The sequence below is a fragment of the Chamaea fasciata genome, unplaced genomic scaffold (assembly GCF_029207755.1).
Source record: "Chamaea fasciata isolate MVZ Bird 193981 ecotype frontalis unplaced genomic scaffold, bChaFas1.0.hap1 SCAF_17, whole genome shotgun sequence".
NCBI classification, from domain to species: Eukaryota; Metazoa; Chordata; class Aves; order Passeriformes; family Sylviidae; genus Chamaea; species Chamaea fasciata.
Window position 1 is genome coordinate 832,888 of NW_027094102.1, and position 141,366 is coordinate 974,253.

Consider the following 141,366-nt stretch of genomic DNA (forward strand, 5'->3'; position numbering starts at 1 on the left):
GGAGCAGGGCTGGAGCGGTGCCCGCCGGCCCCGGGCCGGACGCGGTGACATCCCCTCCTTCCCGGTGACACATCCCGGCGGTGACAGCCACGAGTCACTTCCCTTTGCTCCCCCCTGCCCTCAGTGCAGCTCCTGAGCCGCCGTTTCCATCATCCCTGCGGGGCCGGGGCTGGCGAGCGGTGGGAATGATGGAGGGGATGAGATCTCCGTGTGACACCTCAGGGATGCTCTCTCCTCATTCCCAGGCTGTTTGTTTCAAACCGAATTTTGCACCATCCAAATGACCGTGTCCGTGTGGTATATTACATCCACAACGTATCTAGCACATCATTTAAAGGAAAAGGTGAAGCAGAAGTATCTAGCACAGTTCTCAGTATAAAAATCGAAGCAGAATTTACCAAAACAATCGTGTGGAAATGAAACTTTGGAGTTTAAAAAAAAAAAATCAGGCACGGAGGTCATCGTGCCAAAACCCCCGTTAGTGTGAGTCATTTGAACTCTCCCCCAGGAGAAAGCACCGAAATGCTCCTGTCCCGGAGAAGGGTTTCATTTCTGGCTGCCCTGGCAGGTGGGCCCCAGGAGTTCCCCCCAAAGCCCAGGTGATGCTCAGTTAGTGCCAGGGGAGAACAAACCCAGGTCAGAGCCACTTATCACCCCTGGCCCGTGATTGAATCAGCCGCAGGTTCTTCTGGCGTTTCCAAGTACTGAACTTCCCTCAGGGCGATTTACTCACAAAATCCATTCGTGTCATGGGTTTTAAGTGTGATTTTTCAGCAGATTGCAGTGAAGCAGGGGCTGCCAGTCCCTCGTGGTCCCCCCAGGTGGGTGTGTGCAGGGGCTGCCAGGGACCCCTGGCTGGTGCTGGGGCTGGCAGGAGGGATTTTTATCTCCCTGCTGTTATCACTCTTCTTTCTCCCGGGCAATCAGCCTGGAGGGAGCCCGTCCCTCTGCAAAGAGATTTAATAATCTCTGCAAGCCGCGGGGGCTGAGGCTGGAGGGCTGGTGGGTGCTCACAGCACACGTCCCCTGGGGCAGGTGAGCAGGGGCAGCCACGGGCCCCGGGATGAACCCGCTGGGGAGCTCCATCCCCTCCCCAGGCAGGGAAACTGAGGCACGCACGTCCCACCTGAGCCTGTGCCAGGGGCTGCTCTGGGCTCACACGGCTGCCCCCAGCCAGGCCTTCAGCTCCATCTTCCTGAGGGGAGAAAAGGACTCACCTGAGCCTCTTCGGCGCTCAGAATGTGTTTGCTTTGCCTCCAGGTTAATATATGTGGGTTTACTCATCGGAGAGAGAGATCAGTGGGCAGAGCTGGCCCTGGACAGAGACGTGATACATTTATTTTCTGCCTGTTTCCAAGCCTTGGTCCTGGCGGCAGCGCGAGGCTGCCCCTCGTTATCAGCAGCCAATTAAAGCATCTGAAATTCCGGCTGGACATTTTTGCACGTTTTTCCAGCGAGGTCCCTGCCTGCCCAGGGAGGAGGTGCTGGGGCTGGTCTTTCCCAGCACCCCAGCCCCAGCACAGGGGAGCGGGAGCAGCAGCTCCGTGGGCAGGCTGGAGAGGAGGGAAGGAGCTGCTGCCCCCCAGCCAGGTCAGGGCTGCACCTGCAGGGAAGGACAAACTGCCCGGGACATCCTGCCCAGCTGGGCTTGCCAGGGGCTGCGCCAAGTTCAAGCTCCCGGCTGTCCCCAGCACACTCTGCAGCCTGAGCAGCCCCTCCTGGCCCTGGCCCTGGCCCTGTCCCTGTCCCCATGGTCCTCCCCTGATAACGGGGAACAATAGGGGTGGCAGGGGGGTGGGCAGTAAACCGGGGAGGGACAAACAGCCCAAAGGGCTCCTCAGGGCCCAAGGCCAGGGCCCTGCCACGGATTAGGTCCCCTTGTGCTGGGGTGAAGCAAGTGTTTGCCAAGGCCCTCGCTATCAGTCCAGCAGCCCTGTGTGAGGAAGGAGCTGTGAGCACCCTGGTGTGCCACAGGGCTGGGCATGGCTGTCCCCACGCCAGCAGGACCTGCCCTTACTCCTGTGCCAGGACAGCTTCGCCTGCCCTGGTGGGAGCTGGGGGCGCCCAGGGTGGCTCCCCATGGAGGAGGACTCTCCTCCCCTCCTGCTGCTGGCCACGGCTGTGCTCAGCACCTTTCTGAGTGCCCATCCAGCCCCCGGCCCGCGGGCTGGGGGGTGAGGAGGGAGTGGGGGGCATCCGTCGCTCAACCCGGCAGCTCCAGCTCTTTCCGAGGGGCTGGGCAGTCCTTTCTTGCACAGCCACCACCTCCACCCACCCTCATCCCCACCGAGAGACGGGCAGCCTCTGCCTCTCCCCCTGCTCCCTCTTGGCAGATAGTTTGCTGACGTCTCGTAACCGCAAAGCAGGTTGATTTGAATTTTCCATGGCTGGCTCAGAGTCACGGATAATTCATTATTCACACCTCTCTAATTAAGCCGCTGCCCAGCAGGCGAGGCAGGGCTGAGAGCGGCCACATGTCCCCAGGCCAGGGCGGGTCGGCAAGGTCCAGCGTGGCTTGGATTTGGGCTGTGGTGTCACCCTTGGCTGCACGGGGGACACAGATCCCGGGGCTGGGAGGCCCGAGAGCAGCGCAGAGGGAAGGGCAGCAGCCTTTTGGGAGCGTTTCTCCAAACCTGGAGCCCGGCTCAGGGTCCTGCCAGAGCCTTTCTGCTCCCAGGGAAGGGCTGGACGTGGCAGCGGCCCTGCGGCAGGGATTTGCAGCCCTGCAGGCTCTCACTGCCCGCAGAAGGAGCTGGGGAAGCTCGAGGCTGCAATCACAGCCCCGGGGGTTACTGCACGCTGTCATCCCAGCCGGGCATGAGAGCAGGGCAGCAGTGCAGCCGTGAGCGCAGGGAGAGCTGCAGCAGGATGAGCTGGGAAAGGTGCAACAGGATGAGCTGCAGCTGTGAGTGTAGGGAGAGCTGCAGCAGGATTTGCAGGGAGAGCTGCAGCAGGATGAGCTGCAGCCGTGAGCGCAGGGAGAGTTGCAGCAGGATGCGCAGGGAAAGGTGCAGCAGGATGAGCTGCAGCCGTGAGCGCAGGGAGAGCTGCAGCAGGATGCGCACGGAAAGGTGCAGCAGGATGAGCTGCACTGGTGCATTCCCCGGAGCATCCCCTGGGCCGCGGGCGGGGCGCCGGGGGCCGGGCGTTGCAGCGCCGCTGATGAGAACTCCAAATGCGCTCGGTGGGCTGCTCCACAGGCAGCTCCGCGCCGCCGAGGCAGCCAGGGCCATTTTAATCATTTCCAGATTTGTGTGGGAGGTCAGGGCCCTGGGGTGCTGCTCCATGTCAGTTTTATAAACACGGCAGTTTTTCCAGATGGTCTCTGGCTCCAGCCTGGCTAGCAGGTTGATTGGGCCAGACCAAAATAACAACAGGTGGAGAACAGGCCATGACTGCCTGACGCTATCTCCTTTCTCCATCTATTCCCCAAATGATTTTTTTTTCTTTGCAGAAAACAATTAAGTTTTGCAGGGGCAGGGCCGGGAGCGGTGCCGGGCTGTGGGCTGAGGCCCCACACCTTCACTGCACGTGTGAGAGCAGCGTCTGTCCTGGCTGGTGACGCCGGGGCAGGGCCGGGACCGGATCCTGCCCCCGGCACAGACACCCCGGGCTCCCAGCAGTCCTGCACTGGAGGATTTTCCTCCATCCTCCGAGGGCTGCCTGAGCCAGCAGATCAGCTGCACACCGGCGGGCTCCTTCATGCCCCCCACTCCCCCTTTTCTATTCGGAGTTTTACAGCAAGATGCATTTTTAAAATCTTTTTTGTTAGCTCCCAAGGAAATTAAGTGTCAAACGGGCATTGTGGCATCCTGCTGCCTGCACCACTCACTTCCAGGGCCCAGAGGGAGTCCTGCAGCCCCAGGTGCTCCGTGGGTGCCCGGGGTCCATCTGAGCCTGCTGGACCTGGTGCTTTCCCAGCGCTGCCAATCCACCAGGACCGCTGAGCGCAGGCCCAGCTCCATTCCCCCCAGCCGAGGAACGTGGCAGAGTTTCTGAATGGATGCTCCGAGGCCCAGGGCTGAGAAGCCGAACGGATCCCAGCGCTGACTGTGCACAGGAGCACAGCCCCGGCTGCTGCAGTGCCCCATCCCTCCCTCACCATCACCCTGCAGCGGTGGCAGCAGCCGTGGCCCACCGGGCGCTCAGAGCAGAGCTGGTGGCACAGGGAGCCCAAAGGATGGAGCCCCCACGGCTGTGCACTGGCAGTGAGCACAGCTGCTCTCGCAGGCGGAGCTCTTTCACGTTTCCCTCTCACCCTGGCGCTAATGTCTCTCTGCGGGCCAACCCTTCCCGTCCCGGGGAAGAAGCTTTGGCCAGAGGTTGTAAACTGATGGTGGGTGTCAATAAAGGAGTCGCACGTGCAGCCCTGCAAGCCGAGCCCAGCACAGGACCCTCCCTGCATCTGCTCCTCGCCCCACACACACCCCACAGCCCTGCACGGGGCCGGGCTGAGCACACACAGCACCGGGGGGAGGAGGAGGAGGAGGAGGAGGGACATTTCCAAGGGCTCTGCTCGGAGGGAGGTTTCACACAGCCAAGAGGACACGGCCTGCCATCCCCTCTGTGCCTGTGCTGCAGCTCTGTCTCCACCCCCAGCATCCAAAACCCTCAGCAGCATCCCTTCCTCACCCCAGAGCACCAGTCTGGCACCAGGCCTCTTTATTTCCCAATCCCAGGCCAAGCCTTAACTGGCCCAGCCCTGTCACCGTGTGACAGCTGGCTCTGACACCTTCCTTCAGCCTGCCCTGATTCCTTCCGTAGGAAGGAATTTGCTCCTGCACACCAACTCCCAGGATTGCATGTCCCCCTCTGCTCACTGCACAGTCCCAAAGAAAATCTGTATCAAAGGCCTGCCGTGCCACAATTTAGCTTTAATTAATCCCGTGGCTATTAATGGAGAAGAGGCTCCATCCCATGACTAACACAAAGCACTGGCAGGGAAGGGCCCTGGCTGAAGTGCAGCTTGGGCACGTGCTGGGGGTTCGGTCAGCGTGGTTTTGGCTCCAGGGGAGGATCCTGAGCAGGATCAGCCCCGGGGTCGTTCCTGTGGCCCTGGGTGGGTGTCCAGGGGGACCAGGGCAGCCCTGCCCAGAGCAGGCAGCAGCCCGTTCCCACCTCCCGCTCTGGAAAGAAAGCAGGGGATTAGAAAGGCCTCACCCTGTTTCCACCAGCTCCTAAAATGGAAGTTTGGAGCTCTGGGCAGTGGGTCTGGACAGTTTTACTCCCGCAGGCAGGTAGGCAGCGAATCTGGAAACCCTCTGTGGTGGGAGCAGTGGCAGCAGAGCAGGGACTCACCTCCCCCAGCCCTTTGTTTAGGAATCCCGTTTCTGCCATGTCTAAATATGCCCTAATCCTACAAACAGCTCCCTGCAGGAGAAGGAACAGACCTTGGGCTGACTTTTCTCTGCAGCCGTTTGCGCACACCTGAAACCTTGGGGAGATGATGAATGAAATGGCTCCAGCACTGCACCTTTCCCCCTTGGATCTCACCTTCCTTTCCATGGCTGGAAGGTGTTGTCAGCCCTGTTTGCAGGTGGAAAACTGGGGCTGTGTTTCGGTCATGGAGGAAGCCTGGTGTGAGCACAATGCCACGGGCAGATCCAGTGCAGGGTGTTGGGCACGATCGTGTGCACTCACAATGTTTGGACAGGTTAATTTTGTCCAGATGTTTTTTTTGCCAGCGGACAGCTCATCCACTGGTGCCAGCCCAGCTCTTGCCTGGCCTCCACTGCCTGCAGATGTGGCAAAACCCCCCAAACCCCTCAGCCCAGAGCCCTGGAGTCCGGGGAAGTGTGGCTCAGCCCACCTCGGGCTGCAGCTCTGCAGGGCACAGCGTGTTTGCCCCAACAATTCCTTCTCCTGCTGCCACTGAAATCCTCCTGGATGCTGACACCTGGAAAGAGCTCCGGCAAATTCTGTGTTTTCAGGCACAAGGAAACTGTTTGCATAAAGTCATTTGGCTTCCTTGGGGGATTTAGAAGTTCTGTAACCAGATACGCTGCAGCCAGCACACCACAGGAGTTCCAGCTGGAAGGGACATGTGGTGGATCTTTCTCTAGGACAGTGTTGGGTGGAAATTGCATCACTTGGGTAAAAGAAATGATGGGGATTGGGAAGGAAAAAAAAAAAACCTGTATTGGCAATGGGGATATTGGATAGAAAAGGACCCCGAGGCCACACGAAGGCAGGAGCAGCTCAGGCATCTTCAGCAGTGCTGCTCCCACAGCCCGGCGTGGGGACAGGGACCCAGGGCCTGAGAGCACCACGGCGCTGCTGTGCCCAGAACTGCTCAGGTGAATATTCCTGCCTTCAGGAGCACTCCTGCCCGGGCCCTGTGCTCCCGGGGACATGGCACCCTCCAGAAGAGCAACGTCTTTAACCTGGCAGCTTCTGGACAGTCTCTCCCCCCGGCATCAGCATTTTATTATTGTCTATGCAGGCAGTTTGTTTCTAAAATTGGTGAACTAAAACTGCACACACGGGTACTGTGGAGCCCCACACACTCACACACTTACTCACACTCACACACACACTCACACACACTCACACTCACACACACACACACACACGTGTGAGCATCTCCTGCGCTGGTTGAGCTCGGAGGGAAGGAAACAAAGGCCGGGATCCCTGTGGATAAGCGGCGAGGCAGAGGAAGGGCAGGAGCAGCCCACACACCGAGCCACCCGTGGGCTGCCCCACCGCCCCGCGTTCCCAGGCTGCTTCCAGAGGCACGGCCAGGCGGCCCGCGCTGCCTGCACCTGGCTGCTATTAAGCATTCAATCAAAAAGGGATCACAAGCCAGATATAACTAATTCGGAGGAACTTTTTTGCACAACAAGCCCCTTTCAGTTTGCTTGTTTGGTTTTATATCTAAGGCTCACTCCGGCAGGTTTGAAAATGAGCAGAGCTCTTGGCTGCGGGGGACACGCCACGTTTCCAACAGACAGAGGTGGGAGTTCTCCTTTGGTGTTTTAAAAATAGCACTACAAAGAGAGGCGGGCTGGGATCCTGGCGGTGTGCAGAGGGGGTGACACCATGGGGCTGTGACACCACGGGGCTGTGACACCACGGGGCTGTGACACCACGGGGCTGTGACGCCACGGGGCTGTGACACCACGGGGCTGTGACACCACGGGGCTGTGTCCCAGGCCAGCCCTGGGGACAGGCCGCACAGAGCTGAGGGTGTCTGTCCCCCACAGCTGCTCCTCAGCTCCTCTGCACTTGTCTCCCACCGTGTGAGAGACTGGGGCTGCCCAGGGTGTGAAAGCAGAGACAGGCTGGTGCACGGGGCAGTGCCCTCAGCCAGGTTCCCTGTCACCTGCTCTTGGACCCTTCCCAAAATCTCACCCCTGTAGGGCAGACCCTGGGCTGGGTGTGAGCAGCGGGCACTCCACGGGGAGGCAGCTGGGATGCAGCCCTGGAGCACACGGCCGCCTCGAGCTGCACAGACACCACTGGAGCCTGCCAAACTTCCCCTGCTGAGCTGAGGGAAGCGGGAGAAATCCTGGAGGACACCTGGAGAAGAGGCCGTGACCCCCAGCAGCCCCGTGGCAGACCCAGTCCCCAGCAGACACTGGTCAGGCGGCAGAACTGGCCCCAAATATCTCCTACACAATGGCTTTGACCCTATTTCAACGAGGAGCTCGCAGTGCCATTAATCACCAGTGACACTTCCTTCTGCCACGGCAAAAGAGACCCGTCGTCTTATTTTTTTATCAACTCTGAAAAATCCACATTAAAAAGTTCCTTTTCTCCCACCTTCACAGAGCCCAGCAGCAAACACTGCCAGCTCCTGCACAGCCTCCTCTAGATCCCCATCCTGAGGGCAGCTCCTTCCCTGAAACACAAAAAATGAAGGTAATGACAATGATGATCACACGTCTGCCGTAGCTGTGTGCTGCGAAGCCTCTGGGGGTGCAGGAGGCTCAACCCTCGCACAGGGAGGGCACAGGCACCCGGGGAGAGCCCAGAGGGCCCCACAGAGGGTGGTCAGGCTGCTGTGGCAGCCGCAGAGCCGGTCCCTCAGCTCCCCTCCACCTCCAGCCTGTGGGTGTCCCGGGATTTACACTCACGGCGGGCAGAAGCCGAGGGCTCCCCGCAGTTTGGAGGCTGCCCGTGCTGCCGGCCCCAGGAATCGTGCCCAACCTGTGCTTAAAGGGACCATTCACCAGCATCCACCAGCATTCCTGCCCTGGCCACGCTCCCGGCGTGCCTGGGACACGCTGGCTTGTAGGCAAGGGCTCCAAGGAGGTTTTAATTTAATGCTGGCGCTTACCCTGGGAAGAATTTCCCAAGTAGGTGGAAATTCGTGATCTCCATCAGCCCGGGGAGAAAGGAGGAGCAGGGAAGGCACCATCCATCCCCGTGCACTGACATTCCTCCTTTCGGGGACGGTTCTGCGTGTCTATTCCCCAGACACTGGTATTGCTCTTTTCCCAGGAACGCTGGCTGCTTTAAAACTTTAGCCAGTTCTTCGCACGTTATTTACGGCAGCTTTTGGCTCCCCACCCGCCTGGCTCCCGGTGCTGAGGGGACCCGAAGGACCGCAGGGGCTTTTCAGGCTCGGGCTCGGGCTCGGCTCCGGCGGGAGGGAGGGAGAGAGGGAGGGAGGGAGGGAGCTGGCCGGCCAGATGGTTTGTTTTCTCTCAGGATCAAACTCGCTGCTTGTGTCGGTGGCACCCCACAGCTCATCCTCCCACGGCCGCCTCCGGGAGGGCACGGGCGGTGCCGGGCTGGGGGCGGCCCCGGGAGCCCCGGGGTGGCCGAGGGACCCCGGCCCCAGCGCAGCCCCGAGCCCCGCGGGGAGCGGCGCTTCCTCGGGAGGATGAGCAGGATCCCTCTCGCTGGCCCCAGCCCCTGATGGAGGGAATTAAGGAGCGGATTTGGCTGGGAACAGCCCCCAGGTTCTCTCACAGGGGAAGGGGGGAGGCAGATGTACGGCTTCGTCCCAGGAGGGACAATAAAGACCTTGCCTTGGAGAAGCACCGCCGTGTTGGGTTATGGCCAACGTGACTAAGCCTCCTCTTCCTCTCTGCTCACCCTCCTCTCTGCCGTGTCAGACTTTTTGAAAAGCACCTTTAGTTTTGCAATGCTCCCGCTCAGAGCCTCATTACTCAGGCTGAGCTGTGTTTCCTGGGGAGCGAGGCATCCCTGCCTGATAAGATAAGCTCCCCAAAGAAAGGTTTTGGGACCCTGACTCACTGGGGAAACTTTCTGCAGAGCATTCATACGGCCTCTAACACACTCAACTATTTGATGGGCTTATCGGTGAGATTCAGATGTTCATCTGTGGTCCTTGCAGGACAGCCCTGATCCAGGAGCAAGGTCATCCCAATCAGGTGTTAAGCCTGCAGAGTCGCCCTATCTGCACCTCCCTACATATTCACAGCCCCTTCTCTGTGCTCTCCCCAAAACCCTCCTGCCCTGGGCCCCCACAGGGGCCCTCTGGTGCTGGAGCTGTGTCCAGCTGGGGCTCTGGGCAGAGGGTGGCATCCGCGTGCTGCCAGGTCCCTCCTGGGCAGGGCTGGGGGGTCTGTGCTCCGTGCCCCCAGCCGGGGCAGCTCCAGGCCCTGGTTCCCCGTCACCAGCAGGATCTGGCTCCAGGTTATCGCTCCTGCTGCCTCTGGCAGCCCAGGCCTGGTTTTACAGAGGGGCAATAAATCCCCAAGGAGAAGCAGCCACAAGGTCTCCACCCATGCAGCCCCCAAGGGAAGGCAGGCCCCGACCCCAAATCCTTCTCCTGGCCAGCCCCACATGAAGACACCCCTGGTTTTCTGTTCTGGGTACAGTGAACTCTCAGGGCAAAGGAGGCCACTTCTGATTGCATCAGCAGGGCCGCAGATGCAGCTGGCACGGGGTGGGGGAGAAATCCTCTCGTGGGGTGATCAGCCCAGCGGGACTTTGGGAGCAGTTCCTTGGCTCTCAGCGAGTCCATGCCCTGCACACTGCTGATACAGGAGGGGCTCCGTGGGTGCTTTCCCCCAGCATACAAATCCAACCCCCTGGCTTTTCCCTGGGCTGGCTCCAAAGCACCCCACACCCCTGGGGTGGCCCCAAAGCATCCCATACCCATGGGGTGGCCCTAAACCACCCCATATCCCTGGGGTGGCCCCAAACCACCCCACACCCGTGAGGTGGCCCCAAACAAGTCCATACCCCTGGGGTGGCCCCAGAGCACCCCACACCCCTGGGTGGACTGCCTTGGCACCAGTCCCACTGTGGTGATGAGTGTGTCAGGGCTCTGCATGCCCAGCTGTGCCCAGCTGTGCCCGTGGCAGCAGGACCCAGCAGGTTATCGGGGCAGCTCTGGAAGCCCCCAACAACTGCAAATGATCAACCCCGGGAGAATTTCTTTTCCTCCCCTCAGCTCTGGAGTCAATTGTCAGCCCTGCTTTTAAAGACACCCTTGTCGGCAGCCCGGCTGTGCTTTTCTGCTCCGGAGGAATTCCTCTAAAACAATAATAGTGACATTGTTCCTCACTTTGCTGGCGGTTTTATAGGGCTCACGTTGGAGAAAGGTGACCATGGCTGCCTTTTGGCCACATGTGTTTACACAAGGAAATGCATGTGGGTTTTGGGGTGGCGCCTGGAGTCAGCAGCCGCTCTCTGTACTCCTGACCCTTACAGAGCTGCTTTCTTGCTTCTGGGTACGTTTACTGCACTCCAGATGTGAGCTGGCTCCAGCGAGGCTGCGGAGCGCCAGGGATCTGGCATCCCCAGACTCATCAGTCCGTGGGGTAGAATGCCATGGTGGTTGTTTTAAAAGCTGTAATGCGTCTTGGTAACACATCATGATTTATTCAGCCCTTGTTTGACAGGGAGCCTTTATCAAAAGCCGATGCGAAGCCCGGGCTCGGCGGCGCTGCCGAGGGTGGCGGGGAGCCCCCCCCTCCCCGGGGACGGGCTTGTGCTCGGGGTCCTGAGCAGCCGGGTCCCCAGCGTGCCCCCCACGCTGCGGGGCTGCCTTTGGGGACACCTGTGCTGCGGGGACACCTCGGGCCCGGGGCTGATGGAGCCATAGAGCAGAGGAGCCCCGAGGCGCTCTGCGCAGCGCAATGTCCCTTGCTGCCCGCGCAGGAGCCGCGGGGCCGCAGGGCCGGGGGTGGCCTGGGGGTGACAGGGCCACCGCCTCCCCCGGCACGGCCCCGCCTCACTCTGGCCTCACTCGCACGCAAAGCAGAGCTGCTGGAAGGAGAGAAAAGAAGTGAAGATGGAGCTTGGGGAGCAGCAGGGCAGAGCGTGGGCAGGCAGGGAGCCCCGGGAAGGCAGAGCAGCGGCGGGGCCGGGGAGTCCCTGCCCGCAGCTCCCACACCCCGGCAAGGGCAGCTCTGCCGAGCCCCGGCTCTGCTCCACTGGCCTGCCCTCTCCCCGATAAACCAGAGCACAGCCCCGGCACAAGGGGAGGCTGGCATGGGTCACAGCCCCAGAGGGGCTGGAGGCACAGGAGCCCGAGGAGAGCAAACCCTGCCCCGGGCTGGGGCTGGCAGGCGCTGGGCAAGCTTTGGGGGAGCAGCCCAGCCTGGGGGGGGGAGCCCCAGCCCCAAATCCCCGCTCCAGCCTCCTCACTTGTGCCATTCCCATGGGCACAGATGGATGCAGGACACTAGAGCCCTGGATTAGGAATGAGCCGCTGGTTTAGGGATATTTATTTGCTTTTTATCGTAATGGGAAAAAAAAATGCAACAGCAGATAGAAGAGGAAGGAAAAAAAGCCCAATCTGGGTCAGGATCTCACACTGGCTAGTTCACTTCACAGTTTAAGTAAATAGTTCTCATCCCAAAACCCTTCAGGGTCATATAAATGTGCCTCTTCACATGGAAGAGACTATTTTGATAGTAGCTGGGTGCCTGATGAATTTGCAACTTTCCCAAACTGTCGGTGTCTAGAATGTGACTCAGTTTTTCACAGTGAGATATAAAATCCTATCAATTAATCTAACTTTTATTGCACCTCTGGGGCATGAACGTGATGTTATTTGAACAAATGGTTCCCATTACCTTCAATTATTTTATAAATGTTTTTCAGTGATTTATAGGCTTCTATTAAATGGACAATATACTTCTGTGCTCCTCGAGGGGGGTAAACAGTAATCTGAGGGCTCGGGTTTGCTGATCCTTTTTTCTTTCTCTCCTTCCTTTCCCCCATGCATCACAGGCTGCTGTTTAATTACGGGGGAGGTGGGGAAGAGCCCGGCCAGACGCGCCTCTGACGGCTGCGCCCGCCCCGTTCCCGCACTCGCAGCCCCCCAGCCCCGCACCCCGGGGTGCTGCTCCCTCCCTGGGAGCCCCTCACCCTCCTGGGGCATCCCCTGCCCCCCGCCCCGAGACCCCCGGGCTGCCACTGATGGTTCTGCCGGTTCTCTCTGCAGGGTCCTTGCCCACCGGCTGCGCTCGGTGGGCTCCAGTGGCTGGGAAAGGGCTGGGAATGCTCCGAGAGCCTCGGGAAACGGATGGGAATGCTCCGAGAGCCCTGGGAAAGGGCTGGGAATGCTCCGAGAGCCTCGGGAAAGGGATGGGAATGCTCCGAGAGCCCCGGGAAAGGGATGGGAATGCTCCGAGAGCCCCGGGAAAGGGATGGGAATGCTCCGAGAGCCATGGGAAAGGGATGGGAATGCTCCGAGAGCCCCGGGAAAGGGATGGGAATGCTCTGAGAGCCCTGGGAAAGGACTGGGAATGCTCCGAGAGCCCCGGGAAAGGGATGGGAATGCTCCGAGCACACCGGGAAAGAGATGGGAATGCTCTGAGAGCACCGGGAAAGGGCTGGGAATGCTCCGAGCACACCGGGAAAGAGATGGGAATGCTCCGAGAGCCCCGGGAAAGGGCTGGGGCTGCTCTGGCTGGGCTGGGCTTTGCCCGGGCGGTCGCGGTTGTTCGGCGGGGCAGGGCAGGGCAGGGCAGGGCAGGGCAGGGCAGGGGGACACAGCGAGGCACGAGGGGCACAGCTCTGCGCTGCTGCTCACGAGGGGACAGGCCACGAGTACCTTGCTCCTCTCTGACTGAAGGAATTTCTCCTGCCTGGGATGGAGATACCCCTGCAGTGCCTGGTGCTCTGGGGACACAGACACTGCCACCAACATGACACTGCCACCGGCAGCCAGCCCTCCCCACCCGAGCAGAGCAGCAGCCCTGAGCCCCAAAAAGGCTGGCACGAGGCCCGCACAGCAGGTCCTTTTGGCCAAGGCAGGCCCTTGTCAGTGTTTTTGTTCCAGGCTGGCTTTGGGCAGGCCAGGGAAGGGTCAGAGCAGCGGGACGCGGCCCTGGGGACGGCGCAGGGCCCGTTTATCTGCGCGGGGTCACGCCGGGACGTGGTTCCTGGAGCAGTGACCCCGGCTGCCCCCCGGCACAGGACCCCATCCATCTCCCTGCCAGGCCTCCCCTGCTCACCCTCAGCGCTGCACGCTGACAGACAGGACAGCAATTAAGTCCTCGCTGAACTAATTCACTTGAGCCTGTCTACATTTCAAACAGCCCTGCAGATAGGCTCTGTTTACAGAGCCTGCCGCCGTTTATTATTTTTTTGGGGGGGCGTTGCACGGAGTGGGGAGGGGAGATGACATTTGGGGAAGATAAACAGGGCAGAAGACCCTGCAGAGACAAAGGGCTGAGCAGGGCTGGCTGGGACAGGCCTGCAGAGGGGCAGGGAGAGCGTTTCCCAGCTCCCAGCTCTGCCTGAGGACGGGCACAGCTCGGTGCACACTCCCGGGCTGCTCCCAGCCTGGCCCAGCTCCAGCACAGGGGTTCCTCTGCTAATGAGGATCATTTACGGGCGATCCCCAGCACAGCAGGGCCCCGGTTCCACTGGCACCCCTTTCCTTCCCACCCCGTGGCACAGCAGGCACACACGGAGGGAGCTGGGGATGCCCACGGTCCCCTCCCTGCTGGACCTGGCACCTCTTCGCTGGGGAAATGGGCAGCCCTGGGTGCACATGGCACAGGGGACGAGCTGCTGGGGCCTGTCCCGGCTCCCCAGGGCTCCCAGGGACCCTCAAACCCTGAGCTGCCCCTCCCAGCCCTGCCGGGGGTGCCAGGGGCAGCGTTACCACCCTGTGCTCTCCAGGATCCAACCCTTGCTTTCCCAAAAGGCTGATCCCACCTCGCAGCCCCGCAGGTTTCCGTGCCCTGACCTCTGCCGGGCACTGGGGGCACACGGAGCCCACCCAGCACCTGCAGACCCACCCGGGCGTTTTCCTTGGCAAAAAACGACTCCCTCAAAGTTGTTACATTGCTGAAAACGGCTAATTAGGTTTTAATTAATTAAGCAGCTCGAGGCCTCACGGTGCTGACGGTCACTTTTTCCCTTTGCCTTGCTCTGTGCCACATCCCAGACTGGAATCACCTCGGCCCGCTCGGGACGGGTCGAGTGCCCAGGAGGCTGCAGGGCACTGATAAATAATCATAACAAAATGATATTTATACCTGCCCCCCCTGTCTTGCCTTTGCTTAAATCAGGGCATGTCTGGGAGACAAAAACCCCGCTCGGGAGTCAGGGTTGGGGGACACAAAGGGGAGTGTTGTGTGCAGCCTGGCCGGCGCTCAGAGCCGTCGCAGTCCGCGCTGTTTGCACAGCAGCCGCTCCGAAATCCGATTTCACTGCAGCACCACTGAGTCTTCCTCGGGTTTCTCCAGATCTGGGCTCGGGTCTGTTTCTCTCGCTGCAAGGTTATTAAAAACACTTGAACCTGAAACAGACTCATTGTGTCCGCACGTTTGCTGTTTATTATTATAAACAAGGGTGTCAGGGCCATTAAAAATAAATCAAAATGGGTGAAAAATGAGCAAGAAACACAAGGAAATGGAATGATTGAAAACACCCATCCCATCATCCAGGGCTGACAATTCCCGCTCACAAGAATGGCTCTGTGCCAGAGAGAGGGGAAAGTAACTTCTTTTTTTTTTTTTCAAAAAAAATTCTCATCTGGGCATGCCAGGCTGTGGGGAATGGGGAGGAGCAGACCCAACACGCAGCCCTGGGTTTGGTGGCTCCGGGGCCCTGGCTGGGAGCTGTGCTGGCACACATTCCCTGCCACCAAGGGGTGTGAGTTCTTGGTCCTGACTGAACCGCGGGAGCTGCAGACATGGGCAGGGCTCAGGAGGGGCTGAAGGGTTGGGAAAAGCCCCTTCGTCACAGCACTGCCCTCAGAGCATCCCAACCACTTGACATTCTCAAAAATCACTGAGGAGCAATCAGAGAAGCTGCATCCTGCTCTCGTTCACGCCAGAACACGCCAAGAGCAGAGGTGTTCCCGTACACAACACTAAAAGCTGTAAGTCCCTGTGGGATTACAATTGCTCCTGGAGGCCAGACCCCGGGGCTGTGCCAGGGGAGGACACAAGTGCCAGCCCCAGTGTCCCAAGTGTCCCCCCCTTGCTGATGGGGGGACAGCTGAGACTCTCAGGGAAGCAATGGCAGGAGCCAAGGCACATGTCAGCACGGCTGCCGGCCCCGCTGAGCCCATAATCTCATTAAAAACATCACGGGGAGATTTCCCACTCAACACCCCGGGCAGTTCCCACACCAGGGCTGGGGGAACCGCGGCACTAAAATCTGACGAAAATGATGGGAAGTGTTAGAAGGGTCTTGTTTCATGGCAGTGGGAGAGCACAGGGGTCACTTCTTGTCACTCTTGTTTGGACACCAAGGCTCATGGGTGGCATTAGGAATATCTTAGAAGAACCACACATCAAAAATCAACTCTCTTTCTAAATGCACGTAATTTAAAACACGGCTCTGCACGGTGGAGTTAATGAAATCCTCTCCTTCTGTAGGCCTGCGCAGACCAAAACCAAGCCTGAAACGAGTGAACAGTGACCCTGCACGAGAAGAGACACTGAAAGGGTTTTTGTTGTACTTTTGGGGCAAGGGGTGGGCAGGGGACACAGGACCCGGGAGTGTGTTTAGCTGGGAAGCATGACGACATCCAGGGAAGGAAGGGAACACTCTCAGCCTTCTGGCCTGAATTATCTGCTAACACAAATAATCAAATTCCAGGGACCACACTGCTCTGGCGCCACTCAGAGCAGGGGGAGGCCCGGCCCCGGCTCCGAGTGAGCAGGTGGCAGCCCAGCCCGGGACGCTGCAGCGAGAGACACGAAATTCTGCTGCTCTCCGAGGAGGCAGCATCGCTCACAGGATCGTGGGAAGTTTTTAATGGCTCGCTCAAGGCAAGGCCCCTAAAATGTTTATATTAATACGTACTTGTTGGATAGCCACTCGTTTGGTCTCAGCTGGAAACCAGTCCAAACAGCTGAGAAACATCTGGCCGCTAACCTTGGACAGCATCTCATCTGGTAGCCCAGGGATTTAAGAGGTCTCCTCGGAGGGACAGAAGTTTGGCAGATCCTCGCTGGGATCTCTGTCTCGCTCTGGCTGTTCTCACTGGGCTCCCAGCTCCAGGCTGACACCTACACACCCCACCCGCAGCATCCAGGCTGACTGCACACACCTGCGCTTGGGGACTGCCACTGCTTTTCTGGGACACTCCTGAAGGTGTGGCACTGTGCCCCCCTGGGGACACACAGCAGCTCGTGTCCAGCTCACCAAACCAGGCACTTCTCCTCCTCTCTGCCCCAGCCCACGTGCACGGGACTGGGGCAGCCCTGCAGCCTCCCCTCGGCAAATCAGCCCCAGAAAGTCTCCAGCGCCAGGCAAGCAAAAATCCCCCTCGCTATGGATCTGCGGGCCACGGTGGAGGCAATTAGGAACACGTGGAAATGGCCCCACTGTTTCTGATGAGGATGGCGCAGAATTTGCGTCACTTTTCTTTTCAAAACTCCTGCTTGGCTGGTTTTTCCAACCCAAAGAATCTTCAGCCTTGGCAAGTGGAAAGGTAGAAAGTAAGACAACGTAAAAGAACAGGTGCTGAGCAAGAGAGAGGGGGAGGAGACTTTCAGACCATTTGACATTTACTCGTCCCTCCTGTCACCTCCCCAGGGTTCTGCAGGGCTTCCTGGACATGTCAGGGCAAAGCCACCAGAACCTGGCTCAGTGGGCAGAAAACAGGACAGGACCCACATTTCTGAAAACCTTTTGTAGGCTTTATTTAAAAGGAGATAAGGATGAAAACAGGTGACAAGACGCTTGACAGATATAAAATGATGAGCACCCAGCTTAACTCCCTATCCTCAACACGGTCTTCTGCTCTTTACTTTTTTGTGACAACAAATGTGGGAGACTTCAGGGCAAAGGTAAAGGCACAAGCACCAGGGATGTGGCACCGAGAAGGGAGGACAAGGAAGAAGATGCTCAACAAGGGCTAAAAAAGCCTCTTTCCTAGCAGAGGAAAGAGCTGAGCGCGCTGGCTCTGGTCCAACAAAGCACTTAAGCACGTGCCTAAATTAAATTTGCCTTTACTGGGGCTCTTCGCAGCACATTCTCTGGCAATCTGCTACAGCGTGACCACGGAAAACGAGGAGCCGTTAAGGGACCTGAATCCCCGCAGCAGCCAGGTTAGCGAGCTTTGGGAGAGCGCGTTAGCCAAGATTAATGCAACATGGCAGTCCCACTGACAGGAAAACCCTGAGCCCTCAGAAAAAAAAAAAACAACCCTCCCTAAACATAAAATAAGAAGTAAAGGAGTTTAGATATTATCAGCATCAATTTCTCTTCAGCTTCTTTCGGCGGAGCAGCCCTTGGTCAGGGTCTGCCCAGGGCTGAGGGGCACAGACACTCCTCCTGCTCCGTCCTTGTCCCTCCTGCTCCGTCCTTGTCCCTCCTGCCCCGTGTCCTCGTCCCACGACGGGATGGGCCCCAGACAACGCAGGTATCTCACAGAGCAGCTGATGACACGCCCCGGCTTCAGAATTGTTACTGTCATGATAGTGGGAGGAACTTGAATTTTCAATCTAAAGCACTGCACGGGCTTGTGAGAGAGCAGAAAGGGCACGCTTAAGCACACACTCCTTTGCGTACACCCAGGGAGCTGGATTCCAGCACGCCGAGAAGCAGCCATGAGTCTCTATTAACAATCAAGGTCCCACTGCGGGGCTGGTGCTCCCCGGCAAGTCAACGCCCGTACAGCGGGACAGTCACGGCACACAGGCTCCGCAAGCCGAAACCGATGAACACGAGACGCGGCTCCCGCACGAGCACGGGCCCTTCCCCCGAGCAGCGGCCGGGACAGCCTTGGGAAGGTCCCGGGCTCCCTCTGCCGTCCCCGCGGCCGCTGCTCCAGCGCCGGCGGCACGGGCAGGGGGCTGTGCTGGGGGGCCGGCACGGCGGGCACGGGGACCCTCCGAGGGCACGGGGACCCTCCGAGGGCACGGGGACCCTCCGTGGGCACGGGGACCCTCCGTGGGCACAGGGACCCTCCGAGGGCACGGGGACCCTCCGTGGGCACGGGGACCCTCCGTGGGCACGGGGACCCTCCATGGGCACAGGGACCCTCCGAGGGCACAGGGACCCTCCGAGGGCACGGGGACCCTCCGTGGGCACAGGGACCCTCCGAGGGCACAGGGCTGGCTCGGGGACCCTCCGTGGGCACGGGGACCCTCCGTGGGCACGGGGACCCTCCGAGGGCACGGGGACCCTCCGTGGGCTCAGGGCTGGCTTGGCGACACTCGGCTGGCACAGGGACCCTCCGAGGGCACAGGGGCTGGCACAGGGATGCTCTGAGGGGACAGGGACCCTCTGCAGGCTCAAGGACCCTCTGTGGGCACAGGGACTCTCTGCGGGCTCAGGACAGGGTGGGTCCAGCTTGGAGCATCTCCTCCGAGCACAGCTCAGCCACCTCCAGCACAGGCTCCAAGCACATTCTTTATTTCATGGCCCTTATTTTATTTATTATCCCTTTCTCCGAAGAGACAGTGGTTGGGGACACAGCCTGAAGGTGGCAGGGACCACCCGAGCGCTTTGCTGGGCGCCGCCAGAGTTTGGATAAGCACGGGGGTGGCACGGCTTTGTTTCCACGCCTCGTTTCTGAAGCACCAGCCCGCGGGGGTGAATGTCCCTGCCCCTGCACGGTGACACACACTGACAGAGCCACCACGCAGCTCCCAAGGAGCTCCTTATCCACACTGCTCTTGCTTGGCTGTGGGAACAGCAGCGGAGCTCTGGGGTGTCCAGGGCGTTCAACTCGTGGGGGAGAACAGCCACAGTGAGCCCTCCTTTTGGAAGCAGCCTTTAAATCCAGCTTTGCGCGGCAGATGCTGTGAACAGGCGGCTCCTGCCAGCGCAGCTCCCAGCTCTCACCTGTGCAGCTCCCAAAGCAAACCAGCCGCGTTCAGGGGTTAAAAATCATCCCTTGAAGCAGGAAGGCTCAGGGAGGTCCCAAACGCACCAACCACAACCGCCCAAAGAGAGCAAGGGCACTCTGAAAAAGAGACAATCAAGCAGCCCAGTGTAATTATCACGCTGTTCCAATGGCCGTTTAGCACCTTTGAAGCTAAGCTATTTTAAATCAACGCGCACAGTGTTAGTCCCGTCGTCTTCACAGACACCCTGGGGGCTGCCCCAGCAGCGAGCAGCGTTCATTCCAGCCCAGAAAGCGGCGGCGAGTTTCACAAAGCTTCACAAGGCCACTCCCTGCTTCGTTCCCAAGGCAGAAGAGCCTTGTTTCAGCCCGTCACTGCAGTGAGTGCATCAGGACCTTCCAGGAATCCTCTGGACCGGAGACGCTTTGGGAAAAGGCCAACATTTCACAGCCTCGTTTTTACCCAGACTGGGAGAAGAGCTCAGCTCGTCACAGGGCACGCTGCAGGCAGACACTCTTCACAATCTGAGGAGAGCGGTTACAATTTCAGGTGGTGAAACACTCCTTGCCAGACAGTGTAACAGGCAGCTGCTCCGTTTCCTCGGGACAGGGATGCGGGAACCCCTCGGCAGCTCCGGGGCCTCACCTGATGCCACCGAGGGCCAAGCCTGGGGCAGCCTGAGGCTTAAACCAAAACTAGATGCTCCTTGGCACAGCAGCAGCAGCTGGACAGAGACAATTGCCTTTCAGCACCAGTTTACATTCTGTCAGCTAAGCGTGATCTGCAGGAAGATACTTCCAACAAATCAAGGATTCCATAAGGGATCAACATTCTAAACATAAATACAATTAAAGCCTTCTAATATTAATGCACACTTTTTATTATATTAAAATCAGGCAATGGTCTGATACAATAAAAAGGCTGCTTATGGAATACTGTTATGTTAAACTTTCAGTACAGAGGATGTTAAATCCTTACAACTAATATTTTCCTCAGAAGTTAATGGAAACATCAATTGTTCATTGACTTGACAGCTGCTGCTTTAAAATGTGTTTATTTTTACTCTTTTCCTTTTTTCCTTATTTTTTCTTTTCTTTCTTTTTCTTTTTTTTTTTTTTTTTACACAAACACTGAATTTTTCATAAAACTTAGGACACACTAGGTTGGTTTCCTGTAAGCTTGCATCCACATTGCAGCAGTTAGTGGTCCGGAACAGTAAACCAGAAAAGGCAGTGATTTGCCAGGATGCAAAGCCAATCGAGGTCCTTAATCTGCTGTGCCACCCCAAAAATCTCCTCTGAGGAGATTTCTAACACTCACAGAACCCTGCCAAAACCCACCACCCGGATTTGATTTGTCTGTGGCTGTCACACCTTCAGCAGGGGCAAACGCAAGTGCAACGTTTTGTTAATGAACATTCTTGGGTCAGTCCAAAGCACCAAAACAGCGATTTGAGGGTACCTGGAGCGTGTTCACAATCTCTACGTGCAGAGCCTGCCCCACTGAGGCCTGGCAGCAGAAGGTTTGGGCAATCCTGGTAAATTACTGCTCTTTTCCCCACGTCAAAGCCTATCTAAGAGCACGGCCGTGGCCAGCTGGGTGGTGTGGCAGCAGTGCTGGAGGGAAGGGAAAACCCACGTTTGCCAGCAGAACAGATACTCTTGTTTCCCAGGCTGGTGAAGACTAAATTTGTTGCAAAACCCAAATGATAAGCAGGAGGGAACAGGTCGAGTTATTGCCCCGAGGCTCACCCCTGGGCCAGGGGTGAGAAGAGTCACCGAGAGGGGCAAAAAGAAAGCAGCACCCCCACTAAAAAGAGGGGAAGAGGGAAGAGATTAAAAGAACCCTGAATCCCTCACCCAAAGCTCACACCACTGGTGAGGGGGACCAGGAAGAGAAATACAATCTACGCCTTGGCCAAAGGAAAGAAGGAAAGCTTGCCCCAGATTATCAGGGCCTTTAAAAAAAAATTAATAAAAACCCAAAAAACGACCACAAGTCACATTCAGCCTTTACTAGAGCGAGCACAAAGGGAGGGATGACTGAGGTTAGCACACATCCCCAGTAGTAGTCCATACAGCCCAGTGGAGTACTGGAAGCAAAAACCTTTGTGTCTACTCTAATAAATAGCCCTGAGCTTCGACTCTATTGCAAAAGACAGAGAAAGAAAAAAAAAAAATAAAAACAACCCAGGCCAGACACACAGCAAGGTGATTGTGGGATGGATCCTTTCACAGTTAAGTTGGATGTGCCACACTGGTCTTGACAGTAATAAATTTAAATAGACTTTTCCTGATACCAGAAGTTCAGCTATGTGGACAGTGGTTACACGACAGGATTATTTGTTATAGCACAACTTATATTTCAAATGAAAAAAAAAAAAATTAGTATCATTTACAGTATCTCAAGAAAAACTTCCTTTGAATGGGAACTTCCTTTCCAGTATTTTGAGGTCTACAAGATGCATCTAGAAAATTTACTACTGTGGAAAATGAAGACAGCTTAAATTGAATAAGGGGGGGGCATTTTTTTTGTTTGTTTTTTTTTGTTTTTTAATTAATTGCTGTAACATTGTCCTTCAGGTGGCTGAGGAAGTTTCATATTTTCTTTAGACATCATTAGACGCCGAAGCTCTTGCAGAACAACTTTGATACTATAGGAATTCTGCCATTTTGCTAGGACTGATATGGCTCTGGGGTCCACCTAAAACAGACAAAAAGACCATTCCCGTCAGAGTTGGTGCACTGGTGACACTTCACTCCCCCCACCCCCCAGCTAAAGATCCCACATGAAATCCGAGTGGGACAAATCAAAAGCAAGTGTTTTCCTGCAAGCACAATAAATCTCCACTTGTCCACTTCCCTTCTGCCCCCTTTCCTTCTCCAACAAACAGCACCACGAGCAACGAGCAGCTAAGCAAGCTACAAGTATAAACAAAGCACTGAAGCTGCACAAAAAAATACAACATTAAAATGAATAAAAGCAAAAAAAAAACCAACAACTTACCACTCCATTAGAACTATTTACTCCATTCATATTAATTTTTGTTACAAATCTTACAAATGGAGGTGCTTCTGGATACTTAGGCCCACATTCTATTTTAAGGCTGTATATTCTGTTTTCATAAATTGTCTAAGGGGAAGAGAAAGGGGGAAACAATTACATCAGGCAGTTCATGAAGCATTTGGTCAAAGCAGTGGCTACTTCAGGAACATGGGAACTACCACGAGTGAGGGCAGCCATGCAGACACTGTGCTGGCTGCCTGGTTTAAATTCATTTCATAATGGTCAGAGGGTCAAATGTTCCTCCAGGGTAATAAATCCTGCTGGTCTTTGTGCATGGAGCAAGGCCCTGAGCTCCAGGCAGGCTTTGGGGGCTCTGGAAGAGCTGCCCCACAGGGGGAGCAGGCACGGGGAGCCCTGGCTGGGCCCAGCCAGGACAGAACAGACCGAGCTCTGAACAGATCCAGCTCTGACAGTGGCACTGGTTCTGAGCAGCCTGTGTCACCAAGGTGACCCCCTGGCTGTGGGACATCTCACACAGCCTGGGAACCACACACTCCTGCAGGACAGCAGCACACAGGGAGCTCTAGCCCTGCACAGCTTCTCCTTTTCCCCACTGGAATCCAGCACAACCTCCTCCCACCTGCTGCAAGCGTGACTGCTTTCCACCCAGAGGGAAACAGGGCCCAGCTTTTGTCCCCAGCCAGCACTTCCACATCCCACTAAGAGCCAAAATGGTAATAACTGAGTGTGAGCAGTGCTAAGAGGAGGACAGCAAACAGAACGGCTGAAAGTCCCCAGGATCTCTCTCTATACATCCTGCTGCCTTCAAGCAAGAAGCTCAAAAGAAGTCACGACACTTCTGGAAAGAAGATCTACATTCCAAGAAGTGCCAGAAAAGCAGGAGAGGCGGAGCTGACTCCTCTGCTGCGATGGGCCTGTGGCCTTGGTTTGCAGCACCACAAGAACTGCAAACTTCCATCACTGCTGGCAAGGCTGCACGCTCCTGTTTGCACATTTCAGCTCCTATTCAATTTTCTAAATTAGATCCCAAGGTTGTTTAAATTTTCCATAAAGCCCATGCACACAGTGAGCTTTCTCCACAGCCTCAATGCAGGCTCATTAGCACTCCCCTAATGCTCTAAAATCAAATGCTGTTCTAGAAAACAATTTGGGTACATCATAAACAAATGAAATGCTCGTGACTGGGGAGAGATTAGCAAAGGCAGACAACAAGTAAACAACACTTCTGGGTGAGGCAGAAAACACTGCATGTGTAATGCCCTGGTAATGCAGGTTCTTGTACAAGCTCAGTGCATGGCAAAAGAGGCAGCTGACAGAATGGGAGCAGAGAGCAGGGACATGGTTAAAGGTCTGCAAAGATTTTCATACAATGACCCCTGGAGTTACTGAGGGATGATACTGAGGCCAGATGCAGAAGACATCTGCTGCTGCAGGAAGGAGAATGGGCTACTTGCACTCCATCAAAGGAGATTAAGGCAAGAGGACAGTGGAACTGGAGACAACAGACAGGTTCTGGTCTTAGAACACAGGCACACATTCAGCACACAGTTAAGTCCTCAAGTTCACTGCCAGAGTGTAAACCCACGGTCTAGTAGGGCTGGGGGAAAAGAGAACACAACAACACTCCCACAAAGACCAGCTGCATCACACGATGCTGCTTTGGGAGAGGACATTCAGAGGAGAGACTGAAATCACTAAAATTTGAGTTTCCTCACTCAGCTGAAATTCTGCAGGAGCTCGTCAGTCCTGCTGCAATAAAGAGCAGCAGAAAAACCAGCACAGAGCATCCCCTGGCACCTGCAGCAGCTCCACCTGGAACCCCACCAGCTGAGGGCTGTTAAACCTCGCTGGATTCAGGGGCTCAGGACATTAAAATCCTGAGATCTCGAGAGTTATGTCTTACTGAATCTGCAAATATAAAGCAGATAAGTAACACCAAAATGCTTCAAATTATAAGCAAAAAGCCATATAGATACATGGAACCCATTACTATAAAGAACTTCAACATGAATCACTTCCTAAAGTGTTTTTCACTCATTTGCCTTTATTTCCTACTTCAATGGTTAGTTGGGAGAAGGGGGAAAAATGTAACAGTACAATTTTAGTCTTTAAGTGGATACTTACTCTTGGAGGCCCAATAATCATTCCTGTCCATCTTGTAAGTGTCATATCTTCATCATCTTCAAGGCCCCAGCTAACTGTTCCATCCCCTACTCCCTTCTGACCTTCTTCAAGTTCTTCCAAAAGACGAAAATTACGAGGAACTTTTACTCCTGGAACAATCAGAGAAATATTTTCAGTTGAGAAATCCAGTAAAGAAAAGAAGCTGGAGTAATTTCCCTGACACTTTTGGTCGTCCTACAAGATGACACTTTGGGCAAACCCACGGAAATACCACTTTTTGAATGACACATTACAAAAAAGCTATTCCCATATTTAGCCTGGATTTTACAAGCAAAACCAAGGCATCCCCAAATAAACATTCTGGAAGGCTGACATGTTCCAGGAGGCAGTAAAATGAAAGGAAATCCCTGCTCCCTCAAAGGCACACCCAGTGTTATGGAGCTCTAATTAGCACTTGTCTATATGATTTATAGTATAAAAATTCAGAAGTTTCTATGAAATGACACCACGAGAGGCTTGACAGCAGTCGACTCACTCAGAGCTTTAAAAATACCTTTCAAAGCGAATAAAACTCTTTCATAACGTCAGTAGGTTAATCTGAAGTTAATTGAAGTGGGCTTTGTCAGCAGCAATAGCATCCCTTGTACCCGTGACCTCCACCACCGCGGAATTCCGGCACTTTGTAACTGCTGGCACATTTCTCCTCAAAACAGACAGCAAAACCAGGGAGATTCCCTTTTCCCTGTCACATGAATGGAGAACAGTGGCACAGAGAGCTCAGGTGACACAGCCAGGGTCACACACCAAGCCCTGGGTGAAGGAGGCTCCTGAGCTCAGGATCAGTGGGTTTCACTGGCAGTTTTAAACTCTCCTTTAAATATATTAATGATGTAAGGGAATGAAATGGCAGAGATGATTTTGCTGCACAATCAGAGGTGTCCAAATTTCATTCAAGATCAGAGGTGTCCCAAATTTCATTCACAACCTGAGGTGCCCAAATTTCAGTCACAATCTGAGGTGTCCAAATTTCAGTCACAACCTGAGGTGTCCAAATTTCAGTCACAAGCAGAGGTGTCCAGATTTCATTCACCACAAAGCATGCACCAAAGAAACCAAACCAGCAAATGACTGAAGGAAGTACGTTGTTGACCAGCTGGTCACACCTAAGGACACCCTGGGCAGCAGGATTCAGTGACAGCAGCAGCACAGGCACTCAGAGCCAGCAGACAGCAGCCCTGCACTGGCAGAACCAAAGCTCCCCCGGGGGCTGCTGAGCACAACTCCCTGCCAAATCCCCTCCCGGCCACACCGGGCTGTTTCCCGGCTGCTCAGCGACACAAATCTCTGGCTGGGAAAGGAAATGAGTCACTGGGGGCTGGTAAAGCCCCTGACATGAGACTGCCCCAGCGCCTGGGTGCCAACAGGGGCACCACTGCCACACCCCTGCACGACTCACTCCAGCATTTACTCCCCCACAAAACCTTTAGATGATGGAGAGTGTGTATCAGACAGGTGAGGGTTCAAGTCTGCAGGTCACACCTGAGCCATGGCAGACGAGCCACCCCGTTTTTAATTCCATTCCCAAGGCTCTCCCTGCTGTAGTCTGGGGAGGCAGAGCAGCCCAGCCCCAACACCTGGGATAGGGACAGGAGAGCTGGGGGGACTCCAGACACGGAGCACGGGTTGAAGGACACGGTGCAACCTTTGCCTGCTCACACCCCCGCGATTTCCCTGCTGGCTGCAGTGGATGCAGGAGAGCTGCCGGTGCGGAGTGACTCACAGCTGAGCTGCTGCCTGGGCTCCAGCCCGGCCTGCCGCTGCCCTGGGGAGAAAAGGGCAAAGAGAAGGTCCTCCGGCAGCTCCTCCCCAGGCAGGGGATGGCACGGAGGAAACCCTGGGCCTGCCAGCAGGACCCGAACCTGTGGAAGACCCGCCTGGAATGAGCCACGTGAATGCCCAAAATGCTCATTTCCACACCACAACATCACAGTGCTTAACAAGCATCATCCCCATGTCTGTGCCTCTCCTTCACAACATCCCAGTTCTCACTGCTGCAAAGACAGCGTGCTGGGATTTACTGAGACCAAGCTAAATAACCCAGGAGGAATCAGCTTCACACACACAGGCCACACACCAGAGAAGAAAAGCAAAAATATTGCCTGTCCACCCTTCCTCTGAGCATCAGCTCTGAGTGATCCCTGTGAGCATCACACCCTGCTCACTGAGGCAAGCAGGAATCTTTAAGTGTAATTAAAAATGACATCACCACGTCCGTATTCCGGCGGGCCACAGCCAGGACTGAAAGGCAGCTCAGTCCTGACATTTGTTACTCAGAGCTGGGCTGGGCTTTACAACCTTACGGGAAGAGAAGGCAACTTAACTGCTGGGCTCTCCCCAGATACAGCTGCTCTGATTCAGCAGGAATCCAGCATGAATCAGAGCCATAAAAGAGTCACACAGGATTTCAGAGCTCTTTGGCAAGTGTGAGATCTCCAGAGAGCTGGTGACTGTGCACTGACTCCTGTCACACGGAAATAAATCCTTGACAGGAACGGGAGTTCATTCCACAGGAACTGCCCCCTCTGAGCACTGCAGGGCCATCGTGGCAAGGGGGTGCCCAAAGGGAAGGACACAGGTTTGAGTTTATGCACTGCACAGAAAATAAAATGATCATGGGAGATAACTGGTAATTTTACAAGAGATGACCCTGTCCAACAGCAGTGCTGCTTTCTAAACACGTTTTAGCCCTGCTCTAAAGCTCAGGGTGTAAGATGAAGGACCACCACCTCAGCCACCACAGAAGGCGGCAACTCAGCTCCCTCCCCAACACATTCTCAGGAATTTCATACAACAGAAAGAGAGCCACACACATTCATCTCAAAGATTATGCCTATATGACCATAAATGCTTTATATAAATAAACTTCCCTCGAGCAAGGCAGAATAAAGAGCAGATTTGTCCTTCTGGTGAGCCTGGAATGATGCACAAGGCCTTGAAGCCACCTCATGTCCTCATTTGGAAGGGCCTGGAGCACTCACGGGCTGCCACCACAATCTGCTGGGACCCAAACCTCAGAAGCCACATGAACTTTATCACTTGTGATCACACACAAACACAGCACCAGCGTGTTTGCTGTCCGCCAGGATTCCTGGAAAGTGGCCAGGTCTGTGCTGCTGGGCACACACAGGATTTGCCAAATCGTGTCCAGGCTGCAGGCAGGAGATGTCCTGTGTCCCCTGGCAGCACCTGGGGTTTCCTCTTCCACCCCCAATAAATACCTTGCACAACCCTCTCAGGGCAGCAATGGAGACTTCCATGGCAGCAACCAAACCAACCTGTTTTTGTAAGAGCCCTTCATTTAACACAAGAAAGCCTAAATAAAGTGAGAGGCAATTCAAAAGGGATCAGCTTGTCTAAAGCACTTCCAGTTATGCATTTTAATTCAGCCTTCACCACGGCTCAAGATGACTCTCAAACAGCAGCTTCATTCGAAACAGAAATACAGGAATATCTCAGTAACTGCTTCACAGAAATACTCCCAGAAATGGAACTGGAAACATACTTCAGAGCCAATGGAGATATTCACTGATAATCACAATGGCAAACTGGTGAAAGCTCAATTGTAACTGCACTGACCAGGTGAGACGTCCAGCGACAGATGTGAACAATCCCTCTCAAAGCACCTTTCAGCAACGTCTATTTGCAGTGTCTCAACCCCACACACGAGTTCACAGGCTACAAAACGTGAGGGAAATAAATTCCTGGCAACCAGAGAGGAGAACTGAACCACAGGCTGTACTTCATGGAGCTCAGAGTTGCAGTTAAGGGGCTGGGTGACCTTGTGACATCCTCTTCAGCCTTCAACCAAGTCAGGACCTTCTGTTCACCTCGACAGAAATTTCCCTGGCACCCCACAGCCCAGCTGTTTGCAAACCAGTGAGCTGCAAGGCAGGGCCAGCACACTGAGACGGGGACAAAAGGAGCCTCACCTGGTCAGTGTCCCACTAAAGGAGGGACAGAATTATCCTGAAAGACACTTAAATGTCAGCCTGGACTTTTAAAGTAAAGCACTCTCAGATTTACCTTTTAATGCAGCACTACTAAAGACACAGATACACAACTGAATGTGTCCTGCAGCAACTGTGAGTGATCTTATCAGGCTGAGATCATTCTCAGCTCACTCACAGACTTTCCCATCTCCATTCTCCTCAGTTCAGAGCCGAAGCAATTTCACATGCAGCACCTTGTGAGGCTGAGAACAGCACAGTGAGACCAGGCAGTGCCTTTGGGGGTACAGCCTCTCCTCCCATCCTCTGATCGGTGGCAGTAAAACAAAAAATACACCTCTCAACAACACCTTCCTCTCTCCTTTCTAAAGTGAGGTGGAATTACAAGCATTTCTGTTCAGGACTAAAGCACAGCACACCTCAGCAAAGCACCCACAAAACGGGGCCCTGAGGAGAGGAACTGCCTTCTACTGAAGGTTTTTCCACATCTTCACTGGAAACAGGCAACTTCTCACACTGGCCTCTCTGGACAATTTAAACTTTGCTTTCCATACCAGCTCCTGATTTACAGTAACTCAAGTGAGCTGAAACCCAACAGCTTTTAACGCCTCTGTTCTCAGTACATTAAAGCACTTTCTGTTGCTTGTTTCTGTGTATTTGATATTCAGCCTTAATTAATTACATCCTTTCCAGCCCGTGTTTCATGTCTGTGCCCTGACTGCAGATAATGAATTGGACAGCTTATCCTTGCAGCACCGGGGCTGTAAAGAATACACAAACCATTCCTTGCCACAATGGTATATAAGGTTTCTGAAGTGATGGACGGCTTAAATCCAAACAAAAGGCTTTCAGCAATTGTCACAAAGCTTTCAGGAGACAGGAACTTCGGATTTCTTGCACTGTCCTTACAGTCACAGTTTCCACTCTGGTGATGCAGACACAAAAATCACTTCCTGGGCACTTCAACAACCTGCAGTGGTTTCTGTTGTGGTCCTCAGCACTGCTTCCACCTTTCAGTGACTCAGGCAGGTTCCTTGGAAAGGGGTCATGAAACATCAGTCTGGGGCACCCAGGAGAAGGGACAGGCAGGGACACAGCCCCAGGTGAGGACACAGGGACACAGCCCCAGGTGAGGGCACAGGGACACACAGCCCCAGGTGAGGGCACAGGGACACACACAGCCCCAGGTGAGGGCACAGGGACACACACAGCCCCAGGTGAGGGCACAGGCAGGGTCATACAGCCCCTGTGTGTTTCTACCTGTTCAATAGATACAAATATCTAACCTACCTACCTGCCTAACTGCCAGGACCAGCCCTATGACTTTTTCAGGTTACAGGGACATCCGTTACCACCTCTTCCTCTGGGTCAGCAGCTGCTTTTGAAGACAGATGAGCATTTTACATCTTCGGTGTGTGTTTAGGCTCCATTGCTAAACCACTGTGAGCTGAAGACATCACACACATTCCAGTGTTTCACAGACAGACACGGGCACATTAAAACTCCACAAAACAGATTTTAGCAAACAGTGACTGCCAGGTGAGTGGAGGCAGCGCTGAGGCCCTTCCCAAGCCCCAGAGAGGGGCCAGCAGTGGGGAGAGAGGAGGTGCCACCCCCAGGCACCTGGGCCAGGCCACACACTGCCCTGCAGGGCCACTGCCACCAGCACAGGGACATCCCCATCCTTTCCCAGCCCTGCAGGACCCTCTGAGGGCAGCCCAGGAGTTACAGATAAAGCTCCCTCCCATGGAGCTTTACCCCAGACTGGATTTTGGCCTGGCTGCAGGGCTCAGCACAGGTGTGCAGGTGACCCCTGCAGTGCCCACACTGCACACAGGACACTGCTGCCAGCCCTGGGGACACCAGATAGCTCCACAGACCCCGGGGACAATGGAACAGACACAAGGTGGTGACAACAGCCTGTCCCCAGGGCCGTGCTGGGACTGTCACTGCACCAAACAATTCCCTCCCAGAGCTGCCCTGCCCTGGAAAGGAAAGGATCTGCCCGGTTCCCCCAGGCAAACACACACTGCCAAGCCAGCACCCGAGAGGGAAGGCAGGGCAGGCAGGAGATGTGACAGGGGAATGCAGGTCCCCTCTCCCAGGTTACGGCTTTTGTGTCTTCAGCCAACACCTGGACACGTCCAAACACAGCCCTGCAACTCCCTGCACAGCAAGCACTGTGCTTTAGAAGGGTTTTTATTAACTGGACTCATATGACCTAGGTGCATTGTGATGGTCAGCCTGAAAACCTCAGTGGTCCTTGACAGAGAACTATCTGTAAAAAAAGAACTCCAAAACTCTCCTATTATATCCCCACCAGTCACATCCTGGTGGGCACACAGCCTAGCTTCAGAGGGGGAAATCTGAAAACCAGCACTGCAGGGGCACGTGTGAGACCCTCCAGGGACTCAGGAAAACGAAACTGCCTCAACAGAAGTGACCCTGGTTTACTCGATCTGTTGAAGTTCATTAGAGGATGTCAACAGGGAAAAAACCTCACTCCAATCTCGCTGCAGTATTTTTGTTTAATGTGTAATGAGAAACGATAAAGGGAGAGTGTGTGTAACTACTTAAAGCTGCTGTGGAGCGGCTTTGAAGGGAATAAAAATTTCACTTTTTGGAGCACACACATCCTGACAGGGAGTTACACTTCGCACGGAACACAGGGAGGTTTTTAAAAGGGCTTTTAAAGCGCCTGATTTCACTCACGTAGCCCCGGCCACAGGCTGGGGACCACCGAGAGGAGAGCCCCGGGCCCAGCCCCGGCCCCAGGGAGCCGGCCGGGAGAGGAGCGGGGCCGGAAAACGCCTGAGGGGAGCCCCGGGCCCAGCCCCGGCCCCAGGGAGCCGGCCGGGAGAGGAGCGGGGCCGGAAAACGCCTGAGGGGAGCCCCGGGCCCAGCCCCGGCCCCAGGGAGCCGACCGGGAGAGGAGCGGGGCCGGAAAACGCCTGAGGGGAGCCCCGGGCCCAGCCCCGGCCCCAGGGAGCCGGCCGGGAGAGGAGCGGGGCCGGAAAACGCCTGAGGGGAGCCCCGGGCCCAGCACGGCCCAGAGGCCGGCCCGGCACACCGGGACACGCGTCCCGCACGGCCCCGCCGGCCTCCGGAGCCGCTCCCCCGCCGGGCCGCGGCAGCCCCGGGGACCCGCTCGGGCAGCGGGGACGGCCCCGGCTCCACCCCCGCCCCACCGGGCCCCGCTCGGGCCGCGCCGCCGCTCCGTGCCCCCGGCCGCGGCCGCCCCTCGGCCGGGCTCCTCCCGCCCCGCCGTCGCCGGGCCGGCCCCGCGGGTGTCCGGGGCTCGCTGGCCCCGCCGCGGCCCCGCCGCCCGGCCCGGCCCGGCCCCGCTCACCCGCGCCCGTGGTCGCCGCCATCTTGCGCCGCCGCCGCCGGCCCCGCCCCCGCCTGACGTCACCGCAACGCGGGAACTGCGGGCGCGGCGCGGGCGGGCGCGCTAAGGGGAGCTCGCGGCGGGGCGGGGCGGCGCGGGGGGTTCTGTGGTGCACGCTCAGCGTTCCGTAGCTCCGCGGCGCGGGCGGGCGTTATCGCCGCTCGGTGCGGCACCGGACACCGGCCCCGGGACACCGGCGCCACGTCGGGTGTGTTAAACCCCCCTTACACTCCAGCCCAGCTGCCCCCAGCCCGCTCCGCTTCGTGCATAACCCGGAAAAAAAAAGTTAAAAGAAACAGGAAGGAAATGAGTTCTGCTTCACTTCGCTTGGCAACACGTGCTCCAAAAACGGAGCCCCAAAATATCCTACGGAAATACCCAGAAAAAACGATTACGAAGCAAAGCGTTTCGGAGACCCACGGCAGGTTAAGCCTCGTTCTGCAGTGTACCCTCCCAGATTCAGCTCTAGCGACGGGAGCCACCAATTGTTCTCGGACGCCGCTTTAAAGCAGCGATGCTGCTCTTACTGGTTGGCTTTTATTTCACCCGGCAACACTTCATTTCGGCTGAGCACGGACGGCAGCAGGAAAAGGCAGCAGGAAGGAAAGAGTAGAAGGCAGCAGGAAAAGCAGCAGGAGAAGGCAGCTAGATGGCACAAGAGCCCAGCGTGGGCAGCGCTGCCGGAGAGCCGGGGCTGCTGCGGGCAGAGCCCAGCCGGGCCAGGGAATGGTTCTCCCGGGAGCTTTGGGAGACTCATTTCGTGTGGTGCCTCATTTCACACCCTCCTAACCAGCATTCCCCTCCGCCTTTTAGGCTGAGCCCCAGGAGGCTCACAGCGACAGGCAGCACACCTGAGCCAAAACCTCCAAGTGGGATTTGGAGGCACTTTGCAGTCATTTCCCTCGGTTTACTACAGCACAGCGCTTCCCTGTGCGGCTGTGTCCCCAGACAGCTCTGCCTGAGGGGCTTCTGCAGCGCCACAGCTGCATCTGAGGGATCAGCCCTGCTCCTGGGATGCACACAGGGGATCAGCCCTGCTCCTGGGATGCCCTAAGGGATCAGCCCTGCTCCTGGGATGCACACAGGGGATCACCCCTGCTCCTGGGATGCCCTAAGGGATCAGCCCTGCTCCTGGGATGCACACAGGGGATCACCCCTGCTCCTGGGATGCCTTAAGGGATCACCCCTGCTCCTGGGATGCACATAGGGGATCAGCCCTGCTCCTGGGATGCACATAGGGGATCACCCCTGCTCCTGGGATGCACATAGGGGATCAGCCCTGCTCCTGGGATGCACATAGGGGATCAGCCCTGCTCCTGGGATGCCCGTAAGGGATCAGCCCTGCTCCTGGGATGCACATAGGGGATCACCCCTGTTCCTGGGATGCACATAAGGGATCAGCCCTGCTCCTGGGATGCACATAAGGGATCAGCCCTGCTCCTGGGATGCACATAGGGGATCAGCCCTGCTCCTGGGATGCACATAAGGGATCACCCCTGCTCCTGGGATGCACATAAGGGATCAGCCCTGCTCCTGGGATGCACATAGGGGATCAGCCCTGCTCCTGGGATGCCCGTAAGGGATCACCCCTGCTCCTGGGATGCACATAGGGGATCAGCCCTGCTCCTGGGATGCACATAGGGGATCAGCCCTGCTCCTGGGATGCCCGTAAGGGATCACCCCTGCTCCTGGGATGCACATAGGGGATCAGCCCTGCTCCTGGGATGCACATAGGGGACCACCCCTGCTCCTGGGATGCACGTAAGGGATCAGCCCTGCTCCTGGGATGCACATAGGGGATCACCCCTGCTCCTGGGATGCACATAGGGGATCAGCCCTGCTCCTGGGATGCACATAGGGGATCACCCCTGCTCCTGGGATGCACATAGGGGATCACCCCTGCTCCTCCAAGGCCCTCCTGACCACAAGATCCACTCACGGAGGGCAACTGCAGTCCTGCCAAAAGCTGGAGGCCTGAGAGTCCTTCTGAGGGTCCAGAGAGCAGGAGCCTGACCAGACTTCCCCGTGGAGGTGAGACTGAAATCAGAGAGCTTTTAAAACCATTTAAAAGCACTGAACTGAACTGAGTTTAACAGGAGTGCCTTATTCTGCTTCAGCTCTAATCTGTTCCTAATCAACTTAAGACAAATTTTCTTAAGCCAGATTTGCAGCTGTTCAGAAGGATCCAGGCAGCCTTTTGCTCCAGAATTGCCATACTGGTTTTGTGGGAGCATCCAGGTCTCTGCAGGGGTGGCACAGGGACCTCGGGAGCCACAGCCACGTCGTGTGACAGTCACAGAGCCAGGGCTGCCCCAGGAGCCCAGCACAGCATCCACGTGGAAAATGCATCTGGAGATTAGCTCTGTCCCAGTTTCTCATAATTAAGCAAGATTAACAGATAAATAGTCCCAGCAGCCACCAGCATGAGTAGCTCAGATTTGTTTCCAGTAAGGTGATGGCAGCCAAGAGAGGTTTGGGCAGCAGCAATGCCTCAAACAGCACTTGGGAAGGACAAAATTCTGGTGACTTCTGCATCCCAAATCCATTTGTTCCATCCACTGCACCACTGCTGCTCACTTGGCATTTAGACCTGCAGTGAAAAGAGCTCTGAGTGGACCCAGTGCTTCAGGCTGATTTACACAGGAGCCCTGAACATCCACCCAGTGCTGTCCACAGCTCTCCAGAATCAACTGAAAGCATCTGGGGACTCCTACTGAAGTGGAAGAATTCTTTAATGTCAAAGCTGCACGGAGACCTGGTGTTGACTCTGGCAATGGGAACAGTTTCATGTAATGGCACGAAGTTCTCCAAGGGTCTGAACACTCACATGAAATATTTTGTGACCAAATTTTAATCTGCCGAACCCGGCTCAGAGGCATCTGCATTCAGCACTTCCCACTGAAGGACAGTTGTCAGGTCCCAACTCATTCAGAATCCATCCACCACATCTGAAGGAACTGGAGATCAAGGTCAGTCTAAAGCTATGACTCAAACCCATCCTACCCTGCTCTTCAGGAAGAGGCAGTTTGAATTTAACAGGATTCACAGCTAGAGGACGGAACGTACCTTACATCTGATCATCAGAAAGCTTTCAGTCAGGCAAGAATTAAACAAGATCCAAACCACGTTAACTTGATAAAGTGCCTGTTGGATGTTTTTAGAGAAACTTCTTCACCTCAATTCAGTTGGGGCTACACCTCTGCATCCAGAGCAGAATGAATTACTTACACTTCTTGAAAGGTGTAGAAGTCTGGTATCACACAGTGCCAGGCTCCTGAAAGGCTGGCAGATGATCACTCCAACCCAAACAAAGCTGTGACAGGCTGCCAGGTGTCTCAGGTGTTGTGCAACCACTGATCCAGCCCTTGCACTAAGTGCTGCCAGTGCAGCAATGAAAAACAGCAACAAGACTTGAACATGATTAGTATTATCCAACTGCTTTGTTATAAATATATTATATACATTCAAACATCACATTAAAATATTATTCCATTACACCAGAAGAGATTAAGGCTTTATATTATTTACAGAAACAAGCAAGCACCTTAAAAAAAAATAAAAAGAACAAAACACCAGTCATTGACATTTCCCTTCTAACATTACGAGTTTGATACCTTGAGCTCTTGAATACAGCTATTTGCAGTGTGCCCAATGCTAGAACTATTTCAAACATTTATTGTCAGGGTAGGAAACACTTAATAGAAGACTCAGCAGTGAGCACTCCACACGAAGAGACACATGTGTTGTAGGGTGCCCTCCCTCTCCTCCAGAGGCTCCTGAAGTTGAAGGCTTATGCAGAAACTGTTTGCTCAATTCCACGTGGAGAGTAGAACAAGTTTGATTTAAGGGAAACTGAAGACACTTGAGGATTGGTGGCCCCCTGGAGGAGCAGGATTCTCCAAGTCTGTTCCACGTGACACCGATCGGGCTGAACATGATTGTGAAGACAGAGCTGCACGTCCATCGACCACTGAGTGCATTCAACAGTCATGATCTATGTGACAGGCTTCCGCTGCTCCCCCCACCGTCCTCACGCAGTGCCCTTGCACTCCAACACCAAGTGACAAGCTCGTCACCCTTCTCCCTGTAGGTCTTAGGCAAGCAGCTGTTTTGGAAGTGTTCAGAAATGTTGATACAACACACGTTTCCTACGCCCCCACGTGCCCCTGGAGTCCCTCACGGATACAGCGACGAAGCGAGTTCTAAGGTGTAAGCAGACATGGCTACACAGAAAGGTGCTCAGTGAGAGTAATCATCTTCATTTCAAGTATTGTTTTAAGAATTAGTTCTTTTCATTGCAGTCTGTGTTAGCACTTTTTAGTTTGTGCTTTAGAGTCTGTTATTTCTTTGCAGGTCTTGATTTTGGCTGATGGCTTTATTATTTTTTTTTTTTCTTTTAAAAACAACATTGGCAACAAGTTAAGGATTGCAGAAGGCTGGCAAAAGTTATTTGATTTTCTGAGCCCATTTCATGTCATCTGCTCTCGGCTTCTCCCCAGTAAGTCCTTGGATGATGTTTTCCAAGCATCTCCAAAATCTTATCTTCTCTAATGGATAATTCAGCCAACCTAAGGGATTGCAAAGGAAAAAGAGGATTACTTTGTCATAGCATCCAAAGTTCAACCTTTTTTTAATGAGAAAAAAAAAAGCAACCAGCCCAATACTGCTAATAATGGTCAGGCTTAAACTCTCAGGACATAGTAGGACTTAAAAATAGCTCTTTGGGTGGCAAGATTTTTGCCACCATCTGTCAGCTCAGGCCTCTCAATTGTACCATGTTTCTACATGACATTCTGCTAATGAGAATTAGATTTTTTTCTTGGCAGAGGTTTCAAACCCCACACGAACCGTGTGCGGGAGCCAATGACAAAATGAAGAACCAGAGTGGTTTATTTCCAGCTGTCTAATTCACTTGATAACTTATTTAGGATCAGTGCAACACTGGTGCCTGAGCATTCCCACCTGTACGGATATAAAAGGAAGCTAACGCTTTCTGCAAACCTGCCCACTCCTCTGAGACAGAATGAGTGGATGCTGAAAAGCCAGAAGCCATTTAGAAATGAGCATTCCAGAGCAGCTGCAGACATTCTGCTCTTTTGAAGGAACAGCAGCTTTAGTGAACAATCCCCATTAGTGGCCTGAGCTCAGCAAGACCCCACGCAATCAGCTCTCAGCACCACTGACTGCTCCCTCAGGCTCCCTGCAGCTCATCACCAACCTCCCCCCACACTTTTTATGCAAAAAAAGCCCCAAGTGCAGTTTTCCCAAGGGCCTGTGAGAGCACAGCTGAGGGCAGCACCCTGCAGGTGTGCAGGGCGTGCAGTACCCGTGGTGATGCAGAAGTAGGTCTCGTGTGGGGACACGTGGTGGATCCTGTGGTGCTTCCTGGGCAGGATGATGTGCCAGTCCTGGAGGAAAACAACCCAGCGAGGAAGGCCAAAGTAGGTGTGGGACCACTTGTGGATCTGGTTGGTCATGGTGATGAAGATGATGAGGGCAAAGACGTAACAGTCCCAGGGACAGCTCTCACACAGCGCCTCTGCAAAACACCACAGCAGTGTGACACCAGCCAAGGAAAGGCACTTTTCTGCCAGGACAACGCCCTGCCCAGCCACAGCTGCCTGCTGCTGCAGGAACTGCCAAAGGCCTCACCAAAGCTGCCTTGGCAGAGGTGTCACCAGAGCCAGTGAGCCATAAGCAATTCCCAAATGTCACAAGACAGGCTGGGAAGTGCCAGAGTCTGTCAACACACCAGAAACAGGAAGTCAAACTGAGTTTACAAAATTAATTTGATGCTTTAGTTCTTGGCTTCTGGCTTGCACATGAAGTCCTTGTGCACCAAGGTGAGGCATTGTTTTGTGTTACACCCTTTGGAACAATCCCCAGATGTTCTCAGCTTGGTTCCTCTTATTAAAAGAGTATTTAGCATAACTTCTAATCTTCCTTGCACACCCCTCCAGCCCCAGATTCTCTGCTGGGCTGGAGAACCTCACTGTGCCACCTTCTGCCACCACACCTCAAGGGAAACAGCGTTTCCCTCCCTGCTGCCAGGAGCACCACACTTCCAACAGCCATTTCTTGTCACATCACATCCACGGATTCCTCCAAACTTCACACAGACAAATGTCCGCTCAATAGCAACAAGAACACTAAATCCACAGCAGCCAGAAGTGGCAGCTTACCTGGGGAAAAAGACACAAACTTGTATGCCATGTTTGCCAAGGGGACCAGGGTCATGAAGCAGTTGTCTCCGTTGGTCTCTATGAAATCGTGTCTGGTGATTGCTGTGGGGTCAATGTGGTGTTCCCTAAAGGGTCTGATGAAAGCCTGGGAAATTAATTGGACAAACACAAGGCCACACTCAATAATGGTCCTGGAAAAGAAAAAAATAACCCCAACAAACCCCAAAACCCCTCCCATACACTCAAATCTGCTGACTGAGTTGAAGAGAATTCCATAGTACAAAGCACGTAAGCAGGATCCAAACTTTTGTCACGATGACACTTCAGACCATTTGATTTACATTTGCAAAGAAATTCAGTTCCCACACCCAAATCCAGGTTTTCTTTGCTTTTCAGGTTTCTTATTCTGAATTGTCACTTAGGACCTTTAGTAAGTAATCTTAAAGCATCAGCACCCTAATTGCACAGGCAAAAGAAGCCTGTGAAATTCCCTTGTTAAGCAGAATCAACCAAGGAAAAATAAAAAACCCACTAAAAAATTAGAATTCAGCCTACCATATTTATGGGCTACAGATGCCAGCACTAACAGACTAAATGCAAATTAAGTGACTGGACAAAGCAGTGGAAGACAAACAGACCATGCAGAAGTCACCTCTAGGAGTAGAAATCACACCTGAACACACACAGCAATTGTTTTACTGTGTGGGACAGTCAAACCAGTCACTGATTTGCTTTTAACACTTCCAGCACGTCCAGTCTGTGCAAAAGTGCCCTGAGCAGCCTCAGCTCGTGGTTATTTAGTGCAGAATCTCTAGCAGTAGGGTTTTTAAAAATTATTTAAACTGTGCTCCAGAGATACAGGGGCTCAAGACCACCAAGTCTATTGAAGGTGAACAAAACCAAGCCAAACAAACAGTTTTCATTCTGCTGTTGTAGTTCATGTAACTCTGGATAATAACAAGGAGTAGCCCACTTTTCTTTTTTTCTTTAAACAATGATCCCTCTAATATTGCACTGTGAGGAGTAATTAATGAGAGCTATTAAGAAATTCAATTAAGAAAACAGATTGTTGCTTACTAGAGAAGCCAGTGCACCTTCCACGAAGCAACTGGCATTTGTAGCTGCAGGTGTGTAATACATCTCAAATTAAACCTTCAGTCCCCACCATTCTAACATTGCTGTGTTACAACAGGGGCCTGTGGAAGAGGGAACTGGGCAGATTCTCCCTGGAGCAGCCTCATGTTTGACGCGTTTTTAGGGGCTCAGCTGCAGGGACAGCTCTCCAAATCCGTGTTCCTGCCCTTCTGAACATCCCCAGTGCCCAGCCAGCTCCCAGCCCTTGTGGTGTCACAGGCTGTTCCCACAGAGAGCTCTGCAAACACTGGGATTGCAACACTGCCAGCCCCAAGGCGGGTGACAAAAGGGAGCAGTGGCACCTTGCACGTGTCCCCAGGCCAGGTGCAGACACAGCCCTGCCCCAGCAGTGCCCAGGCTGCTCCCTGGGCTGGGTGTGCCACAGAGCCCAGCCCAGCTGGGAGCACAAAGGCACTTCAGAACGTCTTCAAGTTTAGGAATAACCATCTCAAACCTTTCCAACGATGGGCAGCTCCACAGATCCCCAGGTATCCGCTCCCCAGTGGAACAATCCTGAGAGGAAGTCAGCTGTAATAACTCCTGCAACTTGAATGAGACACAGAGAGAGAGAGTCAGACAAACACAGTGTTTTTACTGACTCAGCCACATCTTATTGTTGTACAAGTGCACTTGTTTATCCGCCTCTAACTTAGATATTTACAACCACACGAGATCTACCCAGTCTGAATAAACACATGGTCAGGCAATTAGGAAAAGGAGGTTAGCAAGACACCATTTGGACAGTAACAATCTTCATTAAATCTGTATTTGTGTTTAGCCCACCTCCTCCAGAACAGAAATACCTCCCCTAGTGGGTACCTTTTGCTTGGCTGACCCCTCACCTTTTTCATTTTCTAAAGGGGAGAAGAAATATAAAAGCTCTTTTCATATTATAAAGCAGCCCCCACTGCTGAATCCATTATCCAGTTGGTCCAAACTCTTAAATGCAGCAGGAGACACTGCGTTCTTTATCTGCCCTCTTATTACACTGAAGACAGCTGATTTTATCAGCAGTAAATCTGCCCGTTTGTTGCTGTTTCAGACCACACAGGCAGGCTATAGCAGGGCCGGGTGGGACACAAAAGCGTTTAGATCTGCTCCCAGCAGCTGAAAGGGCAAGCAGCCTGCGTTCAGGGGAAGATATCCAAACAACACTTCCCTTTGCAACGACTCAAATGCCATTGTCACTGAGGTAATGCCCCCATTAGCCTGCCTGGCCTCCAGCTGCTGCATCTTCCCACTGAAATAACTGCAGGAACAGCAGCGCAAACGGAGGCAAAACACTGCCGGTTCGATAGATGCTCCTCGTGCTGCTCTGATGTCAGCTGTAAAGGGAAGAATGGAGGGTGCCTGGAGCAGTGCATTATACTAAAGCAATCGGGGAAAAAAACCCAGCTACCAGCAGTCTTGTTCCAGCTGTAGCGCAGCAGGGTGTGCTCACTCCTCTGTGCTGGTGGAGGGTGAGTTACACAAGCAGCGTGGTGACACCGGGTGTGTGTCTGTCCCCAGCCCAGAGGGCACATCCCACTGCTGGGCTCAGCACCCTCACAGCCAGCACTGCCTCATGGACACGGCAGGAGCAAGGCACAGGAGCTCAGCTGCCGCTCAGAGCTGGTGGCAGATCCTGCTGCTCTGTCATCAGGGCTGGGAGGGTGACAGGACATGGACAGCCCAGAGCACGGGTGAAGCGGTAACCACAGAGTCAGAAAAGGCACGGTAACCCCAGCCCAGGTGTAGGACTGCAAACGGTGGATTCAGCACTCAGCACAGCATTAGGGGAGTGCTGACCCACACACACCAGCTTTCCCCAGCACACTGGGAGAGGGCTGGGGATCAGCCCAGCCAGGGGTTATCCCCCAGGAGGAGGAGGAGGAGGAGATGCTCAGAGCACACAGGAGGAGGGCTGAAGGACATGAGCTGCAGGACTTGCTCAGAACATTGGGATTTCTTGGTTTGCAGGTAGACTGCAGAATAAGGAGGAGGGAAGGCAGCCCAGCACGAAGGGAGCCCAGAGGTGCACAAATCAGTATCCAAGTGAACACTGGACTCCCACACACCTTTGCTGGAAATGCTGCTCTGTCCCATTTCCCCACACTTGTGGGCACCTCCAGGCACAACAAGGCCACTGAACAGCAGGTGCCTCTCCCCGGAGCAGGACATGGGGCTGGACAGCAACTGCCCCAAACACACCATGGATACAGGGCAGCTCTGTCCTGCTGGTGTCCTGCTCAGACACCAGGGAATGCGTAGGGTTTGTGACCCAGGAAAGGCTCCTCTCCACCGCTTCAGTCAAACTGAGAGAGAACCTGCAAGCTCTGCTCTGGTGGGTGACTCTCAAACCACTTCCCGTGGCCAGGCTGCTCCTGGGGCCTGCGGAAGGAGGAGGCACCACAGGAGCTTTGAGAGACAAAACTGCTCTCCACGTTTACCATTAAAAGTTGTACTGCACTGAAATTTTACGAGCCGAGTGTGATCTTGGCTTTGCATAGACAGAATGATCAAATTGCAACCCGGAAGTCTTACATCAGAGTATACAAAGTTTTGTATTTACTGTAAAAACTCAGTTAGAGCCTCTGGAGAGGAAGAAACCAGGATAAGGTGTTATTAAATAACTTGATGCTATTGTGTAACATCACCGAGAAGTACAGTCATGTTTAATCAGTGACTGTATGAACTGGTTGAACAGCATTAAAAGCTCGGCGTGGCCAACTTCACACAGAAAAAGGCCTTGTTGTCTGAATATCAATATGCCAAAGTACCAGTTGTCTGTCACTCATATGCTTATGAAAGTGAAATGCCTTAGTCACCTGCAGTGCCCATTTAGTGACTTTCAGTTTGATATCATGGCAAGTTCCGAGGCTAAGATAATAACCCCTGGACATTTCAGTAACTATAAACTGTAGCAGCTTGAAAGCGAAAACAGAAGAGGAGTTCATAATTTTGGCTAATAAAGCTGAGAACCTTCCAGTCAGAGCTGGGCCTGGGAGTGCCCACAAGCAGGGCTGGGACAGCAGATGTGTCACTGTGTCCAGCAGCTCTATCACACTGTCACCAGGGTTTCCAACAGCTCCTGGGCCAGGAACAGCCCGGGCTGCCACAGCAGCTCCCCTGGCAGCCTGGCAGTCACCCAGGGAGCACACACCTCTCCCTGGGGCTCCTCCTGCCCCATGTCCTGCCTGCAGAGCTGGCACAGCCCAGGCAGCCTCGGGAAGAGCCACAGCAGCTCTGACACTGCCCTGCAAGCAGGGCCCCGAGGAATCGGGCTCCTGTCTCCTCCAGCAGCACATCTTAAAGCAAAGACTCATCTACAAGAGCACAGCTTGGCTCAGAGTCACCACCTGATAAACGGAATCCTCCAGCCAAACTCTGCTGTGACTTTAAGAGAGCCCCCGACAAGTGGGCAGGCAGACAGAGCTGCCTTTGTCCCCTGGGCACGCCCGTGGGGACACAGATGGGGCTGTCCCTGCAGTGCCAGGGCAGGAGCCGGGGCACACCCTGCTCCACAGCAGCTGCCAGCACGCCCAGGCTCCATCCCCAGTCCCAGGGACTGCTGACACAGTGACACAAGTGCCAGCATCACCTGCTGAGGGCAAAGCAGCACTAATTGTACCAGGTCACTTCGCTTCCAACACCCTCCTTCTCCTCCTCCTCCTCCTCCTCCTGGTGGTGCCCAGCCAGGGGAACCCACCCTGGCCCTGCCCAGGGGATCCCCACAGCCACCACATCTCCCCTGCTGCTGCAACACACAGTATCTCTGCAAAGGGGAACAGAATCCAAGCTCCCTCTCTTTAATCCCAACTCGCCCACTTTCCCTCTTTGAGAGGTGGAAACACAAAGTTACCCACAGCTACCAGGTAACTGAAGGTGACTTCAGGGGTGAGACAGCAGGTGACAAAGAACCCACCCACTTGGAGCAGCACCGAAGTGCAGGATCATTTTCCTTTGCCAGCTGAGGTTTCTGGTGGAATTTCAAGCACCTTTTAAAACAAAATTTCATGTGGAAACTCATTCTAATGCACACAATAAATGCAAGATGAAGTGACATCCTCGGAGCTGGGAGGCAGCAGGATGTGGACACCACGTGCCCGGCGCTCACTTCAGTCAGCACGGACATCTCTGGGGTGGTTTTTCTCCAACGTGTGCCACAGTTTTCGTGTGTCCCACACTCAAGTGTCTGGCTCTGCAATGCAGCTGACCAAGGGCAGCCCTGCAGAGCTGCTGGAGCGACAAACAAAGACCTTCTGGGCCTTAATGAGATCCACTTTCTATTCTGAAACTGCACTAAGTGATTTCTTCCCGTGTGCTCTCTCTGGCTAACCCACAACCTCTGCAGTAATGAAATATGTACCTCAAATGGGTTAAAAAAAATCAGTTGCCCATCTTTCAAGAGAGCAGTAATTAATTGTAACTTGCATCACGTCACAAGATGTTCCTAAAGATATCTGCCCTATGTAGGGCAGTTCTTAGGAATACAAACAGGTTACAACACAAAGTTCACGCCTTTTTTTTTTTTCTATGACTGCAATGAACAGTCCCTGTCATGAACAAATGTGGCCGCAGATAACAGTGAAATGTCTGAAACAAGCCAAGCAACTTGGAAAGAAAGGGTTTAAAAATCTATCCAAAAATAGGAGGAAGGAGAGGAAAACGAAAACCAGGATTCATGCTGTAACTTGCCAAACACTTTATCTCGACGTTATTAATATATGAACCATATGCTCAGCTGAGGTATATTGAATGTGCTGGACACCACAAGCTCACCTGAAGGTATGAGAGCTTTCAAGCCTGATGTTACACATCTTGGTGAGGCTTTTCTGCTTACCACACAAGAATCCTTCTGCCAGCCCTGTCCCTGGCACTAACAACCTTCAATTACAGTGGCAGAGGCTGCTCTGGCTCCGTGGCACTGCTGGGATGTTGTCCTGCTGCAGTGGGAAACACGGGGGTGTTGAACTCCCTCACAGCCCCACTCCCAGCCAGGGCTGCCCCAGTTAACTGGGTGTTTGTGTGCATGCAAATAAAACACCAAACCCAGAGCTGCACAACCCTCAGCCTGCAGAAAGAGGAACACTTTTGCCCAGCAGCTGAGGATATCCAGAACATGACTGGAGTTAGCACAAACCACCACAGAAATCCGTCCTCTGCCCACTCTTTTTCTTTTCTTCTTTATGGTGAGGAGGGGAAGAAAACTGTCTCTCATCTCTGCTGAGAGAAGACACGAGAGCCCCGTGGCACTTCCTGCCCAGCAAGCTGATCTTTAGTCAGCAGGACATGACACAGCGGCGAAGCAGCTCTGAACCTGGGCATGGAGGTGTCCCCTGGGCATGGAGGTGTCCCCTGGGCACGGAGGTGTCCCCTCGGTGCTGCGCTCCCTCGCAGGCACAGAGTGACTCAGCACGGCCACCACCTGCCTCCCACACTGCCCCAGCACACGGGGAGGGCTCGCAGGGCTGAGACACCAGTGCCTCACTGCCAGCCACAGGAGACACAGAGCCCTCCTGGCTCCAGACTGCAGATCCTCCGAGAACCCCAAGGTTAAGGTGTTTACAGCATTACTCGTGTGCCTTTAAAGGCACAACGAAGGAAGCTGTGACACAGCCTTTAATTACAGACACGGGGTTTAGGCTCAGTGAAATGATGCAGGATGTTCAAACCACTTCATTTCCTAGGAGAAAACATGTATTTACATAAGAGCACACAGAGATTTCCCCATGCAGTGAACAGCCCACTGGAACAGGGACCCCTTTCAGATCCCCAAAGACCCGGCAGGAACTTGATCCAGAGCTCCATCTTTATTAGCAGAATGTTTATTCTGTGACTTCAGCTCAAAGGTCCATATTCCAAACCAAGTCTGAGGGAAGCTGTTAAGGGAACACACCTCGTCCTGTGGGTGATTCAGGATTCCCAGCAGCAAATCCTGAGCCCATGGAGCTGCTCACGTATTTAGGAATCAGGACTCTTATGGATATGACTTTCACAATATGCAATAAAACCTAATAACCACTGTGAGCTACAGACACCATTCACACATCACCTGGAGAAATAATGTACTGAAGGCAGCAAAACAAGATAGCCTGAAGCACTTACTGTTTTATGGCACTCGTTTTTGTATGCACTATCAGTTATTTCCACACCACTTTATTTACACAGAATCCAGATTCTGCTACCTTAATCATTCACTACTACATAAATAACACTATCAGTGAATTGGCTGCTTTATCAGTTCAACTGGTAACCAGGATATCAGAGGACTCCAGCTTTTATCAATATTAAGGCTGAGATGAAAGGCAGGTGCAGACAGATTGCAGCACAGGTTAACCATCACTGCTGATTCTCCTGTCTGGGCTGGCCTCACCCCTGAGGAGCAGATCCCATGTCCTGTTCTCTCCACCCAACACCTCCACCTCAGCAGCTGAGAGCAAGACTGAACTAGGCCAAGGGAGCTGCCGAGAGTCACAGTGGGGGACCCTGCTTCCCCCCAGCCCCAACAAAGCCCAAAACCTCTGCACAGACACCAGGAATCACCAGGCCCCAGCTCTGGCAGAAATTCAGAGCTTCTCTCATGCACCACTGCTGGGACCTCCTGCAGGGTTTGGGTTTGGTTTGTTTGAAGCCATCAGCAATGCACAGCACTGATGGTGAGCAAGTGCCATTCTCTTCTAAAACACACACCACACACGGTTTATAGGGAAGCTTTTCTTTTCTAAAGCACAGGAGCTGAACATTCCATCAGAATCCTCCACTGGGTCTTACTCTCCTCCACAGAAGAGGTGGAATCAACTTCTCTTATACCCCCGGAAGAAGTCGTCATCCAGGATAAAGGCCAACATCACATCCTGGCATGAGAGCATAGTTGCCCAAAATTCTTCTGTTCAGACTGCAGTCCCCAGAAATGAAACCACTCTGATGCCTGAAGCACCTTTTATAACATTTCCCTTGAGCTTTTGCTTTCTGAAAAGTCCTTGTGAACATTTTTGCCGACCAAGGCATTTCGTCTCCAGCCCTGACCATTCCGACAGCTCTTTTCCTTCCCAACAGCCCTGACCCTTTCAGGGACTACCCAAGAACCCCAACCACACACAGCTACATCCAAACCTCCCTTCCGAAATACTGAGAAGCCGCTGAAATGGAAAGACAAAGCAGTAACACATTTTGCAGAAGGTCTCACACACAAATGTCCCTTTCCCTTTCCAAAAGCAAGTCAAGCCTAAAGGATCCCACATTTGCTTCCCACACCACAAGAGCCTTGCCCTGAGCAGGGCAGCAAACAGTTCCCACTTACAAATCCCAACGAGGACCGAGGGCGTGTGCTCCAGTCGCAAGTAGAAGAGGAGATTGTAAAAATTGAAGCAGATCAGAGAGAAGCACAAGATGACAGAGATCCATTCTTGTAATCTCTTTCCTGATGGGAAGAAAAAAAAAAGGGGGAAAAGAATATTTTACTTTTATCTGAGAGGACATTCTGAAGCCTGAAATAACCGAGACAGATCATTCTGCTGCCTGGATGACTTGCTCCATTTGTCTGACAGGGAACTGAAACAGAAACTTAATCCACAGGAGGTGCACACATTTTGTTAAATGACATTGCAATTCCCCAAGCCACTACTAACCTCTTCCCTCTGCCCTTGTCCAGTTAACAGGGCCAAATCAGACATCATCTCACACTGCCCTAGTTTCCCTCTCCCTGAGATTGCTGGCATAAAGTTCCTCCACGTCACAACTTTTCTCCATTTGCATTTCATCCAATATTCAGTGTTGCTGGAAGGGCTGAATCTGGGAACAAATTCCTGGCCTCAGACATATTTAAATCACCTTGTGGTCGGTAATATTTACAAGCTCTGAGATTTTAAACAAAGCTGTTGCACTGACAGGAAAACGCAGCATTCTGTACTTTGGTGGCCCTGGAGTGGCTTGTCTAACGTCACAAGTGTTCCCCTGGAGCATCTCCCTGAACTGTTGTCTCGTCTGTGCCTCCCTGCTCCCAGCAAAGGCTGGGAACTCTCAGCTACCCCGAGATGACAAGGGACAGAACAAGAAAAGAGAAAGAACTGGCACAAATCCTCTGCTGCACCTCGCTGTACCACTTTGTACCTCTATAGAAAATAATTTCCTGCCTATAAAAAGGGAACAGGCACATCAGGGCACGGTGACACTCGGAGTATCAGATTAGCACAGAGAGCTGCTCCCTGCTCGTCCCTGCTGGATCCCCACGAGCACAGGGAGCACTCAGGGTGAGACCTGCAGGATTAGGGCACAGAAACAGACCTTTAATACCCAAGGCCAGGGAGATCGGAACTGCCACCAGAAGGGCCGGGGCTGCAGGCAGCTCTAAACACCCTCAGGAGCTGCCAGGCCAGCCCCTGCCTGGTTTAGGGGTCAGTCAGCACTGCCCAGAGCCCCCTCCCCACTCCCTGTGGCCAGGCAGAGCTCGGGCAAGGCTCAGGGAGGGCTCCAGAGAGGTGGCCGTGCTCTCCCAGGAGCAGAGGCACACTCAGGCCTGGCACGTGTTCAGCTTCTGTCCTACTCCTCCTCCCTGCTGACCTAATGCCTGATCAAATTTCTCCTCCTAAATGCTAAATCAAGTCCTCCTTCTCAACTGTACCACGCAGTGAGCAGGGGAACAGGAACACAAATGGAGGATCAGCCTTATCTCCAATGTGCCTGCAAGGGAATATTTGAAAGTGTGAACAAAGACTTGGGCAGGTCAGTTTTAGAAGGGCCACGGGTAGATAAATTAACACCCTCTGCAGCAGCAGAGGAGAGAACAGGAAAATTAAATTAAGACACAAGAACAGCCTTATTTGACAGCAGCATCAGGTCACAAGGTGGGTGATTCCATAAAGAGATCCCTGGAGTAATGAAAGTAAGAGTTAATTAACACTCACTTCCCACATAAGAAAACCACACCCCGATTAGAGGAGCTAAGTGGGTAGATCCTCGTGGAACAATTAGCTGGGTGCTGCAAAGGAGGCTGGCTGCTCTGCTGAGCTGAGTGTGTGCAAACACCTCTGAACACAGGCATCCAGGAGGGCTGCTGAGACATCCAGGCTCAAAAACGCAGCCCCAGCTCTGCACTGGGAGGGCAGAGCAGCAAGGAACTGAGTCAGCGCTGATAACTGGTGTTTAAAGGGCACTCAAATCCCAAAGTGTGTCCCGTGGGAAGGAAGGGAGGGCCACAGCTACAGTGTACAGGGAAATATTCCAGTCCTGTTCACTCTGCACAATTCAATGCAATCCCCATTCTGATGAATTCAGAATTTGAACATGATACATATTCTGGCATTGCTTATGTAAATTATTTATGTAATGCCAGAAGAAACCTGCATATCTAATACACCCTGAGCCCTGTGACATAGCACTGTACGTGTGCCACAGCCAGGGAGAAGAGCAGCAAGCTCTTCAGGGAGGAAAATCCTTTCCCTAGGAGCCAGAGCAGTGCTAGAGTCACAGTGACTGTTTTTGTGTGAAGCCCAGGAATCAGCCCCGGATGAAAGGTGTCACACAGACCTCCTCGAGGCAGGCAGGAGGTGAAAGAAACTGAAACGGGCTGACCTGCCCCAGTCACACAAAGCAACAAAGGCCTTGGACTCCTTATCATCACATGGCTCTGTGCAGCAGGAACACCTCCTCGCGCAGGAATTGCCCTGGATGTGCAAGCTGGGCTCAGCTGATCTGCTGGAAACCACAAGACGCTGAAAACACATCTTCCCTTCCCTAATTCTTCACCAGAGAACGGATTCACCGGGAATGGCAGCAATACCCAGCACTGCTCACGCTGTGAGCTAAAAACAAATGCTTTTTCCTTTAAGAAGAAGCTTGCAATCATTCCCACAGCATGGCCAACCAGTCATTTAGCGATCACTGAAATGACAAACTGAAGCTTGTCTCAAGAGTTCCAAGCTTCAGGAAGGGCGAAAGAGGAATTCCAGCATCCCTGTGGCCCTTTGTGAGGTGCCAGGCCTGGAGATCCCGGGGTACCTCACCGAACAGACGCTCTGAGGGCAAAGCCGCTGCTGTCACCTCGTGCTGCGACCACATCTGCCCACCTGCGCCCGGAGGGGAAGGTTCGCTATTTGCCTGCCGGCTTCGGCGAGCAGAACGTCCATTCCGGGCAGTTTGTGGCTGGAAACGCTCCGGCCCGCAGCCCCGCTCCGAGCCCCGGGCCCCCGCCCGCCCTTCCGGGGCCGGGGAGAGCCGGGCCCGAGGGCAGCCGGCCGGGGGAGAACCGGGCCCGGGGAGAGCCGGGCTCGAGGGGAACGGGTCCTGAGGGAGCGCCCGGCCCGAGGGCCCCGCCCGCCCGCCCGCGCCGCCTCACCTGGCGAGTAGAGCTCGGCCAGCTCGCGGGCCCCGGCGTGCTGAGCGCCCCAGCGCCGCCCGCCGCCCTCGGGCTCCTCCGCGGCCTCGTCCCGCGGCGCGGCGGCCGCGGGGCCGCTCTGGGCCATGTCCGGCCGCGATGGGCGCGCAGGGCCCGCGGACCCGCCCGGCAGCCACGGGAACGGGCCGCGCTGCGCCGGGGGGGGCGGGCGAGCCGGGCCCCGCCCCCGCCGCCTCCCGCCAATCGCCGGCGCCGCAGCGCGACGTCCGGGCCAATGGGCGGCGCCGCCCGGCGCGCAGCAGCCAATGGCGCCGCGGCACGGCCGGCGGCGCAGCGCGGGGCGGGGCGGGGCCGGGGCGGGGCCGGGCAGGGCGGGGCGGCGGGCGCGGTCCGGTGCAGGAGCGGAAGCGGGGCCGGGGCGGGGCCGGGGCGGGGCCGGGCAGGGCGGGGCGATGGGCGCGGTCCGGGGCGGTCCGGGCAGGGAGCGGAAGCGGGGCCGGGGCGGGGCCGGGGCGTCCCGGTGTTCCCGTTGGCACCGCCCCCTCCGCGCGGTGCCTGGCGCGCCCTCTGCCGGCCCGGGCCGCTGTTCCCGCCACAGCGGCGACAATGGAGCCGCTGTCGGTGCCTTTGGTGGCCCAGCCCGCGGCCCCGCCCGGCTGGGCCAAAGGCTCCCGTGCTCCCGGTGCTGGAAAGTAAAAATGACAGCAGCTCGCTGCTCGTACCGCCGCGGTTAACCGGGGCTGCCGGGACGCTCCCAGTGCGACAGGCGGCCGCACGTGCCCGGTACGGGTGTGTAAGTTAGAGGAAGATGTGACCGGTTCTGGGCGAGGCACGTTCCCGGGGGCGGTTCCCAAGTCACCTCCGAGGTGTGCTGGTGGTCTTGGTTTGTCTTTGTCAAGGTCGATCGGAGGAACAAACCCCGGCACATTGCTGCCAAAGTTTGGCTGTGGGCGGGCTATCAAACTTCCCTGGAAAACGGCTCAGGATCGGCGGGACCAGAGCCGCAGCTGTCCGTACAACGGCACGGTCCCGGTCCAGGTAACGCCCGGCACGGCACGGCACGGCACGGCACGGCACGGCACGGCACGGCACGGCACGGCACGGCACGGCACGGCACGGCACGGCACGGCACGGCACGGCTCCGCCCGCTAGGTGGTGCTCCAAGCCTGCTGCCGGGCGCTGCGAAAGGGCTCGGGATCGGGATCCAGTTGGGGATCGGGAGTGGGATCGGGATCCGGATTGTCATCCAGATCGGGATCGGGATCTGGCCCAGAGCGGGGCTCGGGGGTCTCCTTGCCGGGGCAGCCTCGCCCGGTCCCCGCGCCCTCGGCACGGCCCCGCTGCGCCTCAGCCCCGCCGGGACCGGACGGGACACGGGGAAATCTCTCCCGGCTGCGGAGCCCCTTTGCCCGGAGCCACCCCCGAACAGCGACGCTGAGCCCGTTCCACGCTGAACTCCTGCCCTGACCCCGCACGGGAGAGCCGGGAGCCGGCACTGGTGTCCCTGGTGTCACAGGTGTCACAGGTGTCATAGGTGCTACTGGTGCCACCTGGCCCTGCGCACCCGCCCGCTCCCCGCAGCGCTCGGGGCCCGGGGGGGCGCAGGACCCGGCGGCGGTTCCCCGCCGGACTCTCTCTGGCCTGGGAACGTGGCAGTGGGTGGCAGAGCTGCAGCTGCCGCTCCCACGGCTCCCGTCCAAAGCCGTAAACGCAAAGGTGGGGAGATGACAGGGACCGAGGAGCGCGGCACGGGGAGGACAGAGCACCGCGGTGACCCCCGCCTGGCAGCCCGTCCTCACAGCCAGCTGCCGGGTGACACAGACCAGCCCCGGGGCTGCTCCGAGCGCCAGGATTCACAAACAACAAGTCCGAACCCATTCCCTGGCAGCCCCACTTTTCCCTGTGGTGCTCGACACAGGATGAGAGCAGATGGAAAACGAATATTTGTACAGTCTAGAGCACAGACTTTTAATGCTTTTAATAAAAAAAAAATCTATTTCTTCTAAGCCCCTTCTCCTGTCACCGCCTCAGACTTGCTTTATTTTATGTTGCTCTTATCTGTCCCAAAGCCTCAGGACCTCGGAAGAGTTCTACTCTTTCAGAAATTTCCTAAATGAATCACCAAGTTCTGTTCCTAGGAACTTCTGACACCACGCAGGGTACCCTGGAAGGATGGAATTCATCTTCCCTTGATGGATCTTCTGAAAGCTTGGATAGAGGTCATAAATACATGACCTGCAACAAATTCGTCAAAGCAGGAGGCTGCAGTTACCCAGGAAATGTCAGGAAACCAGAGAGAACTTTTGGGAAAGTTAGTGGACAGCAACTTCTCTGCCGTTTTTACTGGAGCACAAGGAAACGGGCTACTCGTAAAACACAAAGTCACCTCTCACTGACTGTCCCTGCTCAGACTGACGGCCCACATCCTTCCATCCACACAGCTCCAGCAGGGACTTTCTCTGCCGCGCAGGATGGAGGTCGTGGCTTCTGCTTTGTCACTGTCCCCTTCCATGGGCCTTTGTGTGCTCTGACTCTTCCTCCTTCCTTTGTTTCTCAGAGCCGCAGAGTGGGTGCTCTGACCTCAAATTCGCTCTGGAAAATTTTCCGCCTGCTCGGGGAGGGCGTTTGGCCGTTGTTGTCCCACCAGTGTCAGTCTCCAGGTGTCGTCTCCCCGCGCCCGGTGGGGCAAAGAGCAGCGTGGAGATAAAGGGGGGATTGAGCAACGCGGCGCTGCAGAGGCCGAGCCTGCCGGGTCAGAGGTGAGCAGAAAAATCAGCAGAAGACCAACAAAAACCATGTCACAGCCCATCACCGTGTCACACGGGAACGGGGTGAGGGAGCGCTCGGGGGGGAGGACTCCGCTCTGGAGCAAAAGGAGAGGAGGAGGCCAGGAGACACAGGTCGCGGCCGCCCGGGAGCTCCGTGCCCCGGGGACTGCCGGCACAGCAGCGGCTGCGGGGGCAGCGCGGGGAAAGTGTGTGGCAATCCCTTTCTGTGCTCAAACGAAGCGCAGCAAAGTCTCCAGCCTGCTCTGGGAGACAGACCTCAGCCTCTCTCTGAGCTGAGACATTGTCCCTGTCTGACATTTCGTAAGGGCCGCTGTTTTACAGCAGGGAACACAAGCGGAGGGCAATACCTTCAAACCTGCGCTCTGCCAGGTACAGCTGGTGCGTTGTTGTTGGCATATGGTGTGTGGCTGGATAAAGAGGGACCTGGGGCTAGGGAGAACGGGAAAGAAAGTGCTCGACATGCTCGGAAATAAATTTCAGTGTCACTTCTCTATTTTACAGCCTTTGTTGCAGCATTGCTCTACTCAAGTCAGTCTTTGAGGCAAGGTCCCCTCCTACCTACCCCCCGGAGAGCTTCCCACACCACCTCTGTGTGCCGCTCTGGGGTCCCTCAGGCTCTCCTCCAGCTCCCCTCCAACACACCTCCCACAGCATCTCAGCTCTGATCTTCCTGACCTGCTAAAAGCTGCTGCCAGGGAAATCATAAATGGGACAAAACTGAGCAAGAAACATCAGAAATGCCAGCCAGGCTCGTTCTAGGGTATGACCCTCGGTCCAGAGACCTCCTGATAAACACTTCAGTGTTTGAGCCATCAGCACTAAGCTAACAGCATCCCCCCCAAAGCTGGTGTCATTCCAGAGACAGCTGCTGCAGACCTGGAGTGTGTAGAACTGGAAAGCCTGCAAGAAATCCTGGAAAAGAAGACGATTTCCAGGAAGAAAATTCCTCTGCAAGGCTTTACTGTAGGTCTGAGCCCAGAGCTGCGAAGTCGAGGCTTCTACAGTACAGAGAGTTTAATTCATGACAGAGATGAGCAGTGAGGATGAAGGTCCTTCCCTCCACCTCCTCACCGTGCAGGTCTCCTCCTGTCCCCCTCCCCGTGTCTGGATTGTTTCACACGTGAATGTAGAATAATCTGGATGCTATTGCATCAGAATTTTTTTTTCCTCAAAAATGTTATGTTCTTACTAAGTAATTTAGGACTTTAGCTGTCTCCTCCCTCGGCTGAATAATTCTGAAGAAAAGAAACTGTGAAATCACTAGAAGGAAGGCACTTTTCACAGAAGTGCTGCTTTTCTGATGAAAATTGCTCTGTTGGGAGACAAGCTGAAGAAGGGCTGCTGTCAGTGCCTGGGTCCCTTTATCAGGAATGTCTGTGTCTCCCTGCCTAAAGCACTTCTGGGGAGCTTTTCCAGGACAATCATTAGCAGCCTCTGCACATCTGCCAGGGCCAAGCCTGGCACTGGCAGGGACAGAGCTCTGTGTGCCCAGACCTCGGCTCAATCCTGTGCTGTGAGCCTCGTTCTGCACCTGTTCCCATTTCAAAACCCCCACTTCTGGCCGTGCATTTGTTGTGACAAGTGCAGAAATAATTTAAAAGAGACCAGGGTTAGCCCAGAACCTGCTCGCCGAACGCTGGGGTTTTGGGTGAGTGGTTAGTCCCGCCAACAAGGTTCCCATGAGAAGCTGAGAGCGGACGTCGGCTCCACGAGAGTGGATGTTGGGATTTGAGGTGAGCTGGAGGAAGTTGAAAGAGGTCCAGGTAGAGCAGGGAGGCGAGGGGGAGAAGGGAAGGAGGGGACGAGCTGGGCATCCAACCTGAATTACCACCCCAGCTGACGTGACGGGGGTGACTGCGGGATTACTCAGCACCGGCCGGGAGAGCAGGTGTGGGCCACGCCAGCCCCGATAGCATCTGCTTCACATGACGGTTGCACAGACTTTTTATTTTCTTAGGGAAGGTTAACCCCAGGCAGAAATACAACTTTCTGCTGCGGAGTGGGAGAGAATGGGGCAGAAATTTGGAGAGGGCAGACTCGGATCTCCGAAAACATCTCGAAAATCTGTTCAGGAATTTTACCGAGCAGCTTCAGTGTTTGACTTCATCCAGGGACCAGGGCGAGCTGGAGAGCTGCCGGGGCAATGCCAAGGCAGAGCAGCTGTGCCTGCAGCAGGTCACCAGGCAGGAGAGCTCCTGCCCCTGGGGTCCTGGGACGATTCGGAGGGAGGAAACGCTCGAGACTGATTTTTCAGAGTTCGGTTGGAAGGGCCAGTTGGGGCAGCCGCTGGATGTAACTGCCAGATCAGAATGCAGGATAAAGGCACAGGATGAGGGAGTAAACAGCCAGAAGAACAAGCCCTGGCTCACTGCAACTTGCCAGTATTTGCACCCAATACAGATATTTGTATTTATGAAGGTATGGGCTCCAACTACAATCTCCAGACCCAGCTCTCTGGCCAGGCCCAGCTCCAATTTAATCTCTAGTGCATTCACCAAAGATTAACTCGGTAGATAAAGATGGAACTAGAAATATTTGAAGCCTGAAAACCTGTTAGGGAGCTTTTGTTATGGAAACAAACAAACAAAAAAAAATCCTATTAAAACGTGAAAGGAAAAATAAAATTAAAAAAAAAAAAAGAAAGAAAAAGTCTGATGATCCACTGACTGATTCTCAAATTCTTCCTCTTTTCAGAGTTCTGAGGTTTGAACATTAAGAACAGTTGACTGTTTGAATCATATAATGCAATACCTGTTCCTCTGGCTTAACGTTACAATATTTCCCACACCGCAGGATTGCTTCACATTATTCTAAGAGGCAGTGTCATTTTCCCTGCAGTGCTAGGTCTTCTTTACTGAGGGAGGACACTCCTACTTCCTTTAATTATATGTTTTGTTTTAAATTAATGTCCTTTATTCTGGGCATGAATCATCAGCTTGTAGACAGGTAAATGTGGGAGTAAGAGAGTGAAAATGTAAGTTTGATTCCCAAGGTGGGTGTCTTTAATTAAAACGGACATCAGGATTCAGTCTTCCTTCCCAAACTTACCCCGCAAACCTAAAAACCTTTGGATTCCACGTTCTGAAGCACGACTCTCACTCTCCTCTGACCCGCATTCTGTCTCGTTCAGCCCCAGCGCTGGTTCCCCATCCCGTGTGGCCCTGACAGTTGTATCGTGTCACGCAAAGCAAATAAGCCGGGACAAGCTCCGAGGCCCCCGGGGGTGCCCGAGGTGCGGGGCGGCAGCGCTGCCCCGGCCGGGCTCGGGCCGCTCTCGGCCGGGAGGAGGCCGGGGCAGCGCCCATCGCCCGGCCCTGGCCTGGCCACGGGAAAGTGGCTCCGGGCACGTCCCTGGGGACGCTTCTCGCCAGTGGGATTCACCAAAGCGAGCCCGGCATGGAGAGTAACGGGATCCGTCCTTGTGGTTTGCAGCTTTCCCCCCCGCTTTGCCAAAAGAACTTGGAAAAAAAAATCTCTCCTGCCTCGGTTTCCCCCAGGGCGATCCGTGCCCAGCCCCGCCGGGCGCTGCGGTGGCCGAGCAGAGCCCGGGCGGGCACGGGGCACCAGCAGCAGCAGCAGCAGCAGCAGGAGCATCGCCCGGCCCGGCCGCGTCCCCGCGGGGCTGAGCGCTGCCCGCTGCCAGCCCCGGCCTCCCGCACCTGCGGGCCCGCAGCCCGGCCCCTCCCTCCGTCCCTGCCCGGGTTTGTTGTGGGCGGCCCGGCGGGCACGGCAGCGCACCCGCCCCGGGAGCCTCCTCCGGGGCCGGGACCGGCAGCCCGAGCGTGCCGAGTGGCAGGCGGCCAGGCGGTGACGCGCCTGTTGCTATGGGATCCACCGCCCCTATAAATAACTGAGCAAAGGAACTTTCCTAAGTCAGAGACTTTAGGACACGGGACCTAGAACCAGATGGTCCGGAGGAGACGCGCCAGCCCCCGCCGCAGCTGCCGGAGCGGTGAAGCCCCGCCGCGCCGCAGGGACTGAGCCAGCCCGGCCGGGGCAGCGCCGCGGGGCCGTGCCCAGGCCAGACACCGCGGCAGGGTCTGGAGCCCCCCACCCCGACGGCGGCAGCTTGACCCTGTGCCGGGGGGGCCCCCCCTGCGTCCTGTCCTCCTCCCCGCATCCCCCTTTGCTTTCATGCAACGCCTGGTGGCCTGGGACGCAGCATGCCTCCCCATCCAGCCGCCCGCCTTTAAATCCATGGAAGTGGCTAATTTCTATTACGAGGCGGACTGTCTGGCTGCTCTCAACAAGCTGCACCCGCGGGCGGCCGGGGGCCGCTCCATGACCGAGCTCACCGTCGGGGACCACGAGCGAGCCATCGACTTCAGCCCGTACCTGGAGCCTTTGGCGTCGCAGCCGCCGCCTCCCGCGGCAGCAGCAGGGGGCAACTTTGAGCCTCCGTGCAGCAGCGGCGCCGGCCAAGATTTCCTTTCCGATCTCTTCGCCGAGGACTATAAAGGCAGCGGCGGCAGCAAGAAGCCCGACTACACCTACATCAGCCTCGCCCGGCACAGCCACCCCTGCGCCAGCCAGAGCCACAAGCCGGGGGGGCTGCCGGGCTGCTTCCCGCCCCAGATCGTGGAAACCAAAGTGGAGCCGGTCTTCGAGACCCTGGACTCTTGCAAAGGGCCCCGTAAGGAAGAAGGGGGCGCGGGGCCGGGACCGGGGGGCATGTCCTCGCCCTACGGCAGCACCGTGCGCTCCTACCTGGGTTACCAGTCGGTGCCGAGCGGCAGCAGCGGGAACCTGTCCACATCGTCCTCCTCCAGCCCCCCCGGCACCCCCAACCCCTCCGAGTCCTCCAAGTCCGCCGCCGCCGGCGGGGGCTACTCCACCGCCCCGGCGGGCAAGAACAAGCCCAAGAAGTGCGTGGACAAGCACAGCGACGAGTACAAGCTCCGCCGGGAGAGGAACAACATCGCGGTGCGCAAGAGCCGCGACAAAGCCAAAATGCGCAACCTGGAGACGCAGCATAAAGTCTTGGAACTGACGGCCGAGAACGAGCGGCTGCAGAAGAAGGTGGAGCAGCTCTCCCGGGAGCTGAGCACCCTCAGGAACTTGTTCAAACAGCTGCCCGAGCCGCTGCTCGCCTCCTCGCCGCGCTGCTGACCCCCGGCCGGGCGGCGGGGCGAGCGGAGCCGCGGGGCTCCGGGCCCCGCTCCGCAGCCCCGGGGCCGGGGCGAGAGGGGGGCGAGAGCCCGCGGCGGGCGGGCGGGCGGCTTTGGTTTCAATTCGTGCTGTTGTTGTTGCTGTTGGATTTATTTTTTTGGTTGTTTTTTTTTTTGGTTTTTTTTTTTTTTTTTGGTCTTTACCGACATGTTGGCGGAAGGTTCCGCCGCCGCGCGGGGGCTGCGCGGGGCCGGGGCTGCGGCGGGGAGGGCGCGGAGGGGGCGCGGAGGGACCCCGGCCCCGGCCCGGGCGGGCTCTGCTGGGCGCTGGGTTATTTAAAAAGAGCGAGAGGAGAGCAAGGGCAAAGTGATGCAATCCTTTAAGCATGGCTGGGAATGCTGTGTACATGATGCAATCTCGTGTAACTGTCAGTCATGGATTGAGTAATCTGTTAAAGATGTTCCTACAGTTTTTTTTATTATAAAGAATAATCTATTTCTATAAGAAAATACATATGTATATTTTGGGATCTATGCATTCTTGCTACATTTGAAGCATTAATGAACAATTTTAATAAACTTTATGACTAGGTTAAAAAAAAAAAAGGAGCTTGTTTTATTTTGAAGGCATGTTTAAAGTTAAACACAGGGCTGAAATTCCAGCTGATTCTGGCTCGATGCTGTGATCAGGGATAGGGATTCTTGTCGGTCTTTTAGCTTTCTCTGAGTGAAAGGAAAAACAAAACAAAACAACAAACCAATAACCAAAACCAACCCCCCAAACCCCCAAGAGAAACTCAGCAAAGAGCAGAGCTGGAAGCCTTAGCCAGTTCTTGTTGCCTCATTTTATTTCCTCTAATCACCTGCCTTAGCTGCTGCTTGGGTGTTGTTTGGGGAGGAGGTGTTTGTGTTGGGTTTTTTTCTGCACTTCATGCTGTTTTGAACGTGTAGAGCAAGATGTGCTATCCAAACCATGACCAATCCTTGGCAAATAACGCCGAGTCTGAAGTGGGAGGGAGGAAGAAAAAGGAAGGGAGGAAGCCTGAAATGAGGTTTTGTTTGTGTTTGGTTGTTTTGGGTTTTTTTTAATTTTTTTTTTTTCTTCTCCATTACAGAGTTTCTATTCTCTATGATTCAGCATTTCTTATGTTTGTAGTTTACAGGAATAAACGTGAGAAAGTATCAATTCTGTTGGATCTCGGTAATTTCGGGCATTGCTCAGGAAGCTCCCATGAGACCCAGCCAGGTGAGAGGCTCATGAACCACCCCCTTCCCTTCGCTCCTGAGACATTTCCCTAAAGAAATGGTCCATCCTCTGATGAGAGGGGTTTGCTGGGGGCAGGAGACAGGCAGGTGGGGGCTGGCACAGGAGGGGGTTCGTAGCAGGCCAGGACTCTGCTCTGGGGAGATCCAGGGCCCTGCCTGCTGCTGGCACAGCTGGAGCTCCCAGCCGGGTTATTCCCTGCTGCGAGGTCTGTGAGGAGTGAACAGTCTCAGGCTGGTTCCGTGGAGGGAGCTGGGCAAAAGATCAGGTCTTAGTCAGCATTTTCCATTTTCCTGTTAGGCCGAATTTAAGCGTGAAGTTTTTAGATCCAGATTCCCAGTGCCTGAGGAAAGAAACTCCTTCAGTGCCCGTGCTCTGACAGCTGAGCACAAAAGGGGGTTTCGGTACAAACGGCCTTGAATTTGTTCCTATGCGTTCCACACAAACAGCCGTGGCCTGCAGGACAAATCCCGAGTTTGTTGCTTGTTTCCAGCGTCTCTTTAAGCAAAACATGTTTTCCACTGAAGGAACTGCTCTGCTTTTTTTGACTCCTAAGATCAGAGCCTCCTGCAGGTCCATCAGCTGGAGCCCTCCCTGACATTCCCTGCACATTCCCTGCTGGCCCCAGCGCTGTGCAGCGGCGAGCAGGGCACGGTTAGCCCCACACAGATTTCCCCCATTTGTACAGTGCGGTGCAGTTGTTTTTTACAAGCCCCTAAAATAGATTCCTTGGGTGAGCTCGCTCCTGCACCAGCGTGACTCAAGTTCTTGCAGGCAGGACAGACGTTAGATCTTGTCTTGGCTGTCCCTCGTGACCGTGATTACTCCAGCCTCCCGTGGCTGTTTATTCTACTATTTGTATCGTTACGAAACTTATCCACATCGTTAGATCCTATTTTCTTCTTGTGCTGGAGGCCACACAATGTCACCCAAACCTGGCAGCAGCGTTCCCAGCCAGAGCCTGGCGCTGCCCGGCGTGCGAGTGCTGCAGGACTGGAGATGTCCTCAGATTCTTTCTTTTCTTTCTTTTCTTTCTTTTCTTTCTTTTCTTTCTTTTCTTTCTTTTCTTTCTTTTCTTTCTTTTCTTTCTTTTCTTTCTTTTCTTTCTTTTCTTTCTTTTCTTTCTTTTCTTTCTTTTCTCTTTCCTTCTTTCTTTCCTTCTTTCTTTCCTTCTTTCTTTCCTTCTTTCTTTCCTTCTTTCTTTCCTTCTTTCTTTCCTTCTTTCTTTCCTTCTTTCTTTCCTTCTTTCTTTCCTTCTTTCCTTCTTTCCTTCCTTCTTTCCTTTTCTTTCACAAGCTTTCCAACAAGAGTTCAGCTCATGGGGGCTGGAAGGCAGGGTTGATTTTAAGATAAGATGTACTGAAGGAATTTATATATGTTTAAATAATAGTCCGGTTTTGGAGATTGAGCTCCAGCAGGCATGAAGGAGCTAATCCCCATCCTTAAACCCTGCCTGCCCCGGTGCAGGAGAGCCAGGGCTGCAATTTAAAGAATGATGTTTAAATTGCTGCTGTATTCCAAGGTATCTCCTAATTAGGATGGCAGATTTCTAGTTCAGGAGGAACCTTGTCCAGCAACGATGGTTTTGTACAGACAGGAAAATTAGGGCCACGAACACGCCAATTTTACAGGAGTCTCAGAAGGGATCCGTGAAAGACTTGGAAAGAGAATTCCCCAACCCTTCATTTTTAATTTTGTATTACCCTCATAACTTCCATTGTAGGAGCTTTGTAGTGCCATTAAATGCATGGAGGTCATGAAACACTCTGCCCTTTAAAACAGTATATGAAAAAGCCCGGGTAATTAAAATATTTCCTAGAAAATAATAGTCTGGAAAAAAATAGCTTGTAAATGAATCTGAGAAAATTCCAAGCACTTAAGCAGACAAAAGATTCCAAATACCTTTTCTAATTGCAGTGGGGGGGGATTGGAAAATCCCTGCCCAAACAGTGTCTCAGCTCCAAATATTGATTTAGTTTCCCATGACAAATAGGATTCTGCTGGCTGAGAGCAGCACTTGGAATGTCTCAGCTGGCCAGGGACAGGACTTCCCGAGCTTCTCTTCCCAAAATCACTCAGGACAGCTCGTGGGAGGCAAACCCTGCAGAGAACTGCAGGCACCAGGGAGCTGCTCTCACTTTTACAGAAATTTATAAGCAGCATTTCATTTGGGCTTTTTACTTTTGTCTTTCTTTTCAAATGATGTATTACGGTGGTTAATTTTGTGCACCTCTTTCTTATTGCTACTAAAATAATAGAGGCTTTTCCTCTGCAGAAATCAGTCTGTAAATCCTTGGCACTGCCATCCCCTTCCTAAAGCTGGTTTATATACTCGTTTATAGAGTGTTTGAATTCACAAGTGCTTAGTACTGTAAAATGAATCATATGTAGCAGCTAAAAAAAAAAATATGTACAAGTACAATTGTAGTTTTGAAAGCAGTTCTTCAATTATCACTCTGTTATCTGCCCAAAGCGTGTGGAACCCAGTGCAGTTCTGACACTGTGGTGCTGCTTTTCCACTTTTCCCACTGCCTTCCATTGGTGACTTCTGGAAGATGTGGGAAAATTCATGCATCTTTCTATACTAATTATTGCTCTTCTGTCAAATAAAAATCATCCTGCTCCTCTGCCAAATAAAAATCGTCCCGCTCTCCTGTCAAATAAAAATGGTGCAGCTCCCAGGGCTGGCAGGGCCCCCGTTCCCCAAATATGCTGCACGTGATCTACTGGAAACTGGAAACTCTGCTGGAAACCAACGTGCCTTTTGTGATCATTTCCCCACCTGCTCAGCGGTCCAAATGTTTTATTTTGAATTCAGGGCTTTCCTCCCCTCCTGGATGTGCTGGTGGGTAGATGTGCCTGGATGTGGGAAACTGTAGGGCTGGAATTCCGAATGAGGATAAGTGTGTTAACACTCGTCTAAGATAATTGATTTGCATTTACGACAGGGATATGTTTAATTCCAAATCTTCCAACCTGGTGCCACGATTTCACAGAGTGGTGCCAAATTTAACCCTCACTCATTACAAATTCCCCCCCCAAAAATTATATAGTTATTATGGAAATTATTCATGTAAAAATAATTAATAATAACAAATCCCAATACTAATTTCTAGCCAATTAAAAATTAAGAAGGGCTGTGATCCACATCTGGTTTTCACCTTGCCCTGTCCTGTTGGCCCTTGCTTTTGGGATTCCCGTGTCACGCATTCCGCAGCTACCGAAGCGCCTTCCCGGAGTTCAGGGTATTCAGTCAGAGGGTTCAGTTAGGTCTCCTAATTTTGTACAATTTGCAGAATAAATCCTCTCTGCAGGCTGGAGCTTTGTGAACCCTGGCTGTGGCGGGCTCCATGCAGACACCTCAAAGGGAGCCTTGGCCAGGAGGCTGCGGGAGGCTCCGGCCCCAGCCCCGCACGGCCCCAGACTTGTTTGTTTGCTATAAATACCGCGCCTTTGCCAGTGGATTGCAACAGCAGTTCATTAAGGCTGTGGTGAGCAGCTCGCTGGTGGTGCTGGAAATGACAGGGACAGGAATCCCAAATAACCAAACCCCCCCTTCCAGCCTCACCTGCCGCCTTCCCTCCCCACCTGAGCGCGGCGGCTGCTGGTGCTTTGGGACAGGTTCTCTAAAAACGACCAGAGGAGCTTTGGTTTGAGAATTGAAGGTGATGGTGACACGACGGGAAAATATTTCAGAGCAACATGATGAAACAATTACTTGGCTGCAGCAATTCGAGAAGGGAATCACAAGAAGGAGAGAAAGTGCCTGGAGCAGCTTTGGAAGCGCAAGGGGCGCGGTGGCTGCAGCAGGAGCAGAGTTCTGCTCGTGTCCCCAGCCCCTGCCAGCCACACACAACCCAGGGCTGGATGTTTCTGACAGGGATGCTGAGCCCAGGTGTCCTGGAACAGTAAAATCCAGCTCCTGTCTCTATTGCCCTCTGCAGTGCAAAAGGCCAGAAAATAAACCAAGAATGTAACTCATTGAGAGACTTCAGCGTGTCTAAACTTCAGTGTGTGAGGAGCAGAATATGTGGGGGATAACCTGGCACAACGAGATGAGGAGAATTACAAAAAAAAAAAAAAAAAGAAAGAAAGGAGTAATTATCAAGGAGTTTGGTTGCTTAGAGGAATGCAAGCTGGCCCCCAGCCAGGAACACTTCAGTTAAGCACACAAGCCAGCCTCGGTGCCAGCTCTGTGAAGAAACCCAACCTCTGCACAGGGCTGCTCTCCTGCTGCTGAGTTATTGATGGGCACTCAGGGTGGCACAAAACATTTCTGGGCTTGAAGTTAAGAACTGCGCTGATTGCTGGGCTGAGTCCCCAGATCTGGAGGAGAAGGAGAGATGGCAGAAGGCCCTGATGTCTGAGTGCAGCTACAGTGTCCTCAACCCCTCCTAAAGCAAATTACAGAGCAGCTGAGTTAATGAGTGCAGAACACTGACAGAAATTAAGATGCAAGGGATGAATGTGGAGCTTTGGAACAAAAGAGACGGTTCCTGGTCCTGCCTTTTCCACCAGTTTTTCACATATCTCTATATTATCAGTTAGCCCCTAAACAGAAGGGAGGCTCAGGCAGGTATCTGCAGTTCCAGGTGCAGTTGCCATAGCTGCAGGTGGATTTGCCTGTTCCATATTTAGATCCTGATCCTTCACATGTGCTTCATTTTATACGTGTAGCTGTAGTGATTTCAGCGGAACTATTATTACTGGCATGAGTAATGATCACTGCATAAATCTGTATTTACATGGGATGCATTTACATGGATCTGTATATACATGGATCCCAGATCACGGCGTCTCTGGGAAAATTTTTGTGCCTTGCTCAGTTTTGCAGCACATGCCCTGGCAAATTCTGAGCACTTCATTTGGTGTGTTTTCAGATTTGAGAGAGCCGATCTGGCTGCCTCTTGCTGCGCAAAAGGAGCTGACAGTGGCTTCGGCATTTCTGCATTTCCCAGGGAAAAAAACCTCAGCCACCAGAACACCTGACAAGTGGGATACAGTGTTCTGAGGGCTTCCAGCTCCACAGCTGGGTGTGTGTTGTGCCCCAGCACAGGAGCTGGCAGGGTGTGGGTGCTGTGGGCAGTGCTGTGCAGAGCCTGCAGCTGCCCAGCCCCGGGGTCACGCTGCTGGGGGCTCAGGATGGGAACCAGCAGGGCAGACCTGGCTGTCCAGGGAAGGAGATGCTCTCCAAGAGGCCCAAAGGGATCGTGCTGCTCTCAGGGAGCCCATCCAGGCCTGGCAGCCAGGGCTGGAGAGCTCGGTGTGATAGTGCCTGGCTGCTGATCAAAGGGCTCTTGAGCAATAACCCCCTGCACATCAGCAGGAGCTGCTGCCAAGAGCAGGGACTTCTCTGGGCTGCGAGACAACTGATAAAGCAGATGCTGAGAAAAGCACTGATGCCTGCGTTGGGCAATCTGAGAGAGACTGATGGCTACTGGAAAATGTTATTTGGATTTTCGCTCTGCAATTGCAGAAGCCCAATTTGCCAACGGCTCCCACTTTGTGCCACGCTTGGGTTTAGTTTCCATTTTTTGCAAAGCGTTTTGTTTAGAGGAATAGATGCCCCCACTTTATGGGGAAACCCAATACTCTTGGGTAGTTCTTCCTCTGCCAATAACAAATGTGGGTTGGTCGTGCCTTCCCCCAGGACGAGGGGAGTTCTCCTGGGAGCTTGGCTTGCGAGGGACGGGGCACCCACAAATCCTCTTGGCACCCAGCCTGCGCCTGGCTGCAGGGGACACAGTCCTTGGGCAGGGCTGGCAGAGTGGGAAGGGGCTGGCAGAAAGGGCAGCGAGGCCAAGCTGCACGTGGTGGAGGGGCCTGGGAAGGAGGAAGCGATACCCGGCAGCCCAGGGTTCTGGGAAGGCTGCTGCAGCCTGGGCCACTGATGGGAACCACTCCCGAGAGCCCGGGGACCACTTTCCCACTGACCCCAGGGCAACGTGCAGGGAAAATCTCACCCCGGTGCTTTGTCTTTAAGGCAGTCCTAGGGAAGGACTAAGGGCTGCAGCAGCAGGTGCTCCCCCGCACCAGCCCCGCAGGAGCTTTATGACCAGAGGGACAGTGCCTATTAATGAGCCATAAGCTGAGCCCGTGTTTACTGCAGGACGGGAGGGAACTCCCTGCTCAGCCCTCCAGGTGGTCCCTCCAGGGCAGGGTTGAGGCACACCGGTGAGAAGGGGTGGGGTTGGGTGGGAGAGGCTTTCATTGCTGCCCTACCTGTTCTGGGCATAAATTGAAATGATCAGTCTCTAAATCCTGCCAATTAGGAATGCTTTACTGGCATGAGAGCCAGTTTTTACTGTGACAGCTAAAGCAAAAATGTTTTTCTTTTCTTTTTCTTTTTTTTTTTTTTTTTTGAAGGGGTAAAACCTTGTTTCAACAGGGAGCAGGGGCCCAGGGCACAGCAGGGACCCTGTGGGGTGCAGGACCTTGCCAGGACAGGCAGGGCTGGGCAGCTCAGGGATAAATCCCTCCTGATGTGCTGGTGTGCCCTCCCAGGAGTGCCTGTTTGCCCCCCAGCGCTGGGCAGGGGTCTACAGCCCCCACAGCACCCTGGGGTTCCCCCAGTCCAGCTGCCACCAGGGCTGGGGAAAGAAACACAGGGCTCACCCTTTCCTGGGCTCCAGCTGCCAACCAAGTGCCACCTGCCTGGGAGAGCAAAAGGAGATGCTTTTCCAAGACTGTGAAAGTGCTAACCAGGGCAGTAGCTGTGCCCTCAGTGCCTTCCCAATCTCCTGATCCACAGATCCCTGAAATGAAGAGGCCAGTGGACCTCTTGGGTTAGTTACCTGTTGGTTTCTGCAGACATTGTTCTAGTTTTCCTCTCTGCTCCCTCTCTCAGGCAATACTCTGCAAAGGCCAGAAGCACAGCTGTCCCTCACTCCAAACCCTTCCCAGACAGTAATTTGACCACACAGAGCCTGGCTCATTATACATGTTTAATAGGCAGATGCCATTAGAAAGTAATTTTTTCCCCAACTGAGCAGCCTGTCCCTCATTAGGAAATCCTCTGCAGGGGCCAGATTTTCATCCTGCCCCATGATCTCGAGGTATCTAAGATCACCCTCAGAGCTGGATAACATCTTTTCTACCTTGAAAACTCTGCTGGGTGGGATGAGCTCACCCAGGCTCAGTGACACCAGCGAGGGGAATTTCCCTTCAGCAGCGCCCACGGGACCTGGCAAAGGCCAGGTAAATATCTCTTCAAGGCAAAAGTTAAACCCCAAAATTTTGCATATTATTATTTTGACTTCTCTACCTCTCGCCATAGGAAGTTCATTATTTTAGAAGAACTGCAGAAAACGTGTCTCCAGCAGCTCCAGCAGGAGCCTGTGTGCGCCCCAGACTGACGATCTGCCACATCTGGCACTTCCACCGGGGGCCTTCCCGCACGGGACAAACTGCCCAGGGAGGAGAATGCACACTTCCAAGTGGAACAGAAAGGACAAAACAGTTCCCGGTGCACCAGCCAATTTCCAAGGCCAAATCCAGCGCTCTGCAAGCCCAGGGGAAAGGTCATCACGAGCCAGGGAGAGAATCGCTGCATTGCCAGCACTGCATGAGCAGAATAAACTCTCGGGGAGGGACTGACTGGGACAGTGGGATGCCACCCCCGGCTCCTGGCCGCCGTCCCCTCGACATTACCCTCATTCAGGTGATCAATCTCCGAGCCAAAGGAGCACAGGCTGCAGCCAGTAACATAAAAGACACCAATTAGATTTATAGAAGAGCCTTGCAAACTGCTGGATGATAGATGGAGCAGCAAAGAGCAGCAGGAGGATTCAGTGCCCTGCCAGGCTCCCAGCGCGGCCGTTCTCGGGAATTTCACCTTCCCTGGCGGCAGCTCTGTGGCTTTGGGGACAGGGGCACCGTGGCAGCCTCTGCCCCGGTCTGGCAGCGAGCCTGAGCTCGGCACTTCCCGCATGAATCACCGAGTCCCGAAATCGAAAAGCGTGCATATGCAAATGCTAATTAAAGCCATTAGCATAGTCAGTTACCCAAGCTGCAGTATCTCCGTGAGGCAGCGATCCCACACCCCTGCTCCGGGTTTGCGTTCGGGTTCCCGGCAGCTGCGGCCACAAACTGCTCCAAGAACCAATTTTTCCCTCGTGCAGTTCCAGGAAGGAAAAGGAAGAGTGAGAGTTTGCCAAGAGGCTTCCTGACAACTCCCGGGGAATGGAGCAACCCCGGGAGCTGCTGGGGACAGCTGAGGGACGGCAGGAAGGATGGGGAGCCGGGCACCCTCTTCTTTAATCTGCCCATCTTTGGGTCTGTGTCAACCCAAACAACGTGGGTTTCCCTCTGCTAGCAAATATTCTGACACGGGAAAAGACCGTGTGCCAGATTTTGACTCTATTTACATCGAATTACCCGAGATTAGAATCTGAAACTAGAAACTTTCTTTATACAGCTACAAATAGCTATATTATGCATTTTTAAGGGGTTAAGAAAAGGAGGAAATCATAACCACAGAAGTCATAAAGGCAACTTATCCCAAGCCAAATAGTTTTGTTTCTAATGCAGGGCTTTAATTATAACATGTCATATAATGATGACATAGTGCTATAATAGGCAAATATAATGCATTAATCTGATATTATATTCTGGCTTTAACAATAGGTGCAGCGAACCAGCCTTAGTGGATAACTCATTCAGAACCTCTCTGCACACTCCACCTAGATACTTATCTGCCTCTTTAATTAAGTGGAGGGAAACTTCTTGAGGCCGTACCCATAAAGCCAGTCTCTGATGATAGCAGAGTTACTGGAAGCCTTTGGTAATCGTTTACACCCACGTTTTGTGGTTAGCTTCCAACTTTGGCTCTTTCCTTCTCACTTTGGAACCACCTATTTATCCCCCAGCGTAAATCCCCGGCTGCTTTTGTGCCGAGAGGGGCACAAAGGACTCGGGGGTTTGTTTGAGCAACACGTCAGCAAATTGCCATTGGCTCCTCAGGACTGAGCCAGGCTTCTGAACGGCAGAACTGCACAAACAAACAAACAAACAAACAAACAAAACCACAAAAAACAAAACAAAAAAACCTCCAAAAAACCAGCTTTGGCACATTTTCACCTACCTGGAGCAGAGCACCAGGGGTGGGCAGTGCCACCTCCCTGGAGCCCGAGGTCCCAGGCTGTCCCCAGGGACACACAGCTTCAGTGGGAGCAGCACGGGGACACTGGGACAAAGTCCTCTCTCCTGACTCCATGGGTCCTGTGGAGCTTTGTGTACATCAAAACCGCCCTTTCTGGCTTCTTCAAACGCAGAGAATTGGCAGGAAAACAAAGTTTAACTGGTATATTCTCCCAGAGAAGGGGGTTCCTGAGTTGCAGGGCCCATTCTCTGCTTGGGCTCTTTGGGAGAAATATCCTGCTCTGAGCTGGATGCAGAAATCAGAAATACCCAGCATGGGGATGGCACCTGAGGGGAGCACAGGGCCAGGCCACGAGCCAAAGTCTGAGGTGACAGGAGCACACTGTGACAGCCCCTGCAGCAGCACAAAGGCCGCTGCCACCACGTCCCTGGGCTCCAGCACCATCTGGGCAGATCCACATGGTGTGAGCATCACCAGAAAGGCTCCAGGCAGCTGCTGCCTCCTTTTCCAATTCCTTTTCCATTTCCTTTTCCTTTTCCTCTCCTGTGGCTCACTTCCGTGCCCTCCTCCGGGCTTCCCCCCTATGAACGGTCTGCTAATGACCTTTGAACAGACCACGGTCGAGAATGTCACTGCAAAGCTTCTTAATCTTCTGGTGGCGCCTGGGTAATGTGGTGATGGGCACTGAAATGCCGAAAAACAGACAGACAGATAGCCAGATAAGATTAGATGCAGCAGTAATTTAGTCACTCATCATACAGAGCAGCTGACATAAGTTCATTTGTAAAGCCAACTGCTAAAATTGCTTTGGAAGTCCTGACATTTGAATCCTGTTGAAAGGCAGAGCTTTGATGTGAATTGTTTTGGTGGCATGCGCGTGATTTGAATGGAAGCTCACCTGGGCAGGTAGTACCAGACCGGCCATTCCTGGCATTCCCCTGCACAGGGGAGCAGTGTCCATGCAAATCCATCCCTTGGGATGGCTCGGGGCAGGCAGATAACTGAGCAGCATGGAGCAGACACACACTGAAGGCATGAGCTCCACGCTGGGCTGATATGCAGAATGAATCATGGAGAATAAAGGGCTCAAACCGCCATTTATACGACTAAACGTAACCCCAAAACACTTTTACATCAGGCATGATCAGGAAATGAATGCAGAAAAATTAACAGATAAGCGTTATTCCTTCTCTTTTTTTCATTAATATTTATTGAATGACACTGTGGGGGAGATGGAGGAGGAAGGGAAATAAAACAGACCTGTCCAATTCCCTGATTGTTTACACCACCTCTTTATTTCCTGCATTCATCGCAGCGGAAATTATTTACATTTGCATGTTATGTCTTTGTAATTTGGCATTAAAATTTTTCAAAGACGCTTCCTAGGGCAGTTCATTTTTTGAAGTGGGTTATTTGTTTTCGCCCTAAATGTGAGGCCACACAGAACCATTCCCAGCTCGGGAAGGGGCAGGGGAGTCAACACAGGAGTGTTGGTTGGTCCCTGTGCTGCTCCGAGGGGCATTCCCAGCACTGACACTTTGCAGCGCTCAGTCCCTCTGAAGCAAAAGCTGCCAAGCGCAGGATGAACCGCAGATAAATCCTTGCAGCTCTTAATTAGTGACTGCTGAACTCTCAGAAGATTCTGTGGTTGAATTAGAATGAGCACTCAGAAAGTTCAAATGTTAAGCAAAGTCTCTCTGGTTATCATGATGGGAGTCGCTCTCTGGAGCTGCCTCGCTCATCCCACCTTCAATATTTCCTGCCCAAAGCACTGCAGAGGCAGCAGCTGGCACAGAAAGCAGCTGCCAGCCCAAATCAGGGATTGCAGGTGTGAGCAGCAGTGTCCACACAGTGACACTTCACCTGGCTTAGGGCTGGGAGGCTCCGACTAATCCTGCTGAGCTCTTAGGGGCCTCATTTCCTTCCCACTTGGGAACGGGAACTGTTAGAAGCCTCATTTCCTTCCCACTTGGGAATGGGAACTGTTAGAACCCTCATTTCCTTCCCACTTGGGAATGGGAACTGCTAGAACCCTCATTTCCTTCCCACTTGGGAACGGGAACTGTTAGAACCCTCATTTCCTTCCCACTTGGGAATGGGAACTGTTAGAACCCTCATTTCCTTCCCACTTGGGAATGGGAACTGTTAGAACCCTCATTTCCTTCCCACTTGGGAATGGGAACTGTTAGAACCCTCATTTCCTTCCCACTGGGGAATGGGAACTGCTAGAACCCTCATTTCCTTCCCACTTGGGAATGGGAACTGTTAGAACCCTCGTTTCCTTCCCACTGGGGAATGGGAACTGCTAGAACCCTCATTTCCTTCCCACTTGGGAATGGGAACTGTTAGAACCCTCGTTTCCTTCCCACTGGGGAATGGGAACTGCTAGAACCCTCATTTCCTTCCCACTTGGGAATGGGAACTGCTAGAACCCTCATTTCCTTCCCACTGGGGAATGGGAACTGCTAGAACCCTCATTTCCTTCCCACTTGGGAATGGGAACTGCTAGAACCCTCATTTCCTTCCCACTTGGGAATGGGAACTGCTAGAACCCTCATTTCCTTCCCACTGGGGAATGGGAACTGCTAGAACCCTCATTTCCTTCCCACTTGGGAATGGGAACTGCTAGAACCCTCATTTCCTTCCCACTTGGGAATGGGAACTGCTAGAACCCTCATTTCCTTCCCACTGGGGAATGGGAACTGCTAGAACCCTCATTTCCTTTCCACTTGGGAATGGGAACTGTTAGAACCCTCATTTCCTTTCCACTTGGCAATGGGAACTGCTAGAACCCTCGTTTCCTTCCCACTTGGGAACGGGAACTGTTAGAACCCTCGTTTCCTTCCCACTTGGGAATGGGAACTGTTAGAACCCTCATTTCCTTCCCACTTGGGAATGGGAACTGCTAGAACCCTCATTTCCTTCCCACTTGGGAATGGGAACTGTTAGAATCCTCATTTCCTTACCCCTTTTGAGGCTCAGCCTCTTCTTGCAGACCCTTTCCTCTTGCCAGTGGCCCAGGGAAGGAGCCAGGCTCCGATGTGAGCATCTCATTTCTGTTCCTGCACGTTGGAGGGACCGAGGTGCAGCTGCCTTGGGAGATGCCGATGTTGTGGTGGCCTGGCCCCCACAGCTCCTCCCTTAGGGGACAGATCCCGGGGGTTTTCCTGCACTTGCTGGGTTATTATGGGCTGCGACACGGGAGAGGGGGTTCTCTGAACAGAGGTGTCCATGGACAATATTCCTGCAGCCCAATCCCCCCGGGGCTCACAGCCTGTGCAAAGAGCTGCCAGGCACCCCAGGAGCTGCCAGGACCTGTCTGGGACTCACAAGCCTGAGGATGAGGAGCTACCAGAGCTGTACCAATATTCTCAGAGTCTTTGCACAGGGGCAAACACTGCCTTTGTCACGCGTGCGTTCAACATCTGCGGAGTGCTCCAGCTTGAGAATAAATGCAGTAATTGAGTTTTTCCCTGCGTGCCAAATATGTGCTAATCAAGGCCTGAAGTGTGCCATTGGCTGAGGCAAGCATTTAAAAATAGGTACTGCAAAGTATTACGTAGTCAAGGAAAAGAACACAGTTTTAATTTAATTTTCGGAATTGCCAAGCAGCAGGCAGCTCTTGTTTGTTTAGTTTTGGGTTTGGGGTTTTTTTTTTTTCCTTTGAGAATCAATCGCTCACACATTTCCGCTTAGGTCTTGGAACACGGTTTTATATTCCTATTTTCTTGAGGAACATTGGCCAAACTGCTGGCTGTCAGCTGGGATCTTTATCAGGAAATCTCCAACTGAACATTCCAGGCCAAGATGCACAGAAACCAAAACTGGGCAGAGACTTGCATGGCGTGGTGGCAGTTACACTGGGAGCAGGAACCAGGGTAAAAAAATCCCAGTTCCATTAAAAAGCCAAGATCAGGAGAGGCAGCAGAAACTTATTTTTGTGAACCTGGAAAGTGTGTTTTTGTGTTTGCAGGGATAAGAGCCCTCCTCACAGCACTGTGACTTCCAAAGCTTTGAATGAATAACTGTAGCTGATGAATAACAGCACCTACAAATAAAATCTTAATTGCAAAAGAAAGGAATAATAAAGAAAAGTTAATGCTTTTTTTTTATTATTTTATTCATAGCTTAGAAAAGTTTAGGTTGGAGTTTGGGTGAAGGTTTGGTTGCTGCCTTTTCCTCTTTTATCTGAACCAGCTCACTCAGACCTAATCTTCATCATCTAAACCACAGGATTAACACACAAAATAACTTTGGAGCAAGCCAGGTCCAAGCAGGAAGCTGCAAGTACCATCATGTCTTGGTGATATTAGCCAGCAGAATAACTGTGGTTTCTTCAGTTTTTTGGTGGTGTGTTTTTCTGGTCGCTTGTTTTTCTGGTTTTGTTTTGGTTTTGTTCTTAATTCACCATGTTTATGTTTTCCTTGAAAGGGCCTGGAGTTTTTGCTGCTTCTTGGTGTTGGAAACGTTCAGATTCCCGGTCTCAGTCCTGCAGGGAATGGTTGTTCTCCTGGGCAATCCCAGCTCACAGCAAACAGCCCAGGGCTCTCCCTCTGAGAGCTCCCAGGGCAAACCAAACCCTCCAGCCCATCACCCTCCCCTGCCTGTCCGGGCTCAAAGGGCAGCAGCTGCCCCTGCACGGAGTCAGGGGACAGGTCCTGCTGCCGAGCCTCAGGTTTGGGACATCCCTGGGAACAGGGGCTCTCCTTCCCTCCCCCGAGGATCCCAGGGGGTTTTCAGTGGGAACTCTGCACTAAGCTGCTCAGATCCCAGCAGTTCTGGGCATGTCCAGACAAAAAAGCTGCTGGTACTGGAAGAAATGTTATCCTGAGCAGGGAGTAACCTATGGAATTGTAAGTGCTTAAGTCCTCTTTTGCATCCGGCCCAAACTTGCAGGAGAGGAAGAGCCAAATGCTCAGAGGCAGCTTCCATTTTATGGCTCTAAATTGTGCAAAAAAAAAAGAAAAAAAAAAAATCCTGGACTCGATCACTTTGCACCTGCATTTGTGTTGGAGTGAGGGAGAGCCTCAGCCAGGCAGGAGAGGCTCTGATCCTCTGCCCTGTGAATCCAGAGGGGAGGGGAGGGCTCCGGGCAGAGGATGCGGTGCCCATGTGCGTCCCACGCTCGCCTGCAGAGCTCCGTGGTTGGTACTCTGGGTGCTGCTTGGGCAATGCCATGAGCAGCCCGCTTCCCTTGGAACATTTTCTCTTCATTGTGCTGCTCCTTCCCAGCGTTTCACAAACCACCACAAAGGAGACGACAAAAAGGAGGGGAAAAAAACCCTCCAAATGAATAGTGCGTGTCCCTTCCCTCGCTGTCCCAGCAGAGGACCAGGCTGAGCTGGTCTCTGCTGGCTCTGACTCTTTGCACAGTTTTATGATAATCTGGGGGAGTTTGCACGATGGAATTGTAAAAGCACACGGAGGGAAGCCAGGACTCAGCCTTCATTCCTAGCCCTGCACCGAGACCTGCTTGTGTTGGGGTGACGTGTCTCGGTTGTCCCATTGGCACGGACCTTGTTTTATCTATTTGCTGCCTCTGTTATTTCCAGGGCTTTCTGAGGCTCAGATCAAAACATCAGCAAAATATCCTGGTTTATCTTCAAAACAAATTATAAACCTGAGAACTGTGACCTCCCTGCTCTGATTCAAAGGCTGCTAAAGACAATGCAAAGACTCTGACTCCTGTATCCTTTAGGTTTCAGGGCAGTCCTTGATCAGATGGAAAAGGGAAGGAAGGCCAGTAGAAGCCAAGGGAGGGGTGGAAGGACTTCAAGAGATATTAATGGGAATTAAAAGACCCCCTCGGGGGATGCTGGAAGCAAGGCTTCTGTCAAGGCTCGGCTTGAACACACAAATTTAGGGACTCAGCTTTTGCAGCTTCTTGGCTCATCCCTGGAAGAAAACAGCTTCCTGTCCTAACCTCTTAATGGGAGTTCTGTTTGTCATTCACAGTACTTTTCATACCTGAAAGAACAACTCAGTTCTGCTTCCATGGCAGAGTTCCCAGTGATTTCATTGTGAGCACAGCTCACATCCTCCTGCTCTCTGCTGTTCTGTTCCCACCTCTCCCTGCCGTGAGCCGGGGCTGGTCCCTCCCCTCTCCCGCTCATCCTCGGTCTCTGTTTCTCTGACACAGGTGCTAACTCCACCTAAAGATCATGTTTGTTTCTGTAGCAACCAAAACAGTGAAGAGGGGAAATGAACTCAAACAGGGGTTTCTGCACCAGTTCAGGGCACGTCCTGCTCGCAGTGACGGTGTTGGCTCCTGCTCTCCCCGTGAGCTTCACAGCCAGGTTCAGCGGTTCCCAGGTGAGAGCAGGGCCCTGGGCAGCCCTGCTGCCACGCTTCCACAAGCAGTCAGCAAATGGAGGTGTGAGCATCCCAAAGCACAGATACAAAACTGAAGGAAAGAATGAACCAAAAATGTATTGCTAAAATAAATGTATTGCAAAAATATATTGAGAATGAAACCCCAGGACTGCACCTGCCTGCACTGCTGTTTTACCAGTGTGGGCTCCAAAGCAGCCCTGACTTTGGGGTCCTGCTCTGAGTACCTGGGGCTGGCACCTACAGCTGCCCTCTCAGCATCCCCTTTTAAATTGCTTTAACAAGTGGCAGGCTGCACATAAAACCTGGAAAGTTTATCCAAACCCAGATATTTTTTTTTCTGAAGTTATTCCAAGGCTTTTATCAAGATAAACCCACAAAGATCTACAACCACGATCCACTAACAACCATGTCGTGTCACCAGTGACCATCTGCCGTCATGGGTGATGGGAAGTGGAAGAATGTGAACACTGATTATAAAAGGAGATGCTCTGAGCTGTGATCAGAGATGGCTTTTTCTAGCAAGATGCTAAATTGGATTCACTGGCCGCAGTGGCAAAAAAGACATTTGATGCTTTGATCCAAATATTTAATTTTGCTTTAAGGGTTTTTAAAATCTAATTAAGCACCGAACTAAAATGGAAACTCTAAATCCCAAAGCTGAAACGCTTCACTTACAAAATGTAAATTTGTTGGGGATCTCGGGGTGATACAACCGAACCAGTCAGCTGAAATGGGTTAGAGTTCCCAAGGCTTTTAAATTTCCCTGGATCTGACCATTTTGGCCCAGATTCTGCGCTGATAGCTGCTGGAGGAGGTTGCTGTGGAGGAGCAGAGCGCTGCCGGGGGCAGGTTCCAGCTCCAGCACGTGCAGGTGCCGGGCACTGTCCCCTCCCTGCAGGGTGGAGTGGGCTAAGTCACCCTCTGCTCCGGTGTGTCATTAGCACGGCACAGACACCAAACCCACAACCTCCACCTGGCAGCCAAACACCAGGCACATTCCTGCTGCCACGGGAGCAAAGGGTCATAATTAGCACAGGGCTTCTTTTCCCTCAACGTTTTCTTCAGGCCCGTCCCCAAAAACAAATCCCAGGCAGGTGATTTATTGTTTATCCACATGGCATTTAAGCAGCGTATTTAATACTGTTGCAGTTCATACTTTAAACTCAAACACAGCATCAATCCAACAATTTTTTGGCAATTAGAAGGCAGCAATGGAGTGTCAGGAATCCAAGGAGACTCCGACCTAATTTACATGGTGTTGCTCTCAAGAGCTGGCAGCGCGGAGTGCATCTTCTGAAAATGTTTCTATTAGAAGCCGGTGTTTATGATCACTCTCAGCTTGGCACAAAAACATTCTTCTAAACATTTACATTTCACATTCTTTAGGGCAGTTGAAAAATGTTGGCTTGCAGTTATCCACAGTGCAGAGAGGCCGGGAGGAATGCTGTAGTAAAGCATTAATAGCCTCGTACTTTTCTTGTTCTTTGATTTACTGTGTGGTAGTTTTTATCCTAGCTGTGTTCTTGATGTTGCCCGTGCTGAGTTGAGTTTCACTCAAACAACATGAGCCTGGGTTTATTTTTTCTAGCTAAAAAACCCAAAGCCCAATTAATTTATTAACAATACTTGATACTCATGCTACAGTCACCATTTGGAGACATTCCCATTGGAATATATTTCCTAGATACTGCTGCAAAACTCCCCAGCAGAGTCAGAACAGGAGAATTTTCCAGGAGCTGCATCCACGAAGGAAGGACTGGTGCAGTTCTCTTTGCTCAAACAACGCAGCCACGTTCTGGTTTGCCTCTGACTCTGATCACAACATACAGAATCAGCAACGAAATCAATAACACAGCCCAGAGCCCCTGGCCAGTGCCTGTGGCTCCAAGGTGAGCACTTCCATGAGTAAGGGCCACGCTTGGGCAAGGCCTTTGTGCTCTGGCTGCCGTGGCACTGAGCTCCCCGAGCCGTGCTGGGCTGGCTGCTCCCTCCTGCTGCTGCCTCCTGCTCATGGATTGCCCAGCCCCACCCAGACTGATAGCAGGGCACAAAAACTCACAAAAAACCCCCCCAAAATAGCATTGCCTTTCTCTTTCCCCAGGAGAACTCCTTCCAAAGCTAAAAGTGTTTTTAAGGTACAGCTAAATTGCAGAGTGGATGTGTGTAAATGTGCTCGGTGCTGTGTGTGGACACCTGGGCACTGTCCCTGTCCCCCTGAGGTGTGATCAGTCCTGGTGGGGACCTGGACACCTGGGCACTGTCCCTGTCCCCCTGAGGTGTGCCCAGCCCTGGTGCTGTGTGTGGACACCTGGGCACTGTCCCTGTCCCCCTGAGGTGTGCCCAGCCCTGGTGCTGTGTATGGACACCTGGGCACTGTCCCTGTCCCCCTGAGGTGTGCCCAGCCCTGGTGCTGTGTGTGGACACCTGGGCACTGTCCCTGTCCCCCTGAGGTGTGCCCAGCCCTGGTGCTGTGTGTGGACACCTGGGCACTGTCCCTGTCCCCCTGAGGTGTGCCCAGCCCTGGTGGGGACCTGGACACCTGGGCACTGTCCCTGTCCCCCTGAGGTGTGCCCAGCCCTGGTGCTGTGTATGGACACCTGGGCACTGTCCCTGTCCCCCTGAGGTGTGCCCAGCCCTGGTGCTGTGTGTGGACACCTGGGCACTGTCCCTGTCCCCCTGAGGTGTGCCCAGCCCTGGTGCTGTGTGTGGACACCTGGGCACTGTCCCTGTCCCCCTGAGGTGTGCCCAGCCCTGGTGGGGACCTGGACACCTGGGCACTGTCCCTGTCCCCCTGAGGTGTGCCCAGCCCTGGTGCTGTGTATGGACACCTGGGCACTGTCCCTGTCCCCCTGAGCTGTGCCCAGCCCTGCCAAGGGACACATCAGCCCCCGTGGCCTCCAGTCAGCAGCTTTGTCTCTTTGTGCTGCCAGCTGGGGACGTGGGGCTGATGAAGAGCTCCGTTCTGTGGCACCGGGGTAAAGAATAAAAATTCGCTGCGTGCCTTGCTGGCAGCAGGAGCAGAGAACTCCAGGCAAGGGAATTTTACCAACTGTGAATACAAATTGTAGGTGTGAAGTCTTAATTGCCGTTCATAATTAGGCAACAATACAAACAAACTGTTCACATACAATGCCCTTCATGAGAGGAATCCGGGCAGCTCAGAAAGTTCATTAAAGGCTCATCAGGACGCGGTGCAGCGGCGGCACTCCAGGGAGACCCCCGAAGCAGCTGTGGAGCACCTCTGTGGGGCTGTGGCACCGAGCCTGGCACTGGCAGGTCGGGAATTTCCTCGTTCCAGCAGCTCCCGGCCAGCCCAGGAGAAGCCTTTATTCGGCAGGATAAAAGCCGGGACACTCTGGCTTACATCAAACTCGTTTGGGGATATTTGCAGTGTCATGGAAACAAAAGACAATGTCTCTCGACAACACATTTTAGTGTAATTCTGTGCAAGAACACTCTCATTCCAGAATGGAAATGACCACACAGAGACTGACTCCAAGCGAACTCTCCCTGCCAGCCTTTAGAAACTGAAAGTCCCATTTTAAAGTCGAAGGCGTTTACAAAAAGCCCGTGTTTTTATTTGGCTGCTTGTTTGCAGCGTGTTCATCCCCCAGAGCAAGGAGCCCACATCCCAGCACTCGGGGGGATCTCGGGCTGCCCAGGGGCCGCCTCACTTCAAACGAAGCTCCCAAAATCAGGCACAGCCAACAGATCCTCCAGGCGCTCGGTGACTCCTTTCCAGGCAGGCAGGAAAAGTGAAGGAAGAATTCTGAGGGGTTTTCAGAATTTTTAGCCTGAAACCGGGAGAGAGGATGAAGCTGAGGAATTACTGTGCTCACAGACATGTCCTGTGAGAACAGCTGCCGCCGATCAAGAATCCATATTCACACAGAGTAGCACACACGGGTCTCTGCAGGAAACACCACCACGAGCCGTAAGTGAATAGAAGTGCCTTGAACAGCACTAACAACTGCATCAAGAAACAGAGGGAGCAGCCCAGGAGGAAGGCAGGAATAATGAGGCACCTGGTTCCCAGCAAGGGCCAGAGGTGTATTTATAGAGGTCACACACCTCCTGGTCAATTAGGTCAAGACCCAGAGGAGCCACTGCTAAAATATCCAGCGCTGCTGGCTTTGGTAAAAGTCAATTACAGGCCCATTTGTATTATAAACCCTAATTTTAGGAAATAAAGGAGTGGAGGACTTCAAAGGGTTGTCCAGAGAAGGTTGGAGCACAGTGAATGGGCAGCCTGGGACCAGTGGGTGCCAGTCCACGGGCACGTGGGCGTTCTCTGACATTCCAGGGGAGCGCATCTGAAAGACCGGCCTCTGGCTGCCAAAGTGCAGCCAGAACTGAAATATTTCATATTTGTTCACTTTACATTTCACTTGTTTACTTCCTCCCAGTCTGGCATCTGAATGTCCCATTTTAATTGTTTCTAAATAAACCCCGGCTCTGCCTGGCCTTGGCGGAGAGGTGAGAGAAGCCAAAGCTGTGGAGCTCCAAGGCCGCGGAGATCCCAGGCTGAGGGGAAGCAGCACACGTGGATAGCCCTGGAGCTGGGTTCTCCACACATGGACAGCCCTGGAGCTGGATTCTCCACACATGGACAGCCCTGGAGCTGGATGCTCCACACATGGACAGCCCTGGAGCTGGGTTCTCCACACATGGACAGCCCTGGAGCTGGATGCTCCACACATGGACAACCCTGGAGCTGGATGCTCCACACATGGACAGCCCTGGAGCTGGGTTCTCCACACATGGACAGCCCTGGAGCTGGATGCTCCACACATGGACATCCCTGGAGCTGGGTTCTCCACACATGGACATCCCTGGAGCTGGATGCTCCACACATGGATGATAAACCTGGAGCTGGATTCTCCACACATGGACATCCCTGGAGCTGGGTTCTCCACACATGGACAGCCCTGGAGCTGGATGCTCCACGCATGGACAGCCCTGGAGCTGGGTTCTCCACACATGGACAGCCCTGGAGCTGGATGCTCCACGCATGGACAGCCCTGGAGCTGGATGCTCCACACATGGATAAATCCCTGGATGCCCCAGCACAGCCCCCGGAGCCTCTGCAGGGGCAGTGGGGTTTGCCAGGCTGCAAAGAGCCAGCCCAGGGGCCGGCAATGCCCGGCTGGCACAGGGCTGCCTTCGGTGGCACAGGAGATCACCCAGGGCTTCTCCAAGCGGTGCTGCGCACTGAGGAGATCAAAGCCATACCACGGGTTAGTGACGAAGCTGAAAAGAATCCAGATTGCCAGCTCCCTGTCCTGAATACCAAATGTGGTCCTGCCTTCCCCAGGATAAAAGCGGGAGGAAAAATATTCTGAAAGCTTTCAAGAAGCAGCGTGGATTCTGCTGTTAAAAGGAGGAAACATTATCAAAGGATCAGAAAATTCCACAAAGCAACACAACAGTTACTCTTGCAAAACTCTGGGGGATCTCTGCTGTGGTGTGGAGTTATTCAGTGGCTCGGACTCGCAGCAGTGTTCCTTCGTCCTCCACAGCCATAAATTCTTTTTCCTGTTTTGGATAAGTTCAATGAATTCAGCCCTTTTGGCTTCAATGAGAGCCAGACCTTGCCTAAAATGTGACGTTTTTATTGTCCTTTCCATAGAACATTTACGCTGTGGTTATCAGGTTCGTTTCTCTCTTCATTAGAAGTTAATCACAGCACCATTAGCACAGCTTTAATGTCATGAGAATCACACTCTGTAGGGCGCATCCTATGACTGCCTCAAAAATCTCTCCCTGTGGATATTTTGTCTCCGTGAAATAGTCTGGTTCCAACTATTCATCTTTGCCAAGAAGAACAATGTTACCAATTATTCCTACAGTGAGAAATAATCAGAACAATCGTTTGTTTTCTTGCAGTTGGTTGCACACATCCTTCATCAGAAAATTCAGCTCTGAGTCAGAAAAACTTCCTTCCACCTTCCCAGGCTCCTCAGTGTGTGCAGGAATCACGGTGTGCCTGTGCATCAGATGAGTGATTTTACCTGGGAGGTAGGAATTGTTCCAAGTTTGTAGCTCCTCCAGACGTAATTCATTTTTCTGAAGGAGACTGGCAGAAAGCCTATCTACAGAAAATCTCCAGAGTTATTATGCAGAGCGTAGAAGAGTTAACAGTGACCCAGTAAAGGGATAGAAAGGTGGTTTTGCCGAGAGAAAAGATCTGTCATTGCTGAGGAGAAATGAGATTAAATTACTGAAAGAGCATTTCTGATCATGCAACCAAGGAAATGCAGAACAAAACTCCGGAGCACACAGGGGTCTCTGAGTCCAAGCCTGGGAAGAAGGAACTGCAGATTCTTCTTCGGAAAAGGGCAGAGCTGAGCTCAGAAACCCAAACATTCTCACTAAAAATGCAACCAGATCCTGTTCGTGTGTTGGGACACGAACAGCTTTAGGAACTCGGCTCTGGGGTTCTGCTTGAACATGCAATCCATACAAATAATCCCAGATGTGCCATTCCCTCTCCTCTCCCGGGGGGTCAGAGCAGATGCACACCCAGGTCACACAAACAGCTGCTCCCTGTGCACACAGGTGTGGAAAAACCTGCCCACACAGACTTTCTGCATTTGTTTTGGCTGTGCCCCAGGGATGTGGAGGTGTTGTCCGAGGTGCTGAGTCCTCACAGGTCACTGCAAAGCTGGAGCTGCATACAGGTGCCACTGAAAAATCACGTCATTGGCTTAATCATCAGCAAAGTCATATTACTGAGATTTGCAGCTGGTAGCCAGTGAAATCCGAGATAGCAGTTCGTCCTCAGTAACTAGCAATACCAGTTTTTCTAGAAAATTAATAAATGCAAACATTAAGTGCTCTAAATTCACTTAATAAACAGGTCACCTGGAAAGATTTGTGGTTTGCATTTGAACAGAGAATATAAATAGAAGAGGAAATGGCGAGCCTGATACTTGGTGTCCAATAAACCCCACGACGTGGCCAAGCTTTTGCAGGCCTCGCTGGGTATGCAATGAGCTAATTAGCAAAACCTCGTTGCACTCTTTCAATCACCATAAAGCAGATTTAAACGCTTTCTAAGTGTGCAGCCTTTCTAAGTGTGCAGGGCTGGGTCCTGCACTGCCCAGGTCCCTCTGCAGGGCAGGTGCAGGGGCTGAGGAGCTCCCAGGGGTGATTCTGGTCTCACCTGGGGAGGGAGGGCACTGCCCAGGGCCCCACCCCAGCACAGCCAGGGCGTCCAGGGCCCCCTCACAGCCCCCGGCCCGGGGCTGAGCGAGCAGAGGACCGTGAGGTTCATCCCCTGTGCCCTGCCGAGCCCTGGTGTGGTTCCCAGCCTGGCTCCATCCCCAGCGCCCCAGATCGCTGCCCTGTAGCTGGCAGATCAAACCCCACCAAAGGGTTTGGTGTGAGTGCTCAGCGCTGAAAGAACCCCAGTGCCTCTCCTGAAGCTGTGTCTAGGAGACAAGCACGGATCCCCTGGCAATCTGCCCAGACCTAAAAGCGCAGATGGAAATGGGTGTTATTGCCTGCACCCTGTGCTTGTCACCGAACTCTCCCCTGCCTGCAGTTTCCAGATTTTTCCTAACTAAGGTGAGATTGTGAATTGATAATAATTAGGTGTCATCTTGATAAAGCATTGTGGATTGAAAACGAGTCTCGATGGAAGTTTGAAAAATTACGCACTTGCCTCCAAGGGAAAAGGAAAAAGGACACACAAGGAGAGCAAACCTTCTGTATCACAGGCAAAATGTCTCAGCAAAACTGACTCCGAGGGGAGATGGGATTGTGGATCAGAGCTCCTGCAGTGTGGCCGTGTCCCACCCTGGACACCCCTCAGCAGTCCCAAGGAGCAGCTGCCGTGTGTCCCCCGTGCCCAGCCAGGAGCCCTCTGCTCCCCAGGCAGGAACCCAGCCAGCTCCTGTGGGCAGCAGTGAAAAGGACCCCGCTGACCCCCAGAATCAGGGCAGTGGCCCTGCTGGAAGTGTCTCCGTGGAGCTGAGCACTGGAGGGACTCTCTGAGTCACCCTCCCCATCTGCATATCCCTTTGCATCTCCCATGGGCAGCCACGGGAGCCAGCCGGCACAGCCTCGTGTTTGTGCTCTCCCATGCAAATACCTCTTCTCCCTACATATTAGTTACTGTGTGTGGGTTTTCTCTCTCACTCTGCCTTGCCATATGTGTGGGAGTTGATGGCATCAACTTTATGAAATCTCCACACATGCCAAGAACAGCTGGAGAAGTTGAAACAAGTTCTGGGTGAGGTGAGTTTCATGGGCAGGGACTGAAATTAGCCAAGGCACCGTGGCTGTTTGCCATGCCGGGAGTCTCACATGGAGCATGTGGGCTTTGCTCACTCCAAAAGCAGATTCCCCATAGAGAAAAAAAAATAAAAAAATCATTCGATTTAGCAAGTGATAATGGCAGAGATAACTGAGCTGTAAGAATCTGTCCACCAGGAGAGACCATCTCTGCACCTCTTCCGTGACTGGTTCATTATGTAAATATAAAAATTTCGTCATGGGGCTGAGGTAATTAAGATCTTCAGCCAGCATGTAGCACTCCTCATCTTCAAAACGCTTCACTGACATTAATAATTAATCATCACAACACTCTGGGAAGGCTATCACCCTAATCAATGGGTAAACTGAGGCACAAAGGTTTGAAGTATCACAGCAGGCCTGTGTTCCAGAGCCTGCCCAAGCCACCTGACAGGCTCTGTGATAAGGGACAAGCCAAGGGGGCATTCCAGGATGGCTGAAACAAACCCCCCTTCAGACTGCACAGAACCTGGTGATCACTGCCTGCTCCCACAGTCTCCGTGTTCCCAAACCCAGGAGCTCTGTCCTGCCCTTGGAACATCCCCCTGCTCCTGTTGATCCCTTCAGCAGTCCATCAGAAAGAATTCCTGATGTGACAGATACCCTTTGGCCTCAGCTGTGACTCAGGTATTTACATGTTCTTTTGTTTTGTATAATTTTAGATTATAAAGAACTAATAATACACCTGATGAATTTTAGTGTCATATATCATTTAATAACTAGCGTGTGTTTTTGAAGCACTTTGCACACCTGCCTCAGAAGAATCTCCAGTTTTTGCCTCGATCTCACTTAGAAACATTTGACTCTGGTTCAATGTTTGGTCTCAAGTTGTTCATTTTCAGTCACCAAGGCTAGTTTAGGTCAGGAAACGCAGATTTTCCCTTACCGGTGTCTGCTGTTAACCCCACCTGGACATCTCCCCCAGGTAACACGTTATTGCTGAGGTCTGGTGTTCCCAGAGAAACCTGGGGACAACTGTGAAGGAGGTGACCTCCCTGCCCAAACCAGAAAATGAAACTCCAGCTCGGTTCGCAGAATACAGACACACAGAATGCATCTCTGTGCTGCTTGTGGGATCTGTCAAATGTGGCAGGCTGTCATTAAAAGCAATTAACCTAATCAAGAATCCCTTTTCTCCTCTTTCTGCCCAGTCAGGTGAATGTTAAATACCAGATTTTCCAGGGGCACGGAGAAGAGGAAATCAGCATCCGTGTTTTCAGTCCAACAGGTGCACGGAGCAGCAAGTACAGATCTGCCTCTGGCTGCCCAAAGCGTGCGTGTCACTGCTGAGAGCAGGGCAGCCACCAGCACGGGCCCCTGCCCGCTGCAGGGACAGGGACAGGGACAGGGACAGGGCCACCTGCCCACCTCAGTGACAGGAACAGGGACAGTGCCCCTGCTCACCCCAGTGACAGTGACAGAGACAATGCCACCTGCCCAGCTCAGTGACAGTGACAGGGACAGTGCCCCTGCTCACTCCAGTGACAGTGACAGAGACAGTGTCACCTGCCCAGCTCAGTGACAGTGACAGTGCCTCTGCTCACCCCAGTGACAGTGACAGAGACAATGCCACCTGCCCAGCTCAGTGACAGGGACAGTGCCCCTGCTCACCCCAGTGACAGTGACAGAGACAGTGCCACCTGCCCAGCTCAGTGACAGTGACAGGGACAGTGCCCCTGCTCACCCCAGTGACAGTGACAGGGACAGTGCCCCTGCTCACTCCAGTGACAGTGACAGAGACAGTGCCACCTGCCCAGCTCAGTGACAGTGACAGGGACAGTGCCCCTGCTCACCCCAGTGACAGGAACAGGGACAGTGCCCCTGCTCACTCCAGTGACAGTGACAGAGACAATGCCACCTGCCCAGCTCAGTGACAGGGACAGTGCCCCTGCTCACCCCAGTGACAGTGACAGAGACAGAGACAATGCCACCTGTCCAGCTCAGTGACAGGGACAGTGCCAGCTGCCCACCACAGTGACAGTGACAGAGACAGTGCCACCTGCCCAGCTCAGTGACAGTGACAGGGACAGTGCCCCTGCTCACCCCAGTGACAGTGACAGGGACAGAGACAATACCACCTGTCCAGCTCAGTGACAGGGACAGTGCCAGCTGCCCACCCCAGTGACAGTGACAGAGACAGTGCCACCTGCTCACCTCAGTGACACTGCCAGTGACAGTGACAGAGACAATGCCACCTGCCCAGCTCAGTGACAGTGCCCCTGCCCACCTCAGTGACGGTGACAGAGACAGTGCCAACTGCCCACCTCGGTGACAGTGCCAGTGCCAGTGCTACCTGCCCACCTCAGTGACAGTGGCAATGCCAGTGCCCGTGTCACCTGCCCCCTCAGTGACACCGCCAGTGCCACCGGCCCACCCCGCGGTGCCCGTGCGCAGCCCAGGTCCCCGTGCCAGTGGCTCCGGGCACACCGTGCCCTCCCAGCCCTGCCCTGCCCTGCCCTGCCCGCGGACCCTCCCGCGCCTGCCTGCGCTGTGTGAGCTCCACCGTCCCCCCCTCGAGTGCGTCCAACTCTCCCCAGCACTCCCAAACCTCTCCCGGCTTTCCGGCAGCGGAGGAGGCAAAGAGAAACCCCCGCTCCCTTGAGGTGGGCGCTCCCCCCGGGGGGAGGAGAGGGAGGCTGACCTCCCCGGAGCATTTTCGGATCGTATTTCTTTTTCAAGGCACTTAGCCATCAGCTCAGCCTATGGCTCCGCTTCCTGCGGGCACGCCCTGCTTGTGGCTGCGCAGGTACTCACTAAGCACCAGTAACACCCAGCATTTATATGGGGCTTTTCATCTTCAAAGCACTTCCCGAACGTGGTTTAATTAATGAATCCTCACAGCCCTCGGTGAGGTATGCGCAGTTATTACCCCCACGTTTTACAAGTGAGGAAAACTGAGGCAGCGATTAGCTGAGGCAACACTGTGGGAATTGGGATTAGTGCTCAGGAGGACTCGGGGTGCCTGGACCCCCGGCCCGCAGTGCAGCTGCCTCCCTGGGGAATGAGGGGGGCCTCCGAGCTCTGCAGTCCCTTGAACACAACCCCTGCTGACCCGTGCGTGCGGCAGCAGCATCTGACCTGCCAGGCCCACACTGCTTTTCTGTGCGGGGGTCCGAAAACAAAATAATTTTTCATGTTCCAGTATCACTTCCAGCTCCTGCTGTCACCCGAAGAGCAGATTGAAAGCAGGACACTGGGACTGAGGTTCTGGAAGAGGCTGGCTCCAGTTGGCACCACCTCACCCAGTCAGCTTGAGCACCTTCACAGAGATTTTGGAGGGACATGAGGGGACTTTCACCCCGAGAGCCCCGAGCACTCCCTGGACAAAGGCGAGTGTGGCTGTCCCCAATCCCAGGGTGGCTCTGTGAGGGCTGTCAGCCCCACTGGGGCTTGGCAGCGCCCGAGGATGGGATGATTCACGACCCTCATCCCACAGTCACGAAATTTCAGTGAGTTTCACTCACATCCTCCTCAGGAACGGCGGGTTCCTCCCTGGAGAAGCCCCGGGGTATCCCAGTTCGCCGCTGACAGGGGAGGATGGGCACAGACTTCCTGGTGGTGCTGTGAGCCGGGAGGGTGAGAGAGGGCACCAGCCACGGGGGTTAAACCTGCGTGGTTCAACCTGGTCAAACTTGAACATCCGAGAGAACCTGCAGGGCTTGGTTCCTTTCCAGCCCTCCAGGGCTCTCAGGGCCCTAATTATTATTGTTGTTGTTGTTACTGTAACAAAACATTCATATACTGCCATAAAACACAAACTAGATAATACACGTTCTTGGCCTCAAGAGCTCAGCCTCCAAACAGGCTGGACGTTCGGAACTGGATCCCTCAGGAGACACGGGGAAGGCTCAGCCCTTTCCCAGCAATTTCCCCTCTCGGTTCCTTCCCAGTGAGGCTGAGCCCTGTGAAGGGAGAGGAGACAGAGCAGGGAGCTGCCCAGGCAGCAGCAGACACAGCACGGCCCCACAGCTGGGGAGAGGGGTTCGTGGCTGGCAGCCCCACACGGGACTGGGGCCACTGGGATTCAGTTCACTGGGGCTGTGCTTCTGCTGCAGCTCCCAGCTGGTACCCAGCCCTGGGCAGTGTGTCACCCTGAGCAGGCAGTGTGTGACCCCAGACAGTGTGTGACCCTGGGCAGGCAGTGTGTGACCCCAGACAGTGTGTGACCCCAGACAGTGTGAGACCCTGGGCGGTGTGTGACCCTGAACTGGCAGTGTGTGACCCCTGACAGTGTGTGACCCCAGACAGTGTGAGACCCCAGACAGTGTGTGACCCTAAACAGGCAGTGTGTGACCCCAGACAGTGTGTGACCCTGGGCGGTGTGTGACCCTGAGCAGGCAGTGTGTGACCCCTGACAGTGTGTGACCCCAGACAGTGTGAGACCCCGGGGAATTGTGTGTGACCCCAGACAGTGTGTGACCCTGGGCGGTGTGTGACCCTGAACTGGCAGTGTGTGACCCCAAACAGTGTGAGACCCTGGGAAGTGTGTCACCCTGGGCAGTGTGTGACCCCGAGCAGGCAGTGTGTGACCCCAGACAGTGTGTGACCCTAAACAGGCAGTGTGTGACCCCAGACAGTGTGTGACCCTGAGCAGGCAGTGTGTGACCCCTGACAGTGTGTGACCCCTGACAGTGTGTGACCCCTGACGGTGTGTGACCCCTGACGCTGTGTGACCCCAGACAGTGGGAGACCCTGGGCAGTGTGTGACCCCGAGCAGGCAGTGTGTGACGCCTGACAGTGTGTGACCCCAGACAGTGTGTGACCCCAGACAGTGTGACCCTGAGCAGTGTGTGACCCAGGGCAGTGTGTGACCCTGGGCAGTGTGTGACCTTGGGCAGGGTCTGACCCTGGCCCCAGACAGGCAGTGTCTGACCGGGGTGCAGTCCCCGGTCCCGGGGGCTCCCAGGGATCTGCTGTCAGTGAGCTCCGTCCTGCCAACCCTTCCCAGTCTGGTCTGCCATGCCATGAGATATGCCAAGGGAGAAGTGGAAAATGTTGCAATTGTTAAGCTGTGCTTTGAAATGGAACAAAAATACTTGTAAATAATAGTAATCTCTAACGGGGGGGGAAATAAAATCCCTGCTTCTTCCCGTCGAGCCACCCCAGGGAGCAGCAGGGTGTCAGGCTGCACAGACTCACCCACCAGGCCCTGTGTGCACTGGGCATCGTCCTCAACAACTGCACCAGAGCCAAGACAAGGAGCACGCGAGGTCCCTTGTCTGTCTGAGCACCAGGGAGTGACCCCTGGCCACTCTGGACCAGCTGAAGGCTCCGAGCCAGAAACTGTCCCTGCCATATATATTCATAACTCATAACACAAACCAAACCGAGCAAACAAACAAACAAACAAAACCCCCAACAAAACACATTCCTAATGAAGAAAACATTTCTCAGAAGTGCTGCTGTTTCCAGCCCCTGCAGTGCTGAGTGTTCCAACGCTCCGATGTTCCCTGGCCGCTCGGGCACACAGGATTGCGCAGACACTGCTGCAGTGTTTGAATGTTTAATCCGACCTACCTTAGGCCTGGCGCAAACCAGGAACGGGGGCACACCTGACACATTGCAAAGGGCTGTGAGGTTAAAATTCTTGTTGTTATTATACTCTAGGACAATCCTCGTCACAGAACATACACAGCAGTGGGGAAACCTCCCTGGACGCCCAGTGTAAGGGCTCACAGCACCCACTGCCCACCCCTAAACCATTTCTGCTTTTCCCCACTCTCCTCGCTCTTCGTCCATCCCCCCGCCAGGCTCTGTTCCATCCCTGGGGGATTTTGTTGCTACAGCAGATATGCTGATGACCCAAGGCTTGGTTTATCCGCAGGTGCTCTGCCCCTTTACGAGCAGTCAGTCCCAGTCTGTCACATTCCCCCGGAGGGCTCAGGCTGGAGCCCTGCCGTGCTCCCCACCCTTGCTCTGCCCCTGGCCCCACAGGAGCCTGTTCCCTGCCTGTCCCTTTGTGGCACGGCCCCACAGCTGCTGAGTGCCAGCCAGGGCCCCTGTCTGTGCAGGGGACACCGGCCTGCAGCCCTGGCACACTCTGTGCTCATCCCAACACAGCAGCAAAGCAGGAATCCTTTTTTTTCCCGGAGGTGACCCAGACAAAATGGCTAATTTCTAAGTTATCTCCTCGTGGCTTGTGCTTCCTGCCATAGCAAGAGTTGTCAACCGGGCAGAGCTTAATCTCAACTCAGGCATTAACTTGAACACAATTAATTCTTGGCAGCAGGCAGCAAGTGCTGTGAGCCCCATCTCTCCTGATGGTGATAAGGCTGACTGTCAGGACAGGCTCTGCATTCACCCCTCGACTTTAGCAAGAGTTAGATCAAGTCCATACAGACTAATAAACCAAATTACATTGTTGGCACCAGCAAGTGCCGCTCGGAAAGAGTCAATTGATTCCTGTCTGCTTATGCCAACCAGGACCTTCCTCAGCTCCCAGAGGCAGCTGGGATTTTCCCAGTAGTTTTCAGGAAAGCTGTGCAAAGTCCAGCTGGGTGAGCAGAAAACGCGCAGGTCTGAGGCACAGGGCCCAGCCAAGGAGCAGGGTTTGCCAGGAGCAGCACCAACACCCCTGGCACACGGCAGAGGGGCACAGGGGTGACTCTGCCCTCTGGATCAACCTCAGCCAGCCCTGCCTTCCCCTGCCCTGCCTTCCCTGCCCTGCCTTCCCCTGCCCTGCCCTCCCCTGCCCTGCCTTCCCCTGCCCTGCCTTCCCCCGCCCTGCCTCCCCCCGCCCTGCCTCCCCCCGCCCTGCCTTCCCCCGCCCTGCCTTCCCCCGCCCTGCCTTCCCCCGCCCTGCCTTCCCTGCCCTGCCTTCCCCTGCCCTGCCCTCCCCTGCCCTGCCTTCCCCTGCCCTGCCTTCCCCTGCCCTGCCTTCCCCCGCCCTGCCTTCCCCCGCCCTGCCCTCCCCCGCCCTGCCTTCCCCCGCCCTGCCTTCCCCCGCCCTGCCTTCCCTGCCCTGCCTTCCCCTGCCCTGCCTTCCCCTGCCCTGCCTCCCCTGCCCTGCCTCCCCTGCCCTGCCTTCCCCTGCCCTGCCTTCCCCTGCCCTGCCTTCCCTGCCCTGCCTCCCCTGCCCTGCCTCCCCTGCCCCGCCTCCCCTGCCCCGCCTCCCCTGCCCCGCCTCCCCTGCCCTGCCTTCCCCTGCCCTGCCTCCCCTGCCCTGCCTCCCCTGCCCTGCCTTCCCCTGCCCTGCCTTCCCCTGCCCTGCCTCCCCTGCCCTGCCTTCCCCTGCCCTGCCTCCCCTGCCCTGCCTTCCCTTGCCCTGCCTCCCCTGCCCCTGCCCTGCCTCCCCTGCCCTGCCCTCCCCTGCCCTGCCTCCCCTGCCCTGCCTTCCCCTGCCCTGCCTCCCCTGCCCTGCCCTCCCCTGCCCTGCCTCCCCTGCCCTGCCTTCCCCTGCCCTGCCTTCCCCTGCCCTGCCTTCCCCTGCCCTGCCTCCCCTGCCCTGCCTTCCCCTGCCCTGCTTTGCTCTCTCACAGACACTTTCTGCACATTCTCTCGCATTCCCCTGATGGAGCTGCAGTGAAGCCCTGTTCCCTCTGCTGGGGTTCAGGGGGGACAGGAGATGGCCTGGGACAGACTGAGCAGCTCCAGCCCCTGCAAGTTGTCTCCCCTCAAGGCACAGGAGTGAGCTGGCCATGCAGCACTTACAGTCCAACACTCACTGTCACCCTCCTGTCCCTGGTTTCTCTGCTATTTTACTGTTGTCACTGTCCCTGGTTTCTCTGGGTGTTTTGCTGTTGTCACTCTCCCTTGTCCCTGGTTTCTCTGCTATTTTACTGTTGTCACTGTCCCTGGTTTCTCTGGGTGTTTGGCTGTTGTCACCCTGCTGAAGAGAAGAACAGAACCACCCGGGCATCCCAGCCCGATGGGCTCAGCTCCGTGTGCTGTGACTCAGGGCAGAGCTCTTCCCATGTTTTCACATCCACACTCAGGGGATGAGAAGGAGTGAAATGAGCAGGGAGATTGCAAAACCCCGAGGAGTCAGCAGACTGGAAGGTCCCTGGCAAAACAGGTCCCATGCCCCACAGAAATGCCCTGCTCTTTCTCTTTTTTTGATTTGAACGGTCTGAAGTTTGCAAAACCTCCGAGGTTCCTGAGCGGATGCACAGGAATTCCAGCCAAGGCAGATCCCATCCACAGTGTCCTGGCAGCTGCCTGGAAAGGTCTGTAGGAGTCACCCGTTCTCAGGGCCAGGGATTTGATGGCCAGTGTTAATTACACCACTAATTACGTGGGGGTAAATATTTTGATCCATGGGCAGAAGCACTTTCCTATCAGCGGGGGAATCCTGCCCAAATATCTGACTGGGGGAGGCAATGGCACAGCCTACCCAGGTGCTGGAACTGTGACATTTAAAACTGATTGTGACATTTCACCAGAATGAAAACTTCTGGTGGACTGCTTGGTGCAAAGGCCATCTCTTCCCACAGAAAACCAGCAGGAATTTCTCTCTGCCCTATGCTGAAGAGAATCTCCGCTGAAAATGTCATTTGATTTGTCCTGCAAACAACCCCCAGGTCTGCCCTGTTTTACAGAGCCTTTGGCTATGCCGGGAGCTGAGGTGGTTGGTGCGTTGTGGCCTGTGTTGTGTAAGGTGTTGCCTACTCCTATTTTGCATATTAATTGCAAATACGTTTTTTCAGCTGACTGAAAAAATGCCCCAGTGGAGCCTTACCCACGAGAGAGCTCTGGAGCGGATGTGGAGGAAAAACTCCGTGCTCTGATTTTCCTGCAAAGGGTCTTGATGGCTTTTATGCTGAAAAGCACTGTCGTGCTCAGATTCATATGGATCAAAACCACATCCACTTTCTGAACTAATTTTGACAAGGTTCAAAGGCAGTGCACTCCTGCAATGGTGTCCAGTGCTTGGCTTCCAGGAAGTACAATTCTGCAAGGGGCAGGAAGGCTGTCTCAGGGTTACTTCACTTCTGCTGAAACCACTGATATAAAAGTCATTTAGGAAAAAGCTCTTTGCCAGTTTTTTCTTTCACAAAATTATGCGGCACTAGCCTCAAAAATTAACTTGTTTGAAAAAAACCCCAAATATATGCAAATAAACAATTTGTCTTATTGAAGAAAATAATTCAGTTATGAACACTTACATGATTTTAAAGATGTTTGGGAGACAGTTAATCCTCAAAAAGAGTCTTTTTATCTAAAATAAGGCTTTTTATCTATCTTTCATCTTTTTATCTAAACACCATATATATGTGAGGACAAAACCCTACAACACATGGCTTATGCAATTAACTCTTCAATAATGAGGGTACATCCATCAGTTCAGAAACCAGGAGAGATAGGCATGTTATATTTGCTGTTTTGCAAGCATTATCTCCAGCAAAATAACAAACCCAGATTAGCAGACTAAAGGCTTCATAGGGCTGCTCCTCATCCCCAGACAGACCAAGGATCAAATGCAGCATTCCAACATCACAGGTTATTAACAACGACCTGTCTTTACAATTACAAATTTAGGATACAAGCATGAATTCTAAATTCACATCTCTATCGGCCTCTGCCAAGGGATGGGCGGTGGTAACCGTTCCCCTGAACTGAGCTCAGCAGGAAGGTGCTGGGACAGCTGGACTGGAACCTCCATCTGCGGAGGAACAAGCCCACCTGCATGGAGGAGATCACAGATCTTTCACTGCCTCCTCAACAGCTGAACTGTGGAGCAGCACAGGGACCTGTGCTGGGATCTCATCTGCACCTGGGAATCCCTGGGTGTATGTTCATGCATAGCCCAGGTGGCAGAGCGGCCCAGCGTGGTCTTGCTTTTACTACTGAGTTACTCTGAGATCTTGTTCATCTTTCAGTATCTCCTTTGGTCCTCTGTAGCTCGGGGAACAACACTTATCTGCTGCACTGAGGTCTGTAACAATAACTCTGACCTGCTTGATAAGAGATGCTGCTGAAAGACAAAAGTGGATTGTTGCAAAATTTTGTGGGTTGGCAACTTATCTAGTGGCACTGCCTTGCACCCAGAGCCCATTTGGCTCCTCACAGTGAAATGAGAGTGGGGGGAGAGGAAACCAGGTCAGAGTTTTTGGCAGACCTGTTCCAGGTGAGCCTAATCCAGCTGATTCATCCTGTGCTGCAATCGTTTCTGGCAAAGCCTGCCAGGTGAAGCAGCCTCCGGCCCTGTTGCAGCCGGGCTCTGTGTGGGGGTGTTGATGCTGCACACCAGGGAGGGGAGGCTGTCACTGCTGCACGAACTGGGGGGCCAGGGCTGGGTAAAGAACAAAAAGGGCTTCGCACGGGGGGGGGGGGGAGGGGGGCAACACCAGCCTGGTGCTCCCGGCCCAGCAGCCCACCCCGAGGGGTCGCTCCCAGCTCCCGGCAGAGCCGGGGGACATCTCCGAGAAGCCCCTTCTGGTGACTCACACAATCTCTGCTCATGAATCACCGGCACTGGGATGTCTTCGTGGCATAATCAGAGCCCTGGTTATTATAGTCATTGATGATAAAACAAGTAAATCTTAATGAGTTGTGGGAAAGGAGACAATAGGGCCCTCTGCCAGGTCTCATTTACCTTGACAACACGCCTACAGCCCCAGCACAAAGATCCCCATTGTTTATCCTCAGGATTTGTGAAGGGCCCAGACAGTTCTCATTTCCCTCAATCTGATGGTGCTGTCTTTATCTCTGCCTTAGCATTTCTAAGGTCCCTATCACTCGGGTATCTATGCATCGCAGCTTTAGTCCAAGGTTAAATTTATGGTAAATAAACCACTTGGACGGCCTTTGAAGGTGAAAACTGATATATAGTTAAATCGTGTAAACGATCCCATTTACATCGTGCCTCTTCTTTGACTAAAAGGACAGGCGAAGACTTTGTTGTTCATGTTGTAAACAAATCCTCTGCCTATGAATCAGGCCCTGAGCGGCTGTGCCTCAGCTCACCGGCACAGCTAAACCATCACCTGCCAGTAACTCCTGCCCAGCACGAACTGGGAGCTCTGTCCCTGCTGGACTGGGTTTGCTCCAGGGACTCTTGTCAGCCTGGCTGTCCTGCTCAGGGTTAAAACTCATCACACTCCTGCCCAGAGGAGCTACAGCGGTGGGATTGGATTGGATAGAAAGCAAAACAGAGAGGAGACAAATGGGCCCTTGCATCCGGCAATCAGCACTGCCGACCTGGCTGCAGCTGCTGCCGCTCCCTGCAAAGCCGAGCCCAGCTCTACACGGGCCAGGAAAGCCTTCACTTCATCTGCAGCTTTGGCATCTGCAGCTGCTTGGGAATCTTCGATGGAAAGGATTTTTAAACAGAGGAAAGATATCTCTACCGAGCTACATTTCTGTACGCATTTTTAAAGGGAGTGATGGCAGAGAAAGGATTCCCAGCTCCCAGATGGAGTGGGAAGAGCAGCCCCTGAAGGGCACTTGCCAGGGGCTGGGAGAACCAAGCTCAGCACCGGGCATGTCCCCACCCCGAGAGGCTGCCAGGGTCACCGGGCTGCTCCTCTCACTGCCACAGGCGCCTGCCTCGGCTTGTGCAGGCCAGGAGGGGATGGGAGCTCAGCTCAGCGTGAGCTCAGGAACGTTCTCCAATTCCTGAGGAGCTCCTCAGGATGGCAAACCACTTCCCATTCAGATCTGGAGATAAGGGCACATTTCAAGCGCGAAACAAAAGACAGACCCTGACATTTAGATCTCCGAGTGAATTCCTTGGGACAGCGACAAGAGAAAAACATCTTTCTACTTGTGCTGTGACTAAATCAGAGCAGTTGCTGATTTATAATGCTGAGCTGGAAGAGCATTAAAAATAGTCTTTTTTCCCCCTCGATATTGCCAGCCTCAGGGAACTGCAGCTAAATCCAGGATTGCCGACTGTTGGCCTCTTAAACAAGGTTTTGTGTTGCCACACGTCCTCTCCCTGGCTGGTTTTGCTGCTGTCAGCTGGGGAGCTGCTCCCTGACTCACGCTGTGGAAAGACGAGTGACAAACCTTTCCCTGAGGACAGGGGCAGTGTCACCTCCCCGCACACCTGTGTTGGCTGGATGCAGCCCGCAGTGCCCCAGCGGGGGCTCCGGGCAGCGTTTAACGTGGGGTTCGTGGTTTTGTGATGCACAGAAGGAGGGACAGGCAGTGAGAATCCTCCAGCAAAGGTCCCAGCAGGGCACACGGGGCTGGCTCTGGGGGGAAGGTTGTGTAATAACCAGATGCTCTTCCCCACATGGGAACCCACCAGGCTAACACGGGAGGGGGGCTGCAGCCCTGCAATTTCCTTCCTCTTTCCCTTAACAAGTCCATCACCAGGACAGGCTGCCTGAGGTCATTTCACAAACGGGAGGACTCTCTTGTCTCTGTGTCCTTGTGCGAAGGACCCTCTCAGTCACTTCTCACGTTTTGAAAACAATTATTTACTGGTAGAAGGCACTCAAGGGGTAGGAACTTCGCAAGAGGGCTGAGGAAAAAGCAACCAGGCTAAGATGGAGCCAAACGCTGCCCCAGCTCTTGCTCACTTCTCCGAGCAGCAGCAGCCTGGATTCTCTTTTCTCTTGCATGCAAGTAAATGAAGCAGCTCAGATAAGATTAGAAAGCTTTCATAAGTGACAGGAGAATCAGATCCACCAAAAATAATTTCAGTGCTCTCTCATGGAGCGCCATCAGCAGTGACCCTCCAGAGAATTCAGCAAAGATCCAGAAAATCCAGGGCGGTTCTGCTCATGGAGGACACAGTCCTGAGCAGGAACTCGTGCCTGAGTCACTCAGAGAACAGAGCTGGGTGCTCCACAGGGACACAGGAGCATCCTGTGGAGTCCAAAATCCATCACTGCTTTCCAGGGAAAAGCCAGTCCCTGAGCAGGGAATTCAGCGCTCACTCCTGAGGAAAGCTGGGATAGGGCACGTCTCACAGAAAGGCCAGCTCCTCATGTCCACAGACTGGGACTTCACTGCTGAAATCCTCTCATGCCAAATAAATTCACCAGACTGCACAAAAACCCAGAGCTGAGCGCTTGCCAATGTGTGCATGCAGCTGGAGGTGCTCAGTGTGTAATTGCGTTTGCCATCGGGGTAATTGTGCATGCAAAAGTTGTGCAATAAGTATTTTCTACATGGGCACATGCTTTTAACTTGCTTCTTTTTCTCGAATCAGGCACTGTTTGAACAACTACTGAAGCAAACCAGTTAAAATTATTGAGCATCATTTTGACGTGTTTTAATCATGAAGTCAAAAGTGAACCACAACAGTGTGCACTTAAATGACACGAGAGACACACACCACATCACTGCTGGGCCATCAGGATCTGTGTGCAGCTCTTTAATTCGCCTGCAGACAGATGGATCCCTTGGACTGAGGCTAATTTGTTACACATTCTCTGGAATCTCAAGCCAATTAAGCACCGATCATAGTTACTACACAGGCCTTGGCAATTAACTTGTTTTTGAGGATTCATTTGATTTTATGGCTGGGGAAACCAAGGAAGAAAGCCTTCTGCCAGAGGAATGCCAGCTATGGCCCAGGAAGGCCCAAACCGCTTGGATCCACCCTGAGGTACAAAGTGGCTCCGTACACTTACGGAGGATGAAGCACAACACAGACAGGTCCAGCAGGTCCAGCGAAGCCCAGTGATTGCTTTCTCCAAGAGGAGAATTCCCAGCTCCAGACTGGACAGGGACATCAGTACCAGGCAAACCTGGACTCTCGACACACGTTCACAGCTGATGGAATGAGCCAGGCTGCCAGTGCAGCTGGGACACTGCGACACAGAGCATGGCACTGCCCAAACAAACCCCAGCAGGACACAAACCCCCCGGGCCTGTGTCTGTGAGCAGGGGACACCCAGAGGCGTTCTGCTTTGAAAATTACACGTTGTAATATAAGAGGCTTAGAGAAACTAAAACAACCAGACACCTAAAAGGGGAAATGCCAACAACCAGCAGAGGGGGAGATAGATGTGACCATGCCGGGTGAGCAATCAGTTCTCTGGCTAAAGGGACCCGGGGAGCTGCAGGCCCGTTTACAATCATAACTCCAAACATCCCTCTGAACCCCCTTCGGAGCTCAGTCACTGAACGTGCCGTGCCCAAGGGCTCGGAGAACTTGCCATATTCGTGTCCTATGTGCCCAGGTGACATGGAGAGGTGCCCAGGACAGCTCTTTGCTTGCCCAGTGCTGGGCAGCTTCCAGATGCTTTTAGCTCTTGGGCTGTTCTATGGTCAAGCCAACATAATTTATTAGACTGATCATAAGTGCTGCAGAAGAGACACGGCCTTAACATCAGAGGTGAAACTGTACCCAAAGGACACGCTGCATTTAGAGCAAACAAAGAATTAATCCTTGCATTTAGGATTAACGAACCCCAGTGCGAGTGGAAACAAAACTGACACCTTCCACTTCTGCGGAGTCTGATGTCCATGGTTAGGTGATGCAAAAAAATCCCTTTTGCTTTAGAGAACTGCAGTGATCCTGCTCCAGCCAGCAGCTCGGGTTTGTGTAAGCTTTTCACTCAGCTTTATTATTCTGCCAGTGGTCAGCAGAAAATGCAGCAGCATTCCCTGCCGTGAAGTCCCTCCCACAGCTGGGCAAGCACCTGGACACAGGTGCAGGCAGGATGCAGGAGGGGCAGGCAGCACAGGCACACACACACGGGCAGGACACACGGTGCCACCAACAGCTGCAGGGGCCGCCCACAGGTACAGCTCCACCTGGCTGTGCTCGGGGCACCCAGCAGGTGTGCACACACCTGTCTGTGCTCACACTGTGCACACCTGTCTGTGCACACACCTGTCCATACACACACACTGTGCACACCTGTCTGTGCACACACCTGTCTGTGCTCACACCTGTCTGTGCTCACATTGTGCACACCTGTCTGTGCTCACACCTGTCTGTGCTCACACCTTTCTGTGCTCACACCTTTCTGTGCTCACACCTGTCCATACACACACACTGTGCACACCTGTCTGTGCTCACACCTGTCTGTGCTCACACCTGTCTGTGCTCACACCTGTCCATACACACACACTGTGCACACCTGTCTGTGCTCACACCTGTCCATACACACACACTGTGCACACCTGTCTGTGCTCACACCTGTCCATACACACACACTGTGCACACCTGTCTGTGCTCACAGCTGTCTGTGCACACACCTCTCCGTGCACACACCTGTCTATGCGCGCACTGTCTGTGCACACACCTGTCTGTGCACACCTGTCTATGCTCACCTGCGCTCCCAAACACTCATGGGTGCAGGGGGGACCCGCGGCGCTGACACCTCTGTGCCCGCAGGACACCGGGGCAGCCCCACAGGTGGGAACAGGAGGGCACAGCCCCAAAGGTGGGCACAGCCCAGCAGCGGGCACGGCCCGTCCCGGGCCGCACACCGGAGCTGTCCCCGCCGCGGGGCACGGAGCCGGGGCCGCTGTGACACGGCTCCCGGGCTGCGTTGGTCACGCTCGGGGCCTGAGTCGGTCTCTGCACCCATCCTGGCCCAGCCAGGTGTCTTGTTTGTTTGTTTGTTTTCGCGGTGGCTGCGTGTGAGGAGCGGGGAGGATGGAGGAGCTCTGCGTGTCCCTTCACCTCTTGTGGGTTCTGGCACATTCCTTGCACAAAAACTCTCTCTCCAGAGCAGGGGACAGGGTGCTTTGGTTATGTGAGCCCCGCTTTTTGCTGCACATCTCTGTCCGGGGCTCCCCTGTGCCGGGCCGTGTCTCAATCCCACCTGTGACACGGGCTCTGGGTAAAGCACAGCTCGGAGCTCCTGGAGATGGATCTCCCTCAGTCAGCACAAACTTCAGAAAGAGCTGCTTTAACCTGGAATGTGACAGGTTAGCTCCTCACATCCTCCAGCTTTCCCTTCCCCTCGGCTCTCCCTGAGCCTCTGGGGATGCTTTGGGACACGGAAGCCTCCCAGGGCCAGCCTGGGCTCTGCAGATCCCCCAGAGCAGCGGTTTCTGTGGAACAAACCGTGCTGGGAATCTCTCCGACTGCTGGGAGCCCACCCAAGCTGGAAGGAGCCAGAAGCAAGGGTAAGGAAGGATGTGTGGGCTCTTTCAATACAATCATTTCACTCTGTATTTCCCCACCCGTACAGCTATCTCTGCAGAAAGACTCCAGTCCAAACCCAGAAATATCACTGAATTACAGCAGGCATAAATTAACTTGCCACAGGTTAAGTTGCATTGGTAAAGGCACCTCAAAGGAGTGTAATAAGGGTTATTTTAGTTTAGCTGTAAAGTGATCTAAACAATCCCCTTTTTTAACCGCTTTGCTCCCTCTTCATGTCTAACGGGGGTTTCTTTAGCTAAAGCTGTGGGCAGACGCAAGAGTGAGGTGCCAGCCCACTGTGTCACCCAGAGCAGGGAGGATCTTACAGGTCCTTGTTATGAACCTACCCGTGCTATAAAAAGCACATTATCAGCCTTGTTGCACACACCATCAGAGCCCAGCATTTGCTAGTGTTCAGTAATTATCATGAACGTTTCATAATACCGAGTGGGAAGAAGAAAAAAAACCAAAAAACAAAACACGAAATAGTTCTAGGGATTTTTCTAGTAGCACATTGCTAGGAAGATCTGTTTCCCATGGCTAAATTAGAGACACAAACCAACCACTGCCTTAACCACTTGAAGGGAAGTGAGCACAGGGCCGGCCAGCCAGGGGGATGACACCAGTCACACAGGTTGGACGTTGCCTGTCAAACGCGGCAACAGACAACAAGACAATTTTCACAGGTTTCAGTGATTGCAAAACCCAAGCCAGAGCTCTCCTTCCAAAGCAGACCTTAATGACATATTTTACTGAGTTAACTAAGTGCTTAGAAATACAATACTAACAAGTGCCCCAGCCAGAAAAAACAGGAAAAAAAACCCTCAGTCTTTCCAGGGAGAGGAGAGGAGAGCAGGGGGGTTAAAGTCCCTCTGAGGGTGATTGCTGCTTTGGTGATAACAAGCTTTCCTACTGAACTCTGTTCAATTCCTAGACCAGCTAAGCAAATTTTTCCAATCATTACTTTTTCTGAATAAAAACACTGTAGGCCTTTACACACTGAAAGATCTTTGTCGCTTTCTGTACCCACCCCTTCAGTGCAGCAGGATTGTGCACATTTGGCCTCAGACTCTTTTGTTACCCTATCAGTTCCAAGAAAAGCATCCCAGAACTGGGAATTAGTTAATTCCATGATCCGTGAAAGTGCTAAGAACCTCTGACTCCGAATTCTCATCCTCAGCCTTCCCACTTCGGTGGCTCCTCACTCTCCTGGTAAATGGATGTTGACACGCACGCTTCCATTAATCTGTTTAATTCTCCAGCCCCACACAAATCCCAGCTCCCCATACCTGTACAGTCCTTCAATAATACGCTTAGTGCAATAACACCAAGGGATTAACACCAGTAATGGGATTGCAGAGGGTTTAGGCAACCCTGGGGTCAGTGGGAAGAGATTACAAGGTTGCTGTGCCACCTGCTCCAGCTGGTCAGAGGTGCCCTGGCTGCGTTTTGTCATTCTCACTGCACCCTTTCTGCAGGGCAGGACAGGGACATCACATGCAGCCCGAGGTCTTGCTTGAGCCAGGGCTGTGTCCCCCAACGCAATGACATTGTTCCAGCCATTGCAGCTGACATTGAGGCTCTGTGACACAACCCCGACTGAGAAGAAGCACCAGAGAGCGATTATTTCCTAACAGAGAATAATGAAGTGGTTCTAGAGCATCTTCCAGTGCCAAGAGCTGTAATTGCAAACACCAACAATCAGCCACCTGTAGCAACTGCACTCCCATACATCAATTTATAATGCGTCTTTTGTAAGAGCTTTAAGCTAAGTCTGATGTCCCACACAACTGGGACAGCTGGACACTTCAGGAGCTGACTTCTGCACTCAGAAAATGTCTCTTTCACTCAAAGTGAAACCACTTTCTTCCTGCAAAGCACAGGTCCATGGTTTAACCCCAAAAGCTGTTCCTATCAGAGGATCACAGAACTGATTAAGTTGGAAAAGACCTTTAAGCCCAAGAGTTGACCCTGCAGTGCCAAGCCCACCCCAGCCCATGTCCCCTGCTCCTCTCTGTGCTCATGAGGCTCCTGTCACACCTGTGGCAAGAGGTGACAAACGCTCCAGGGAGCGCTAACAGAGGAGCTGTGACCACAAGAAAAAGGCTGATTTGCACAGTGAGATATTTTGATTACTAAGCAGCTTTAAAAATCTGCTTCAACTTTGGATTCTTGGAGTCCCAGCTGGTTATTTGCACTGCTGTCCCCTGTCTGCATTCCCTGACCTCCTGACACACAGTTGCTGCAGCCTGTTGCCTGTGTCCCCAAGCAGAAAGCAGATTGGACAGAGATTAGATAACATCGTGGGCTATGGGGTGGGTACTTCTTTTTTTTTTTTTTTCCTTACCAGTTTCCTGTTGATAGAATCACGCTGATAAGGAGTTTAGTTGGTAGTTGAAGTATGAAACTGCAAAAAAGCTGCCCTTTAAAAGACATGTTCCAACGGGGATGTGGCTGCTGCCAAAGGATAGTGTGGGGTGTGTGTAGCTGGGCCCACCAATGTGAATTTTGCCCAGGCGCAAGGGGGAGTTGAGGGATCAGTGTGGGTGCCCAGCTCAGGGTTAGGTGTTTTCAGACCTGTTTACAAACACGGTTAGAGAAGCACTCCAGAAACCGAGGAAGCTGCTTGAGCTGTTTCTTCACACCGGCTTCATCTTTCCACTGAAAGGTGTTTCTGAAAGTTATTGCTCCACAGTGCTCGGAGGGGAGATGAGTTAGCACAGCAGCACGCATTGGCCCCATCTGCTCTGGCGCAAAGTCATCCCGGCTGCTCCAACCACCACAAACACAAAGTGAGGCTTTGCCCAGAGCTGCTGTGCAGCAATGCCCCAGAGCCCTGCCAGCTGTGTTCCAGCTGCAGGAGCCCTGGCAGCGAGGTGGGATCCGGCAGCCTGTGGGCAGTGGAGTCTCACATTTGCACAGTGAGACCTGCTGGGGTCACACACAGACGCCGAGGGCTGCCGTGAGACCCCGGCCGCGCTGCCTCGGAGTAAACCTTGGAACAAAGCAGCCCACAGCTCAGTCAGGAGGGTTTTATTTCCGATATCTGCCGCTCCTGGGCTGAGAGCTGCTGGCAGCACAGACCCTGAAGGTCTGTCTCTCCCTCCGTGCTGGCAGAAGCAGCCGTGGGTGGCTCGGTGCCATCGCGGTGTTTTGGTTTAACCAGGGGGCTGTGGCTTCACCTCCTCATCCTCCACACTCCCCGTGCTGCTGGCTGAAAAATTCCTTTCAGCTGACAGCTCCGTTTACCCCAGAACTGTGGAAAGAGGTGTGCTGATCCAAACAGGAGCGGGGCAAGGACTGGGACAGCTGGACAGGGAGAGGAGTGTCACTGCAAAGACTGGCCTGAATCCACTCCCTGAGAAACTGAGGTTGTCCTGGGAGATCTTGATAGGAAAGCTCTGCACAGAAAGGGTCAGTCCACACATGCAGCTCCCTCTAAGGCAAAAGGGAGTCACAGATACGGACTGGAGCTGTGCAAGCAGCAGTACAATGTAAAGCAGATTTTCTTTGATTAGCCATGGCCTCTAATCTCTCCTGTGCCCCCCTGCAGCGAATTCCAGAGTTCAACAGCCCCCACTGGACTTTCCTGTTAAGACTCAAATCATTAAAATATTTGCTCAGTAAAGGCTAAAGCACTCAGGTCCCAGTGCCCAAGAGCTCTGCGAGGTTCAATGTTGCGAACCTTTTGAACGCAAGCCGCGTTCCACGGGGTCCCTGTGGTTCTCCAGTGGAGCTGTACAGACATTTTATCTCCAGGCTTCACCCTCCAGCTCCCGGCAGCAGCTCAGGAAAGTGCTTGGACCAAATGAGCCCCTGTGGTCCCGGACAGGAGGGATCCCTGTGCCGGCCTTGGCTGGGAAAGGGTTAATTTCCTTCCCGGTGGCTGGTGCGGGGCTGTGCTTTGGAGCTGTGCTGATAAGGCAGGGATGTTTTCCTGACTGCTCAGCAGCCCCTGCTCAGAGCCAAGGCCTTTTCTGCTCCTCACCGGCCCCAGCAGCCAGGGGGCTGGGGGTGCACAAGGACCGGGGGGACGCGGGTGACCCCGGGGACGTCCCGGAGCATCGGGCACCGTGCCCAGCACGTGGAGCCCCGCAGGGAGGGACATTCAGGGTTTCTCTGCCCAGCCCCTGCTCGGTGTGATCAGCCTGGCCGTCCTGGCGTGCCTGAGCACCTGCCCGTGCCGTGTGGGCAGTGAATTCACGCTCAGCTTTTGCCTCGCCTGCTAAACCTTCTTTAGCTCAACACACACATTTTCTCACTTTTTACCCTTCATTTCTGCCCGGTGCCACCAGCAGGGAGTGAGTGAGCTGTGTGGGGCTGAGCCATCCCCTCCTCCTGCCCCCACAACGGGACCTGAGAGCTGCTGGGCATCAGGGCAGCTCTGTTGGCCAAAGACACAGCCCCCCCAGGCTCTTCGTCAGATAACTTTCTCAAATTTAAAATTTCACATCTGAGGCCAAGCATTTACAGCATCCTAGGACCAGGTCTCTCTATCTTCACACCTTTTCTGATGGTGATGTGTTCCACGTGAACCAGCAAAAGTGGTTTGAGTATTGTGATTCTGTGCCACATCAGCTTTGACTAAATACTGGTGCTTAGGGCAGAAGGTGCTCAAGGATGGGAAGATTCAGTTCCCAGACCGATCCAGGATGCAATCCATCTCTGGCTTCCAAAGGATTAATATTTCTCACAGAACACTCCTAGATACACCCTAAAGAATATTCCTCAGCTGGCGTCATTTCAATTTCGAAAGTTACTTCAGTGAAATCGCTGCGAATTTGCGGCCAAATTCACATTCCTGAGAGAAAAAATGGATAGCTGGGTTGCAGCTGAAGAGGACACGGGGCAGCTGGAGAGTCTGCATACCTGCCCTGCGGGGGAAAAAGGCTGCAGGGCCCCGGGGGAGCTGAGGTGGGAGCAGCCACAGGTACTCAGAGCCCCCGGAGCTGCTGTGGGCAGGGTCAGCTGGGGCTGAGAGCCCCGCAGGGTTTGGCACACCTGGCAGGAGGTGTGGGCAGGGTCAGCTGGAGCTGCCCAGAGCCCCGCAGAGCCCAGCAGGGTTCGGCACACCCGAGAGGGGCTGCACAGAGAGGAGCAGCTGCTCCTGTGAGCCCTCCAGGACAGGGCAGGGGACAGCCCGGAGCCTTGCCTGGGTCTGTGGCTCGCAGCTCCCTCTGTCAGGATCCCTGGGAGCTGGGAGGGTGAGCTGGAAGGAGATCCAGCAGGTTCTCAAACTTGCCAGGCAGGCAGTGGAAATCTTACCTGGTTTCAGTCAGTTTTGGAGAAAATGTCATACTCCTCCAAACATCCAAGCTGAGATCAACAGGAAATGCTTTTCCTTTCCTGTGAATATTTTTGAGATTTCAGAAGCTTTTCTGGTACCTACTTTGAAATTTAAAGAAGAAAAATTGGGATGGACTAAAAAAAAAATGGGATGGGTGAATTGAAAGTTTCATTTCAAAAACTTCACTTGGTTGTCTTTTCCAATACACTGACGCCATTTCTTCGCCTCTCAATACTTCTGTTTTAAAAATCTGACATATTCAGAAGAATGTCCAACAACAATTGTACTCTGAATGTGTGTCTCCACCATCTAGCTATTACTGAGCATGCAGAAAGTTGTAAAAAGTGGGGGCTTAGCTCTTGAGCCTTTTTGTAGCAGTGTCTGTGTACAATGTCCATGGTGTTCCCAAGCAAACAACCCCAAAGCCCAGACCTCACACAAGTATCTGACCCCGCAGAAAACATCACGGGCGCTTAGACTCGCTTGTCTACAACAAGCAACCCCTCACTAAAGATTTCACCCTGGGTGTTGCCTCAAAAAGCAGCTCAGAATGATCCACGGCAGGTCTCTCTCACCCCAGAGAAGTGGGGAGGATTTGTCAGTCCTGAGCAGTTCCTTCCCCCTGTCGCTTTGCCAGGTGCCTGAGTGGGGGGCTGCAGTGAAAATCCCCCGATGCAAAGCAGAGTCACCCCCAAACCCTCCTGCCTGGCCCCTCACAGCCCAGGTAAGGCCGGGGTCTAGTGCTGGAAACACGCCTGGCTGCTGCTTACAGCCACCTGGCACGCCTGGAAAATCCTAGCAGAACCAGGAGTTTTTATTGGATTTAAACCCACATGCAGGGGTTACCTTTAGGCAGGCAGGACGGGGCATCATGGAGGGTAATGTGGCCTCAGGGAGACACAACCAGCTTCCATTTCAGGCACGTATTTGATGAGAGAAATCACCAAAGAAATCTCATGGTTTTGACCAAGACTTATTTTTCACTTCCCCTCCAGCTCAGCCCAGTTAAAGATCTCAGCGCAACTTTTACCTCCAAAAACAAAAAAAAATCATTATGTCTCTGGCCTTTAAAAACAAAACAAGAAAACAAACCACAGAGTCACAGCCCACTCTTAAACAATGCTTGGGCTCGGTCCAGTCACTGCTTTCTGTTTGGAAAGGGAGAGTAATCTCCGCAAATGCACAAGGCAGGCTGGTGTGTAAATACCGGGCAGCACGCAGGGCACTCCCACCAAAACCGCCACCGGCCCAGGTGTCACACAGCAGCTCGGCACTGGTATTCGTGATGACAAAGCAATTAAACAGATAATTGTCCTTCTAAAGGACCAAAATGAGGGTGATGATGCGGTACCCAAAGAGGTGTAATTTGTTCTTCCCGGCCTCATCCTTCTGCTGGTTTCTCCCTGGTACAATTTGGCCTGAGAGCCACCTGAGCAGGACAGTGCTGGGAGCTCCTTCCCTTGGGACCTGTCTCCTTTGGAGCTCAGTGCTGATGGTTTGATCCTGCGTGCACTGATCCAGAGCCTTCCAGCACTTAGGGGAAGAGTCAAGGAATTATCTTCCAGAGGGCAATTCAAAAGAAATTTATTTGTCTCCACGTGGAGAACCTCAACTTTGGCTCCCAAACTGGGCACATAAAGTTGGGCAATTTCATCAGATCAGCTGTCCTCCAGTCATCCTCTGCTGATTTTTGTGCAGTTTCTATTTATAGTTTCCTGCATGTGAGGGAGACCTTGTTTGTCCTTCTGCATAACACGAGGCTGTGGAATTTCACCCAGTTTTCACAGGGATAAGCACAACGTGGTGGCTGCTGCTAACAAAAACAAACATGTTTAGAAACGCACAGCCATGTGCCTGAGAAGGAATGGGCTGCACAGAAGCAAGAGATGCCCACGGGAGGTGTTTAAGAGGATCAGGGCAGACAGAGCTCAAAGAGCCATTGCACACTCCTGTCCCACTCCCACTGCTCGTCTGGGCTGGAGGTGGACACGGTGCGTGGTCAGCAATCCCACCATGGGTCACTGTGGGAAAACACAGAAAGATTCCCTCCATCGGGATATGCAGAGAGCACAGGGAGAGGCTCCCTGAGCCCGGTGTGCAGACCAGGAGAACTCTGCACAAACAAAAACCGAGGAACCCTTCCAGAACTCGTGGGGCCTCAGGCACACGGAACACCTGGTGCTGGCGCACCATGAGAGAGCTTAGATAAACAGTTCTGGAAGTGTTCTGGGGCCAGGGAGAGCGTTCCCAGAATCTCATGTGACATTGCGAGGATGATCTGGTGCCATGGGTTGGTGTCTAGGGAGGTAAAAGTCCCGGTTGCAGAGGGGGTGACATGAAAAACCCTCCCAGGGAACAGAGCAGGCTGCCAACCCCACTCTCTGTACCTGCCGTGCAAGGAGGGCTTGGCTGGAAGCCAGCAAACCAGGAAAAAGGTTAAACGCTGAAGGATCTTCAATTTAAGGCAACCCCCTCCAAAAATATCCAAACCCCAAAATGAATCCCACCAAGCCAAAGTAATTTGTGTCCTATTTTGCGGTGCTTTTAGGATTACCTACATTTATACACGACATTTATAGCGTAGTAGTGGTGACAGACTGAAAACACCACGCAGAGCAGTTACTGTGCAAACAGTCAAGATGTCTTTGGAGTCATTTTCACTGGGACAGACACAGAATCTTGGGACATCCTGAGCTGGAAGGGGCCCCCAAGGGACAGCAAAGCTCAGCTCCCGGCCTGGCACAGGACAGCCCCAAAAATCCCTCCATATGCCTGAATGACACAAACCCGCCCCGAAGTGCTCGAAACTGCCTCCAGAACCTTTCTTTCCCAAAGCCTGTTACTGCCAGAGGCTTTCCAGGGCGCGTGGTGCAATCACCCTCCGGAGAGTGGCTGCTCTCGCAGCGGGCAGCTCGCACAGGGGACAAAGTGCTCATCCCTCGGCAAACAGAGCCAGTAAAGCAAAAGCCGAAAGGGCAGCCCGGGATCACCCCAGCCGTGGGGCCGAGCTGGTTTCAGACAGCCGAGCTCTGCCAGGCTCAGGAACCCGCGGCTCCGGGAAATCGGCAAACCACCGACAAACCGCTGGTCACCGAGAGGCCGCGGCAGCTGATCGCCTCCGGTGCCAGGGATTGGCGCAGGCAAGTAACACCAGGTCTATGGAATTTGAAAGAGAAGGGCAAAGGAGGAAAGGACAGAATGATGCTCCAGTCAAAGTTCTTGCTGTGTTTTAACGAAGAATTACATACTGCAGAGAGCTCGAGGGAGAACCAAGAACTTCCCTGCCCAGCTTGGAGAGTTTATCTGTCCCTAAGATCTCAAAATTCAGCAATATTCTAATCAAGAATGAATTTCCTTAATAATAAATATTATCTAATGATTCTCACATGAGTCTGAACAGTGTTTTCTATTCCCAGCAGCAAGTGGTTGTGGACAAATAACTGAGCTGCACCGTGCCTCGGTTTCACTTTCCACAAAATGGGGGAATATCACCTTTCCTAAAGCACTTACAGCTGTTTGGACTAAGTGCAAGTGTGTGAATTTAAACCACAGTCTCTGACATTGAATCATTCATTAGCTGGCCGGGCTGTCACTGTTTTCCCCCCACCCGAAGCTCATAGAGGAACATCCTGACAAAACTTCCCCTTGAACAATCAAGCTACCCATCAAGTCTGCATTTCATAAAAGATCATTCCCTTTGCTGCTCATGGCGGGTGGAAAGCGGAGTTTGCCAGGGAAGAACATGTTGGGGGATAGATTTCTTCTGCCTTGTATAAAGTTCATGTTTCCCTGAATTTTGGTGCTGAGCAAGAGGCCTGTAATGAATCAAATCCCGCTGGGGCTCTTCAGGAGATTCCTATCCAAACCTCCATGTCTTACTAGCACAGGGACCTTAGAAACCACAGAACACACTCATCAAAAAGAAGCTGATTGTCCTTCTCCTCCATCAGTGACCCTTGTGACAAGGCTGTGGAGCTCGTCTTCACCGGGAGAACTGACCTCTGGTCTCCCCTGGACCACTTGGTCTGACCCAGAAAACACTTCCACCAAAAATGACCCTGGGAAAAGCTTTCCTCCTTTAGCCAGTCAAGAGAAAAGCTAGGAAACCAAGGACGTTTCTGGAATGAACTATCACCAGGACACTTTCCAGAGGCCTAATGTGTGCAGGTGTTACACATCTGCACAACCAGCCCTTCCAGCAGTATCTGCTTGCTAATAGAACACTGCAATTACCAAACCAGCTCAAATGCTGGCGTTTGTTATTTTTGATCAGGCCTCAGTGCTCTGTTCCAGCTGCCTGCCGGGAGCCTTCCACACACAGGTACATTTCTGAGGGATTACCTCGTACTCCGCTGCAAGGCTCCGTGTTGGGACTGCCAGGAGACCTTCTGTCCTTTCCGCTGGGCCTGGTCCCCAGAGCGGGCAGTGATCTCAGTGACCAAGCACACCCCACTGTTTTCTCTGCCAGGAGACCAAAGAACCGATGACTGGACACTGAAAGGTTCCTGCAGGCAGAACCGGAACTGGCATTACCCTGCACGTCAGCACCCAGGGGTTCTTCCCTCCTTGCTCTACCTCAGACCCCTCTGCCTCAGGGGAGCTCAGAATTCCCATTCTGCCCCTGAACACCGTGCAGGGCTGTGCTGCCCCACCCACACGTGCAGCAAGCTCAGTGTCAGGGCATGGGAGCTGGGGATGGAGCCTGGCAAGGCCAGGCCTGGCACTCTGCCCCGGCAGGGCTTGTCTCATTCCTCCCAGAAGGGCACGTGCTAATTACAGAGCCTGGTGTTGTGCTAAAAGGCTGCCACCATTCTCATTATGGGCAGACATGATATTCCACGTGAAAGGGATTTTTCGGCTTCCTACAGGCTGATTCTGATTGGGAAACATAAGATTTTATGTCCTTTAGGAGATCTGTTTGTCACCCCTAACTCTGATAACCTGTTGGAGCCCTAGAAACTTGGAATTTAGGTTTTTAGGGTGTAGTAATACATAGGAGTCAAGACGAAGGATTTTGGGTGTTGTCTTTGTCCTTCTCCTTCGCCTTCTTCCTTCTTCTTCACGAATCCGGGTGGTTTTCTGTGATTAAGTGAAAGAAGTCCACATTGTGGGTTTCATGTGATCATAATTAGATTAGAAACATAAATAATATTAACGTCAACCGTTTATTGGATAACTGAGAGTTAAATAGCCTTAAATAGACACCATTTTGGGTCACTTTCTCAGCTTGTTAAAATGAGCTCACACCTCGTGAGTTTATAATGGATAAGGACAATAAATTTCAGAGTGAGACTTCAAAAACAATGTCTCCTGAGTTTTATTCACCCTGACCTTCGAGCGAGAAAAAGCCAAGAGTTCCAACAATAACCTGGCCCACCTCAGGCCGTGCAGCCACACCAGAGTACCTCGGAGCTCACGGATTTGGGCAGAAATATTTTTGTGCCCAAACTTTGGGAGCAGTATTTTGTACATGTGTAGGAGTTTCTCGAGGAATCCTCTAGGACAGAAAACATCCAGCACTTTGGAAATTTCTGCTCTGTTTTAGTCCAGCCCACAAAAATGAGGCATATAAGTTCTTCCAGTTCAGAGGCTGTGGTTGAGACCCGATGAACTTCGAAAATGACAGCCTGAAAAACGACAGTGTTCAAAGGGTAGGAAGTACCTGAAAAACAAGTTAAAAAAGGCAATTTCGAGAGTTTCGTCTGTGGTAGGGCAGAGTTATGTGTTGGCAGGTGGCCCTGGCGGGTCTTGGGCTGGGTTCCTGATAAGGCAGGAGGGAGGAGAATGGGGGAGACTTTTACCGGTGCTCCAGAACAACTGCAAGAAGCGGCACTGATAAATCAGACCGGCAACCCCTGACTCTGCATCTTAACGCCTGAAGCCAAGGCTGCCTCGAAGGGGGGAAGAATGGTCCTGCTTGGGAACAAAGAAAGAAGTGAAAAGGCCTCGGACGGGGTCAGGCCTCGTGGACATGACCAGGAGATTTTTTTTTGAGTTAAACAAAAAAAGAACCGAAAGAAAAAGGAGCACACAAGAGTCAGTCCACCCACTCAGCCGTCCTCTTATACCAACAGCCTGGAGATGAGGGCAAAACATATTTATTTTTAGTGCTGCTCTTTGCTTCCACACTGCAGCTCCCCAAAATACGAGGTGACAAAGGTAAGAGATGGGTTACGTTCTTTCAGCAAAGGCCCCATCCAAGTGAAGCTTTCTTCCCTTCTGGGTCCTGACATGAGCACAAACTTCAGAGATTTAGAAAGACTGACTAAAACGATCTCCTTTCTCCAAGGGATTGAAGCTCGGAGTCCAGTGAGTTCTGACAGAAGTAGAAGCAGAAGTGAGCAGGGCTGAAGCTCTGGATTCACTGGCCCCTTCCACACAAAATGGATTGTAGAGGTCTGTGGGGAGAGCAGAGGGATTAAACCCAGATGGACAATGATAGGGGTGAAGAATGAAAAATCTCCCCTCGAGGATCTTTTGGTGCTCAGGCTGAGGTCTGGAGAGGGCCTGGCTGCAGATGTGGGATGAGATTTTCAGTCCCAGGCACATCAGCACCCCTGGGGTGATGGATCCTGGCAGGACGCCACAGAGAAGGCTTTGCCTGAGTCCCAGAAGGAAATAATGCCATGGGGGATCTGAAAACAACCAGGTGAACTGTAACAGGTCCCAGACACGAGCGTTAGGAGCAGATTACCCTCACCACTGCTGCCACAGTCAGACTGTGAGTAAATGGGAAAGAGGAAAAAGAAGGGAGGCCGTGGCTCCCCTACAGTCAGCGCTGAGCCAAGGAGAGGATGTGAGCACCAGGAAAAAATTATTCACCGGACCCTTCCCAACAGGGGAGTGTGGACAAACACCAGGGAGCTCCCTCACTCTGAACTTCCCCACCAGACGCCCCAATGCCCCCGTGGCAGCATTCCCCAGTCGCAGCCTGGGTGCAGGGGCTCTTCCTTCTCCTTTTCTTCCCCTGCAGGGCCCTGCCTTGGCTCAGCAGCCTTTTCCTTCCCTGATTTTTTGGGCTGCTGACCTAACGGTTTCCTTTTTTGGATTTTTTTGGGGGGGTTGTTTTTTTTTTTTTTTTTTTTTGGTTTTTTTTTGCAGTGAAAATAAAGCAGAGAGGAGTAGCCCAAGCCTGACCACAGGAAAGAGGGGTGGGTACTTTACCAGAACCCTTGAGACAGTTCCCTCATGACCATGGTTCTCCCATGTGACGGTTTCCAGAGAAGGCCAGGCGAAAAGGAGGGAGGATGAATGATGAAAATTGGGTTATCTGGGTTTGTGAGACTTCAGCGTCTGTTTTTGTTTGAATCTCAAACCGAAGAGAAGAGAGAGGGAAGGACAAGGAAGATGTAGTGAAGATCTCCACCATGTGCCAAGGAGAAAGGCTCTCTGTGGATCAGACAGGCCTAATTCACAGGGCAGGGAAGGAGGATGAGGAAATGCCAGCCATGGATCAAACACACCTAATTCACAGGGCAAGGAAAGGGGAGAATGGGGAAATGCCAGCCAAGACACTCAGTCCAAAAAAGCTGAAAAACACATCCACCTCTCCTTCTAATTTTAGCCGCTTTCTGAGGCCGTCAAACACAAGATTCTATTCTGCTCACCAAACCACAAATTTAGGAAGTGGCTAAATCCTGAGCAGAGTGTGATCCTGCTCTCATCTGTGCATACAGCAATCACATGCCCACCGGGGCCGTCAGCTGGGCGGTGGCTGCTGAGAAGGAGCAGCCTGTGTCACTCCCCAGGCTCTCACCCCTTCCCTTCCCTGCTGCTGAAGCTGCAGAGCAGGCCCTGAGTGGCAGAGAGCTCCTCTCATTTGTTCCCCCTCCCTTTTGTCATCCCTCAGAGCAGGCGGGGGAGGCCTCCAGGTCTGTCACCCTTGCCTATGGCCAGCCCTGGAGTGCTCATGACCTTGGGGTGCAGATGATCTGGATCAGACTGGAATGAGCCAACTGGGAGAGCTCACATGGCATCATCTGTCATCCTCGGCCCGGCTTTGTCCTGAGCCAAAGTTGTGCAAACAGCTCCTGATCTGAGGCCAGTGGCAGATCATCACTCACAGGCTGACCTCCCCCAGCACTGAGGTTTGAACTCTTCATCCATCACCTCCTTTGACAGCTCTTTTTTGGTCAAATGGAGAAGCACGTTGCCACAGGACACTGCTGTAGCCAGAACTTGACAGCACTCGTGCATTAGATGAGAGAATTAAAAATACTCGCGAGTCATTGAGGAGAAATACAAATATTCCTGTTTTGCTCCAGTGCTCCCCAAGGTGTTTCAAGTTCGAGATAACTTCCTCTTTGTCCCGGGGGAGCTTCTCATTTAGCACAGGGTAAAAGGCAGAGCACGAGGCAAACCACAGCAGAGATGCTGTGCAGCAAGAACACACCTCACCCCACCTCACCCCACAGCACCACATCTACATCTCCATACCCGGAGAAATAATTCTTTTTAATACTCCCTTGGGAACTTCCAATAATACATTCTGCTGTCTGGAAGAAATTTAAAAATCAGGTGATCGATCCCAGTGATTTAATATGAAGAAAGTCTTTATGCTCAGAGTGTTCTGACTTTCTGAAAGCAATGACTGAGGCAGGTGACATGTTTCAAATATCTCAGTCCCATCTTGCTGCGGTGCCCTTGGGATACCCATAGAAATGTGGGTTTCAAGACTTTTTTTTTTTTTTTTAAATGCAGAGGCAAAAGCTCCTCCTAATTAATTCCCTGCGTGGATGCAAATTTGGAATCCACTTTGGAAGTAAGAAAAATTAATTTGCATTGCAATGCTGACATCCCGCAAGAGCATCCGTGCCACAGCGAGCCATTTAAAATTCACACAGAGGTTTAATAGAAATGAATGACCGCGTGAACAAATCATTTCTGAGGCACGGGGAGAAAACCCCCACGGTGCCCGCGGGGCTGTCCGGGCCGGCGGGGCCGGGCTCGGCCATTTCCCGGGGGCTCCGGGGCAGCGGCAGCGGCCGGGCGGGAGCGTTCGTGTCCCCGCGGTCACCGAGCGGCCACCGGGCACCGCTCCGGCCCCGCCGGACACCCGCGGCCATGGCAGCGTCCCGCCGGCGTCACATCGCCAGGTGACATCGGCAGGTGACATCGGCAGGCTGCGATCCCGGAGGAATGCAGGAGGGATGCCGGGGGGATCCAGGGGGATCCAGGAGGGATCCAGGGGGATGCAGGAGGGATGCCGGGGGGATCCAGGGGGATCCAGGAGGGATCCAGGGGGATGCAGGAGGGATGCCGGGGGTTGTGTGCGCGCACCAACACTCGCGGCTCGCCCCTCCTGGAGGCTGCGCTCTCACATCCACGCCCGCACTTGGATTCTGCCACTTCCCATCCCGGCAGGAGGACAGCGCCTGTCACTCACCGGAAAACACGAGTCACACATGAGTTCTGGGGCTTTTTGCACTTCCAGCCTGACATCCCCTCCCTCTGCAGACGTGGGAATCTCATGGTGCGTCTGCTTTCACTTTTGCATTCGACTGACCTACATTGCGAGCAGTCACTGGGAATCTCACTGCGTTCCCAGCTGATTTTGAGATCAGACTTTGGGACAGGGGTGGTGTGTTAAATCCTGTGCTGCCCCTGCTTGCCGCACAAACCATCCCCCAGGCAAGGCTGCCTGCTCCTCTCCTGCTCCTCTCCTGCTCCTCTCCTGCTCCTCTCCCCTCTCTGCTCCTCTCCCCGCTCCTCTCCCTGCTCCCGGGCACCAGCTCCGGCTTGGAGCCTGGTCAGGAGGGGAAAACACCGCGAGTGTGTGCTTGCAGGAATTCTCCTCGGCACACGGGTAAGCGGTGCGGTGAGTTGTTAAATCCCAATTCGCTCAGATCCAGCCCGATGGGATTAAAGCATTTCCAGGGCTGCTCCCAGCATGTGCTGGGTGCCATGGGCTGGGAGCAGGAGCTGTCCCCCGCAGCCTGCGCAGCGGCTGGAATGAGCCGGGCAGAAATAAACTGCACAAGGAGCTGCTCTGGGGGCAGGCTGTGCCTGCTGCGGCTGCCAGGGCAGCTCCGGCACCACCTGGCACGAAGAAAACGGAAATCTCTTCACCTGGGCATTGCGTCTGGCTCAGATGTGGTGATGCTTAGCAGGGGAATGGGAAGAAGAGTCTTAACTTTCAAGTATTGTTTCCCAAACCATTTGAAAGTTCGGCAGCCTTGGAGTGCGGGCACATTTCCGCAGGGATTGTGCAGCGGTGGCACTTAAGAGGCAGGAGGTGAGTAAGGCTCACATTTGCATGTGCAAGCAGCGCTCACACATCCCCGGCTCGGCCCCGGGTCCTGAGCGTGCTGTTAATGCAGTCAGCATGCACCGAAATTACTGTAATTGTGCTTCCAAAATAAAGTATGCACCAACCCTTTTAATTTGGGTACGGATGGCTGCTTAATTACCTGCACTGTGCTGTAATCGAACTTCAAGAAAAAAAAAAAAAACCACCGTCCTGTAACAGTATATAGAGGCCTCTAAGCACCCGTGTGTGCTGTGTGTACAGAGAGCATTGCCTGATGTGTTCGGTGGGGCCAGAGACGGTGAGGGATCTGGGATCTGCACAGCACTGCATGCAAAAATTAAAATAAATTAGTGCCCCAGTGGAGCCTTTAATAAAATATTCAATGTAGGGAGAGTTCTGCGCACTCTGTCACTCAGCATTTCTGCCTTTTTCTTTTCTTTGTGAGGTGAAATTAGAGCTGGTTTTACACCATTTTCTCGGCTGGGAGCTTGTCTAGAGATCTGCATGATAATTTTTACCTTCAATCACAGGTGCACACATTAAGAAGAGAACTACTGAGATTTGTACATAAAGTAAAGGCAATTTTTGTACTTTTCTGGCAGCTCCACAATCACAGAGAAATCCAGATCGCTTCTTTCAAGTGATGACACTGATCCATCTAAACCACACTGAGGAAAGAATCCCGTATTTTAAGCCTTGCAATTGATGCATCCTAGTATTAAACGATCCCTTTCTTCATGGCCTTTTGTCCCTTTGTGAAGTGCTCACAGACACTAAAGGTGTTTCCCACGGCCGTGGTGCAGCCCCGTGGGCAATATTGCCCTGAGAGATGGGAATAAACTCCAATCAAGCCCTTACAATGCAGTGCCCAGGCTGCAGCTCCTCTCTTGGTGCTCCTTGTTGGCCATTTAGGACCTGAAGGGCCTGTCCAGAGCCATAGATCCCGCAGATCTTACACAGATCCCACTTCTGGTGTGTAAGAAGAAATGCATTTTTCTATTCTGGTCATCGATAAACCACAGCATGTCCGACACCCAGCTCCTGCTGCCGTCCCCTTGCTCAGGCACCTCTGCTCTTGTGCAATGGCACCGACGGGGAAAAGAATTCTTTCTTAACTCCTGCAGCTGAACCCTCTGCACTCTGCAGCGTGAGACTGGATCACACTGTTCATTACCTTATCTTCCTCGGCTGCATTACTAATGGTCTAAAAATCAGCCAGGCCTTCTGTAAAAATCCACCCACTCAGCTGGGGCCTTTGACTCAGTGGAATGGCAGGGTTGGGGCTGACACATCTCAAACCCCCAAGTTCTCCCGAGTGCAAAACAAGGCCCGCACTCACGGAACCTGCTGGTCAGGGCCAGCCCTGGGCCTGGTGTCTGTGCGCTGCTGAGTTCAGGTGAGCCCCGGGACTCTTCACCGCCTTTCGAATCCATAGAAACCACCCAGGTGTGCCCAGCTGGGTCGGGGGCTGTCCCCAGTCCCAGCACAGTTCACACGGGATGGTTTGAGTCAGCGAGGTGCCGAGCACTCCCAGGGTGAAGCTGAGCCCTCCAGGCTTTGCAGGGAGGTAAAGCTGGCTGGTGTTCCAGCAGCCTGCAATGCTGATCTCTTCTGTTAGAACCCTGAGCGGCAAACGGGCTCATTTCAAACCACAGCCCTTCGGCAGAGTGAGCAGGGAGCTCAGACGCCACACAACACACCAAACTCTGTAAAAACCAGGCTGTTCTTCAGGCCCAGGAACCAAAACATCACCTCTGCCACTGGCAATTAAATACAGCAAGAATTTCAAAGCATTGCTATGGTCAACACAACTAAACAACCAAAAGATCGAAGAAGACACTGAGAATACAGGGTTTGACATATTTTGTCTTGACAGTGGTTCTCCAGGTGTGTTTCCAGGTCCATTTTAAACTTAAAACAGATGCCGTAGGAGAAAACGGACTGTTTCCTTTGGGCCTCATAGCCGTGGCACTTGGAGAGCTCAGATACTTGGCAAAAACGCAACAGTGCATTAAAATAATGTAATTTCAGGGGGAAAAAAAAAAAAGCAACTCTGGTTAGCCATTCTAAAATATGGTCACGGCGGTTACCACAAACCAACCGAGTACGGCTTGGGCCTCTAGAGAAGGGAGGGGTTTCCATCTGGCTCCGAGGTCCACAGCAGGAGGTGATTCATCCCCACGGGGTCCGAACAACGTGGGTTTGTGCAGGCAGAGATTCCTCTGGCCAGGGAGAAGGGGCTGCTGGCCCTGGGCAGCCCCTTGTTGGACTGTGCTCAGCCCCCGGCCCTGCAGCCCCTGGAGATGGGGCTGAGCCCCTCGGCCCCTCGGTCTGAAGCCGTTCCTGCCTTGTTAGACTCCGTCTTAGCAAAACCAGCAGCGTGGATGGGCTGAAGAACTGGTCTGTGGAATTGTCCCCAGGGCTCCGGGCAAGTCACACCGAAGGAATGGGTCTCGGATTGCTTCACTCGGGGCAAAGATACCCGTCATTATCTGGGGCTGAACAACACCCACGATTGCTCTGGGACTGATGGGGACGTGCGGGGTGCCGGCTGAGGGCACAGGCAGGGACTCTGCTGTCTGGACAGGGCGTAGCTTGGTCCGCGCTGGTTTCCTGTAACCCGCAGGGCCCCACTTCTCCTTTCCTCCTCAAGGCTCTTGTCTAACAGGAAAAGTGCCCCTGTGCCCTGTTGGGACACTGCTGGCTGCGCGCGGGCCAGTTGCACAAGCTGGAAGGTACCTCTGGCACCTTCATCTGCCCCCTCCCTCATCAGATGTGTGCTCACTGCCTCCTTTCCTTCCTCTTCTTCATTTCCTTGTTGTTGCGGGAGAACAAACACCGAGGGGGTGAAGAAAGAGTCCAGAAAGGAACTTTGGACAGGGAAGCATCCAGTGGTCCCCTGCCCTGGGTGGCATTTAGGGAACCTGCTGTCCCTCGGAGATGCACTGTCACACATCCCCTGTTGCTGCCTATTTCTTCATCTTTGCTTCCTCAAAGCGCACCCAGAGTTGGGCAACAGGTTTCCTGAAGGTGACAGAAGCAAGGAAAAGATAGCGCTTCAATGATAAAAATGAAAATTTGTCATAAGGGGCTTGGGACCCACGGCCACTGCTGAAAGAGGAAGGAGGTGGTTGAGGATGTGCACGAGGTGCACACCCACTAAGAGCACGGGGAAAATTCCACTCCTGATCTGGAAACACATGGAAAAGGTGCCACACTGAGCACTGTCATGGTCTGGGGGACAAGCTGGCTCCTCTGTGCCTGCACACAAACAGCAGATGGGGCATTGAGGGGCACATTTCCATCCCTGCACACCCCCAGATGGCTGATTTATCTCCTGCAAAGGGACAACCTGGGCCAATTTGTGTGCGCCCCAGACATCAACTCTTCTCTGTTTGGGATTCTTTCTCCCCAGCAGCCAGGTCTGGCAAGGAGAGAGCACATTTAAAATAAAATGAAGGGTGAATTTTGAGCAGAAAGCACTGAACGTTCTTTCTTCAGCCCAGCATCCCCAATGCCCACTGAGGATGTTGCACTGAAGGTACTGAACAAGGGCCTGTGGGTTTTTAAATTAATTTATAGATTTAGAGCAGATTTCCCCAATATCCAACCCTCCTGGGACACAGCAGTTGGCAATATAACTTGGAATCCCATAAAACCAATCCTCCAAGTGTCTCTGTCTCACTGACAGATTTAGTTTGGATCAGCATTGCTTTTTAGATATAAAAGCAAGAGACCATCGTGCACAAACTCATTATTTTCTACATGAACAGGCAGCTTTTCTCCCTCAGCTTCAGCACAAAAACTTCTTAGGTGTAAAGACACAGCGTGCAGATTTATTTGTTGAATTCCTGAGGAAGCTGTCAGATTATTTGCATTTTTGTTATGCTTTTTGAAAACACTGATCTCTTGCTCAGGTAGAAGGCAGGGCTGATTTTCAGCTACTGAGATCCATAATGCCAAGAATACAAAAGTAAAGATGTATATTTGAGGACAGATAAAAGATCTAATATCTTTTGGCCTAGAGAACAGCCTGGAAGGAGCAGTGAGAGGCTGTCCAGCTCATCCCAGCAGCTCTGCTTGCTTCGGGAATGTCTGCTCAGGAGCTGAGCGAGGTCTGCTGCAATCACTCTGGCAGCATTTCCAAAGCTATTAATTAGCAGATTAATCATCAGTGGAGCTGGGGCACCCTGTAAACCGATGCCCCATTGACCCTGCTGAGTTATTTTCCCATAAATAAAGTGCAAACCTCACAGGTTGGTCTCCAAAGGACAGATTTTTTTTCCCCCCCTTCATTTTCACAGTCAAAGCAACTCTTCAGAACGGTGTAAAAACACCTGCTCAGCACTGAGCAGCACACCAGCCTGGAAGGGATCCTTCCCCTGCAGCCACGTGTGTTCCACTGGATCAGTGGAACCTTTCTCTGCTCCTGTTCCCTCTGGAACAGAGCACATTGAGCACACAGCTAAAGGTGCCGGAGCATTTTCGGGCTGCTGCAGTTTGCTCCCAGCCTTGAGCGTTAGAATGGGGTTTGTTTAGAGGGGAAATGCTGACAAGGACGCTGGGGTTTACCCCCTGCTCATTGAAAAAGAGGATTTTGAAGTTCTGCCTGAAGGGTAGAGGGGTTGGTCTTGCGTTGTGGGCAGCACCCACAGCTGGGCAGCACATTCCTCTCACCACACCTGGGTGCAGCAGCATCCAGAGCTGAGCAAAATTTCACTCGTACAGCTGGTGGTTAATCCCGTGCCAGCAGTAATTAGCTCCCGTGAGGAGTTTATAACAAGAAACCACAGGACAGTTCTATTCTGATGAAGCTGATGGGGAGCAGCCGTGTGTGTGTGTGTCCATGGGGCGAGAGCTCCAAGGCTTGGCAGCACAACTGAGGCTCAGCCCTTGAGGCCAAAGGCAAACAAAGCTCCCTGAGCTCAGAGCAGCCGCCTTGGGAACATCACTGCTGGCATTGCTCAGCCCCCCTGGCCCAGCCGTGAGCAGGCAGGACCTTGCTCCAAGCACACACAGGCCGGGGCTCTGCTTCGGCCAGCACTGACTCCTGGGATAAATCCTGGATAGATTTATGCCAAGGAGGTTGCTGTCAAAAGCACAGGATAGGGGTTTTAGCCGATTATTATTAGACACAGTACTAAAATAAGGTATTGATCTTAAAAGAGCAGAGAACGTACATTTAATTCTGCAGCTGGGATGAGTTGTATTATTAATTTCAGTGAGATTACATGCATTTATAAAACTGAGGCAAGCATTCCCAGTTTTTTCCCAGGTTCTTGGATTAAAATCTGTGCTCATATCAAAAGCATGCTGAAATAGGGACTTTGTTCCATTCTCATTGGAATGAGCTCTGGCATTGGACAAAAGGAAAGCCTAAACTAGAACTTGTAATAACTCTGCTGTAACTTCTGGACACAGGCACCTTTCTGAAAGCAATCAGGAACTGGGCAGTGTGCTGAAGTCCGTGCATGACTGACTGCTCCGGAGGGGTGGGGTCAACACTTGGGTTTTCCTGGGCAAGCTCTTTCACCAGCTCTCTCATCCCATTCAGATTATTTCTCCTCCTTCTACTTTTGTTTCTTTTTCTCACTGTTTCTGTTTCGGTCATTCCTGCTGTAGTTTCTCTCGACACGCTCTGAACAGCACATGGCGACAGGGTCCCAAACTCAGTCCGAGACTTTGGGCATGGCTGTGGTAGAAATAATCAGTAATTCGAATTTGATACTCTTGTTCCTGAGTAAACGCACTCCCTGCCAATCCAAAAGAGAAAGAAAAAAGAGCTTTTGTTTTCCTGAAGTCTCCTGGGTGGAGCAAGGGCTCAGATCCCTGGGTTCTGTGCAGGTGCTCAGGGCTGACACGTTGGGGTCCAGGGCTCTGCTGTCCCTGCTCCCCCCTGTGCTGCTCCCTGTCCCCAGAACCACCCCTGCACAATCTTCCAGAATTTTTCAACGTTGCAAATGTGCTCTAGGTGTAAAAGTTTTCTGTGCAACATCCCCAATGGCCCCATAAGCTAAGGAATAAAGTGACTTTCCGTGACAGCAGTGGAGCAGAGCGAGGCTGGCCCTGGACCATCAGTCACTGGCTTGTTGCTATCAGATTTTACTAGCAAGAGGTGGCACTGGTACCTTGTTGTTCTGAAACTACTCGAAAGTCATTAGTTGTGATGTCCAAGCCAAAACCTTCTGCATTTCCTTTTGTCATCAGCCAAGAGTTCGTGATTAAAAGAGATGTGTAATTAGAAACGATTTAACAGGAAGCTGAAGAGAACCTCTAATCACTGTCACCCTGGACTTCATTCCAAAGACAAAATAAACCAGGAGGGCTTGACTCTTCACGTGTTCTAAGCAGTGCAGCATTAAATCTGGTTCCTGCGAGTGTCCCAGGTGAGCAGGGAAGGAGAGGAAGGTGAGGAGCTGCCCATGGCTGAGTCCCCTCCAAACCTTCAGCTTCCAGGAGACAGGAAGGGCCCCTCATCTTCACCCTGCTGAAGGCATCCAGCATCTTCAGTGCTGCCCCTCCAAAGGCACTGTGCTCCTGGCAGGGCTCATTTCCCTGCCAGGGAAACCCTGGGGTGAGCTCTAGGGAACAGGATCATCCTGCCCCATTGCAGGGAGGCTCCTCGCTCAGCCTGCGCAGGGAGGGAGGGAGGGAGGGAGGGATCAGCAGTGACCTCCCCCAGCCCAGCCCGGCTGCTCCTGCGCAGCCACATCCCAAACCTGCGCAGCGGGGAATGGTCCAAAGAGAAAGGGGCAGGCATGGGCAGGATGGATAAACCTAAGGACAGGTTTTAATTACAGAATGATTGAACACTCCACTGACTGAAGAGCTCAAAATAAATTGTGTGGAGCCACTAGGTTCAGGTCCTGCAAGGAAAGGTCCTGGGCTGTGCGTGGGCCTGTCTCGTGACGCTGGCCCGCCCTAAAGGCATGCCTCTCTCTCTTGCTGCAGTTACTGGCTAGAAAACTCCACCAACCAGCCCAAGTCTTGGAAAGGCCAAGGAGTTCCCAAAACTCTGCCGAGCAATGCAGAGCCTTGCTGTGACCTCCACGCCCAGGCAGCTGTGCAGCCCAGTGAAAGGCAGAGCCTGTGGCTCAGAGCCGCCAGGGACACCCTCACTGCTGCAGGCACTGCAGGTTCCTGCCTGCAGTGACCTCTCGGTGCCAGGTTTGGGGCATTTGCAGGCTTGGTGCTGCTCGGTGGAGCTGCTGGCACCCCAGCCTGGCCAGGGCTGCCAGCCCCTCGCTGTGTCACCAGCATTGTGCAACACGTGTGCGGGACCCCGCCGCTGCACTGGCATTTTCCTCTTGCCGAGATGAATCCCTGTGCAGGAAGCAACTTTTGGGATGGATGGGGAATGCTGCTGAAAATAATTCGAAAGGCAAAGAGGGCTAAAGTATACTGTCATGATGTTTCTGAGTAAATAAAGATAAGGGCCGTGGAAGCTCCTCTGGCAGGGACATTAGCTGAGCCTCAGCAAATTTGTTTAGCACTGGAAAACTGACATGGAACGGAAACAAGGCATCCAAAGCAAGGATGTGCTTTCACCAGGCACAGAGCCGAAGTTATTTGAGAAGAAGGAGCGGAGCTGGTTCCAGAGTAGCTAATTCATTTCTCCTTATCTCCCCTTGGCAGAGGCTCGCTGCCTAAAGAGCGCTTGATGTATGCCTGCTGCTCCCTCCCCTCTCCCCTCCCGGCTTTGCCTTGCACAAAACAAGAATTAGTTCTGTTGTGAGTGACTCCAGCTCCCCGTGGGCTGCAGAGAAACACATCACAGCTCACCGGGCACCCCTGTGACACCCACATGGCAGCACCGGCGCTTGCTCCGAGTCCAGCTCTCTGCTAAAATATTTGCTGGAATACAAATGCCGGTTAGAAACACTTTTTTCCCAAAACGTTTGTCTGTTGGTAAAGGCCCAGACTGATTCACTGTCACAGAACACTCCTCAAGTGTGGTTTAATTTGCTTAATGAACCTCAACTGCCCACCAGGCTTACTGCCTGGTGGCATTGCTGTGGTGTAAACCCGTTACAAATTTCAGGGAGGTACTAAAACAACAGGTTTGATACCTGCAAGATGTAACACATCTTATTCTCTGGTAGTCAAACTCATTTTCTCAGCAGTTCATTTGGCAGAGCCAGGATTATATGGACAGAGAGGCTAGAACATCCTGCTGAAGCATTTTGTCATAAAATGACTCTCTGTGCCTGCATTTAAAACCAAGTGGTCCCTGTTTATGACACTTTATAGCTTAAGTTTCAAACACGTCAGGGTTAAGCACAGGCTTTGGCCAGGCTGGGAGTCCAGCTGGGCTAACCTTGTAACTTGAGGCTCAGCAGCTCTTCCAGGTCCGAGCTGAGCAGAGATCAAAAGCTCTGCAGTGTGTGACACTGGTGAATAATAAACATTCTGTGATAACTTGAAGCTGCTGCTGTTATCATCCTCCTTTAGCTGCTGTGTCTGAGGAGATCCTGTCTCCCTTTGTGCCTCTCTCTCTCCAGCCATTCTGGCCCACCAAGGTGAGGTTTCGCACCTCTCTGGCCCCTGTGTGGGGACATGTTCTGCTCAGGGTGGTGCAGCGTGGTTTCCCCAGAGGAAACCAGAACCAGAGGTGAGCTCTCCTGCTGGGACACCTCCTTTCTGCTCCCCAGGAACCAGAGGTGAGCTCTCCTGCCAGGACACCTCCTCTCTGCTCCCCAGGAACCAGAGGTGAGCTCTCCTGCCGGGACACCTCCTCTCTGCTCCCCAGGAACCAGAGGTGAGCTCTCCTGCCAGGACACCTCCTCTCTGCTCCCCAGGAACCAGAGGTGAGCTCTCCTGCCGGGACACCTCCTCTCTGCTCCCCAGGAACCAGAGGTGAGCTCTCCTGCCAGGACACCTCCTCTCTGCTCCCCAGGAACCAGAGGTGAGCTCTCCTGCCAGGACACCTCCTCTCTGCTCCCCAGGAACCAGAGGTGAGCTCTCCTGCCGGGACACCTCCTCTCTGCTCCCCAGGAACCAGAGGTGAGCTCTCCTGCCAGGACACCTCCTCTCTGCTCCCCAACTCTGCAGCCTGGCACGTGCCACTTCAGTCTGATACTTCTTCTGGATGTTTGCTGGATTTTGGGAAGAAGTGGAAAAAAGTGAGCTCAGTCCCTCCCTCCTAGTTGATGCCGAGCTGACTGTGTGTCAGTGAGGATGATGAGAACTCAGCCTCTGATTTTATAGTCTGAATTTTCAATAACCTCTAAGAAAAATTCTGCATTGTTCATAGCTCTAAGCTCCTCACTTTTTTTTTTTCTTTTCCTCTGTTATCAGCCTTTATTTTGTAATCTCCCAACAAGGACTGATTGTGCTACATTTGTCTGGTAGTGAACCGAACTCATTTTGTGGATGAAATAAAACAAAGTTTTTATAACCACCTGGGACACAATCTTCAGCAGTTAAAGCAAAGCCAAGGGGTGGTTACAGGTGAATTATGAGTTGGAGAGCTGTCAGATTCTGCTACAACAGCAGCATCCGTGAATGACTCCTCAGTGGAAAATCTGGGTTGTCAGCTTGTTGTGAGCATCTGTTATGCCACTGGCAGTGACATTTCAAAGTACAAAGCCCGGTTGGTGAGTTACTATTTTAGAGCAGAAGTATAAATTCAGCACGCTTCTGTCAAACCCAAAGCACGCATGTAGCAAACTGGAACTCGGTGTCAGCAGGAAACTTTGGTGACACGAACACAAACACAACAGGAGAGGGGGCAGCTCAATCTTTTGAGCCAGGACTGGAGAGGCTGGGGGGCAACAAAAAGTTCCTTCCTAAGCTTTCTCGACTGAAGAGACAACTTCTTCCCCAGGGAAAGGCCCGTGAGTACAAATGAAAAACTGAGAGTGGCCTTGCCTTTTGTGGTCTCAGTCAGGCAGCATCACCCATGGTGAAGGAGCCCGTGAAGGACGAGTTTGTCCAGCCCCACAAGCCTTGAAATGTACCCGGGGGAGGCAAGGGGGGCTGAAAGCAGCTCAGCGTCACCCTGGGGCTGCAGCTCCCAGTGCCAGGGACAGCCCAGGAGAACATTCCTCCCCGGCACGGAGCAGCCGAACAGCCGCGGAAGGCGCCGGGCAGCACGGCAGCCAAAGGGTTGAAGGCTTGGGTCGCATCTCTTCAAGAACTGACTTCCAGGGGAGCGGGGACAGGGCCGGCGGAGGAGATGTGACCGGGACGGAGCGGGCGAGGCGCCTGTGGCAGAGGCACGAGCAGCCGCCCCCTGTTTGCCCCGCTCGGGATCCACCGCTCTCCAGAAGTCAGGGGCTGTCAGATGCAGCCCGGTCTCGTGGCTGAGGCACAGGACAAGCAGTCAGGAGATTAAATTCTATTTATTGCTCTCCTAGCGGCTCCCAGAGCGAACGTGGGGAAATCGCTCGGCTGCTTTGTGTCTTGTTTTCCTCCAGGATGCGACTTCACCTTGTTAGTGGAATGAACACTCTTTGTTCGTGTTCATAAAGTGCCTTTTGTTCTTTGGATGCAACGCTGAGGCACAACCAAACAAGATGTGTTTACACGGAATTTCTGAAGCTGCAGAAGCAGCTGGTCAGGCTTCCTACTGCAGCAAAGGTAAAGGTCTGTAAACTCTGCCACAAATAACTCCAGCCCGGCCCAAACCCCCTGTGCTCCTCTCTCCGTCCCACTTCAGACACTGCAGGGATACTTTAGAGACCAGTGAGAACACTGGAATATGTGAAAAGAGGCAGAGGAATAAAATTTTTTCAGAGGTGAGCCAGCACAAATGACCCCACGCTTTGGGAATTTTCATTTTCTACCCTGAGTTTTTCAGCTTCTTATTGGCATTGGTAATTGGGTAGCATTGGAAAGTCAAGGTACCCCTTGGTATAGTACATTTTATCCTCCAGGATGAATCTTCGAGGGGTTTTGCTAACTCAGAGCACTGCAGCCATGCAGGACTCATTCCATGTGAGATTTCTGTGAACAGCGCCGAGCCCAGGAGGCACAGCTCCAAGCACCGCTGTGCTCTGGGAGCACAGGAGCTCCACAAGTTGTCCCAGCAGAGCCATATGAAATTGAGCTCATTTGCTTCAATATTCCAAGAGTTCCTTGGCTCGCGCTTACTCTGGGATTAGCCCTGAGCCTTTATCACAGTTATGGAGGAGATCATGGATGGGTCTTCGCTGATAACACTTTTCTAAAGCCTGACAATATTGCTTAATAAACGTCATTTGTGGAGCAAGACTGTGGATGAATCCTGCTGTCAGCTCCAGGGGGGTGCCTTGCCAGGGTGTGTGGAGAGGAATGTCCCTCTGTGGCACTTCAGAAAATGCTTTGTCCCTCTCAAATTAACTCTGACAAAGTCCTGCAGCATCACAGTCCATGTTTCTGTGTATTCTCTGCCCTCCTCTGAATAACTGTGTGAGGGGTTCTGCTCCTCTCCCATCCCCACGTGGCTGGTTGTATATATAAGGAAAGCAGCCCTGCCATTTTTGTGTTTCCTTTTAATTCTCTTGTTGTTATTGGGACCTAAATGATCTTGTTTTTGTTTTTGCTGCTCTCTAATGAGTCACTGGCTTATTTAATTTAATTTTATTGTAATTGTTATCTTTTCATTCTTGTTTTTTTTCCAGTCAGTTACTCATAAGACCACAAGATATAAACAGGACACTGTTGCTTGGACAACTTCTAAGGGTGATTTTTTTTCCCTGTCACCCAAATGCAAAGCCATTTACTGAATGGTCCTCACTTCCTAAGAGCTTTCACCCCAGTCCATGTATATTTCCCCACATGTCATGTTTCTGTTGATCCTTATGTTTTCCAGCTAAAAGAGATCAGCCTGTCTGGTTTTGTTGTTGCTTGGAAGCTTTCTCGGGCTTTCTAACTGGGTCTGATTTAAAACTTTCCATGGAAATTTCAGTGATAGAAAACCGAGTTTCATTTCATATTATTTCTCTTGTAACAAATAATTCCTGCCAAAACATTTTGATTGAAAATTTGTGAGAAACAGTTACCCAGCAATTTGCTGGGTAAAAAAATTTTGCTACATTTTTTGCTAAAATTTAGCAAAAAAATGCTAAATTTTCCTTTGCCATCTTCTCCATTTTCATGCCAACCTCATCCTTGGCAGAGCATTCTGTGGTGACTCTTTCTTGCCAGATTTCTTATCTTTAGCCTGATTGCCCAAGGAAATGGGATTTATGTCGCTGTGCTGTGTTTGCATATGTTACATACACCTATCTCTTTATCCATCAGTATAATTTCAAAGCAGCTGGCAGCTTTCCACCAGATCTGATATAAAGACACGGGTCTAAATGATGTTAATATTTTGTGCTTCGCTGTAGCTGTCAGACAGACAGGGAATTCTGTGAGTGCATCTGCGAAGGGAAAAGCTTCAGGAGCAGTGTCCCTGCAGTCAGTAGCACAGAGAGCAGAGGAGAGAACAGGGAATGCTCAGCTATGGGAAAATCCACTGGAGTTCATCCCACCAGGACAGACACCACGGGACAGAGAGGCACAGCAAGGCACAGCAAGGTTCATTTCTGCTGCCTTTGGTGCTGGGTTTCCTGTGAGGCTGGAAATCCTCGGAGCCCGTGAGAGTGGCTGACTGTGAACCTGCAAATGATTCATATTTTGGGGCAAAGCAAAGTGTTTTTGTGTGAGGGGATCCGCAGCCCTGCTCTTACTGGTGGGCAGAGAACCAGGGGCTCAGAAAGCTGAAGGCTCTGTCTGTGTGCTCCCGTTGCCTCTGCCTCCCCAAAGCAGTTCAGAGCTCCCTGGACGTGCCACAGTTACACCCCCCAGCCCCAGCTTTAGGCATTCCCCAAGATGCAAATTGCCTGGCATGAAAAAGCATTTTTTGCATATCTGTGTACAACTTCTACACGAGGTGAAGTTCCTGCGGTACCCAGACCTTGGGCAGCCTCTGCAGATCGTGTGCACCAGACCAGGAATGACCGGAGGGATGGCACAGAACTGCTGCAGAGACTGGCCAGCAGCACCAACAGGCTGGAAATGCCACGGACAGGAAGCTTTCCTGGTGAGGAGCCTTGGAACAGCCACGACAAGTGATGGCACATTTTTGGTGAAGGCTTTGAGAAGCCCCGAGTGCTGTGGAAGCAGCTTCAGAGATCAGCAGCAAGGTTCTCTGTGAGTCAGCAGTGAGCCAGCCCACCTCCCCATGGCAGGAGGTACCAGGATGTTTGGGATGCCATCCCCGGGACAAGAGGTCAGCCTGCACTTCTGGCCAGTGTGGTCGCTGCGAAATCTGAGGTGGCTTTTGCAAGAGTTAACACCGGTTAACTGAAGTCAGATCCCAGCTTGGGTAATTCCACTCTGCCTCCCTAAAATTCCCCGTTTGTTTCAAACAGATGTGGAGTTTTTCACTTCCTCCATTGCAGACTGCTGAGTAGCTCTGTGTGCTGTGCTGTGTCTTACCCCAAAGGCGGCCACAGCACCAGGGGAATGACCCAGTGCGGAGCTTTGGTACATCCCATTCTGTTTGGGGGGCACTGCTGGTCTGTGTGTTCGGTGTGAGAACTGCTGAACATCCTCCCACAGAGCTGTGGTTTGCAGCCAAAGAAAGCCAGCACTAAGGATTCTGTCCCGTGCACAGAGCAGCAGAGTATGAGACACACACGGCCTCTGGTTGTAGCTCTTCTATTTATTTCAAGTAACAACTTGGTCACTTTCTAGTAAGGCCAAAAAGCACCTTAAATTTACGTCAGAATAAGTTAGCTTGGACCTTAATTTCTGTGCCTCCATACTCATTAGTACCAGTGAAACAGCAATGCTCATTAATGCTCAGTAATATTTACTACCATGGGTGCTCTATGATCACTTTGAAAGGGAGGTGAATTCCCGTTTCCCATTTCTTCTGGTACAGACAAGCTGATGAATGAAGAAATTGGGCTGTTTATACCTGACGCCGTGCTAGACAACCCCCAGGGCTCGATGGCAGCAGCAGCAAACACAGAAGTGCAGCCAGGAACATTAATTGAAAGCATGTTCAGGGAGACAGAACTGCAGCTTGGTCTTAACCAGTGTGTGGCAGAGATAATGGAAAAGCAATTACTTTAGCAGAGGCAATTCACTGAAAAAGTGGGGTTTTTTACAGAGCTCCAACTCACTCAGCTGGCGGGATTGCTGCCAGGGGCCAGAGCCAATTAGTGCCACTCACCCTGGGGACGCTGAGGGGTGGCCCTGTGCCTGCTGGGCCCGGCCCCGTGTCCTGGGCACAGCCACGCAGGGGTGGGGGCACCTTCCCTTTCCTCAGCAGTGTGTGTTCACACGGACCTGTCACCCTGAACCATCTCCTGCACCCCCCTGGGCTGCGGCACTCACCTGGAGGTTCTCTCTCCTCTACCTGCCCACACGGGGTGCCACCGCCCCCGAGACACCGGTGCACTCCAGGATCTCTCTGCTCATCTCTGAATTTCCCCCGGGATCGCTGAGGCGAGAGCATGACCCCTGAAATTCAGATCACCCTACAGTTTACCAACGAGCTGGAAAGGCAGATGGAAAATGTAAATGGGAGGGTACACTCAGCTTTCCTTATAGAGGACAACTGTGAGCAAGCAGTGACACAAAAACCAGCAGGAAGATAACCCAGCGTGCTTCTGCTGCCATTCACAGGATTTCTAATTTCAAGTAACACTCACAAAGGCTTTAAAAAAAAAAAAAAAAAAGAAAAGTCAATGTGTAGCCTTTTGGTTGCCATCCAAGTTCTAATAAAACTGTTTATTGAACTCCTTGACCCCTTCCTGGAATCCGCTGGAGCTTCCCAGAACTTTGTGTCATGTGGTTCTCGGTCATTAATAAGCAAGGATGACACAGCAGTTTAGAGGCACAGCAGCCCCATCCCTCCCTCCCTCCCTCCCTCCCTGTCGGTGCGGGCAGGCGCCAGGACGGGCCGGGAGCGCACCAAGAGCTCAGCCCGGGGCCGCAGGATCCCGGCCCGCGGCAGCACGGCCGTGATGCAGCCCAGGCACAAAGGGCAGGGGCAGGAAGTGATTCATCCCAGTACAGTACAACATGCGGGACGTGATCAAAAAGATCCCAGCCCGCAGCCAGGAGCCGCCAGCAGCCGGCTCTGGGCTCCAGCCTGGATGTTAGATCCATCTCCCAGCCTGTTTACACAGAAATACTCCTCCAGCAGCCAGATGTGCATTAAAAGCAGCATCTGGTGCTAAAGAGGGTCAGTGAATCTCGAGACCTCTGAGTACATGGCTGATCTATTCTGTCCACCCACTCGTTTACGTTCATGGAGCCCTTCTGGCTTCTGCCTGGAAATCTTTGGCCTTCAAACCAGAGATCTCTCCAGCAGTTCCCCCTCCAGCTCTTGGCCTGCTTGACTGTTCCTTCAATCTGTTTGGCCATTTCCCTGCCCGTTCCCAACCCTCAGCCCCTGTCATGGCTAATTAATCATCTCTTCTTATGACAGCTGGACTGCAGCTGAGACATCCTGAGTGTCACTGCCCAAAGAGCAGAGCTGTTGTGTCTGCTGCAGCGCAAGACATCCCAGGTACATTCTGCCTCCCCAGTTAGATGTTTAAAAGAAAAATTAAAAAAAAAAAAGGGGCAGAGGTATTGGAATATGGAGAAGCTAATCACGTTCTAGGGTGAGGTGCTGCGCTTCAGCTGCAGTGGAATGAAAGAGACTCATTGTGAATTGATTCAGGAGTCTTCTCTTTGCCAAATTTGGGTTTAGTTACACATGTGCGTTTCCTACAGATGAAAGAAGAAAACCTGTGTGGACTTATTGGGGAAATGGGTTTGATTTTGATCAAGTTCCTTGAGGTGACAGTCAGTATAATTTCACTGGAGATGGCTCAGACTTGCTGTAGGAAGTTGGATGGGGAGGGAGGTGGAAGAGAGAAAATTGAAATCTCAGTTTAGGTGGGAACTAACACATTAAATCAAATCATGACCTTTTCCTTCCTATTTGTGTCCTAAGCTGCTTCTGCTGACTTCTCCCTGTCTCCCTGCACAGTATTTACAATGCAGATTGGCAAACACTGGAGCCCTGCGTGCTCACTTCAGTTAAAATTCATTTGTTAAGGAAACAGAGATGGCCCTGCATCCCTGGAATAGGCTCTGCAGCTCCTGAGGTCCTGCTCCAGGCATCAGATGGGCTTTGACCCACCTCCTCAAGTCAAGCACAGTGCAGGAATGTCATTTTCAACAAAAATGTGGCTTCAGAGAGGAAAACATTTGCTTGCAAACCCAGTTCTCCCTCTGGGGAGAGATCAAGAACGAACTGGACATGCCAGGACGCTCAGTGCTGCTTTGTGCAAGGCTGGAGGTGCCCAGAGGGGATGGTGATGGCACTGGTACTGACCCTGCTCTAGAAAGGACCAACCTTCATTTCAGAGGAAAAAACCCCTCATCTAGAAAAGAGGAGAATATTAATTTAATATTTTAGTGTGTCTAAGTCAGTCCCTTTAAAACAAGCCCAAGGCTCACTGTCTTATCTGCACTGCTGTTAGCTGGTGTTGGCCAAGACTTCCCACTGCCTGGTCTAGACAAAGCCTAGGAGCAAGGGAAACAAACAAATGGCACAGAGAGCGAGGACCAGACGAAGGGAGACACAGTGAGAGAAGAGGAGACAGAAAGGAAGACAATGGAATGGAAAAAAACGACATTATCTTCATCCTGAACATGACAGCTGGGCTTTCGAGGGGTGCTCTTTTCCCTAATCCATAGCACATGCTGCTTCTTAACTGCAGCGATGTGTTTGTTTATTTGTTGTGTGTTTTTGTGAAATGAATCACCCTCAGGAAAAACCCACGGACTCAAAATTACCGAGGGCAAAATCTCAAAATCTCGTTGCACGTCAGCTGCTTTGGCACAGCCCGTGGGCAGCACAAGGGGAAAGGCTGCTCGGGAATTTTCTGGTGAAGGGTTTCTCCAGAGGTTTTCTTATAGGAAATTTGTTGGACCTGAAACGTGGCATTGGAGCCCTCCTGTTTTTTATAAATATTAAATAGGCGTTGAATTGGTCTCCCACAGAAGTACTATGATCATTTGGGGCTCAAAAGGATCTCTTTATTTAGGTCCAGTGATCTGCTGAATTTATAATCAAAACAGAAGGTCACAAGAGGGGAGCCCTAAAGCAGCCACTGCTCTGGTGAGAAACACCCTTGGGGCATAAGTTCTTCTCCTGGGTTTGACTCCAGAAATCTCTCACATCCCCATTAACTGTCCTGCATACTGGGCTGTTAATTATTTTGGGGTGATGGCAGCTCCAGTGGATATGTATCACTTGTATAGTGATGATAGTGAATTAGTAAATATGAAATACCTGTACCTAAGGTCAACAAAACATCCCTCATGTCTCTAGATCTCTTTTACAAACACATCTGGAGAAAATCTTCAGGCTTTATTTTTTCCTCCTAAATGTCACATGTAAAAATAAGCACAAACACATCATTCCACCCAGTGTCCTTGCCCAGCTGATGTGAAACAAGCACTAAAGCAACGAGTATGAGGCACAACCACGATTTCTGTGTGCTGGAACCCTACTGGAGAGAAGAGCTGGTCTGCCACCTCTGCTCACCAGAGCTGTGGCCAAGTGCTCCAGCCCCTCTCCATCCAGAAGCAAGAGTCCCCCCTAAGAACACTTGGGGTCACAGGAACCCATGTGGGAATTGAAAATAAGATTTGATCAAACAAATACTCACTGGTCCGTAACAATGGCAATATCAAGGCTGAAGTTAAAAGAACTAAAGATGTTTTTTCCCCCCCAGATTCCTGGGGGAATGGGACATCTGCACTTTGGTCCCATGGCCAGGATTTCATGATTTCATGGAGAAAAGGCAGAGAACAGGCTGGAGACACCGGGGTCAGGCTTCGGGCTCACGACGTTCTCCCTGGGCACGTGTCCCCAGGGGAGGAGGGACGGCAGGAAGCAGGCAGGAGGGCACAGGAAGCGTTTGGGGAATTTCACTGAACAGTTAAAACCTCTACGTGAATGAAGCCTTGAGCCTGTTTTGCTTCGAACAATGTTCCATTCAAAGGATGACTCAACTCTTGGGTCCTGATCCAGAGCTCACTCAAGACAATGAGAGTTTTTCCATTGACTTGAGCAGCCTTTGGATGAGGGCCTTGATCCTGAAATCCGGATTCACATGAGAAGGGTTGCACAAAACAGATCAGGTCTAGAAATCCTTGTTGAGATGTACCCCTTCCTTTCCTAGGTGGGTATTCCGAGCTAAAGCGATGGCACCAGTTGAGCCTGATGGTCTGCTCACCACCCTGAGCTTCACCCAACACTTGATGGCCACAGGATTTGTAAGGATGAATCCTTGGGCCCACACTTCCACAGAAGTGTTCGTGTTTGCATCGCTGGTGAAGAGTTTTCCTTCCCTCTTGACTTTGTTTTTGTCTGATGGTGTTATCAGAATGGAACTCACGAACCACTGAGTGCAGACTCCAGGAGATGCCACACTAAGGTCCAGTTAAGTCACGTTAAAGCCTAAGGTCCAGCTCAAATTAAAACTCTCTTCATTACTGAGACCAAAGCTGTCGAAACTATAATGAAGTTTAAATTAATTGGACTAACTTTTGGTAGCTAATGCTTTCACATGCTGGTTTTCAGGGCAGGGTTTTTAGTAGAAAAATCTTTTAAAATCTTTTTCAGCCACTTTGGATGATAAAACTTATGATGCTTGAGTAAGATGTCCTAAAACACCGTTACTCAACCATAAAAGAAGAGAAAGACCAAACAACACAACATTTGGACCTTGCAAGTTCCTCCCTCTTGGCTGTCTTTTCAAAGCAAGTGTCACGAGAAATGATTTTATACATTCCTATAGCATTCCCCAGTCCTGTCCTCTCCACACAAACACCCTGTGCAGGGGCAGCTCTGCCTGGGCTGCTCTCTGCCGTCACACCTTGCTCACAAACACATCCGGAGAGCTCCAAAAAAAAACCCCCAAACCCCAGCGCTGGGCTGTGCCTGACAAAGCTTCTCATACAAAACCTCTTCACCCTTCCCTTCAGTGCTCACCATACGGTGCATAAATAATATTTGGTCGTCCCGGTGGAGTCACAACTGAAAAAAAGAAAAAAAAAAATGTTTTGACCCATCTGGTTTGTATTAACTTTACAAGGGAAACGCAGTATACAGGGGAAAATTCTTTTTGGGCTGGTTTTTTTTTTTTTTTAATGCTTGTATAACCATGTCTACACCCTGGCTGCTGCCAGGACCATCCTGGGTCACCCGGGGAGAGCTGGGTGACAGAGGGGCCGGTGTGACAGGGCACGGGGGACAGGGCCAGCAGTGCTGCTGAGGGGACACACCAGAGCTGCTTCACCCTCACACCCAACCTCGCAGAAACTCTGCCTGGGTGATTTCTGTCAAAGCTCTTCCTTGCAAAGCTGCGCTGCCACATTTTTAAGCCCGGCCAAAACCTCAGATTGCCTCACAGAACTGAGTGGTCCAGCATCCATAAACGTCATTTCCCAGGATAATCCTTGACTTTTGTTTCAGTCTGTTATTTCCCACTTAACACCCACAGCTTTTTAATTGGTTATTATTATTTCTCATTATATTCGAATTTTTTAAGAGTCTCTTAAGAAGCAAAAAGGGGACATAATTAAAGAAAAACGCAGAGGATAATCAAAATGTAGTGTGACTTTACAGATGTGACAGATGTTGATTCTTCTCAGGAGGGAGACAGGAAGCTGTGGTGGGCCAGAGCCCTCAGCCCTCATCTGAGTGCAAAATATCCCCTCAGGACTGACTCTGTGAACTCCAGGCACGCAACAACCACCAGCAGCTCCTGCACCCAGCTCCCAGCGCAGCCCAGGCTGCTGCCAGATGATATTTTCCATTATTTTGATGTTGTAACACAACATTTATTTACCTGATTTAAGAGCAACCATTGGCCTGCCCCATTGCCTCGGGCACATTACTTCGGTGTGCTGGTTTTTACCTTCTGATGGCCTTTCAGACCTTTGGTTCCTCTTCTAATCATAAATAAAATACAGACAGTGACAACAAGAAAAGGGAAAGATACAAAATGAATACTGATCATGGAGAATGAAGAAGGTCACTAAACGTGTTCAATTTTTTTAATGGCATCAGGCCCAGACTTGATCCAAAATCGGGCTCATTTTATATTTATGGTTTCTTTTGCACCTCATTTTGAGTGTTTAGCTCCTTCGATTGGTTTGCTAGGTCAGTTCATACGCTGCTGTCACAGGCAGTAGGTGCAAGACCAAACCTCAGCTCTACGTTACATTATATTGGAATAAACAGAGACCAACACAACACTCCTGCCACTGACTTCAGTGGGTACTGAGCTCATCTAAAGCTGTCGTTACTACACCCAGACTGGTACAAAACTTCCTATGCTCTATCACGAATTTAACTGTCATTTGTCACCGTTACACTTAAGGATAGGCAGGGAAAGTTCCTTGCCTGCCAGATCTGCCACTCAGGGGGCTGGGCACAAAAACAGCCAGGCAGGCTGGACAGCACCTGGAAGAGACTCTGACTGAAATTCAAGCTACCTTTCAAAACGCAGCTTTGAGACCGAAACGGTGCTTCTTGTGAAGAGAGGATCAGTAAAATCAGAAATGGGAAGATAAGGAGGATGAGACTGGCAGGCACAGAGTGGCTGCCAGTGCTGGGATGAGCCCGGCTTGACCAATCCAGGACAGGTGACCTGGTTATGGAAAAGGGTGGTAAACAAGGAAAGATCATGCCTGGAAAAAAACCAAACTCCGAGGGCCGGGATGGGGCAGTGCAGGAATGCCAGGGGGCAGCGGCTGCCGGCAGGGCTGTGACACTCGCACCGGGCAGCCGGGGCCGGCTGGGCTGGGTCACCCCTGACTGACGCTTATGGCACTCTCCCGGGGCTGTGGCTTCCCTCACAGCACTCCCAGGAGGGTCAGAGCGCGTTCCTCCTCAGTTCTAACGTGAAAAAAGCGGATTTTGGGTCACGTTAAATGACGCCGGGTGTTTGCTCTGAGCCCAGAGCTCAGCCCGCCCCTCCCAGCAGCGGGGGCTCAGGTGCTCAGAAAGCTCCAGGAACCTGCTGGGAGCTCCAGCCCAGCTCCACGTCCACTGACGGGAGAGATCCCTCTGGTGAAAATGGGAGCCAGCGACACCTGAGAGTGTGGATGGCAGCCCAGCAGAGCGCCGGCAGAGCTGTGTTTGTGGGGAAGCCCCACGGAGGGATCGGGGCGTGTGACAGACACGAGCCTGCGGCTCTGCGCTCTGCACGGAGGGGTTCTTCGCCCCTCTCGCTTTGGTCCTGCTGTCAGGAAAAGCCTCACTCCTGCCAGAGACAAAAGTGCACCAGAAACTGGAAGAGGAGCAGGTCCACTGGCCCAAATCCCACGGCACAAGACCTGAAGCGTCACCCAGTCGAGATCATCAAGGCTGGAACCTTGTACCGAGCTAAACTCTGAATTTCTGAGCCCAATCCCCCAGGCCAGTGAGCAAACACTCCTGAAGAAAGAACCCACAAATGCACTGCTTATTTTGAGAATGGAAGGTGAGGTTTCCAGATGCTTTGTACCTGAAGAGGTCACTGCAAGAAACATTCAGCAGGTCCCAGGAAAGCTACTGGGCAACAGCTAAAGCTCAGAATTCCTGAAAATCAGAATCTTTGCGAGTTAGGACCCTACTTCAGGAATTGCAGTTTATCAATGACTGACGGATAGCACACCTAAATTTAAGAATGCTGAGGAATCTGGCAAAATCCACATGCTGAGGACTTCCAGAGGCAGTTTTGTGGGAGCTCTGGAGGCTGGCTGCAAAACCTGTGTGCCACGGAGCCACACTGGCTGTGCTCCTCAGCCTGGCAGGGCTGGGGCTGGCGTGTTCTGTCCTGTTCTCCTTTCCACCCTCACAATCTCTCACCGGGATCAGTAACAACCCTCTGGGAAGCAAAACACAGATTGGCCTGGATTGTTCCACTGCCTCCAGATGTGTGCTGCAGCAGTGGGACGCACACCTGGAGGAGGAGGAGGAGGGAGGAAGCCTTTCTCTTCTCTCCTGAGCACACAGAGGTGATGGCTCAGCCCACAGGGCCCATGACAGGACAGGAGCCGCCGTGAGCAGCGTCTCACACCTGGAAAAGGAATGGGAGGGGCACTGGGATGGGCAATTCCCAGCTGGAGACATGGGAAGTGCCAAATTCCACCCTGCAGACCCCGAGCACAGCCCATGGGAGCCTGGAGTGTGAGTGACAGGTTCAGCAGTGCACACACCCAGCCAGAAATCTTTCAGTAGAGAGATTCCTTCAGGGTCTGAAAGCCTGGCTGAGGGTGTGAGTGCACACCTATTTATAGCAAGGTAAAGATTCGTGTAAACATGTGGAGGAAAAGAAGGCAAATCTTTCAATTAGAGCACACTCTGAGAAAGGGAGAATAAAGGGTGAAAAACTTCCACATAGATACTCTGGATTGATTTTCTGGAAAATATTTTTTCTAGAAGAGAGATCTGGATCAGTCTTTTAACAGTCTATCTCTTTCCAAATTTTCCAAGAGCACTTTTTGTTGATTTTCTTCCATTCCCCTGGTGACCCAGTCACTCGTATGCATTTTCTCAGGATTACCACAGTGATTCCTTTGTGATGATTGCTCTATTCTGCACTTTAAAATAAGGCTGAACATTGAGGCTTAGAATGTTCATCGTGAGAAGAATCACAGGATAATCGGCGGTTGCCTGCAGAGCAGTGAATCTGCAAATCAGCTGCTGAGGATAAATACCAGACACAGACAGGCTTCAGAAGCAGCCCTGAAATACTTAAACACAATTTAATTTCCCCCAACAGAGCCCTTTGAGGTCACAACCTTTTCCAGAACAGAGGGTCTTCCGTGCAGAGCACACTCAACACCTTTGCCAGGCCTCTCCAGAGGAGAGTGGGGATGGGGCACAGGGAAGAGGAGTTTTTGCTGTGAGCAGCGGCTTCAGCAGGTGACACACAGCTCCGGTGCACACCACTGCGACAGGCAGCTGATTTGAGAGTGGAGGTGAAGTTTTCAGATGCTTTGTACCTGAAGAGGTCACTGCAATAAACGTTCAGCAGGTCCCAGGAAAGCTACTGGCAACAGCCAAAGCTCAGAATTCCTGAAAATCTGAATTTTTTTGTATGAGGACCCTACTTCACGAGTCGCAGCTTATAAATGACTGGTGGCTGCTCCGTGGCAGTTGGTCACCTTTGATCAACTGAACTAAACTCAGAAAGCAGCAGAGCAATTTTGTGTCCAGCCCTTGGACAAACTGCTGGAGCCCAGGAGCGTTTCCTGGGCTCTGTCACAGGCAGGTGATGCACAGGACTGGGAGCAGAAATGATTCCCATCCGCTCTCCCTGGGCACAGCTTCTCCTGCACCCCAAAATCTCGCCCTGGCAGCTGTGGTGCAGCCACCTCCCAGCTACATCGAGGGCAGGAGCTTTGGGGGCTCTGTGATCTGCCTCTTGTCATTGCTCTGCAAATCTGAGTCAGGCCCAGAAAAAGGAGGGAGACAGGAAAAAATAGAAAGGGAGAAGTGGTTAAGGCATTCCTGCGTGACGCAAATGCGGTGATGTCAGAGTTGGAGACCACAGACACCTCTGCCAAAATGAATGGGATTCCAGCAGGCTCCAGCTGGTCTCATGGTTTGTGCATTCTGCGTTGTTTCCTGGATACCAGCAATTCCCAGCTGTAAACTGAGCAACCGTTAACCCTTCCCTGCTCTGGGTTTCCAAGCACTGGCTCACGGGGAAGTTTTCTCCCTCTGGTGAAAGATTCCCATATTTCATAATCAGGCATCTTGTGTGAATCAATGGCCAACTTAAAAATAACCCCCTGACCCCGAGTGTCTGGGACAGCCAGTGGAAAATGGAAAGGAGAACCTTTTATACAAAGCAACATTTATTATCTGATCTTTCCGCTGCATCCCTGTGCCCTTGAGCTTCATTCCCCAATCACCCATGTGATTTTACCACCTTTATCACTTTTCCTTTCCTACTTCTTTTTTAATTCTTTTTTTCCCCCCTGTTCCTTCAAGCTAATTTTTCATTTTTTTCCTTCCTACCTCTGCAATGAGAAGATGAGGCATGGCTTTAGTGCTGAACTTACTCTGGGAATAGATCTGAAATCCTGGATCTGACATACAACTCCCAGAAATTTTTGTGAGGGAAAGCATCCAAATTCTTAATCTAGTGGCTGATTCCTTCCTGGCACAAACTGAAAACCTAATTTTGGATCTCAAATGCCTGAACTTCCCGAAAGTGAAAATCTAGGAATGGATTTTTTTTTTTATTTTTTTATTTTTTTCTGAACTAGCCCTCCCACAGCTGGGAGGAAACAAGAGCTTGAACTCAGGCCAGACCAAGATAATCAAATATCTGATTTATTAATCACTGCTAATCAAACTGATCTAAGCTGCAGGGGCAGGTCCCCCCACTCTTCTCTCCAGGTACTGACAAGACAGTGAAAATCTGAACATGGACACATCAGAGCAAACCTCATGGGCTGAGGTGACTGCAGAAAGCGTGAGCGCTTTTGAAAATCGGTAGTGACAAGACAAATAGAGCCCAAATTAGAGCCAGTTAAAATGCAGGGATTACATTCTTCAACAGCATAGACTTGTCCAAAGCATGAAACTGTGAGTGAGTGCGCTGAGGGCTGAGCTGCAGTTCCAGGCTGCTCAGCAGAGCTGCTGCAGCCACTGGGGACACTCTGATTAAACCTCTGATTAACCAGACCAGTGGGGCTGTGCCTCCCAGCCAAGGAGCACCAGAGGCTGCAGCTCTGCCCCTGGGACCTCCCAAAGCCGCCCCTGTCCCCTGCCTGACCTCCCTGCACGGCTCTCTCTGCCTCCACCACTGCCTCTTCCACCAGGGCAAAGCTTGGGTTCTTCTCAGCCCCCTTCTAAGTTCTGAGCTTTTGTGGTTCATGCATTCAAACTTTTCTCCACTGACACAAAAATTGATATTTCTCATCTGGCAGGAAAAGCTCAATTCGAGAAAAAATAATAAAATATCGACATCTAGAGATGCTGCCAGTGCAGCCACCTCCTCCTTGGCCTGTGGTCAGATCCCCACTCACAAAACGGGCTCAGCCCCCAGCAATGGGTCACAGGATGACTTTGGTGGAAGCTGAGCACAAAGAGCCACCCTGGCCCCGTTCCTCATCTCCCACCATTAAATTATCTCTCTGGGGCCTAAAGATGCACACACACATCTCTGCTGGTAAATAACTAATATTAAACACAACCGTGATGTTGGAAACAGGATAGAAATCTGAAGTGCAGAATTATGGGACAGTTTAGGCTGGAAAAGAGCTCAGGAGGCCATCAAGTCCAACTGCTGTGCTCAGGGAGGGCCAGCTCCAATCACACTGAGCAGGAAGAGCCTCTGACAGGGCAGATGTGCCAGAATGGGCCTTCCCCATTCCTCGACTGCCAAGGAATGTACAGTCCTGCCTGCCCTCGGCAGCTCCTCAGCCAAAGCCTTTGGAATGTTCACTGTGATGTTCATGCAGGGCCCTGGGTTTTCCAGCCTGGTAAAAATCAGTTTCACTCGAGTCTTGCTCTCAGAGTCATTGGTGGTCCTGTGACAATGACCAATGGAGCCCTGTCAGAAGGCCGTGGGATGGCAGCAGGAGGATGCTCCAAGGGCCACTCAGGTCAGTGCCATCAGCGAGCCCCAGCCCAGCACAGCGGGATTAGTCACAGCAGAGATGAGACAGACCTGCCCGGCCTCCTTCCCTTTGCTCTGATGTTCACAGATAAACCCATGCGGGAGAAGCGGGAAAGAACTGAACGTCCTGTGGGAGCTCTTATCAAGGGCAGGAGTGAGCAGCCAATAACCACTCAGCAAGTCACCTCCTAAGCTCAAAAAGCAGCCTGTTGTTTTAAAGTGTGTTAGTCATCAACAAACTGGCTGGGGTGTCCTTCGCTCCCTCAGTTTCCCCTCTCCCGTCTCCCTCAGCTGGGACGAGCCAGCTGTTTGTCCTGATTTTATAGACAAGAGCAAAAAAATCTTTTACCGTTTTTAGGATCTAAAATTGTGTCACCTTGTTTGGAAGGCTGACACGGGTTTGTTCTATCACTGTTTGCTCTTCCTGCTTTGAACTGTAACCTCTGGGGACAGGGACTTTTTGTCATGCGGTATTTGCCCAGCGCCAGCACAACCCCCTGAGCCTCCCTGGCGCACACACAGCCGCTCCAAGGCTTGGTTCTGTCATTCTTCCCCACTGGAAACAGGTCCTGGCTGCCAGACCCCCCCAGGATGGTGATGGAGGGTCTCAGGAAATGTCCCTGTGGGACCAGGTCCTGCCCCTGCCTTCCCTCTCCATTTCCCCTGCTGCACAAAGATACAAAGACACATTTCCCAACACAACACGCTCACTTGTTGTTTTTGTTTGTTTGTTTGTTTGTTTTTTCCATCCCGCATTTCATGATTTACGAAGAATAGGGCACATGATCCGCTGAGGGTGGGCTGATCGAAGCCTCTCTTCAAACGTTTATTCAAAAGTGCAAGCCTCGGTGTGTGGTACCCAGCCAAGCCGACGGCAGCCGGCGGGGCAGAGCCTGCCCCGGTGCCCTGCCCTCGCTGCCAGCACCAGCCCTGCTCTCCTTCCCAGGACAGCCCGCATTGTCAGCAAGTCCTGTCGGCGATCGTCTGTCATTTCAGAGGCGCGGACGGTTTGCCTCGCGAGTGCAAACCGTGGGATTGGCTGGGGCAGCACGAGGTAGACACTTAGCAAACGTCTCTGCCCGTATCTTATCGTGGTTAATTCTTCGGAGCAGCCTCTCATCCAGGCTGCAGTCGCTGATTAGGTTTTTAACTCGCCCGTTCGAGGCTTTCGACGACGGCGCGATTGCAGGATCAGCTCCTCCCGGGGAAATGCCACCACTGCCCTCTCCTGTCCTTCCCTTGTCTCCCGTTTCCATCCCTCCTTTCCCCGCTTCTCCTTGACTCTGTGCCTGTGACACACAAGAAAGCCTCGGAGATTATTTTGTGCCCTGGTTTTTGCCCTGTTTGGAAGCCCCGGAGACCGGCAGTGTCTGCGCCCTGTGCTCGTTGTGTGGCACGGGGCACAGAGCTCCTGCCCGGGCTCTGGGTGCCAGGGCAGTGCCAGCACAGCCTGCCCAGCTCTCAGCTCTGCCAGGCAGCCAAACACAACCGGCAGCTTTGGGCTGCTGGTTTTTCTGCCATTTCACACCAATATCGACCTCTGAAAACCTCTTCAATAGCTCATGGGAGAACTTTAGGTAAGCCCGTGTAGTTTATGGGGCAAGAAGAGCTTTCTGGGAGGGACAAGGTTGGGGTAGCATCCCCTCTCCCATTGATCCTTGAAGATTTGGGTCTGTGCTGGGTACTGAGTTTGGCTGAGTAATCGACAAGCTACAAAATCTGAGATAAATGCTGAAAGCACAAAAATCTGAAAAATCACGAGCTGAGTATGCCATGAAAACAGAGGCCAACGAGCATGGGAGAACACAGGCAGTGATCACAGACACAGCCAAGCACAAACACAGCTCGCTCTGGTTCCTTTCATGGACACAACGCCTTAGCTGCACAAAATCTGGGAATCACCAATAAAACTGAGCCACAGGTACAGCTCTGAGGCTGCTCTGGGCAGGGAAAACCCT

General features: G+C 52.8%; 3 protein-coding genes across 4 annotated transcripts; 1 reads left to right on the forward strand and 2 right to left on the reverse strand.

Moving 5' to 3' along the window:
• Positions 1-20,054: 20,054 nt before the first annotated feature.
• Positions 20,055-31,763, reverse strand: UBE2V1 (ubiquitin conjugating enzyme E2 V1). Of its 2 annotated transcripts, XM_066198628.1 has the most exons (4): positions 31,698-31,763; positions 24,342-24,490; positions 22,197-22,322; positions 21,190-21,893 (listed from the first exon to the last, which is right to left on the reverse strand). In XM_066198628.1, exons 1-4 carry the CDS (start codon positions 31,717-31,719, stop codon positions 21,747-21,749), a joined length of 444 nt encoding a protein of 147 aa, XP_066054725.1. In that variant the 5' UTR covers positions 31,720-31,763; the 3' UTR covers positions 21,190-21,746. The 2 variants fall into 2 exon arrangements, with proteins under 2 accessions (XP_066054726.1, XP_066054725.1); XM_066198629.1 differs by lacking the exon at positions 22,197-22,322 and having other exon boundaries at positions 20,055-21,893.
• A 3,394-nt stretch (positions 31,764-35,157) lies between these two features.
• On the reverse strand, positions 35,158-49,543 carry PEDS1 (plasmanylethanolamine desaturase 1). The gene is made up of 6 exons (XM_066198627.1): positions 49,368-49,543; positions 46,335-46,454; positions 39,507-39,598; positions 37,919-38,063; positions 37,063-37,275; positions 35,158-36,304 (listed from the first exon to the last, which is right to left on the reverse strand). The coding sequence occupies exons 1-6, from the start codon at positions 49,492-49,494 to the stop codon at positions 36,183-36,185; spliced, it is 819 nt and encodes a 272-aa protein (XP_066054724.1). The 5' UTR covers positions 49,495-49,543; the 3' UTR covers positions 35,158-36,182.
• A 6,499-nt stretch (positions 49,544-56,042) lies between these two features.
• On the forward strand, positions 56,043-57,870 carry CEBPB (CCAAT enhancer binding protein beta). Its single transcript, XM_066199050.1, has one exon. The coding sequence runs from the start codon at positions 56,291-56,293 to the stop codon at positions 57,263-57,265; it is 975 nt and encodes a 324-aa protein (XP_066055147.1). The 5' UTR covers positions 56,043-56,290; the 3' UTR covers positions 57,266-57,870.
• Positions 57,871-141,366: the final 83,496 nt, after the last annotated feature.

Bases quoted from the DNA above. Each gene is read 5' to 3' on its own strand.
- UBE2V1 (XM_066198628.1), bottom strand. From the start codon at position 31,719: ATGGCGGCGACCACGGGCGCGG. The intron at 24,491-31,697 runs GTGAGCGGGGCC...TGATTGTTCCAG, and splicing joins GGCGGCGACCACGGGCGCGG to GAGTAAAAGTTCCTCGTAAT. The intron at 21,894-22,196 runs GTAAGTTGTTGG...TGTCTGTTTTAG, and splicing joins TAAATAGTTCTAATGGAGTG to GTGGACCCCAGAGCCATATC.
- PEDS1 (XM_066198627.1), bottom strand. From the start codon at position 49,494: ATGGCCCAGAGCGGCCCCGCGGCCGCCGCGCCGCGGGACGAGGCCGCG. The intron at 46,455-49,367 runs GTGAGGCGGCGC...TCTTCCCATCAG, and splicing joins GGCCGAGCTCTACTCGCCAG to GAAAGAGATTACAAGAATGG. The intron at 36,305-37,062 runs GTACTGCACGCC...GCAATCCCTTAG, and splicing joins CTACTTCTGCATCACCACGG to GTTGGCTGAATTATCCATTA.
- CEBPB (XM_066199050.1), top strand. From the start codon at position 56,291: ATGCAACGCCTGGTGGCCTGGGACGCAGCATGCCTCCCCATCCAGCCG.